The sequence below is a fragment of the Cheilinus undulatus genome, linkage group 8 (genome assembly GCF_018320785.1).
Source record: "Cheilinus undulatus linkage group 8, ASM1832078v1, whole genome shotgun sequence".
NCBI lineage: Eukaryota > Metazoa > Chordata > Actinopteri > Labriformes > Labridae > Cheilinus > Cheilinus undulatus.
In genome coordinates, this window is record NC_054872.1 from 13183943 (window position 1) to 13328121 (window position 144179).

The 144179-nt window shown below is 40.1% G+C and overlaps 1 protein-coding gene across 2 annotated transcripts; it reads right to left on the reverse strand.

Annotated features, from left to right (window-relative positions):
• Positions 1-5002: 5002 nt before the first annotated feature.
• On the reverse strand, positions 5003-111161 carry LOC121513106 (nuclear factor of activated T-cells, cytoplasmic 1-like). 2 transcript variants are annotated; one of them, XM_041792625.1, is made up of 10 exons: positions 110701-111161; positions 101560-102658; positions 97175-97334; positions 80694-80896; positions 74787-74959; positions 73734-73874; positions 55671-55726; positions 51092-51224; positions 38605-39243; positions 5003-6755 (listed from the first exon to the last, which is right to left on the reverse strand). In XM_041792625.1, the coding sequence occupies exons 1-10, from the start codon at positions 110813-110815 to the stop codon at positions 6700-6702; spliced, it is 2775 nt and encodes a 924-aa protein (XP_041648559.1). In that variant the 5' UTR covers positions 110816-111161; the 3' UTR covers positions 5003-6699. The 2 variants fall into 2 exon arrangements, with proteins under 2 accessions (XP_041648559.1, XP_041648560.1); XM_041792626.1 differs by lacking the exon at positions 110701-111161 and adding an exon at positions 107850-107957.
• Between the last annotated feature and the right edge of the window lie 33018 nt (positions 111162-144179).

Sequence of the window (144179 nt, forward strand, 5' to 3'; positions counted from 1 at the left end):
CACACTCACAACCCAACTGAACTGAGCAGCAACCTGCTCCCTATATAACTTCCCAGCCCTGCTGATTACCAACAGCTCTCAGCTGGGAGCAGCCACCTCAGGTGCCCCAAGTTTCCCTGAACGAGCAGGGTGAGTTTTCACTGAGTTTTTGTGGGGAAAATCAAGTAAAAATTTAACTATCCATAACAATACCAAAAGTGCAAAAATGTGACTTGCAAAACCAGATTACAAAACATTTAATAAAACCGACTAAGGAATAAAGGTGGTCCTCCATGAAAACATTCCTACATGACAAACGTAGCTCCGTTTACTGTGTAAGCTAATGGAGTAACGTGGTTAAAGCTAAGCTCTACGCAAGCTACATATTTTCAAGTTAGTTTAAGCTACATTTGCTAAAGCTCACATTGCGGCTAACATAGCAATAGTTAAAATGTAACCAGTGAATGCATATTAAATACATGGCTACATTAGCTTTCATGACATTTACTCAAGCTTATGTTGCTTGAGCTAACTTAGCTACATTGGCTTATGTAGTAATGTTAACAATGTAGCTAGCATAGCTATGTTAGTTTTAGCTAAAGCTGACAAAGCTAAAGCAAGCCTTGTGTAACTACTTCTAAAACTGGTCTCATAATCTGATTTGGATAAGACCTCTGACCTTTTTCTCTGTTTTATTAATGACATGTTTCTTATTCTTAAGTGTTTGTAACGGGGTTATTTCATGAATGTAACTGCCAGACTTTGTTTAAAATTAAAGTTGAATTTAGAAAAGCCCTAATTGGCTTTAAAAAACATAAAAGTTTAAAGGTGGCTCAGTCAAAATCTGGACGAAAATCTGATTGAGATGCTGTGGCATTATGTTTAACAGGCCTCAAAAACCCTCCAGTCTGGCTGAACAGTCCTGCAATGAAGAGTGGGCCAAAATTCCTCCACAGTGATGTGAAAGACTCTTCAGCAGTTATCACAAATGCTTGTTTGCAGTTGTTGCCACCAAGGGTGGCACGACCAGTTATTAGGTTTGGGGGACAATTACTTTTTCACATATCGCCATGTAGGTTTGGATGTGTTTTCCCCTTTATATGAGAAATATGGTAATCACTTAAAAACCACATTTTGTATTGACTTGGATTATCTTTGTCAAATACTAAAATTTGTCTGATGATCTGAAACAATGAAGTATGACAAATATGCAAAAAATAAATCAGGAAAGGGCAAATAGTTTTTCACAGCACTGTAATGGTGAATTCTGATGATTTAAGTTGTTGTACATACACCTTATTTGGATCAGTTCATTCAGTTCCTATGTATACAGTGGAACTTGAAATGCCAATAAAAATGGTTTTAATCAAAATGAAGAAATGTACATGTAAAAGTACCGACTGAATCTTCAGTGCTGCTGTCTTTAAATGTCATGGTTTAGCTGGTCGTCTTTGTTGCCCTGAGTCATCTCTCCACTGTGTCAAAGGGTACGGTGCTGTCAGAGGAGGACCAAGGTAAGGAGGACACCATGCCAGGAAAAAGGGGCGTGACTGCATCTGTAAATAGTGGAGCTATTTTGGGTTGTACCATGGTCGTACAGGGGAGCACCGCCTAGGCCTGCCTTCTGTCACTATGGGGATAGGCGCTTCATAACTTTGGTTCATGGAAAAAGTCTGGAGGACTAGCAGGTGGTACACAGGAGCATGGCACTGCTCCCATGGCGAGGAGCCGTTTCTCCTCTAACTAACCACCTCTAACAATTCTCACCGGAAAACACACAGGCCTCTGCTTGTATGGGCTACCTGTCAGATCAGCAGATTGTTGCTTTAATTCATCCTAAGTACAGTGTAGGTTTGTACGTAATTGGGTTTAACTAAAGTGGAAGACTAGAACAAATACCATCTGTTGATTGATTTAAGTGTCATCTCTCCTGGCAGTAGCGAAGGAAACACTCTAAGATATAAAACCACTACTTGTGGCAACCAACTATTTTGTTAGCAATTATCCTGAAGTCAAACTACTGGATGTTTTGTGAGCCAAAAAGCAGGAAAAAAGGCACAATTTTCCACATCTCTTGTCAATGTCAAACTGTCTCCATTTCAGGTTTTATAAGGGATATAGGTACAGGTTGGAACAGTCTGAGGTTTACTGAGGTCAAGCTTTTATAACACGAGGGAATCACATAGCCAAGTGAAATAAAAGGCTTTTCAGGCAAAGCACAGCCACATGGCTGTGCATGCTACGCTTCAGTGTAAAATGAGGAAAGAAATAATCATAAAAGGATGATTCCTTGATCAATTGATTCAGTATCTTTGAAAAACAGTGCCTCTACAGAAGGATGGGGGATTTTGAGTTTCAAGGTAATCTGGATCTTGTTTTATTGAAAGGAAACTAAAATTCTCACAAACTCCCTAGTTTAACCCCTTAAAGCCTGTTGTATCATATTTGATACATACTTTTATGATACTTCTATCTAATCAATATGATCAATAAATTACTAAAAAAAACCTTCTGATTGCCCTCAAGTGGATTATCAGTTACCAAAAACAACTAATGTATCAAATGAGATACAAAAAGTTATTCAACAAAAAGTTTAATTTTATGGAAATTTGGATTTTTGGATTTCAGTAGAAAGTTAAATAATGATTTCGGTTCCAAAAAATGAGACTTTTCTGGCTATAATTTGTGTTTTAATTTTCAGGCTTTAATGGGTTAAATGCTATAAATAAAGTTACACTTTGAAATTTTTAGTTGGATATTTTTTCTTTTAATAAAAAATGAATATATATAAACTATAAACTATATTTACCTTTAAGTGTATTTTTACAATATGAAGAAAAATTAACCACTGTCTGGATTTGGGGAATTTAAATAAATGCGTAAATGCAAATACAACATACTAAATGAAAAACCAGTTATTTTAGCTCACTTTTACACTTCAACAGCTAACACAAGTTTTCACAGGGTACATATCACGCTAATGTAGCTTGTCTGATAACTAGACATAGAAGAATTAAGCAACAGCCATAAACTTACCCCGATGAAAACTTTCCATTTAGCACTTCTGGTCAGGGTCAGCTTTTCCAATTTATCTTCAGCAAGTTGAAGAAGGGACATAAAACAAGAGCATTAAGTAAGGCAGGGAACTCTGGATGGGGAGTGATGCAGGCTTCATTTGTCTGTAAGGCTATAACCTTGATTAGAAATGTCCTGAGGAAGTATTGATAAGTCCCACTCATGACAACAGCAGCTCCCCACTGTAATGGGCATGGGGTCACAACTTTCCACCCTCCACACCAGGAAACTTGCTTTCTAGTTTTCAGTTAAGTTTCTCTTCCTACCCTCGTTCCCTCTGAGTGTCCTTCTATAGAGGTTGTTGCTGTTGTGTACTCCATGTCATGAAAATGTCATAAAAGTATCTCCTCCACAATAAATGGCATGCTATCATCACTCGAGTATAAATTGCTATTTTTTTTCCAGCTTTGTTGGTCGTCGTGTCCTCTGAGGAAGCCTGATCAGGAAATGACTACACACTGAGGCGGAAGAGCACATGGGCAGTAGATGAAGCTCACATTGCAAAACAGTGCCAAAAACAAAGGTTTTCTGGGTGAAAATAATATATGTTTGAGCCAACATTGTTTTCTGGCCCATTTTTTCCTCAAACTTGGCTAAATCATGGGGACAAAGTGTACCCATCTACTCTAATGTATAGCCTATAGCAGTGGTTCTCAACTGATCCGGCCTCAGGACCCTCCAGTCTGTCTTATGACAGATCGCGACCCAGGTTTCCAAAAAATGTTCAACAATGCATGTTTAGTTGATTGAATATGTTGCCGTTTGGAACATAATTGGATGAAAATTTTGATATTAAAAAGAAAAGGACAAAACTGACAAATTTTACTCCCTCTTTCCCCATCATTATGTGTACATTTTTGTCAATTTTCCAGAGAACTTCTGAAATTACTTTATCATACTCATGTATTGCAAAAGAGGAGAAAAAATTGTTGAAATATCAATCAAACATTTAAATTTAACCAATTTCACAGTAAAAAAGGGTACGATAAAAGGTATCGATGCATGTCCAATAAGGACTTTAAGACGTTTGCCACCAATTTTTTTTTTCAGACACCTAGTTGCGACCCACTGAAAACTGCTCCATGACTCACCAGTTGAGAACCACTGGCCTATAGCTTCACTGCCCGAACAACCGCCCTTCATAAAGGGGGAAAGCTCTCTGAAATCACTGGAGGCTAATGCCACTACGACTGCCAAGCACCTCATATGACCCAGCTTCAAAAATACCCAAATATTCCTTTAAGAAATATGCAGGAGTGCATGTACAAAATTACCCACTGAAGTCCAATGATTCCCAGTTAATGTGACAGCACTAACACTTTTCAAGAGTTAAAGTTCCAAATTTCCTCTTAAAACTTTTCTTTTTTGTGATTTACTTTTTAATTGTTGCTATCTTAGGCTAAAATAACTTTTATCTTACTTGGATAAGGACACGATTTAATTTTAAAAGAAATAGGGAACTTCTGGGAGATCCAAAGCCATAACTGTGGGGAAAATGCCCCTAATAGAGAAGTCAATTTAAGAAAAAATAAAGAGAAAAGTGTAAAGTAAATTTTGACATCACAGGGATTTTACATGTCCACTGAGCTAAGGAGTTTTTGTAGCAAAATGAGATGTTCAAGGGCAAAGCAATGGAGTTATTTTCCATCACTGTGAGAGCAGGAAGCTGCTACAGTGAGTTGTTTCCAGCTGGTGCCTCAGCAATGCAAGCTAAAATGACAAAACAGCAAGTTAATGTGACTTTAATTATCTATGCATCAATTCCTGACCTTTATCTTGTCACATGTTTGTGCTGGCAGTCCAATTTAAAAAAGGGGAAAAACAAGATCCTGTGCAGAATTTGAGCTGATTCTACTAAATTTAAGAAACATAAAATGGTAATGCTAACCAATCAGTGATATCTTTGCATTAAAAACAGGAAAACAGGCTTCATATATGGTCACCAGTATGCCATTTATTTATTCATTGTTGAGAACACATTAAATGCACTTAAAACACATTTCATTTTTCATAAATATTTCATATTAAAGAGAAATATGTTTCACCTTGTGCCTACACAGAAAAGCATCTTAGAGTTGCGATGATTTTGTGGCCAAGAAAGAGTAAGGCACAAAATAGAAACTTTATCCATAGAGTTTAGTCATGCTATTATACTATTGGTCTGGAAAAGAAATAGGAAGCTATACTGAGAGCTACTGTCAGCTAAATTATCCCAAACATTGTTACGATGTGCATGCTCCAAAAGACCGATAACATGGAAAAGACTGCTGCTGCCGTGAGAGAGAGGAAGGGACGAAGGTGAGTTTATGACTTGACAGTGAAAATCAGTCTACAATATTTGGTTTGGAGGCAAGAGAAGCTGCTCTGTAAAGTGCATTATGTTTCTTTTAAGCCGCTCTACACTCAAGTCTTTGACAGGAAAAGGAAACTTGGACAATAATTTCACCAAAGATAAAATCCTTTGGTTAACTCAGATCAATTATTGCCAGCAGTAAGTAACAGTCCTGCCAAGTCCTCAGCAGATTCACCCACATGATGAGTAAGACAAGCCTTACGTTATCCCTGTGCCTATTTACATGCAGACCTGGAGTGCAAGAAATAACAAGAGGATGCATCTTCTCCATGAGTATTCTCATTTATATTCAGCAGGTACGGATACCATTGTTTAACTATTATATAGCTGAAGGAAGAAAACTTTCATACCTGCCTTTTAAGCCCCCAAACCTGGACGTCTTTATAGGATATGTTCTTCTATTTCTCTGATTGTCTTTGCATCTTTATGCCATGATTCAGGTGGAAGACAAGGGCAGGGTGATAAAAAATAGGCACTAAGGTGAAAAGCATAATAAAGAGTAATTAAAATGGTACAAATCATATCAGGGGAAGACAATTTAAAACAACATAAAGCTTAATAGCAAACAGCATGATATAAGCATAAGGCATACATTTCCAAATACATGTTTATACAAAAGAATATCATACAATAACATTCAGTATAAATGAACGATGAGATTATAACCAAGGAGCAAGAAAAAATACAATTCTAATCTATTCACAAAATCCCTACATATTTCCAGCCTTTAATCCTGTTTCCCTGTAAACAAATCATCGAAATGATACAAAACGCTGATAGAAAAACTTCCACTTTGGGGTTACAGTGAACCTTTTGCATTTGTGCGACTGCTGCTGTTGTTTGCCGTCTTTGTCACTGACGTAAGGCACCGATTGTTGCGGACTGACTGCACAAACGAATGAACCAAAGTGATGAAACTTGACATTTACTGCCCTGCTAGCTTGTCCATGCATTAACATATACCCAAAGTGAAGATTGTCGTTTGACTACAATAGGAAGAATTCAGTCTCATTGAGCTGTTTGGTCCACTAAAGAACATCTGCTGTGACTTAAGGCAAGTGCTGTTGTATACTTTGCCCCTGATATCACTTCCCTTTAAGTATAACATTCATGTGTTTATTCAAACAGAGCTTGCCAGTGATTGTCCGTGTGATTCTGCAGCCAGTCTTTGAGGATCTGATGGTCTCATCAGAGATCCTGGTCAACTTTTTCTTCTTCATCATCTGGATCTCTGTTTTGTTGTCCTCTTTTTTGTTGATGTGGCTGCCGTCTGAGTGTGTGCTGCTCCACATCTATGCGTGTGTGTGCACGGAAATGCTGGAGAGGTCATTCCTGATGATCTCGTTAACTGTGGAAAGAAAAGAGAGGTCACAGATCATTATTAAGGAGTTGCATTAAATATAGACTTTCTTCATTAGAACACTGTTAGATTTAATAGAGAGAGATGGCCTAAGAGTTCCAGCTCAAATGCCCATGATACAAAGTAGAGATGTGCACTTCACTTTGCACCGTGGGCAATAATATGAACAACCAATTATTAACATAAGACCTCTTATCATCAACATCAGTCAAATTGTCTTCACCAACAAATAATGACCAAAGTAGCAAGGGCTGGGTCCTTCACAAAGAGCTGGCGCAAAACCCAAAAAGTAGAGTGGGACAGTCCCAGAGAACTGTAGTTGGGAGAATAATTCTACTTCTGGAGACAACAGTGGAGAAAAGTTTAGCCATTTGCATAGTGTTATTGAAAGAGCTGGGTCTTAAGCTTGCTCTTGAAAATAGAAAAGGACTTTGCGAATCAAATGGAGTTCACCATCGAGGGACAACAGAGTAGAGGAGTCGAGGTGATGACTTATGACCCTGATGTGTTCTAAGTACCAGGGGCCTTTAGCTGGCCTAGTGTAGTGGGTGAGAAAATGTGTAGGACCTGCATGAGGAATTCCAGGTCAACAGGAGCAGTTTTAGTCACTGCTTTGTAAGCAGTGATGAATGAATTCTTATGCAGTTGCCAAATAGCAGCCCCCACTGTCAAACAGTGGTACTGCATTACAACCAAGTGCTAGAAAAGATTAGATAAAAGTTGCATGAAAGTCCTGCTGATGGGTCGTTTCAAACAGTCCCACGATTTGAAAGCAAACTTGCATTACTTCCAGTGCTCATGTGCATTCTGGGATTGCTTCCACCAGGAACCTGGAAGTGCCTTTTTTCATTAAACTCTCCCTCATTATGAGAAATTTATGAATGAAAACAAAACACTGATTTTCTGTTTGGTACATACACCTTATAAGGTGCAGTTTTTATTGAAGAGTCCTTAATTCAAAACAAGAAGTAATGCAGATGGGCAGCACAGGTTTTTACTTGTAATATTATGTTATTGTTTGGTTGTTGATGGCGAAATATTACATAATATGACATACATCTTTCAAAAATAGCTCCATCTGTATAAAATTAAAGTTCTCAGTCAGTGGAGTACTCCTGTTGTTAAAATGTTTAAGGAATATTTAACACAACACTCCATAATGAAGAAAGCCCCCAATCTTTACTGTAGTGTTAATGAGTTGATTGTGTCTGTCTCCATGTTCTTATTGTTCTTAAGTTTAAATTTAGGTTAAATGTAGGGTCTGTGTCACAGTCACTTGTACTGAAAGTAAAAATGTAACAGCTTGACCGTAGAAAGGCACTCATGTGGTCAAGCAGAAAAATGCTCATTATCAGTGGCTGCAATCCAAACATATCTTTGTCATTACTGGCCTCATATTGGCTGCATACACACATCTCTGTTTTGAGTCTCCGTCTTGTCTTTCCTGCACTTGTTCCTGTGCCCGCGCCTTTCCCACAGTCGGGCAGACACAGATCACTCCCCGGCCTTTATCTGCTCTGTGTTCTTTGGCAAAACAGAGGGAAGTGACTGAGAAGATGGCGCGGGCCCTGAGCCCTGTGGCTCGACGCAAACAAGAAGCTCCTCAGTTAGAGAGCAGGCTGTGATAACGAGGGCTGATGTAGACACACACAGAGAGTGAGAGAGAAAGAGAAAGTTGGGTGAAACCTCCATCAGCGGCAGAGCTGAGGCAGGAAGTCCACCCACTCTGAGGCCTGCAGGTTGTTATCACTAGATACTGTTTGTGCATCTGCACTGTTCCAGACAAAAACAAGACAAAGCTCTTTTAGATGCAAATTAAAGTTTTCTGTCTTTTATAGAACACCATTTTGGGTCTACATGGTGCATGTCCTAAATGGAAAAATATGCATATCTTCTGATTGATATATAGCCCCAATCCCAAAAACATAGGGTCACTGAGTAAAGTGTGAAGAAAAACAAATAAAATGATTTGCACATCTCATAATTCATATCTTATGCACCATTGAACATAAACAACATATCAGATGATGAAAATGGAACATTTTACCATCTTAGGAAAAATATTAGCTCATTTCTAATTTAAAAAAAGTAGGAACGGGGCAACAAAATGTTGGATTTTTTTTTGCTGTCCCACAAATGAGATAGAAGTGTTAAAGTAGGGCAAAATGCAGCAAAAATTGGTTTAATGAGGCAAAAAAGGGCCAGAGATGGAAAAAATGTGCTAAAAGTTGTGTAAATAAGTGGCAAAAATTGGTAATAAGTGGAAAAATGGGTGGAAAGTTGCAAAAATGTGGCCAAAACAGGGTAAAAATCTGCAAAAATTGATTAAAATTAGCAAAAAAATAGGGAAAAGTGGCAACTTACAGTAAACATGCCAAAATGAATTGGGAAAAAAATAGTTTACAAGGAGCAAAATGGGTTAAAATTGTCAAAAATAGACAACAACAAGAAAAATGGGTTACAAGTGGAAACAGGATCTAGAAAAAATATGTGGAAAATGTGGTGAGAAGGTGTTAAAAAGTATTACGCATAAATAGTTTCAACACCAGAACCCAAAAAACAGTGTGACACACTTTTCTGCTTTGAAAAAGCCAGGAACCAGGATGCTAGCACCAATGCTACTGATCCAGCACATGCATTGATACTATCAATAAATCACTACTGCGGAGGGCCCATTCTCTGGGGTTTTCAGGGGCCCAGCCAATCCTGTGGGCAGGCCTGAGTGTGAATAAAAATATGAGTTTATGGGATTTGCAAATAATAATATTTTGTTTATATCTACATTTAATACAGTGACCCAACCTTTTTGGAATTTGGGTTTTAGAACAGTGTTTGGCAATGCTAGGTGATCTTATCTGTGGAAAATGAAGTAGAAACATAACAGCAGTCTGTACATTTGTTGTCATGGATTGACACAAATAAAGCTAGAAATAAATGGGTAAATAATGAGTAACAGATTAGCGTTTTTAAATAGGTAGGTCACAGCTTTAATAGCATGCCCTGCTTTCCATACACAACCACCTATTCACACAAACAGACATTGGTTGGGGCTCACCTCCCTAAACAGGAGGAACTCCCATTGGAAAAATCCAACCTGTGCCAACACACTTGGCTGTTTTCAACTCTTTCCCGCCCCGGGCTAAACAGGTATTTACATGCTGCGGTTATTTTTAGCTCTGCCGTCGCAGAGTGAAAAGGAAGTGCAAGCACATGCAACAATTAAATGATAAAAAATTGCTGCTCTTCTCCGTCAGTCGAGGTGAGAATAAAGCTCCAGGTAATTCTGAGAAGGAACGGGAAAACCCAGCAGCTCAGTGGCAAAAAAACCCACAAATGCACTCTTTATTTTTCTCAGAGGAAAACACGCTGGCTTCCTTTCTTCTTTTGAGTCACATTAAAAGGAATTTGACGTCTCCTCCACCCACATATTAACTGCAGTTTTGTTTTGCAGCTTTTTTTTTTCTTTTTTATCAAATAATTTTTTCCATTGGCCTGCTTAAAATGTTCCATTGTGAGAGAATGGTGATAGAGAAAAAAGAAAGGTGAGACACTGGCCCTTGTGTTTTCAAGCAAGAATCTCAGAAACAGGATGTGGCCGACTGTTACACCACAAGGCAACACCAAGCTGCTATTTATAGATGTTTAATGGGGTAGCTGGTATCACTCTTTACCAACAACTTCTGGGAAAGGAAGACATTTGAAAGAAAAGGTGATGAAATACACAATAACACACGCAGGTGATGAGTCTGTGTTGGTTTAATCCCTGTTTCTGGCAGCAGTTCAATAATCAGTCAGCAGGTTTATATAGTCACTTCTGATTAGTTTGATTTGTATCTTTAGAAACGATCAGGTGTGGTAGTTCTGTTTTTCTTTTAATGTTAAGCTCTCAGTCAGGACCCGTCTCAAGTTTTGGTCTGTCCCACCTTTCATGAAGTGACTAGATAACCACAAAAATGCAGAATAAGACGGTCAGACATGCTGGGGAACATTTTGTTCAGTGGAATTTGGCTCCAAAACTTGAGCTTCTTGCATAATATGTACAGGCAGAGGTATAGCACAAGACCTCCTCTGTAAACCAGGCCTTGTAAAGCAAGCTGTGGTGCTTTAAAAGAACGTGCCAGTATTTTATTTTCCGGTTCCATGCTATTGTAAAAAAGAAAGCTTTGTTATGTTAATAATGATGCCATGTGATATGTTTATTGTTGGATATGTATATAAATGAACTCTCTGTGGAAACTGATGCTGTTTTGCGGGCTTAGTTGCCCAGGTTAATAATGGAAAGCTGTTACTGGGAGGATACCCTCTCATGAATAAACAAAAACAGCGGAAAACTGCACTCCCAATATTCCCCTGCTGAAAAAAACAAACATGCCCTTAGTTAAACAGAGTGACATCCTTTATTAGCCGTGGTGCCAGCACAGTCAGTAAACCGCAGCCGGACCTGTCAGGACTTATATTCAGGGCTGGGCAGGCAGGAGATCTATTTCAAGCAGGTGTGAGAGTGACACATGAATATGACTGTGTTTCACTAAGATGCTAACTCAGCTGAGCAGCTTAAGGGACAACTCAGCTCCTTTGTAAAGGCCTCACAGCATTTCCTGGTTGTGGCTTTTCACAAAACCCTCATGTTCATGGGAGGTGTCTGCATAACTGGAGGTTGACCTTGCTAAAAAGTCTCTACATCAATTGTAACAGGAAATAATTTCTTTGTAACTGCTAAAAGTGGGCTGTGAAACACCTCCTGTATTTATATTGGCTGTGCAGAGCATACATAAAGATACACTACAGGTCAGCTCTCATAACCTGCACCGCTTTAGTTATTAAATTAGCTACACACAGGTGGCTAACAGTTAGCTCATGTGTGACAGGTTGCCTCAGTCGACCACAGCAGAAGGCCCAGCGGGCTGTCGCACCAAAAATAACACAAGGTGGTGGAGGTGTGGGCATGTCGCTACAGGTACTGATGAGAAAATATCATGTAAGCTTAGGGATCCTGTTTGGTTAACATCTATTCAAGGCTTCAGAAAGCAAAACAGCCATAAAGGTATAGTATTTTTGCAAGTGCTGTGGCACGAACAGAACTGAATAGAGAACTATTATTTTTATCACCATGCACAGCAGTGTAGTGGTGTGTGTAGAAGTGGGTATTCTGTTAATTTAAATACACTTTGTTGGGCATACTTTTTATTTAAAAGTGGGTATACTCTATGAAGAGGAAGTGGATATACTCCATAAACCTCTGTATACCCTGCCCTACACAACAGACCACGCACAAGGTCTTAATGGAGCTGATTTAGGTGGAAAGGAATTTTTCTACAACTACAGAGGCCCTAAAAACAGGCAAGAATCTGCACAGGAAATCACTGCATGGGCTTGGGCACACTTTCAGAAATCACTGTCAGTCAACACAGTACGCCATGCCATCCACAAATGCAACTTAAAGCTCTATCATGCAAAGAAGAAGCAATTATGTGAACAGAATCCAGAAACACCACTATCTTCTCTGGGCCAAAGCTCGTTTAAAATAGGCTGAGGAAAAATGGAAAACTGTTCTGTGGTCAGATTAATCAAAACTCTTTTTGGAAACTACGAATGCGTGTCCTGCAAACTGAAAGAAACAGGTGTGGGCATGTTGCTATACAGGTACTGATGAGAAAATATCATGTAAGCTTGGAGATCCTGTCTGATTAACATCTATTCAAGGCTACCCTGAAGTGGATAATACTATCAGGAAGATTCTTACTGTGGAAAGATGGGCACAGTCTCTTAATTCTCGTTGTCTTAACAATCCCATAGTTCAACAGCGGTTTCAGCAAACGGTGAAAAAGCTGTGACAATTTGCCAGTGTCATGGTGCTGACTGAGATAAATAAAGGACTATGGTTTTTATCACTGTGCACATTGTTTTCAATCTACCTGATTCAGGTGGAGAGGAACTTTCCTACATGCCAAAATACTGATTAATGTTGAGTGAACAAATTATGAAATATCCGGTGCACTGTCAATAACGTAACTGGTTGATACAACTGTATACTGACTCATGAATCATAAGATATCTACATACTGAATGTTTAGATTTAAGTTTAGCTAACATTTAAATATGTATTTCTACTGCTGACCCAACATTTTGTATGAGCATGTTATGTCAACTTAATTGCAACATGAAGCATTAAGTTAGGCCCCTCAGCTCAAAAAAAGCTGTAAAACTTGTTACCTAACTGTTTTAAATTGGGCCCTCCAACTTGTTTTTGTAGTGTAGAACTACAGAAGCCCAAAGAAGACACATACCCATGCCTTTGATTCTACTCTGTTTACGTGTGATAGAGTCAATTTTAGTTATCTCAATATTTGGACTTTTTATCCTGTTTTCCTTGGATAACAGTACTAGATTTCCTGTGATAATGAGTTAATTTATCAAATTTCTAAGAAAGCGACTGAAATCAAATCACATGGAAGAGAAAAATATTATTATAGCTTTTATTACAAGGTCTTAGGCTGATTTATTGGCAAGCAGATGCATATTTCAAATCAAATCCAGAACAATCTCATTCATTTCAGAAGTCCTCTCTGGCCAGCTAACATTTGCCTCATATTCTGGCAAACATCAGCCTAATTTTCAACTTTTCTCTCCTTTTATGTCTCCACAAACTCAAAGTTTATTTCCTAGAACAGCCTTTCCCAAACTTAAGTATGCTGCGGCCCAATTTGAGACCTGAAAATCTTTGGGAGAACCCTCACTTGACTCGGTGGTGCCTGTGTCAATTGACCAGTTGTCCCATAACAACCTCCAATCTGTTTATATTTTAACTTATTGGCACCTCTGGTACTTTCTTGCCCAAGCACAGACAGACAACATGCCCCCCCCCCCAAAAAAAGCACATTTGAATGCAACACACGTGCCATCACACAAAAAATGATTGTGGGAACAATCAAAATCAAAATAAATGTTATTCTAAACACAATTAGCATGACTAAAGCTGTTTTTATTTCATCTTGAATATTTATACTGTCTTTAACAAAGGAAAAGGACTTATTTTTGGTACTGACCTGCTTTATTTGAAAGGAAGTAAGGAATTTTAGATTGATGATTATGACAAATTTAACCACTGAAAAAGGAACTTGTTATGGATTTAAAAAGCGAATAAATGTCAGATATCACACGGTGCAGATGACTTTTGAGCAGTCTGTGAGGTTTTCAAAGTGAAATGAGATGTTAAGGAGAAGTGGTGGATTTATTTAACATTACTGTGGCTGCAGAGAGAAGTTACAGTGGCTTAAGCAAACTGAGCTGAAAGAACAACTAACCCTTACTCTAATGTGATTAAAAAGAAAAAATCTCTCTCTATCTATATATGCACTGATCCTGACAGCCCTAATGATATAAAAACCACACTGTACTAAAACTGGCAGACCTAAAATTGCCAAGGCCCTCACTGATACAAACAAAAATGTCCTGATGATTCACTTTGGTCGTCTTTAAAAGCTGTAATCAAAGCTTGGGCGTTCGTATTCTGACTTCATTTGGCCACTCTGAATGTATGAGTTCAGAGTCAACCTGACCTACACTGGGGATTCAGTTAGCATTGTTAGCGCAGAGCACTGTGCATTGGGGTTCGATAACAGCCGGGCTTCCTCAGAGAACAGAGGATGCCCTATGGTCTGGTTAGATGTGGAGCCTGCAGGCTCTGAGGTTCCTGCTGTCGTAACACGATCTCCTGCAGCCAAATCAGGCCTGACTGGCAATGACCTAGCAGAGAGTGACTTCACTTTCCCCAGGCTTCCCTTAGCTGACGATCAACAACACAACCTCTGAACTCAAGGTTGTATTGGAGGCCTCCTGCCGGGGACTTCTGTTCTCACTTGGAGTCTCTTGATGCCGAATGAGCAGAGGGCACCTTCCTGAACAAATCTCACTTTCACTACATGAATAAACAGCAGCTGTGCTTGGGTCAAGGACCCTCACACCCTAATGAAGAGGGGGTGTTTCCTGTGCTTGCCTGTAGTAGAACATTTGGAGGTAGCTTCCTTCTATTGTGGCATGCAGACTCTCAGCAGCACTTGAGGATGTAAGTCTGAGTCATAAAAGCTCTTTTCTATAAACAGAGATAAACACTGGCATCAGATCTGCACTCAGAGAGCTGGCTGAATGACAGACTCCGAGTCAAACCTCATATGAACTGCTTCATGTGAAATTGATTTGCTTTGGAAGTCCAACTAGAGCTCAAACTTGCTGGAAAGAGACAATTGAATTTCCTGCTACATATTACTTTTGTTTCCCCACTATATCAAATCTTCTCTCGGCCTCAGCAGAAACACTTAACGGACAATTTGCTGCCTCCCACGCACGGCTGGACGGAGAGGCTCAGACAACGTCACTTATCTTGCCCTGATAACCAGTCGTGTCAAAAATAGGGAGAGGTCAAAGGTCAGAACACACACATAAACGGTAGAGAGACAGAAATAAAGATGAAGAGGCTGAAAGAGGATGAGTGAAAAGGAGGCGGACACTCACTATTCCCACAGATAAACACGTATGGAAAGAGACAAAGTGTTCCACCGATGCTTCATCATGATTAAGTGCTTCATAAATTCATCTGAGCCTCGCAGGTAGACAGCTTCTAATCCATCGCCGGGATCCCTTTGGGCCTAATGATGTGATGATATGTACAGACAGCATATTTCATCCCTGCAGCTAGTTTGAAGGGTGAAGCTTTAGGCTTTCCCATGTGGAACCACTCAGTCTCCACTGACGGAGTGAATGAAGAAAAAAAGTGAGATATAGAGCAGCAGACCGAGGGGTTTGTTTAAAATAATAATCTTAGTTTACCTTGAGAGCTGATGTTAGAAAACTGTCCTGCAGCATCTCTGTGATATCATATAAAAACATGTGAGCCACACGGCACAGCCGATCAGCTCCTCACGCTGCAAGAAACACTGACATCAGAGAAAATGTGATTTTGACATAGGAAGAGCCAAAGATCTGCAATGATAAAACAGCTGACACGTCTGAGACTTCAATTATTACTTTACCTTAGAAGATCAGGCTCAACAAACAGCCGCAAGTGGTGCTGGAGTGTCTGTCTTTGCCCTGGGCTTAGTCTCTCAGGCTTTACACCTACTACCTTACCTTGATACTAGAGTGCTCATGGAACAAGTAAGATAACTTAAGCACCAGGAAAGAAAAAAAAAAGTTTTTGTTTTCAAGTGAAGTAACAAGTGTAACATCTATTGATCCAAAAGGATCAGATGACTGTAGAGGAAACAAATACACTGTAAAAACTCCAAAATGTTATCAGAATTATAGGGATGCCCAAAGTGTATTTTACTTAGAATTTTTCATCCACATTCCTTAAAATTCAAAGTGTGCTCTAAGCATTGAAGTTTTAAGTCTGAAGTAGAGTAGAAGTAGTGACTGGATTTCCAGTATTGGCAAAAGTAAGTTTGAGAAAATACTGACGTATCAGATATTGGATGCTTCCTCCTATGGTCCAGAATAAGGATGTCCCTAAGCATAGATTTCCCCATTGGGCTACACGCTCATTTAAATTTCTTTAACCGACTAGTCTAAAGAGGAGAAAATCCCTAGAAAACAGTCAAATTCCTCACAGGGTCCCTGTGTCAGCAGGTGTATGAGCCTGATATACTCTCTACACTATGGCTAACATTAAAAGCTAGTGCCGCCAGCCTTTGTTCCTCTTTGCAGATAAATGTCATGCTTTGATGTGTTGCCTCTTTTCACTTCAGTTGAGTAAGTATGTGGGTTCAACTCTCGACAGCCTACGTAACACTTTATTTCCATCTACTAGCTAAAAAACTGCCATACTGCGCGGTTCCTGCTACATGCTAACTGCTAAGATACCGCTGAGCTTCTTATATTTACGTCCAGTGACGTGCCATGGGAAAGCTAAGACAAGAAGGCAGTGGCCATTAACTGCTACAGCAGCCTCTAGTGGCGGGAGGCTCATTACAGTTTCAAAGAGCATTATAGAACAGGATTTCAAGCCATGTTGTAAATAATGACAGGTAATTAGTTTGCTAGCTCATAAATCTTGTACTGGCTAATTAGTCCAGAAACATTCTTGTTAGGTTTATTGGTGACTAAATTGCCCATGAGTGGAAGTGATGCTCCTGTCAGCCCTGTGATTGACTGGTGACCAGTCCAGGATGTACCCTTGCACTAGTCCAGTGACAGCTGGGACTGACTACTGACTGGATAAGTGGTATTGAAAATGAATGGATGGAAAAACAAACAAAACCAAACTAATCTAAACTTAACTACAAGAAAAGAGGTAGAACTGAAAGTAATAAATGTAGTAATAATGATAGTAATAATGGTTATAAGAGACTGGTCACACAAAACTTAAAAGATCTAGTGTTTGTTTTGGAGAGCTGAAGAGAGAAAAGTGGAATAGAGTAAAAGTGTAAATAGTGAGCGGTCTGATGTCACTGAAGAGATTTTAGATCAATACGTCTGCTGCTGTTTTTAGCTGAGGGCTTCTGGCTCGGTTGGATAAGAGAGCTGAAGCAGCCTTGAGAAATAAGGATGACACACTCTCTGAGCCTCATGTGGAGAGACGGAGTGGAGCTGGGCTCTAATCTCCATCTGTGAATCTCTGATCTGCCTCGTTTTTCAGAGGACATGCTTTACGGCCTCTCTGTCGTCAGCTGACTCTGAAACGTCGCCAAAGAAAATGACCTAACCCGGAGAATTTAGGTGTCTGCCTGGTCCAGATTAAAATCAGTTCAAAATAGCCAAATAAACTGAGAAATGCTGTGATGTGGGCTGGAGAACAATAAAACAGCAGTGTCCCAAATTAGAAATCTAAAGACAACAACTTTTACTGAAAGCCCCGCCACTGATGTGCTTATTTTGGCTGCAGCAGGGCATAACCTCAGGCTTTGATCTCGGATGGTGTGCCTGGCCTCTCCCTATCTCACCTCACTTCGTCTCTCTTTGTGAGCGTGCCACCTCCCTCTCCTCCTACTCTCATTTCCTCCCGTGCCCAGGAGGCCGCGGGTGTGCAGCTCGAGGTCGCTCTCCAGGGAGGATGAGGGGGAGGTGTTTACATGGTTGGAGCTGCTCTCTTGTGCCCTCATCACTGGCTTCTCTGAAACCTGACGTAGTGAACTCAGACTGCACCGTAAACAATAACGAATATCAAAGAGTAGTTTGTTTAGGTTTCATAGAAATCTTGATATTAAGCTGGGTCTTTGTTAATAATATTTCAGGGAGTCTAGACTGTCTGAATATGTTAGGTGCCATGAGAACCTTGGAAATGATTTGGTGCAACATGAAGGAAAAAATAATTGATACATTTATTTTTTTAGTATATTATGTAAAAAAACTCGAAATGAATAACTTTATGACTTTTGAAATGTTCAAAGAAATATGTCAAAAATCCACAATGATATATGTAACTTTTACAACGAAAAATCAAGTGTGCTGTAACACGACATAGTTGCTACCAAACAGCCACTCAAGCAGGTTGTTAAAGGACCTCAGACCAGTTTGTTTAAACACAGGATGGAACGTTGTAAAGGAGCCTGAGCAGCGCACTTGTAGCTAATGTTCTCTGATTCTTCATGTCTTTAAAATTGGGCAACACTGGTAAAAATTTTCAATCCTCTCTGCTTTCACATGCAGAGGCTTTTTTAAAACAGCGTGGAGATACTGAGGAGGGGGACAAGAGGCCGGTGGGTCTTGCTGCTCCGTTACTCTTGCTACTGAAGCTATCTTCTTTGTGTGTTTTGGCCTGTTTCTTTCTCTTCTTTATCATATGCGACGGCTTTTTTAATGGTTCAGACAGATTCATCTGGATGTGTTCTATCCACCAGTCAGCAGCGTGAGCTGTCTGTTAACATTACAGTAACCTCTACAGGTGTTGTATTTATAGTTTACATCCTTAAAAAAAACAGGTGGTGGCGGGAAACATACCAGAAACATTTACACCAGTGTAAATGCTGCGTTCATGCCAAGTATGAAGTCAAATTGAATATGTGTTGCATTCCAGTTTCATATTTTGTACGCAAAGACCCTGGATGTATACTAGATCATACCGGAGCTCACCTGTCATTCTAAACTGCCCCACAATGCATTGTGGCTCTTCAGTCTATCAAAGGCCAGTGCTCATCAGCTAGCCAACAAGCAGAGTGGAAATATACTGTAAAATAGTGTTATGTTTTCTATATAGTGAAAAAATGCTTAGATAAACACGTAGCTTCATAAATTATAACACTACTATGTAGTTTCAACATTCTGACAGCTGAGCTAGCTAGGTGCTTGCTTGTTCAATGTAGCTCAGACTAGGCCTGGGCGATATGGCCTAAAAATCAGATCACAGTATTTTTCTTGCCTTTGACGGTAACGGTATTATACCGTGGCATTACAAAATTAAAAAGAGATAATGCTTTTCGATAAAAATTCAAGTGTTATTACCCCCTTCTTCCCTTAAAACAAGCCTTTGATAGAGCTAGAGCTAGAGCTACACGTACTGTCCATCACAAATCACTCGCTCTGCCAGCTGTTGGAGCGGATATGCCTTGCAGGTGCAGCACAGCACATCATAGGCATTTAAACCGGTGATGACGGTGTAGCAGAAATCCATTCCCTGTCAAAAAACTTTTACCGTGGCAGTATTAACACCTGTTTACCGCCCAACTCAGACTGGAGACACCACCAAGGAGGACAACTGTCAATCAGTTGGCTGGGCCCCTGAAAAAACCCAGAAAATGGGCCCTCCATTCAATTAACTTCTTAACCCTTTTTCGTCACTATTTATACCCATTTTTTTTACGATTTTTCCATTTTGAACTAATTTCTGCCAATTGTGACCCATTTTTGCCACTTTTTAACCACTTTTCACTATTTTCTTGACTTTTTTGATGCTTCTGTCCTTTCAAAACCCATTTTCGCATCTTGTTTTTGCCACTTGAACCCCACTTCGCCAATTTTCATTTGGAGATATTTCAGTTATGCCTACTTTATTCACTAGCACCATAATGTTTGTGCAGATCATGCTTAGCTATGACGTCTGGCATTACTTTCCAGATGGTTTAGTCAATGCACCACACCATGGTAACAGCAAAAACGCTCATGTTTTCAGAAAAGGTGTCTGAATTTCAAAGACGGCTTTACTGTCCTATAGCATAAATTAAAAAGAGGGGTTATATACAAGGTAAACTATGGTTATCACAGGTTATCTTGACAATAGACCATAATTTTTCTGATGTCACTGGGCCCCCATTTGGCTAGGCTCCAGAAAGCTCTCCCCTTGGCTTTGAGTATTCTAAGTGTGTGGTTTCAGATACACAAATGTCTTATGAGCTCTTCAGATTTGTATAAAGAGTGTTTTTTGTCAACAGGAAAAGAAATAACACCACAGACTCGCCCACACTCTGGGCTCAACACAGCAACAAGAGCAGAGTAAAGGCTCAAAAGCAAAGCAGCAAAATGATGCTTTCAATATGAAGCTCTCACTGTTGATTTTTGCAGTTTAAATATAGCCACAGCTGTAAAATACCACAACAAAGAGCTTATCAAAGCAAACATGAAAGTCAGACTCTAAAGAGATTCTGACATTAATGTGTGTTGTTTACTCAGGACTGTGAGAAATCAAAAGCTTAGTTTGACGCTGCAAGTGAAGCATCAGTGCATAAAGCAAACACTAAAGCTTGAAAATACGGCAAACTGAGTGAAACACACATCTTAGAGATTGAGATATGAAAGGAGACAGAGTCAAACCCTTTGCATGGCTCATTACCAGTGGGTTTATGGTAAAATAACTCAGTCATCTGATAAACTCTGTGTGATTGATTCAGAATTAGAAACGTATGCTCAGACCTGGGCTGATGCAGATGGCTGGAGATTTCAATGGTTTTTAAAATGGCACACAGTGAAAAAACACAGGCATATTGAAACAATCATAGTTCAGTGGCCCGCAGTCGTCTGAGTGGGAATTTGGCCGTGCACCTGCGTATAATACGATTTATGGCTGCGTTTGTATGCGGCTTCTTTAAATCACCTGTTGCCTGTCAGTTGTTACGTGGGATTCAGAATTGTTTTCTTTTATTTATACACTGAGATGTCGGCTTCGCAGTGTCCAAAAGACTTACCTCAGTGTAAGCTTTATTGTTCATCATCCATCACAGGCAGATGGCTCAGTGAGGCTCCTTCCTGTTTTTTAATGTGCGTGACTTCTTGTCAGAATCTGCACAGCCTGGCCTCTGATTAACTGTCTGCTCTGATCTTATTTGCAAACTATAACTGCTTTAAAACAACTGTCTCTACTAGTTTTTTTTAGACTTATATTTGTCTTGTTTTTCTCTGTTCAAATAGCAAAACCACAGCAAATCAGAAAAGCCAAGGCAGTCCTATTGTTCATTCAAGTGTTACAGTGCCTATGAAAGTATTCATCCCCCGTGGCTGTTTGACCCTTTAATTGATTTTATAAATCAGTCGACCAAAAAAACCCTCTTAAATGTCAAAGTGAATAACTATTTCTACAAAGTATTGTAATTAATCAAAAATATGTAATGTAAAATAAGTGACTGTGTAAATGTTTAACCCTTTTAAAGTTGACTGACAATTTAACAGAGGTCCAGTCAACTGGTGCTATTCGTCTCATAATTAGTGAAATGGGGATCACCTGAGTGCAGTGAATGTGTCTCAAGTGATTGTAGTATAAAGATACCTGTGTCTGGGAGGTTCAGTCACTGGTTAGTCCGTATTCCTGGAAACCATTACACCATAAAGACAAAAGAACACTCCAAGTAACTCAGACATAAAGGTTATTAAAAACTTCAGTTAAATCCTGCATCAAGCAATGGAAGGAATATGGCAAATGTGTGAATCTGTTGTGCAAGACCATGCAAGAAAGAGACAAGTGAGAGACACCTATGACTACTCTGAAGGAGTTACAAGCCTCAGCAATTGAGATGGGAGAGACTCTGCATACAACTGTTGTCCAAGTTCTTCACCAGTTTAAGCTTTATAGGGAAGTAGCAATGAGAAGCCACTGTTGAAGAAAACTCATCAAATCTGGGCTAGAGTTTGCCAAAAAGCATGTGGGAGACTCCATATTTACATGGAAGAAAATTCTTTGGTCTGATGAGACAAAAATTGTGCTTTTTTACCATCAGACATGACTGCAAAATACTGCACATCACTACAAACTCACCATCACCCCTGTGAAGCATGGTGGTGGCAGCATCATCCTGAGGGGATGCTTCTCGGCAGACAGCCTTAGATGGTTTATAAAGGTAAAGGGGTAAAGTGAAAGCGGCAAAACAGAAAAATCCTGGAGGAAAATGTTATTCAGTCTGCAAGAGAACTATGGCTTGGGAGAAGATTTATTTCCAGCAGCGAAAGCTACACAGAAATGTTTAAAGACAACAAGGTGAATGTTCTGGAGTGGCTGAGTCAAAGACCAGACCTCAAATCCAATAGAGAATTTGTGGCTCCACTTGAAAAGGGCTGTTTACACCCTATCCCTGTGCAACCTGACAGAGCTTGCCCAGTTTTGCAAAAAAGCCAAATTATATTAACCATGATTGATTTATAAAATCAGTAATAGGGTAAAACATCTAAAGGAGTGAAAACTTTTTATAGGCACTGTATATTTTGCATTTTTGTAAAGCACACACTAATGAATATAACATTTTCACTGATCCAGCCTTTAGATGAGTCAAAGAGAGGCCTTTTCTAGACAAGCTAGATCCTACAGTGCATAAAAATATGGCTTTTCTCTTTGAAACATCCAGCTGAGTTCAAGTAATCGGACTCTACACTGAAGCAGAGTTTGATCAGATTAAAGCTCTGTCGTTGACCCAAAGAGAAGCCCTACAACTTTAAATCTTCAGCACCTGTGAGGATTCAAAGACAGAGAGGAGGAGGTCACATCAGGGCACATCGTGGACTGATTCCAGTAGACCATCAGAGGAAGTTCATAGGTACTTTTGGCAAATGTTTCACTTATCTCCTTTCCAACACCCTCGACCCTCCTCGCTTTGATTTTCACAGACGGACAGATCTTCATCCATCTGGAGAGTGTATTGTTTTCAGTCTGCATGAAGAGACATGTGAGGTGAGACAGAGACATTCGCTGTCACCTGTAAATCACTGAACCACATTTTCACCTGCTTCTGTTTTAATGTTTCAAATCACGCCGATTTTACAGGCGCCGGGGCTCGGGGAGTGAACCTGCCACTTAACTACCTTAACAGAAACAAGAGCCTGCCATTTTAGTCCATGATGCAGTAAATCTAACTGATTTAATTAAAATGTACGTGACATTCTCATTCATGCAGCATTTAGGAGCTGATGTTTCCAACTCAAGCCCCCTAGACATTTGACATGGCTGATTTACAGCATGAGGAGAAAGAATTGTCTTGTCTATAGGAACAGAAGGTCATGTGGATGTAAGGAATATAACAGACGCACAGGCTGTGTGTTTAACATTCAATACAAACCAATCTATAATAAGACACATTTATAAATTCACTATTTTAATATTTAATAAAAACTCATTGGACCAGGATCAGCACTACCCTGTCACCATACCATGACTCCTTTCCCTCTGTCCTCTTTCTAAACTCTCTCTTCAGACTTTTCTCTGTGTTTTCCTACTTTCTCTTGCACTGTCTTTGCTGTTCTTTTTTATAGGTGATGCTTGCTCTGGGACTCCTGCTGTGTTTTGCTTGTGGGGCCATTACTGACCATGGCCTAGGGTTGTTGGTATCAGCACTGTCACTACCTAAAGCTTGCATACAGAGCCTAGGTCTGTTGAGGGTGGCAAGACTGTTTAAGCTGTGATGGCCAAGTGGAGGAGGTCGGTAGATATCCGTGGACGGTGAGAGCAAGCATAACATTGGTGGCTCTGGGATGCAAGAGCTCCTGAAGTACTGTTGGACTTACTGAATGAAACACCAGTGAGGGGAGGTTCTCACTAGATGGTCCTTGTGAAGTGCATTTTCCTGTCCTTCAGTCTGCACAGTTCAGTGGTGGGAGCCAATATAAAGGGCAAAGTTGGGTTTAGGATTTCTTTGCCAAAATGGTTCTCTTTTTAATTGAGCACATGCCTCTTGTGTTTATCCAAATATAAATAGTTCAAGAAGTTTACATAAACACTTAAAACTGTTACACAGGGATGTGTTACAACCTGGAAAATAAAGGTATTCATTGCCTGTTATCTATCCATTAAGTCTTTTTTTTTTCTTTTTCTGTAATAACCTTTGTACCACTAGGCTACCCCCCCCCCGAAAAAAAGGGGGGGTAGATAATCAGATTATTTAAGATTATTTCTGGATTTCACATGCCTTAATTGAGAGGAGGAGACAGGACAGTGGATAGTCAGAAAATGGGATGGAAGAGTTGGGGTCATACACGGTAAATGACCAAAGGTGGTTGTCAAAACCTGTTCAAATCTGTTGCTGTGTTGGCAGATAAATCTGTGCAGCAGTTTGAGAAAAAAATAACCTCAAATGAACATTAAGTGTATCTTATCTTATGTCTTCTTATCTTTTTGCATCATAATTATAAATTTCCTCTTCAATCCTTTTGTATAACATTGCATCCTGTCATGTCGTATTGTGATGTTAAGTTTGTATCTAATTGTATCATGTTCGATTGAATTTTTTCTGATTATATCATATCATATCCTACTGTATAGTACCATATTGTATCATTAGTATCGTATCGTACCATATCATGCCATATCATATTATCATATCATATTCCACTGTATTGTCCTGTATCATACCATATCGTATCATATCGTATTGTATTGTACCATATTGTATCATATGCATATCATATCCTATGGTAGTGTATCCTGTATTGTATTGCACTGCGTTGTATCTTATTGTACCATATTGTATCGTATTGTATGGTATCATACCATATTGTGTCCTACTTTGCAATACGGTATTGTAACGTATCGTATCTTATCGTACTGTTTTCTCATATCATATCTTATCCCATTGTACCATATTGTACTGTATGATAACATATTGTAATGCACCATATGACATTTTACCGTATCATACTGTATCCTTTTGTATCATACTGTACTGTATTGTTTGGCATCCTTTTTTATTCCACTGTATCATTTTCTTTTGTATCATACCCTTTGTACTGTATAGTACCAAATTGTATCCTATTGTACATTACTATACTATAATGTAGAGTATCATATCATATCCTTTTGTACCATATAGTACTGTATCATAATGTATTGTATCATACCATATCATATCCTGTTTTACCATATCATACCATATCATGTTATATCCTTTTGTTTTATTCTGTAACGTATTGTTTGGCATCCTTTTTATTCTATTGTATCATTTCCTTTGTATCATAACGTATTGTATCATATCATGATAGGAACTATATTGTGAGTATGATATTATTTTAGTTAAAATATGCAAATATCATTTCATACAGTAAGTGAAGCCAAAGGCCTGTGCTGGAATGGGTGATGTATGCTATAATAAAGACGTGTTAGTATACTGAGGAGATTTGCTACATAATGGTTTAAGTGGATGTATGATGCTATAACATTACGCTGAATTAACCTAAATGGTGCTAAACACAGCACAGCAGTTATTTAAAAGCACCCTGGCCTGTCTTGAGCTGCTGATGTTGATGTGAGGTTTGAGTGTAATTTCATCGTTTAATCTCTCAATTCCTCTCCCTATAAAAACGGCTTAGTGAGCGTTAAAGGATTTCCCAATTTGTTAGCATGTTGTTTTCAGAGGATTTGAGCTCATTCGAGTACAATCAGGAGAGTCCGGGGACCCGTTGAGGTTTATAACTGCCATGGGTCATATGTCAACAGTAGGACACTTACAGTTCAGTGGTTATGATGACTCCCCTCCCTGAAGTAAACCCATTCACCCACTGCTCTGAAAGTCTCTGCACTGTGAGTGGGCTGGTGGGAGAGGAAGAAAACGTGATCTTTAACTTTGCCAGTGTTTTTCTTCCTTTGACTTTCAGTGTTTAAGTTTGAACATTTGAAGCAGCAGAAGGAGCACAGAGTGTCCCTGTTTGAGGGAGTGCGTGTCTATGTGCGTGTGCGTGAAGAGAACAGGGGCAGTGGGAGAAGCTGCCAGGGAAAATCACCAAGATTGCATGCTACTTTCTTCCACCTCAGATTTTCCTCTCTTTCTCTAAGTCTATCTGTCTGTCTGTGTCTCCTTCATTTCTATGGCTGACCTGCTTTTTCTCATGCTCGCTGAATATTCCTGGATGTGAGGACATGATGAGAATCTCCTGACCCCAAAATCTCAAAACACTAAAGTAAGTCTCATGACTTGTGGCTGTCCCTTCTATTTAGGCCAATCAGCCCTGACCACAGATATGGAAAAAGAAGACAGATGCTCTTTTCTGCTGTTATTTTTAAAAACACATTGATTGAAAATGACTTGATTTTAATCGTTTAATCATTTTAGACAGATTTACAAGTTTTATGGTTGTATTTAATGTTGTTAATGGATGGTCACACTCAAACTAAGGACATCTGTATCAGGTTTATAGTCTTGTGACACATTCTACTGGGACTCTCACTGTTCAAAGTTTATATCTGTATCAGTGTTTTACCCTTTTTTGTACTTTCCATCTTCACCTCCTTTCTGAGATATCTACAAGAAGGAGACAGTAAACTCTGCCAAGAGTTGCAAAACCCAACGGCTTTCCCCATCCCACCCGGCTGGATCAGACTTTTCTGTTGACATCCATCGCTACAGGATACTATTTCACCAAGCTAACAGATTTCAGATGGGGAGCTGTTATTAAGTGCTCTGGGACTGAGGCCTGCTCCTGTTTACTGATGACGCTGGTATTTACATCCCTAAAATACTAACCAAAACACTGCGAGCAGGGAGTCTTATTATGTTTAACTGTCTGTGACCACTAAGTGTCCTAAAGGCACCCCGCAAGCTCCAGAGATGACATCAAAAGGCTCATCCTCACCCGTGATGTCCTCATAGAGGATCCAAAAAAGAGATAAATCAGCGCTCCTGTAAATCCTATTTGCTTGTTTTTTTGTTTTCTATGTGGCTGGACTATATGAGTTTTCCATGTGCTCATATTTTTACTGCCAGCAGAAAATATCTGTCAAATTTATGGTCTCTGTAACTTACTGTGCTTGCCGTGTTTTCAGAGGCATCAATTATCTCCACAGAGGAACGGCTTTTATAATAGTACTGCTGTGTTTGTGGTGATTACAGAAAGTTCTTTTAAAAATGAAAATAAAAACATGAAATTCATCAGATCATTTTGGAAGACTAAACACTAGAAAGGCCATGGCAGTCACTTTGAGTGTTTTTTACATTAGTAATAACTCTAACTTCTACCCAAGGCCCCCAATAAGAGGAGATAAAAGAGAGATCTTTTTGGAGTCCTGTAAACTGGGGGCCCATGGATGGCAGCAGAATCATGGTCCATTGTAGAGTTAAGCTGTGATAGCCAGATTTTTTTAACCTTAATAATAACAACACTGATCAAAGCAGCAAATTTTTTGTTTGTTTGTTTGTTTTTATGCAGTCGAGCAATTTTGCCTTTTTAAAAATGTTAAAATCCTCTTTTAAAACAGAATGACTTTTTTTGGTAATGTTGACACTGTGAATGGGCAAACTGAATTACAACATTTGGACAGAAATGTCAGACTTCATAACTAAGATATAATGTGCAAACATCTCAATGCCAGAAAATAAATCAGAAGAAACTGATACAACTTTAAGGGAAGAAAAGTTGAATAATTGGCAATGATGGGTTGAAAGAGTCAGAAATTGGCAGAAAAATTGGTGTAAATGGGTCAAAAAAGTTGAAAAAAATGGTTTAAAAGAGATAAAAATATGGGTAAAAATTGGTTTTAAAAATTGGCAAACTAGGGGAATAACTGAAAAGCCAAAGGAGCTGGAAAAAGGGCTTGGAAAGTGGCAAAAATGGGCTAAAAGTGACAAATATGGGCAAAAAGTGTCAAATATGAGTAAAAGAAGTAAAAAAAAATGGTCAAATGAAGCAAAAATTGGGTTAAACTGGCAAAAAACAGTCAACAAAATGGTTAAAAATGTGGCAAAACAGGGTTTTAAGGAAACAAAAATGCAAAATTGGCAGGAGAGAGGGGTTAGGAAGTGGCAAAATGGGTTATTAGGGAAAAATTTTGGCAGAAAAGTGGTGAAAGGGGGTTAAATAGTGGAGAACATTTGGTCCAAAAAAATGGTTGAAAGATGAAAAAACTGTGAAAAGTGTCTTAAACTTGGTTATAAGTGGCAAAGATGGGCAGAACATGGTCAAAATGTGGCAAAATTGGCTGGAAGTATGCCCAAAAATGGTGAAAAGGGGTTAAAAAGTGGTAAATGTATATTTTTGTGTCATTTTATTTCTAAAAGCTATCCCAGCTCAAAAATGTATTTATCTTTCAACTAAGTATCTAGCATTTGTAATCCAGCAAAATGACCTCTTATTATCTTTCCATTAGGTTTGTAATTCTGACCCTTATTGTTAAGAGATCTAAATCCTGCATGATCCACAAATACTTTTGACCAACCTCCACAAAGGCAAAGATAGCCCAAAGCTTTAAAGGAAATGAAGCTTTCTGAGTGATCCCTCTGTCAGAGCAGTCACCACCAATGACATATAGCTCTTAATGATTCAGTAATGAGAGTGTCTGGCATGAGGTGGTAGCTCTATAATCACAGATGTACACAGGAAGGTTCCAGCCAAGCCACAGGCCCTGTCTGAGTCCTGACCCGCTGTGATCCGTGTGGCTCGGTGGCTTTTTCAACGCGTGTTTCCTAAACCTCAGAATGTGAGCCACATAAACCGAGCCTGCAAACTGCTGCATCAGGAGAAACTGTAAGAAATGCATGACGTATGGTACACTGAGGGAATATAGCTCTAATGAATAGGCTCGTCTGGAGAAGGAAGCATGTCTGTGAGTTTTTACTGTGCCATACTTGATGGTATACTTCAGTGAAGTCAATTCTGATAACGATGCAGAGCCATTGAAGCTATGGAGAGCTTGAAATAGCAGAAACAACAAAAATAGATTCTTAAAGTAGGATATGTTCATCACACATTTCTGAAGCTTGAGCAAAACAAACTTGAAACCCGTAAAAAATCAGAATCATATTCTTGGATCTACATGTGTGCGTGTATCAGATCCCAGACATGAAGGAAACCCAATTTGTTTAGATAATTTAGCAGCAGTTTTTCAGCAGACACATTCTTTCTCAGTGACTCTGGATATTATGACGGAGCGACTGAAACCAGACCAGATCCTCTGGCTTGCACATGCACACAAAAAAAGCTAGTACTCTGCTGTTATGAATGGACTGAATTATTGCAGTTACTTATCAAATGTAATAATATGTCCAATGGCTTTGTTAAAAACTCTGAAAATGAAAGCGGTAATACCATGACCCAATTGTCCCAGTCATATGTGACCACTTAGAATCAAGTATTTGCTAAACTGGAAGCAATTGGGACACTAGTGTTTATAACATGTCCTGGTTTCATTCTTCTGGGCTAAAAGAATAAAACTTGATAACAAACAGAAATCTACAGGCTTTTAAGTTCAGCCAATGAGATAAAGACAAGAGATGTAAAAGGAAACAGAACATTTGAAGGTAATCCAGTAGGCTTCCACCTAATGGACAGGGTGTTCCTCATTATCAGTGAAGACCTCAGTACGGTCTATGAGTTCTGGTAGACGCAGAACGATGAATAATTTGACAAATATTTTGCTGCCCTATGCTCTTTTAACATACACCAAAGCTTAATGCAGGAAACAATACTTGGTCATGTAAAAGGTTTGATCTAAAAGAGAAGCTGGAGCAGCAAAGCTTGATTGCATAACAGTCAATGTCCCATGCTGGAATAGGTCGACAGAGACAAATAATGTCAAATTTTCTGTTTTAAAACTATCAGTTCCCTGAAAGAAAGCACACGCAAAGCCAAATTTGTGAATAACTTGAGCAAATCCATATGAAAAGGGTCTATTTTCATTTTCAAACAGAATGACACTGTACTTGGACACTAGAGATGGTCATCTCACCCTGCCTTCTTTTTATTTTATTTTTTTTTTCCTGCTATTTTGACAGTTTTTATCAACAGTATGTTGTATAAAGAAACTCAAACACCAGCACTTGCCTTTTGAAATGGTCCACTTTGATCCCCCTTAATTTCTACTTTCTCTCTGTCTTAATACGGGAATCAAAGGGGGGCTAGGTACTAAGTTTGACAAGGAGACATCCCCCAACACAGAGTCTCTACCCCTCTGATTCCCTCATGTCGTGCCAACACTGGCAGACACCAGATCGTCATTCCAGCCCTCCATCCAGGTCTCAACTCCTCCAACTTCCTTTTGCTGCACCACTGCCAGCTCAAGCTAGTTGTCTTAGACCGTAACCAGATGATTAGGTTGATTAGGTTCTGTATTGCAACTATTATTCTAAGGCAGGGGTTCCCAAACTGAGTGCCACCGATTGGGGACCCCTACTATTGCACTAGTAAGTGATAGCGGAGGTTTTGCACAATTGTACTCACTAGGCCATTAACAAACGTGGCATAAAATCGATACAAAAGAAGACAACTGCTTTCGAAAAAATATCCTCATTTTGTAACTTATTCACTTATTCACATTCAACTTCTTTTATATCACAGGAAGTGGTAGGAGACCTATTTGTAATTGCTTAGATCATCCAGTTCTGTTTCTTCCATGACTGGATGGATTTTTGAGGGCCTAATGAATTTAAAGGCATGTCCGGCCTTGAGAAAATTAGATGTTTTTTTTCTGGTCTTATACACCCATTACAAAATGCCTCATTAGAGCCTTCTAACAGTTTTCAAAGTTAAAGATTCCTCATTCAACTTTGCCACAGATTTCTGGAAATCTGTACGCAAATGCGGCTTGGGGAGGTCTAAAAAAATGTACTGGGACTATGTATCTAACTCTAACAGGAAATCTGCCGTTGTGAATAAATTAGCCAAAATTGGGTAATTTTGACCAATTCTAGAAGGTCATATCTTTTCAAACTTCTTAAAGGGCGTTCATCCGATCATCTTGTGCTTTCACGTACTGCTAGACAAGACACTGATGAAAATAATTTGTTCTTGACTTTCTCATTAGTTAAAGGGTGTGGCGAGCCTTCAAGTTCATGTATGTTTTCAAAAACAGTAATTCTTTTATAACTCAGCTGTGCATGGTCCAATCTGACTCAAACTTTCTGTGTTTATAAAGGTACCTGCACACATTTCTTCAAGTCTTTTGAGAATACCTCTGTAAAATCTGTGCAAATGAAGTCCAAAGGAGTGGATTCTGCACTGTTCAAGGAGAGTGGTTCCCAATGTCCAAGAGTTCATGAGTAGAAGATAATACTGTATGTAAGAAGCTGCAGAAAAATGTTGAGATAAGGGCACAAGAAGCTTAAATCAGTGCATGTGGTCTGCCCGGGCATTGTCATTGTGTGTGAAACACCGGATATATTAAAAACTGGTTAATTTTGCCCCTCTAAGAACGGCATACAATGTGACTGCTTTCCTACATGTCATTTACGTCACTCTCTGTCCATAGTTCCATAGAAATAAAGGCTTAAAAATAAGAATAAAAAACATCTAAAAAACAAGCAAAAGGGTGGTGTTAACTTTCCAAATTTGTGCCCCTATGGTACCATTAATTCTTATTCTTTAACAATTTTGGCTATGCTTATCCCTGTTCAAGTTTTTGAAGCATTAAGTAAGAAATGGCAAAAACATTTTACCAGGCTTTTCTGTTCACATCATTGAAAACCCCCACCACAACCAGTTAAGATATGTTTTTTAGATTTACCACTAAACACACCCTGTCAAACTTGATGAAGTCTGTAATATCAGAAAATGACTAAAACGAGCCAATGCAGCTCGATTTGCATTGTAAATGTAATGGGTTTCATCACAATGAAGCAAAGTTTAATTTTAACTATTGCTGATCCCATAAGTGTAGTTGCTGATCGCAGTCTTAGTGGTGAATTACTCTCAATTTCCAGCCTTGAGTTTAGCCACTCAGTAATTTTTCTCTCTATGAAATTCCTAAAGAAAAACACAAACTTTCTCTTTTACCTCAACAAGTCAAGGACTTCCAGGAACGCAAGGTTCTTAGTGCAAGACCACAGAGAGGACAAGACAACAAATTTAAATCCACATCCTCTTTGTATTCATAAATAATAGAAAAGCCATCACCCTTTGTCTTGCACCTGTCAATATCACTATGTCTTAGAGGAGACTACGGTCTTGACATTGCACTTAACCACAAGACAGCGTCGTTCTCTGCACTATTAGCTGGAGATTGACCTGCTCCCAAAAGGCCAGCGGGTCAGAGGTGGAGTGTTGTGAAAGCCTGGGGCTGTCACTGGCTCTTACAGTGCTTCCAGAGAGACACATACACACAAATACATACTGTCTAAACATACAGGAGCAGCGCTGCTTTAGTGAGTCCCATTAGACACTTTAATGAACACCCTTAACCCCCCTAAATCCTCTCTCTCTTCTGCCCCCTCTGATCCCATAGCCAGCCTTGCGGCACACTCCAACGTTAGCGACTCAGCATGTTTTCAGCGTGGTGCGGACCCGCTCTCAATCATCATTAGGGGTTTTGCGGAGTCCTGGGGTCTGGGCAGCTTGCCAGGATGTGTAAAAGTTTCCATGAGGAAAGCCTGGAGTTGCCTTCAGAAGCTTTGGTGGCGGACGGAGATCCTCTGGAAGGTTAGAAGGCTTTTTTTAATGCCAGAGGGAGGGAAGGAAAAGAGGACCGACAACAATTCTGTTTTCAGTTTGAGAAAACAAGCCGAGGAGTTTCAAATGCACAAACCTGGAATTAAGGAGGAAACAATCACAAGGAAAACTACCCTGCAACACGAGGCAATCAGAGCACACATGTCAAACGTCAGAAATCAGCAGCGGCTGCGTTGCACTCTGTTTTTCTTATTTTTGGAGAATAAGGGCCCTCTGTTCTCAGAGAGGCAGCTGGTAGGAATCTGGCCCTCTGATTAGCTTTCGTTTATTTGCTGTGTGCTGCATTCAGCTGCATTTCATGATATCACCCATCACAGCAGCAGCTAATGAGACAGGACACACGGCAGCAGCCACACAGGAACACACACCTCGCCACAGCCAGCACACTATATTTTATCTAAACCCACACACAAGCACAAGACTAGAAGGTTCCTAGAAGGCCAATTCAAAGTCCAGTTGATCTCAAAATTTAAGTGTATTTACTTATCTAAAGCAAAAAACACCCAGACAATGGTTACAACCAAGCACTGATTATTCAAAATGGGGTCAAAGTATTAGCTGGTAGACAATGTGAAATGTGGGTTTGCAGATTTCGGCTAACATTAGCAGTGCTGCTATTGCTAGGATCCCATCTTACTTGCAAACTAAAGTCTACGTCTATGCTGAATGCATTGCTTCAACTTAGCGTGCATACAACCTTTTATCCATTTTCCATCAAAATACTGCCAAACTGTGCTGCTGTCTTTGATCTATTTGTTGTGTCTGTGCACATCTTGGCAGTAGAGAATTACTGTAGCATAATAGAGCCACCATCATGCAAAATTGCAAAAGGCTGTTCTTCAATCATTTCTATCTCAATGTTAATAAAATTTTAAACGCTGTCCGCCTTTGGCTTTTACTATAACTTTATTGTGTTGCACCTGGTGTTGTTAAAATTTTTTCAAATAAATCTAGACGTTTAAAATTGTCATACATCTCTTACACTGCCATGCAGGTGAAATTTACCCCATGAATTTGCCTGATGACGGACATGGAATCTGACAAATCCACCAGCTTTGGAAAGTTACAGTTTAAGGACAGAGCGATCAGCTCTGAAACAATTTCGGATGTGATGTATCATCACCCCATGGTGATCATGTTCTCTTTGTGTGATTAAGAAGGCGTTCAATTTCTCTGGTTTATTAATTGCTCTTGATCAGTGCTGTTTGTAAACATCAGTGAGGTCAAATAATGGGTGATGGATGTTTAATGGACAAGTAGTTCTGTTGCAGACCAATCGAGCATATAGCTAGTTCAGGTCGACAGAGTCAAGCACAGCCATAATTGAGATCAGCTGATCTCATGCACACCCTCATTAGCTGATGGCCAGTTGATTTGCTCTAAGCACACTATTGGCCAATCGCACTCAGGCTGCCTTATTTAAACTGCTCTTCCCTGGCTACACTCTGCAAGCTGCACTGCAACCCTCCTCCACCCCAGCTCCTCCTCTGCTCTGGGTTTTTGCTGCTTCTCTCCCGCCTTATGCTTTCCTTATTGGCATAGGAAGAACAGGACCGGGTGCTGTTCCTGTTTAATGCTTACCACACGGGTTCATGGAAGGTAGGGGGATCTCAGAACAGCCTCACTGCCAAACATAAATAACAGCATAAGTGCTAATTAATCACAGCTAATATAGAAACATTTATAGCCGCAAATCATGTGTGTTTCTTGGCAAACTGGCCCTGACTGAACTAAGGGTGTTGTTTTCAATCTTTTGACTGTATACCTTTACATCCCTACACATAACCACAGCAGGAGCATCAATAGAGGTCCAATTTAAGGTCATGCAATCAGGTTACATAGTCTAGGATTGTGCTCAAAGTTTGAGATCATGTGTGTGAATGAAGACAGGCATGTTTGTTTAGGGGAAATGATGTCAGCAGGGTCGCTCCTTGAGAAGACAAAGATTGCCACCATTTACGCTTTTCTTTTTCTGGCCTCATTATAAGCCAAAAACGTGATGCTGCAGAATGTGTTTCATAAATTCTATTCTTGTATACACTGAGGTCATTTGACTTGCATGTTTCTCTCACTCATGTCTTGTAAAATATGGCGGTACATGAGTAAGTCTCGAATGTCTGACTTTCTTTTATGTGAATCCCACCAAGCATTGTTTACGACTGTGACTCAACTATGCAACATGTCCTCCAGCTAAAATTGGATGTTTCATCCTCTGAATTGTGCTGATCTGAGGTTAATACTAGAGTAAGGAGTAAGACTGAAGCAGGTGAGAAGCAGCAAAGTACAGAGGGAAAATGGATTCTTGAAAGTAGATCAAGCTGCAGACTGAATTTGTGTCCTTACTGCTGGTAAAAGAATAATTGCCTCATGTCTTACACTGTAGTTAGCAAGCGTCTATCACAGCAGAGGGAAAAGTTTAGCAGATTACAATAGAGACTGTGTGAATGGGAGTCAGGGGGGTTTACATCTCAGACTCCCTCCGTACTAACCAAGCTCCTCATGGTGCAGTAGCTCACCGTTGATAAGTTGAGTGATTTCTCTGGGGCTGCCTAAAACCTGCGCCTGGCCACAGAGACACATTTCCTCAGGTTGATGGGAGCTGGAGGCCTCAGCGTTGGAGCGTGGGAGGCACCCCACTCTTGGGGAAGATCAAATGTGCTCCCACAGACTCCAAATCACCGGCCCCCCAATTGCTGGGGAGGAACGCTACTCTGCATGGCTAGCGTTAAATCACTGCTGCTGTGATGAGGTCATCCGCTTGTCTTCCCTCTCTAATGGAGCGCTCAGCTCGCTAACATACGGTGGTAATGCGTGCAGACGGGGAGCGGGACGCCCCGTGAGCCGCCTTCCGATCTTATTTATTTTAGCTCAGGGCTCATTTGAGGGGTTTGGGACTGGGTTGGGCCTGGGAGCAGTAGATACCTTTGGAGTATGCTGTTACCACCGCACACTTACAGGGACTCCAGGAGCTCACCACAGGCGCTTGCACAGACGTTAGGTGATGCAAAACGGTAGCACATTGAGGTTGTTGAAGGGGCTGCCTCGCTGTCCTTGGTCAATCAATACGCATTCCTGTGCGTGGCTAATGCAGCTGTAATCACTGGATGAATACATTTGGCCACCCGGTTGGAGAGATTGAGCCAGCTAAAGTGACAGAGGATGGAGTAGTGGGTAAGAAAAACAAGGTTACACGATTTCCCCTCAATATGCTTTTTACTTTTAGATTATCTTCATACTGTTGGTGTAACAGGATCCTTTTCCAACCTTATTATAAAATGCTAAATACAGCTATAGTTTCACTTTATTCAATCAATGCTGAAATGAAAGCTTCTTCATGCTATGACTATTAAAAACTGCACTGTACTGTTGCTTCAAATTAGATTTCCAGAACATCCGCCATAGTTTATAGAAAAGAAAGAAAAAAAAGAAGGAAAGTTGTAGATTAAATATCCATTTATAGTGCTGATAACAGACAGACATGCCCCTTGTCTCCATGTTGTCTGTTTATGAGCTGAAGACTAATGGGACTCATCAGGGCTGACAGATACGCTGACAACCACAATTCAACTCAATTACAGTTCCACAGCAAAACTCCCCAGGTCCCCTCATGCCTATCACCCTTCTCCCAAAGCTGTTGAGTGAAGTTTGCATACACTCGCACAAATACACATGAGTTAACTGAACAACAGGTCCACAGGAAGGGAGATATTCAATGTAAGGTTGTCTTCCTCCCACCTTCCTTAGGATGCAGGGGGATTTTAAAATCTCAACCTGGCGCCGTGCCATCCATGTGCTCTATGAATATATATCATAACAACAAGGGGAGCCTCTGCTAACACAGATAACAGGTTGGTGACCTTAGAGGCATAATGTGTGATGGACACAAGAGGCAATAAACTCGACCATATGGTCCCTCAGGGTGTGACTGGTTTCATTGCCACAGGGAGACTGGTGACCCCACAGCCTCCCCTGATGACGACAGCTGCATGGTGTCGACTCCATGGGGAAAAAACGGGAAAACAAAGCCTCTACCTCCATCCTTTCAGCATCCCTCCCAGAAAGATGGGGGGAAAAATGGTTCTGTTCAGGAAACCCCTACCCATTGTTTTGCTTCCTTCATTAGTCCTTGTGTCAACAGTTTGGTTGGCTACGCGTGTGCCACTGTTTTTGTTCTGCTGCAACCCGGCCGACCTCGGCACTCTGATGTTTTGACAGATTGTTTCAAAATCCCATCAAGGCAATTTAGTGTTTTCAGCTAAAGCAGCCACTCGGACAACACGAGCTGGACGGCACATCACACTGGAAAGCAAATAAATGTGCCGGGTCTAAAATTATACAGATGTGACGTAGATGTGTTCCTGCAGTTTCATCAGGAAATACTGAGAGGTGCAGCAGGGAGCGGCTACGTGTGGGGGTACCAGATAAGCAGAAGGTGTTAAAAACATTTAATGTGATGCCTTAACAGCTCGTTTGGCTTAGATCAATAGCATTCAACTAGTATAGCCACAGCCACCGCCCCATCTTTATGATGACAAATCACAACCTAAATAAAAAAAAGAAAAAAGACCCCAAATGTCTATGAAGAAAAAAACTCACAATTTGGACCTAAGATGGTACAAAAAATTATTTTGGTGTCTTTTCTGTAGCATCACAACTCATCTTAGTCCAATTTGTCCTAAGAGAGACATTTCACTGATTTTGAGTCAAACCTATTTCACACATTCTTAAACTGCTAGCTTTAAATCAAACTTAACACTTCTACTCCTTTTGTCTTCAACCAGCAATAACTACCCTTTTATTTCTCCTAAAAGTAACAGCAACATGAACCTTTGGCCCAAAGTCTTCAGAGTACCAAGGAAAACCAACAACCCACTGAAAGAGTTCCAGTGACCCACTTTTGATCCCGATCCAACAGTTGAGAACCATGGGCTTAGATGATGAGCTAAAAAAAATAAAACAAAACAAAACAAAACAAAGCCAATTCCAAAAAAGTTGGGAAAAATGCAAATTAAAACCAAATGCGATGATTTTTTAATTTTATAAACCCATATTATTATATGTTAATCTCAAAAACCCATATCATATAAGTGGTACAAATGGAAACCAGCTGGTGGAGCAGGTTAATGGGGAGCAGGGCAGTAACATGACTGGGTGTAAATGGAGCATTCAAGAGAGGCAGAGTCTCTCAGAAGTAAAGATGGGCAGAGGTTAACCAATAGCTTCTAAAAATTGTGGAATCATTTCATAAAAATGTTCCCCAGTGTAAAATTGTGAAGACTGAATATCCCAACATGATATCATCAAAAGATTTTGAGAATCTGGAGAAATCTCTGTGTACCAGGGACAAGGCCAGAGGTCAAAATTAGATGTTGGTGATCTTTGGGCCTTCAGATGACATTGCTTTAAATTCAGGCATGATTCTATACTGGAAATCACTACCTTGGCTGAGGAACACTTCTTGTCTGCCAGAAAGGTTTGCTGTACCACCTACAAATGTGAGTTAAAGCTGTTAAAACACAATTCAGAAATTCATCCCCTTCTGAAGCCTGAAGCAAATGGAAAACTGTTCTGTGGTCAGATGTATACAATTTTACATTTCTTTTTAAACCTCTGACACTATGTCCTGGATTTAAGAGAAGAGCGACCATCCAGCTTGTTATCAGTGCACAGTTCTAAAGCCTGCATCTCTGATGGTATGGGGGTTACATTAGTGCATATGGTGTGGGCAGCTTACACATCTGGAGAGGCACCATCAATGCTAAAAGTACATAGAGGATTCAGAGCAACATATTCTGCCATCCAGACAATGTCTCTTTCAGGGGAGGCCTTGCATATTTCAGCAAGACAATTCTAATTCTCAGTTTCACCATCTGATAAGTTCTTTGTTCAATTGTGAATAAAATATGGATTTATGAGATTTGCTAATCATTGCTGTCTTTTTATTTACATTTTACTACTTTTTGGGAATTTGGGTCGTAGAAGCATTCATCTACAAAACCAAAAGTGTCCCAGAATTTGAAGAACAATGAAATTGACAATTAGGTCCACTTTACTTCTCATAACTCACCATCATCTAGGTACATCTGGTCCAGTTCCTGGGGCTCCTGTTTGACGGTGATGGCCATGGAAGGGGGGCTGGCATCCTCCGGTAACAGGCTGGGCGAGCTGGCAGCTGCCTGGGCTTGACTGGGACTGTAGGTCTGAGCGAAGGGGCTCTCAGCTGTCGCTCCAGGGGTGGATGGGTGGGATACGGGGGATGATGAGGGACTGCTGTTGGCATAGATTGGATGGTAACCATGTGGCCCTGGACTGTTGAGATGATTGGGGCTGCCCTGGGAATGGAGCATACCAAGAGAAGTGCTGTGGTCTGGTGATGCTGAGTGGCCGAGGTTTGGACAGCCAGGGGTCTCTTGGATTGGGGTTACCACAGAGCCTGGTGGTGCCGCTTGGGTCGGGCTGTTGGGGAGGCACTTGGTGTATGCCACGGGGGACAAGTCATGCAGAGTTGGGCTGGAGCTGGGAGATGATGGCATGGCAGCATGACGAGGCGGGCAGGGATAGCCACCAACCAAGCAGGCATCCGGATCAGCAACAGGCATGATGGGAGTGAGCCTGGGCTGGCTGTAATAGGGCTTTGAATGCATTGGCAGTCTTGTGGAGCCCAGGGAATCATATTCATCACTGGGTTCTGTCTTTATTAACGGCACTGGGGGAAAAAGTAGAAAGAAAGGTGGAGATATTAAAAAACGTGCAGAGAATCCACGTGGCGCAATGAGTGCACGAGTCAGGCTGAGTAAAGCAGTGAGCAGGCATAATTGCGGCAGCGATACCCTCCATAATCTAAACAAACAACCACCAGTGGATTTGGGCGCTGTGTCAACTTGGCTGAGCCCTCTAACAGAAAAACCCTCAGGCCTCCCACCCGCCACCCCGCATTACCACACGATGAAAAAAGCAAAAGAATAGGGGGGGAAAGAAAAATGGATGAGTCATCAGTGTGGAAAGCCACAGCTGGCTCTAATAATGAATAAGACCTATTTTCGTTGGACTATCCTACAGCTCTGATATGCAATAAAAGACTACTTTAAAGTGCCGGGCTGCTGCTGCTGCTGCTGCTGCTCAAGGACCTGGAGGTTTCCTCTGCACTGTAGAAGTAATTGTTTCTCTCAGGACCAAAAGATAGAAGGGAGGGTGAAAAAAGGAGATGATTTGATTTTGATTAGGCTGCCTGAGCTCCTTAAGAGGCTGTAGAGATGTGCCTGCGGTTTCTGGAGCTTCAGGCCTCAGCTAATGCAGGAGAGTGATGTGACCCCACTTGATCATCTTGCCTCCTCCCTTCTAGAGTCTAATCCAGGGCGGATTGTCTGCACTGTTTCCTGATTAGCCTTGACTGACAGGTAACATTTGCTTCCTGTTGACTGTCAAGAGTAGTCAATGAAAACAGCTCTCTATTCTGCAGAAACACACAGCCTGGGCTGAGAAATGGCGATGGAACCACATAAAAAACTCACTGCTGAGTTATTATGAAAGTACATGTGCACGCACTGCACCAGCATGAAACTAATAGAGAAGGGTTAAGACACCCAGATGCATAGCAAAGGCTTCTGAGGCACAATGGGCACACTGTTTCTATTTCTACACATTGTTAAAATGTGTTAATGGGTGTGGTGAGCGTTTGATGCCAACCATTAAGAGTTTTTGGCTAAATGTGCTCCAAGTGACATTTACTCAAAGGCAAACACATGTCGAAGCGAATAGAGCTTCTTTCCGAACTGTATGTTTATATTTCAGCAGAAACTTTGAGCTGCAGTCCCAGCAGAAGCTGAAAATAAAAGTTCTGAAGCACTACCAGGCTGTTTTCAATGTGTTATTATTTTGTAGGATTGTAAAGGACATGAATGCCGTCTTTGCCCTCTTGAGCACTGAGCTCTGTTGTAATGATAACCCAGAGCAGGGAGCACATTTACGTCAGCCCTGTCTGCTTCCAGAGCCCAGGGAGCAGGTCTGGTGTCTGGGGGAGCATCACAGAGTCTCATGATTCACGGGCCTTTCTCCACAGTCTAGGGAATAATGTGCAAAGCACATGGTGCACATAACATCCACAGTCCCTTTCCTCCTATTTCCCTGGCTTCTCTTAAGTGTGAATGGATGGCACAGTGCCACAGAGCCAACATGTCCTGAGGAAACGACATAAACAAAATTGATATTTTTTCGTATTCAGCTTCAAATCAAGAACTGCCTTGTTATCTGTTAGCTGAAACACATTGACCTTTCCCTAGAAAATCGCTCATTTAAGTAAACAACCTTAAATATTGATTAGCTTTGATTGATCCTTGAAACCTGTATGTGTGTGCAAGATTTGACTGAAATCACCTCCATAAGACTTCAAAGGACCAAGGCTTTGAGGCTGTACTTGAAATATTTGACATGAAATACAAAGTCAAGTTTTAACTGAGCAGAGCGTATTGATCTGTACCAGCCCTTCTGGTTAGGGATGACTACACCAAAGAAATTTGCGAGGATGAAAGGGGCAAATTGTTCCCTATTGTGGATTTTATGTAACAAGTCACAAGACTGTTGTCTCTGACTGACAAACATGAGAGCTGAATTTAGGGAAACAGGATGAATCAGAAGTAGCTGAGACGGGATGGGACATTGTTATCCTTTGTTGGCATACTGTGTACTTCTTTTGGAATCAACAGGTGTTTTCTCCTTAACCGTATTTTCTTACTTTCTTTTAGAAATGCTGGAAAAAAAAAAAACCCAACCAATTGTTTTTGGAGACTTTCCCTCAGTGCTCTCCCTCCAGTCTGATCCAACTGTGTGTCTCCTTTCCACTTCACATGTGCAGTGAGAAAACAGATTCACCAGGCGAGTCCCAACTTCAGCTGGCTTTTATTTCCTCCCAACCTGTGGGTTACAGCCCACAGACAGTTGATGTTCTGCATATGATTTTCTCCCAATCTCTGGCAGTTTCCTTTCTGTCCTCTTGTGTTAAACTGATCTGGCCTGATCTGGGATTTTCATTGAGCACATCCTTCCTCAGAGTAGCACTGGGGTTGGTGTATGTCATTAGGGAAATAAAACAAACAGGGCTTATTTGTATATGCATTTTATCAAAGGTGGAGACCCTCTCCACCAGAAGCCTTTAGGTAATGGTGATTTCAATAACAAATACAACCCCGTTCCAGAAAAAGTTGGGGCACTGTTTAAAATGTAATGAGAAACAGCATGCAACGATTAGCACATCTATTTGATTCACAACAGAGCATAAACAACATATCAGATGCTGAAACTGAGAAACTAAAAACTCATAGCAGCAACACATCTCAAAAAAGAAGGGACAGGGCCATATGTACCATTGTGTAGCATCCTCTCTTCTTTTAACAACAGTCTGTAAATGTCTGAGAAGTAAGGAGACCAGTTGCTGGAGTTTTGGGAGAGGAACGTTGTCCCATTCTTGTCTGATGTAAGACTCTAGTTGCCCCAAAATCTTATATCCTATTGGTGAAAGGGCTGGACAGCAGACAGGCCAGTACAGCACCCAGACTCTCCAACTTTAAAGCCATGCCGTTGTTATGGATGTGGTATGTGGTTTAGCACTATCTTGAGAGAGACGTTATCTGCATGTGAGCACATGTTGCTCTGAAGTCTCTAAATATATTTCAGCATTGATAGTACATTTCCAGATGTGTAAGCTGCCCATGCCATAGGCACCAATGCGACCGCATACCATCAGAGATACAGACTTTAGAACAGTTCGCTGACAACAAGCTGGATGGTCCCTCTTCTCTTTAGTCTGCAATTCTTTTCCAAAAAGAATTTCAATTTTTCTTATTCATATGACCACAGAACAGGTTTACATTTTGACTTGGTCCATTTTAAGTGAGCTTTGATCCAGAGAAGATGGCTGTGTTTCTGAATCAAATCCTGTTTATATATGGCTTCTTCTTTGCATGACACAGCTTTAACTTACTACGCATGGCGAACTGTGTTAATGGACAATAATTTCTGAATGCGTTCCAAAATGCTCCTCCAGCCGTTAATCAACACTACCTCTTACTTTTGCGATCCTTTGTTGCCCTGTCCCAATGTTTTTGAGGTATGCTGCTTCCATCAAACTCATGAAATGGTCAAATGTCTGAGTTTCAACATTTGATAGGTTGTTTTTTCTATTGTGCATAAAATATGAGTTTATGCAATTTGCAAATCATTGCACTCTACTTTTAATAACAACTTACTAAGTGTCCTAACTTTTTGGAATTATGGTTGTAGTTTCTGATGCATATTGGCTGGGATATGACATTCCTATACCATTCCCAATATAAGATGTGATTCTTGCTGAGTTTCTGATCTCATCTTCATCGACTGGCATGAATGTGCCGTGACATTTAACAGGGAGCAGGTGGTAGTTCATTAACTCAAAGGTACCTGGTGCACCATGCCCTGCTGTGTCGACAATCTGCTCTCCCAGTATACTGTAGAGCTGACTCAACCCAGAGCTGAAGACATGACTGAGACAGTCCACTCTTTGGAAAAACGTGACTGTTAAAATATTTAGAAAAAAAAGAACAATGTGTGGATCATCAACTTTTCCTAAATGTGTCAGAGAACACGTTTCTGACTCTCCTCCCTTCAAATTCAACCACAAACCAGTGCGGCGGGGGGAGCCGGCACCCGTTTGCGTTAAGAATAGAACTTGATATTACAGAGGAATCTCCAAACGGCCTGTAAAAATAAAGGGGTTCCGAGAAGTTCTTGGTTCTAGCTCCGGTCAGTGCCAGCACTTTTTGGGCGTTTGTTGTTTCATGTGGTCGGTAAAAAACTGTTTCTTATTTGCAGAGCAACACGTCACATCCCCTCTCACGCAAGAATGATTGGACGGGAACTTGGAAAAGCGAGGCTCATTCCAGGAGCCAGACATGGACATTTGTTCTGTATGTACATCTCAACATCCCAGACAAGCACTTAAGCTTGACAAGCAAACCACAAATGCTGCTGATGGTATATCTCAACAGCAGATGTCAGTTTGATCTGATGGCTGAAGGCAACTTTACTTTACATGCAGTGACTAAAATGCCACAAAATCTTACATTATTGGCTGATATGCACCATTTATGGTGGCTATTCTTTTAAATGAAAAACATTAAAGGCTTACCTTTAATGTTTCTGAAATGCTACTTGTTGAGTTTTATAATCACGATAATTGGTCTTTGTGATTTCTTTCTGATACAACAGTGTTAGTGACAGTTTGGAAGAGGGTGTTACAGCTTGGACCTTATTGAGCCCCATATTTGGAATATTATGTCAAAAACAGGTTAAAAAGCTGTACCTCTACTAAGATGGCCATAATTTTACTTTCATACTTTTTTAAACTAAAAGCTTTAAGTGATTCAAAATCCATCACTTTAGATATGAAAACAGACATACAACCATGTTTTAACCCCAAAGCTGCTGGATTTGAGTGTTATGGATGGAGTTGTTATGTCTTGTGCTGTTATACTGTTTGCCCCTTTGGCTTGGTCTTTCTGTGTATATGCATAACTAAGTGTGTCACTGTCTGCTACTGATTGTTGGGTCAAGCTCCTACTCCCAAAGGTGCTATAATGGAGGTGTTTCTCATTTTAGGGAGTAGATGCAGCCTAAGAGATACTGATCTCTCTCTTCTTCCATATAGCCTTGCCAGATAGTTTTCTGTTGGGTAATGTAGAGGTGAATCTTCAGTGTAGTTAGCATTTCTCCTGTTTCCATTTGTCACAGACATGTTTTCAGCCATGTAGCACTAAGAACTCATCATGGGGTTCAACACGCTACAACCCAGGACTTGGAGAGGGGGCTGAGGGCAGCCAAGGTCAAGCTGGAAAGCATCTCTTTTGTCCAAGCCTTTTCACTCCTGGTAAAACACCAGGTGACTACAGGCAGTTTTAAGACCCTTGGGACATCCACAGCACCTTGAGGGGCTCATGGCAACCCTACTACTCGCACAGACAGTACCCTAGGCTGTGCTTACTCACCACATCCACCCCTTACTCCGCCCTAAAGGTGTGAACTCTGATATTTATTCAACAGATTATTTTTCCATACCCCTGGTAATAAGCAAGAACATCCAGTGCACAACCAAGGTTGTGTCAATCCTCTTTCCTGCCCCACGGTGCCCACAGACCGCTTACTCAGCACATCTTACTTCAGCCTCAATTTTTGGCCCAAACATCTCTAAAAGTTCTGTACAGTATTATAAGTTAATCTTTGCTTATGTTGACCTGAATGACCCTGTCATAAATTTCCAATTATCATAAATCCAATTTTGTAAATCAATCTTTATTTCATTATAATTTGAAACACAGTCTTTGTGGCAACTTGGGACTTGAAAGATAAGGGTCTTTTTCCATATTGTGTCCTGGTCACTTCTAGATAGGGAGTGACAGTGAGCAAAAGAGAAAAGAGACAGAGAGAGTGCAACATTGAGCATTTAGCATTGCGCCTGCAAGCGCCTGATACACTCGTATCCCGTGCAGACAATCTGGAGAACACACCTCTTACCTATTTTTTCTGCACTGTGTACGGCTATCAGTCAAATAAACATGCATGATTAAATAGCCACATTGATCTTGTAGCAGATTTATATGCCTACATTAGTAGTATGTGTTTGCAATCTATTTCTTGATGATGCTGATGAAGGCCACAGGCTAACCACATGTCAGTTTAATAAAAGTTTTTCTCTATACTTCCACTATATGTGAAGCTTTCTGTTTCCACACTGGTACCTGATCTCACAGAAAAGATAAACACAGTTTGAGTTCACTTCCAGTGCATTTTAAGGTAAAAGCCCAGTTCAATATGTCTTTGGAGAAACGCCCTTCGTTTGTACAGAAAACTACTCTGTATTTACTGAGATAAAAATTCTGAAGGATGGCAAGGCTTTGACAGCAGAGAGACATGACCAACACACTTGCGCCTGGTATGAAAGCTGTCACAGCTCATGCTGGAGCGGACATGCACTGCAGCAGCAAGCAGCAAAACATGCTGCCAGCCTGACCTGGTCGTATGAAGAATGGGGGAGCAATACTCGTGACAAAAGTTTGATGCAGATATAAATGAGGTATATGTCTGACTATGTCAAAGCAGTTTTTTTCCATAGAACTTAAAAACATGGTGACACCTCTGCACAAACGTGCAGGAAGGTGGAGGATTTTGTTTGATTTCTGCTTCTTTCTCTCTGCTGTATGTCTTTGTCCCACCCTCTAAAGCTGCTAATGCTCATGTTCACTAGTCAATATATCCTTTGTTAAGTCTATTAAGCTTATCATATAGAGCAAAGAATAATATTATTATCAGAGCAGAGGGACAGCAATGTCACCTGGCCCCCTGAAAGTTTTTCCTCCAAATCTTGGCCTGTTGAATATTAACTCTGAGCCTCACATCACTACAAAAATACTGGCACACATAAAATGTCCTAAATAATTAAAATATCATTAAATAATCCTGAAAGTGAGCATAAACACTGTAAAATGTCTCCCTGATAGCAGAGTAAAATATTGTGTAATATTGACATAAAAGAACATCTACTCATATAAAACAATGCAGTGTACAATGAGATGTTTATTTTAACTTACTGTTATCTATTTATTCTTTCTTTGAATGTAGGCATTAGAATTCAGCCATTTGCATTTTCATCAGTGTCAAAAGAAAAACTAACGGAAACATAACCTGAGTGGAAAATAAAGGTGGTTTTCTCGAGCATCTGTGTCCCAGAGTGTTTGCTTCATCCTTCCGCTGTTTCAAACAAGTCGGGCTATTTTAAGGTCTGGGTTTGCCTTTTATAGATGAGCAGACACCAGAGTGTGAAAGAAATGTTCTCTCTAAACAACGTCAGCGACCACAACTGTGCTTGAAGTGGGACAGCAGGCCGGAAGAGCCCTTTCATTCGAGCAGGCAAGAAAGTGTTGATAACACTGTGTTCTTTTGTGTGTGCTCCCCCCTCAGCCCACCCTGACTACCTGGCCTGAGTGTTCGCTGTTACTCTCAGTGCTGACACATACACACACTGAAACCCTCAAACGCAAACAGCTTCAAGAGGATTTCCTCATTCTTTGTTGCCGTATTGAAACCATGAATGTATTACAGCCATCACTGCTACAAAGGGTCTGTTTACTCTGAGTATAATGCTTGTATGTTTTTCTATGTGAAGCAGCAGGAGCTCATTAGTCCTTATAGTAGATTCTACAGTGCAAAAACTCAAATCTAAACAAATAATGCCTAACCTCTTTCAGAAAAAGGACAATTACACATTATTTAAGCCACTTTTGCCTAATAGGAATGCAATGTTTACCTGTGAGTGTCTTACAATGATAAATCTACAACCACAATTCCAAAAAAGTTGGAACACAGTGTAGAATGTAAATTAGATTGAATGCAATCATTTGCAAGTCTCATCAACCCATATTTTATTCACAATAGAGCAAAAACAACATATCAGACACTGAAACTGACACATTTGACCATTTCATTAAAATATTTACTCAAGTTGAATTTGATGGCAGCAACACATCGCAAAAAAGTAGGCACAGGGCCACCTTTACCATTGTGTAGCCATCCTTGTTCTTTTAACAACAGTCTATAAATGTCTGAGAAGTGAGGAGACGAGTTGCTGGAGTTTTAGAAGAGGAATGTTGTCCCATTCTTGTCTGATGTGGGTTAAACCTTTAGCATTGATAGTGCCTTTCCAGATGTGTGAGCTGCCCACACCACAGTCGCCAAAGTAACTCCATACCATCAGAGATGCAGGCTGTTGCCCAGATAAAAAGCAGGAAGGTCCTTCTTCTCTTTAGTCAACAAGACATGGTGGCTTCAAAAAGAATTAAAAATTTCTATTTGTGTGACCACAGAACAGTTTTTCATTTTGCCACAGTCCATTTTAAATGGGCTTTAATGAACAGGAAACGTCAGTGTATCTGGATCATCTTCACATATGGCTTCTGTGCACGATATAGCTTTAACCTACATTTGTGGATGACACAGTGAACTGTGTTGACACACAATGATTTCTGAAAGGGTTGCTGAGCCCATAAAGTGATTTCCAGTAAAGAATCATGCCTGTTTATGAGCGTCATGAGCGTCCAATATTGGCCTTCATCCTTCTGCCTTGTGCACAGAGATCTCTGCAGATTCTCTGGATCTTTTCATGACATCATGTACTGTTGATGGTTGGATATTCAAAGTCTTAACAATCTTATTGTGGGGAATTGTTTTTTTTTTTTTTGAATTGTCCTACAATAATAAGATGCAGTTTCTCACTGGTTGCTGAATCTCCACCTACATTTATTCATAAGAGACTCCAAAATGCTATACCAAGTCATGTTAATGCCTGTTGCCAATTAACCTAATTAGTTGCAAAATGCTCCTCCAGCTTTCTCATTAGTACCAGTGCTTGCCCTGTCCCTACTTTTTTGAGATGTGTTACTGCCATAATATTCAAAATGAGCTAATATTCTTCATGAAATGTCTCAGTTTCAACATCTGATATCTTCTTTATGTTCAATTTCAATAAAATTTGTTTGAGACTTGCAAATCATTGCATTCTGTTTTTATTTACACTTTGCATAGCGCCCCAACTTTTTTTTCTAGTTTGTATGGCATATTTCAAAACTCAAAACTTATCATGTATCTTCTATGACATATCTTTTGGGTTTTTGCATAAAAAGCAGTTGTGCTTGTGCTCTAAATCTCAACATTTGTATTTATAAAGATGCCGTGTTGAATGTTTATACGCCTGCCTTCAAAAGCATAGTAAATCTCAAAATAGAACCCTAAGTCTTGTGATTCATGGTCTCGTTGGCTATAAGCCTTGTGAGTTAATTGCGCTCCTTTGAGAAGACATGGGCCCTGCTTGTGTGGTCCACGCTGTGACTGTGGTTTACTTGGCAGTGAAAGAGAGAACACTAGAAGTCATCTTTTAATTAGAGCCGTGTTTATGCTCAGGGAAATGACTTAGAGATGCACAGAACATCTCTCTCTCTGCCTCTGTCTTTCTTTGTAGATACTGTGTGAAATGGATATGCTATATATGGCCACAGTTTGTGAGCCCCATCACTGGCTTTGTTACCCATAATGCACCCGTTCCCCATATAATCATGCATCTCCAAATAGGGGCCCTACCCTGCTCTGTCTCTCAGAGTGTCTTCCAAAATCCCAATCACTCATCTCCTGCGGCCATAAATACATCTGCTGATAATCTAAATGTCACATCTTATTAACAGCTACGGACTCAAAGCAGAAAGTATGCTATCCCAGCAGCATTAGACCCATTAGACACTGATCAATGAAAACAAGATACCATTGTTTTTGATTTAATGGATCTCTCTGGTCATCAGGATGGAGAGGTGGGACTTGTAAATGGATGATTGCAGGTTGGAATCCCTAAAGGAGGGAAGGCTTGGGTGATGTCTGCAGGGCAATTTGAGTATCCCTAAATCAGTCTTCAGTAAGTACTATTGAGGTATCAAACAACGTCTATTTCTTTTTGAAGGTATATTTTGTGTTTTTATTCAGAGAGGAGGAGAGTGGATAGAGTCGGAAACAGGAATGAAAGAGTGGGGGAGGGAAATGGAAAGGAGCCACACTGAACCTGGGCTACCTGCTTCCACAGGGTGTGGGCTGAAAATAGATGAAAAAAATTGTTTGTCACGTTTCCATGATGGATGCATCAAAGTCTATGCAATGTCTTCACTGTATGCATAATCTGTCTGTCAAAAAAAAGCACAGGTGAGCAGTACGTTGCCAAAGGACACAGAGCTGACCAAGCTCCAGCCAGCAAGCACCTCATTGGCTGCTATTTGAAGCCTTTATGTGACTTTTTTGCCATTTTAATTCATTTATCTATTTATTTATTTAAACTATTTGTACTTTTATAGACTTTTATCCCAGTGTGAAGAGAAGGATTTTCCATAACTGCAGATATACCAGTATGTTAACACCACCAAAGCTCAGCTCTGGCTTCGGTGATTAAAAAAATGTCTCACAAATCAATTTAAATCTGCTTGATTTAAAAATTTGGCCAGGTTGATTTTGCAATTGAATAGCCCTGCTCCAGATTCTCTGCATATGAGCCGTGCATTTGAGGCACCTGAGACGCAGCACTCATGCAGGAAGTCAAAAAGTCCCTGACTTTTTAACATGCATATGACTGAAAATCAAGCCATGTTGCAGCCATGATGTGCATCCAACACTGCCTGTCTGAAATGGCCAGTAGCCAATGAGGTGTCATAAGATTACACCAAAGTTGGCTCAGTAAAATGACAATTAAGCAGGCATATGAGTTTAATAAACACTTCTTGTCTGCACCAAATGATAAAGAGGTGTCAATAATAGTGTTGATAAAACTTTTGATTATTAAGGAGTATTAATAAAGGTATCAATATCAATGAAATGTATTATTCCCTGTCCCTACATACCTAAATAAAATAATTTTTCATCAAAGTTTTTTGGATCTTCATCACCTTATCAAACTAAATTTAGGCATTGATAATCCACTATCAATACTTAAATTTGATAATGCACGCATATAAACATTTTACAGTTGCAGTAATTTCACATTTTGGCAAGTTAAGTTAGTTCTAGGGGAGAAAAATTAACATTTTTTGACTGAAGTTGCACTAAATTGATCTGCAGTTACGTCTCTGCCAACACTTGTACTTTAAATAGGAATAACAGAGACGTGAATAAAACTACTATTTTTTTTCTCTTAAGATTAAGACTTTGCCAAAATTACACTGCCACCAGAATGCTAATTTTGTGAATCATACTTTTACTCTTCAAAGACCCAACATGCCTCATCTCTCTCTGCATGAATAAAGATAAAAATAAAGTCTTCTAGTCGGGTGGTTGAAAGCGATACCAAAGCTGATACTTCACCTGCGTCCATTGTGAGAACTCAATAGCTCACAATCTAATTTTGAGGCTGAACTCTCCTCTAAACTCTCAGCGATACATTCTTCAAATTCCGGCGTGAAAGCCGTCTATAAACACTGAGGCCAAGGACACATGATAAACACAGAGAGAGGGATTCCTGGGTTTTCAGGTTGCTACATGAATGATGGGGTAAAGCTCTGCTTGGTAGAGGTGAGAGTGACTTAACATGCATGTGCATGGATGCGTGTTTGAGCGATCGTAGGTGCGCTGGTGAACCAGGGGGTCATTGTGTGAGCTGGGGTGTGAAAGTCAGGTTGCCGGGGGATTGACTTGACTTCATCAACAGCGCTCGGAGGCACTGTCACTCAGCAGGTACACCTCATTGCTGGGGAACGCAGCCTCACTATAGAATAAACACACCTCACATCTTCAGCTGTAGCTTACAGGCTGTGGTGAAGTAGTGCCAGGCGTAAAAATGTCAAAAACAAATCCAAATTTCACATGGCATGTTGACAGCTGTAGTAAACTATTGCAGACGAATGTCAAGACCTGGAGAAATACTCCATGTGATGATGTGAATGCGAAGCTTGTAAAAAGTGTCTTTAATGTCAGGGGTAATAAATGTGTAGGGAAAAGGTGATGATTACCATTAGGAGGCAGGTAGGTGAAGCGCTGGTATTGGCTCCTCTTCCTCTTGCCGTTGCAGACGTAGAAGTTAACGTGCACTGGGCTAGATATTCTCTGATTCCTGTATGGTGGGATCTCCACAACGATAGTGCTCTGAGAATGAAAAAAATAAAGCAGACTTAGACAGAAATGACATAAGCCAGCTCCAAATATCACCAGAAAGAGGCAGCTGTTTGACTTTTCTGATTTCATGTGTGACTTTCTGCAGCGATTAATCAACACCATTGTTTATTTTGCAGCTGGTCTGTATTTAAGGCCGTGTTTTGCCAGAGGCTTGACTGGGACCTGCTCTAAATGAGCTCGTCTGGACTGTGTAGACGCAGCAGTAGAGCCCATGAGGTTGGTCCAGTGCCCCTGTTTGTCTGTGATGAAACCCGAGGGTATTATCTTTGTCCCTGTGCAGCACGAGAGGTAGCCGGCTTATTTGTTTGCACAGCCACGCGTCCCTGTGGAGAGGCTCGCCTGTCCCCCCCAGGCTAGACTTTGGCAAGTCTGGACGGATGTGAACTTTTGACTGCTTTCACTCTGACAAGGGAACTCGTAGAGAATTTGTCTGAGGGTTTGTGTCTAATTCACAGGATGGCTGTCACTCTTTAAAGAGCACAATTGAGCAAATTGACAGGAAGCTTTTTTCTGTTGCTCATCACTGAGCGGTGAGGCAGGGGTTTAGAGGTGAGGGGTCTGCTGCCTCAGCTTGGATCTGCACACCAGATGACAACAGAGAAAGCCTGCAGGTGGCTGACTGAGTGTGTAAAGTGTGTGCACATGGCTTTCCCTTTCCATCCTAACCTATGAAAGTAAGCATGCTCTGGACAGCAATAAAAACAGAGTGAGGAAGGCCAGGTGGAGCAATTCAAGGCAGTATGGAGGCAACTGACATAAGAGGAAGACCAGTGCACGATAGCAATCTCTTCTACATGTTTTCTGAAACTACAAATAAACACGCAGCTGGACTTGGTCTTTGACATGGACCTCGCTTTCTCTCAGCGCCAACCTTCAGGGCTGATATTTGTTGTTCTGGGTAATTATAAGAGCTTAATCACAATTTTTACATCCCACAATCACAAAAACAAGTTAATCATGACTGTACAATCACTGAACCACATGACCATAGGTATTGTCATCTATGTTTTACTATTTATTGCATTTACTGGCCATGAAAGTCATTCATTTTGTTTATTTATTGTTACGATGTACCATTGTTTTTGTACATTTATGTTTTTTAATCAATTATTTTCATTATCTTTATGGTATTTCAAATTGTTAACTGTTTAAATTGATGAATGTTTTAATTGCAGATTTTGTAAAATCAATGCAAAATTGTTTTTGATATTTGTGATCTTAATACCTGTTTGAGTAATTGTGATTAGAATTTTGCTGTAATCGAGCAATGCTCACTTGCTTATGTATACATGTAATAAAGATTAATCACTATAATCCAATGTTAGTGCACTAATTTTTAAAATCAAGATCAATCTCATGCTTTATTGTCTCTTTCAACACACTTTGGTAAAGCCATTCTTGCATCTTCCTTCAGCTCCGGTGTTGTAAAATGTCACCAAGAGCCTAAATGTCTAATTCAACTTTTTTTTTCTTTAAATCAGACCGCTCAGTGGATAAGTCAAAACGATCTGCAACTTGTGGAACTAAAGATCTAACTTTTTACTGTTCCCAGGTCTCCTTTTCAATCCATAACAACTTTCTTTCCCAAAAGGACACAAGAACAATTTCAAATGAAAAATAGAATAACTTTGAATTGCAATAAAAAGATGCAATTAATCGCGATTAACTACAGAAACCCTGAAAATAATTGCATTGAAAATTTTAGTCTTTTGACCGTCCTAATTTTTAATCGACAAAAACTGTAGACAAACCTCTGTATACTGTCTAAACTGTACAAAAACACAGGCAGCATTTGCATATTTAAGTTGTCAGAGTACTCTATGCTCTTAAATACTGTGTTTCAAAATGGGCAAATATCTGTTATTCTAATATATTTATGTGGTATCAAAACATAGCCAAGCTGAACGATTCCCTGCAGGGATGTATGGCTTTACTGGCATTTAATTGTAAACAGCAGATATTAGCTTAAAGGTGAAATATTGGTATCAGAGATATGCTAATATATACAGTCTATATATCAACCATAGTGTACATACAAGAAGTATGAATCATATTCTGTATCTGCCTTGAATTTCTGCAAATGTAACATCAGGTAAAAGTGACTGCTTTCACCTATCTTTCCTATCTGTGTTCATCAGTGAGTGTTTTTACATGGACTTTAGTTTCCTGGTTATTAGCCTTATACTGGTTTCGCTTATGTGGAAAACTTTGTTTACTTGTGTGTAAAGAAAAAAATTATTCCGGTTCAGTATCCTGGCCATATTATTAGGGACATTTTTACAGCAGGAAAGATGTTTAAAAAAATATTTTCTCCCATCATACACTTGTGGTAGTGACAGTGGAAAGGTCAAAGAAAGAACTTAAATCTAATGTTCACACATATCACTGACTTGGGGTACTAAATGACCAAACGGGCATGCAGAGAAAACCTGACAAAAAGAAGAATGCTACATTGGCTGAGGATGATACAATCACATGTTTATTTTTGAAACATACCACCATTGTGGCCATGAGAGTAGCCCCTGTAGAAACCGGTTAAGGTGGTGTTTTGTTGTAAAGATCACAAACAGCTGAGCTGTTAGTCTGGGAATTATTCTCTATGCTTGCCTGTGTTCTACAAAACGACTGCAGTAGCATGCACTGTGCTTAAGAAGTGCTTTTTCATACTCTGGTTACCTTCTGTAACATGCACAGTGCTACTTCATACATGTTTGATGAAATGGTTGTATGGTTGGTTACTTTACAGGCATTTGAAAGTGGAAATTTTGTTGTCATGCAGTCAAAAAATGACCTTGTGTTTGAGGTATATGTTTGTCTTGACGAACCCTGATTGCGGCACCCGTTGCTCTCTCTTAATATGTAAAATTTTTGTCAGCACACCGACCGCTGTAGTGAGTATACAATATTTATTTATGTATCTTTCTGGTTGTCATTTTTATTAATGGTGGGGCTGGGCTGCTACAAATGCCTGACCTTTTAATGACCCATGTGTCTCTGCAGAGAGAGCACTGTCAAAATTGCATAAATGTGTTGTCAATATTTGCAAATGTCGGTGGAACTGGCAAGGAAGGACTTGTAAAAGTTGCAGTTCAAAAATTGCACACAGACTTCTTCAATTATTGATAACTAAAATCAAAAACTATCCTTAGTTGGATCTTAAGAACTTCTATTTTGTTATCCTGGTATCAAACAGGTATCAGTTTCAATAATATAAATACTCCTAGTACAACACATTAAATATTCTCATTTAGATTAAGTATTTTAAATAGATGATCTTGTGTCCAATAAGCATATAACTCCTAGTGATTCTGACCTTTACCAATCTTTGTACTGAGCATGAGGCCTGATATCTATTTTTAATAAACATAAACTATACTGAAAACAGTATTGTCCTATCCTTCATCTCATTTGGAAATAAATAGTTATATCTTAAACACTTAATATTTTGCCCAACCTTAAGCCGCCCCCAGCCGAGCCTTACATGCTCACTCATTTTCCAGCCCTACAGGCCAATTAGACATCAGGGTCCGTATTTACCCTCCTGATGCAACAGAGTCATTTACCTAAGTGAAAAAAACAGCAACAACAAGAAGGAAAAACACCCTCATTGCCATATTTAGATGCATGTGGTTTATTTTAGCCCCTGTGTAAGTGTAAATTAGTTTGGTTTGTTTCCTAAAAAGAGGGGGAGGGGGAGTAGGAGGGAGTGCAAGTAACCGCTGATGAAAGCCATCAGCAATTCAAAACATACAGTCATCACGCACAAGCAAACAGGTTTCTGCAGATCCTTCCCTCTTCTGGCTTAAAGCAGCCTTAATGAAGCTCAGTGAAATCTTAATTAACTCCAGAGTACAACCAGCTTTCTGTGACACGTAGAACAACACTCGCTTCATTCCCTCTCCTGATGATTCCCTTTCACTTGGTTTTATATTAACACAATCTTAATGTGTGACTGGACCTTAGCGAAATGAGCACACTGGTTTATTTTCTCATTACAGCTCTCATGAAAAGCAGCAGGTAAAAGCAGAGATGTAATCCACTCCTGGCTGCAGGAGCCCGGTACAGACGAGGTGTTTAAGACCAATTCAGTTTGCTGTGAACTAAACGTCTGGCTCTGCTCTAGGGCTGAGTTTGGCTGTGTATATATGGTTTTAATGCTTCCAGTTCTCTGTTGGTGTGCTTGTGTCATTTAGGATACAAAAACAATATGACAGCTGCTGTTTACTCTGGGAGACTTTGTGAAAATTCCACTCAGGATTGCATGTGCTAATCTTCATTAAGCAATGCTTTAGCAAAGATTACATCATTACAGGGGACAGATGAGGAGGAGACAGATAGAGGAAAGGGGAGGGTGTCTCAGGAGGCTGGGACTGAAGACATCAGAAACACTCAGACGACATAGCGAGGAACACTAACCGATTTGACGGAGTCTTTGTCAACTTTGGCTTCTGTCTCCCACAGGTGATGCCCATCTGTTGACAGAGAAACAGAATATTTTATATGGCACGTTACAGGCAAGATGCATCTGTAATGATGGTTGAAAAACACTAGAGATGGTACACATGACAGCAGAAGAACAAGAAAAGATGGTGTGCTTTGAGAGAGTAAGGTGCATCAATTTCTAACGTAAACAATGAGTCAGTTTTGTAAATTGGTAAGCAGCCATTTAAATCAAAGTTCCCAAGGCACATCCTTAAAATTGCTGCTAAATTTTACACAGTAGGATACGTGTCTGCTGCTGGGGTTAAGAGTCTTTTGTCTTTAGTCTGCTCATCGGTAGTCAGTCATATTTCTGGGCATGGAAGAGGGATATAAACTGTAAGAACAACTCAAAAGTACCATTTACCAACATGGTGATATTTCCTTGAAAATAAGGATAAATGAAATATAATGCACACAGAGATATTTAAAAATGGCATCACTATGAATGTCAATTGAATCTGTTTTTTTAATTGCAATTAAAAAATAGTTGGACTCCATAAATCACTACTCTAATACAATTTAAGATTCTCTTGATTTTAACTATGTCAGAATATATTCAAGTATGAATTTCCTCCTTGGGTGAAAAAATGGCTGTTACACAACAACTTTTTTTAATCGCAATTAATCTTAAAATTTCTGCAGCTGATCACCATTAATCACCATTTTCAATCCTACTGTTTTGCATTCAAAAGGTTTTTGGTTCCACTATGGACTTTTGTTATGTCTTAAAAACAGGCCTGTTTGGATACAAGCCTGCTTTTATTTTGAAAGAAAATTAGGAGACATATCTGTGATTACACCAGGTACTGAACCAGGGAAAAAGGAACTTGTTATGGATTAAAAAGAAAAACAAGGAAATGGTTGAAAAGGTAAATGTTTGATAACACAGGATGCAGATGACTGCTGACTTGTCCACTGAGCTCTCTGTGAGTGTTTTTTAAAGTGAAATGAGACATTAAGGAGCAGTGGTGGACTTATCATCACTGTAGCTGCAGGGAGATGTTGCAGTAGCTTAGCCAAAGTGTGCTGAAAGGGGCAATAAAGCATGCGATTAATGGGATTGAAAAATAAAACAATTCACTTATTATGGACCTTAATCATGCTGCAATTAATGCATTAATCCTGATGGCTGCAGACACGAAACTAAGAGAAAAGCAAAAGTCAATTTTCGTAACCTAGAAAGACTAAAGCCTGGTGAAAAGTGTGAAAAGTGCTCTAGAGCTAAGGTTGTGGGCGCTGCCAACACAAAAAACAGCAAATGTGGACCCCAGCCAATGAATAAAAGATGGAGTAAAACAATATTTGCCCTAAGCCAGTTGCCATAAGGTCAGGGGTTTCTTTGATCTCTGATCTCAAACAGCCCATTCTTGTATTCAGCGTCCACCACCATGAGTTATTCACTGTTTTGGCCTCCTTTGAATTCCTGATTAGATATCTTTTTCTCTCTTTTCTATTCTTATCTTTCCCCTGTGAAACAACAAAAAGGAGCAGCTTCTGTCTGTTATCTCTTTCTTCTCATCTCCATCTTGTTGTGGTGAGGAGGCATCCCTCGCTGCCTTGCATTAAAAGGCCTGTGAGCTGCTGCAGCTGTTGGGAGTCTGCAGAAGCTCAGCTCACATTCTTCGGGTTTTCTCTGTGATTTCATGCCACACCTTAGCTAACAGACGTTCTGGGCTCTGCTACGGCAATCAACGACGACCACTGTGCCATTTTTTTTTTTCTCCTTCTTTCATAACAGATGACTCATTAAGGCTGTCAGAAATAGAAGTGACACAGAACGGCCTTTGTGTCAGTGGCACACCACGTGAGGTGATAGCATGGTCACTGTGGCACCCCTACTGTATGTCAGAAGGAGCAGGCTACAGCTGGGCCTTTATGGATACACCAATATGGTCACTGCTGAACTGCTGCGCTTTACTCCCAGGACAGGAAGCCATCAGATAAGATAATCAGAGTCAGTTTCCAAAGAACTGATAACAGCAGTCTCTACAGGTCTGGAAGATGTAAAACCTGTGTTTTTCTCCAAGCATTATGTTTTTCACATCATGTAGACGGTTAAAGAATAAAGGATCCCAGTAACGGTTGACTTATCATTGGTGAACTGTGGGAGTGGGGGCGGGTGGTCACTTTTATTATTCAGGGAGTGAACATCAGTAGATATCTCTTTCCAAAACGTCCATATTAAAAAGCAGGAAAGGAGAAAAACAGACGGGGAACAGATCAGATAAGAGAGATCTATTAAGACCGAGGGAAATCAGAGAAACATATGGAGAAATACACAGTCTTATGGAGATGACTGCAGAATAGAAGCAGGATTATCATTTGTGATACTGGGCATGGAATTTGCTTTTTACAATGCTGTTAAAAAGTTGTGGTACAAATAAGTCTACACTGATTTTTTTTTTTTTTTTTTTTTTTTGTATGGTATCCATTTCCAGGGAATGTTTATCTACCAGGAGCAGAAAGAACTGAATGCAATAGAAGGAGAAAACTCTGAGGTTTCACATCCAGGATATACTTTATGTTGTTGGCCATTTTATTCTTACATAGCCATGTTCCATGTTCCTGCAGACAAAAAGAGCATTCAGGAAATATGATGCATTAGTTACTATTTATTTTACAGTATAGTCTTGTTTAAAAATGCAAGTAAAGTTGGATATGGGCCATTCTACAAAATGGTGCAATCTGTGCACCAAAAGAAAACAAAGAAAGTGTAAAACAGGTTAAATGTTGCATATTTAGTGAAATTGAGCCATTATTTCAGGAAACACAAATATTTTACAGGTAATTTTGAGCTACATTATATTGAATACCCATCACCTGAACCTCCAAATTCCATTTCATGAGAATAATACAGTCACAATTTTTGCATTTTTTTGCTGCTTAACAAAAATGAATGTGTTTTTAAAAAAATGGTAAGGAAAACACATTTATTTTAAAGATTTTTTTTTTTAAGAATTACAATGGTATCACCAAAAAATGAGTGCTGTCAATATCATAACAGGGCAAAAAAAAAAAAAAAAAAAAAAAAAAAAATGAACTATGACTTTTAGATGTTCTTAAGTTAAATGTTTGAGGAAAAATATGGCAATAACCAAGTAATTAATGGATATAATGAATTTATACATGTACTAGTATGTCCTGTATAATGATACAAACCCAATCTATAAAGCTTTTAGAGATATTTGTTATTTTCTCATAAAACTATTTGCTTCAGTGATGGCAAAATTGGGTGAAAACAAATATATGGAGTTGATTTGTTTATTTATTTATTTACCTTTAAAATGTGTACCTTGTGTTTATCAATATGCTGGCTAAGATATATTTTTTCTTTCAGGATTTTTCCAACTATGTTTTGCATCAATTTGGTAGAGTTGCCAATATTTAGTTACTGAGGCATACAGCAAAATAGGCCCACTGTCCTCATATAAGGACATTAATTATCTTATTAACTACTTGTTGAGATTCAATGTTTAGTTAACATAAAAGGTCCTAGTCATCCCAAAAAAGTGTGCAATATTAAAAGTGCATCTCAGAAAAGTTCAGGTCTTAGAAGGTTAAATGTTTGAAATTACAACCCAGTTTTCAACATTAGTAAAAAGATAACCTGAGTCAATACAAAATAATTTTTGTAAATGATGATTTTATTAATCAGCGCAACAAAGCCATCTAAACCTTCCTGTCCCTGCATCTTTCACATAGGGCCAGGTAGGTTTGGATGCTTCCCCCCTCATGAATTAACTGTGAATAATCACATTTTTGAGGAAGGCTGAGTTCAGTTCCATCAGCCATACCGAGACCTGATTACTGCCAGACCTGTTGAATAAAAATACCCTTAAATAGAGTCTGTCTGACAAAGAAACAAAGTAATTGACATATATCGGTCTGGAAAGGATTTGTAACCATTTCTAAGGCTTTGGGACTCCAGCAAACCAAAGTGAGAGCCATTATCCACAAATGGAGAAAACTTGGAACAGTGGTGAACCTTCCCAGGATTAGCTGGCCTACCAAAATTACTGCAATAGCATATGAACAACTGAGACCTGCAGGCCTCACTTGACTCAGTTAAGGTCAGTGTTCATGATTCAACAATAAGAAAGAGACTGGGAAAATAGCACCCGTGAGAGAGTTCCAAGGCCAAATCCCTGCATTTTGCATTTACTCAGGTTATCTTTGTCTATTAATTAAATCTGTTTGATAACTGGAAAAGTTTAATGTGAAAAATATGCAAAAAAAGACAAGCAATTAGGCACAAAGGCACAGAATGTTGTGAAGTAGCAAAGAGTAAAGAAGGGCAATCAGAGTAGAAGGTCAGAGAAAGAGAGAGAGACAGAGGCAAACAAAGATGAGCGTTCCTCATGTTACGTCTGGGGAACCATGAGGGAATCTCACCCGCCTCCGCACTGGGAGACACTCCAAGAGGGAAACCTTAGACTTAGACGTCAACCCCAGCCTCCACTAGTAAACATGTTTTCAAACTTTTCTTTGACTTTTACCTCTTCCTTCCTCTTTGTTTTTTCACCTCTTCTGCCTCTGAGTTGCATCTAAACTTTTCTGTCATTTCTCTGCCTAATCTAAAACTGACACAGCGCTGGGATGGTGCCACATGTGGCATACCTTTTCGAGTCAGAGAGCGCTGTACGACTGATAACCACAAAACTTTCCACTCACTCTTTCTTCCCTGCAACATCTGCAAAAAGCTTCTGTTCCCGACAACACCTCCTCCTTCACGCTGCAGCCTCCACCCACGCGTAGCACACACATGCAGATGAAGACACACACACCCAGGCAGCCACAGTATCCTCTACCTTTGTGGTGGCCTTCAGCTCGAATGATGAAAGAGGAAGGAGCAAAGCAAAAAGGTGGTGCATGAGCTGCTGTCTAGAGAAATATCAGCGAGATCAAGCCACAGAGAGACAAGCGGACATGTTTAATCAGACACACAAGTAGAAACATTTATTCTTAGGCTCGTCCTTGTAGGTAAACCAGCCATCTGTCTGCTGGTCTGCATGACTCACTTGTGCAAATGAGATCTTTAAAAGACTAATACCAGCATTCATCAGGCAATTGTAGCAAACGAAGGGCAAGGCTCCCTGAGTCATCTTACCTTTTTTAAACTCTTTTTTTATTGATGTTTTAGTCTCATTGAAGCTAAACTGCATATTCAATTATTTTCTTGCATTTTTTAAACTTCTAGCTCTACAGTCCACAATAATACATAACTAAATGCCAATCCTCAATCTCGAGTGGCTCAGTCTCTAATGTGTCTTGTTATGTTATTAATCAATCGTTTAAATCAGGAGCATATATTTATTTACAGGACCATTTAGCAGGGGTGCTGCCAGGAATTACTGGCCCTATAAATAGCCTCACATTAGGCCCCACAACCAAAAAAATAATCTAGACAATTGCATGTTGGAACTAAAAGTACTTGTGAGTATAGATAATTTTGAGTGTTTCAGTTTGCCAATGTTATTTTTCAATTCTGACAATGTGAACAAGATTTTATAAAATTAATGATGATTAGAAATTTTAAAAAATAGACTTTGATTTTTGTTGCCATAGGATCAAAGGGGTATCAATATGGGTTGATTTTTATTAGAATCATACTGAATTTTGTAATTCTAGTACTGGGACAGCCACTAATTATTTGATTAAGAAAAAAAATGAAGATATCCCCATTCAGCTAAAAGACCTTCCTCAGATACGTCCATAGCAAATATATCTGACTCGAATGTAACTTTCCTTGCAAAAAAAAAACAAAACAAAACAAAACAAAAAAAAAAACAAGAAAAATCATATTTTTCTCGGCTTGGAGTTGCACCACAGCCTGGCTTCAGACTGTAGATCATCCCTCTCACAGACCTTTACTGGGAGGTGCTTTGCTACATTCACTGTAGGCAGACTGGCCTACAGTGACACGCTTTATTAAACATTTTTAATCAGGTTTTGCAGGTCAAGTTTTTAACTTTTGGTAACCTTAACCCTTACTCTTACCTAACCAAAACTTTTTATTCGATTTTATTTTGAAAGTTTTAGCTTGTTTTTCCATTGTGACAGATGCAGCGTCTCACAGTAAAAGTCTGCAAGATGGGACGTCTAAGAGCTGTAGCTGCAGCCAGATTTCTCTAAAATCATCTTGACCTTCTCCCCCATACAATCCACATGCACATACCAGTTAGGTCTGATGATGAGGTTGCCCCAGAAGAAATGGAACTGATGAACTATTTTCAGAAAAGTTTTGATTACTTTCAAAATACAGTGTTTTGATGATGGATTCACAAAAATGACTGCTGTAGTTTATTGCATGCCTCGCAAGTAGTTGGCCGTGTGACTTTGAATTGAAAAAGCATGCACTTGTGCACATACTCATACTAATCAAACATACAAACATTGGCTAACTTGTTTATATGGACAGGTGAATAGTTTGGGTTGTAACCCCAAGTGTCCCAGGACTGCAATGCCAGTAAGTTTGAAGGATCATTGGCTAGGAGTGAACAACGCAGTTAAAATTCCAGAGTCCACCATTGTTGTTGCAGTATACCTACTCATGCTAAGCTATTGACTGCAACCATAGCATGCATGTGTGACTCCAATTTCAGAGAAAGCACAGATGGTTAGTGTTACACACTGGCAAAAACTGTGCCATTGTCTAAGCTTTCCAAAATGCAACAAAAGGTTGTTTGCAGCCTCAACAGGTTGATGTTATGTGAAATGGAAATACAACCACAAACAATCCTGTCTGATGTCATTTTTGTGTCCAAGCTTTGGTCAGCGACGAAGACTACTATTTTGGTCCAATAGTTGTTACAAACATCAGAAGGTAAAGGGCCACCACATTTAAAAACCTATAACAAACCTAAAATATTTTTTGTCATTTTTGATCCACCTAATCTCTCTGGACCAACAAACTTTTATTCTGAAACCATGAATTGCTGAGTAATGACATCTTTGTCCTCACATTGACCTTGCAGGTTTGACTTTCCTTCCTGACAACCATAGAGCATTTTTTCCTTTCATGAAGTGCTATGTTGTGCACAAAACTTCTACTGACCTAAGAGAGTTTACTGTAGTATTTCTGAGAATGGAAAATATGATTCACATGCCTAATTGTGAAGGTCGCCTTGTGAAATAACAGCCGCATTTTGCAGAATTTCTCCTTTCCAGTGTTGTCGTCTCCTTCCTGTTTACATGGTTTAAGTCTGTTTTCTGCTCTAATACCTATATACCCCTACTACCTTCAGTGGCAGTATTTTGGTCATTTTACACACAATTTCACGCGCATTACATTGTTGTCAAACGAGGACCAAAGCCAGCAGACCAAAGGGGTTCCCCCATAACTGACCCACAAGGTGCAGCTGCTTTCCACTCTGAAGCACCTGACCTCTGCCAATCTAATGACTGGTGAAATTGGAGAAAAGTGGATCCGCTTCAAACTGAAAGGCCTCTGTATAAATTATGACCTGACCATGAATTTACTGTGGGTTTATAGCCAGGAAGTGAGTTATTCTTGGTGTATTACAGGGAAGGCATGAGCTGAGTTGACCTGTGGGTGCAGGCTCAGGAGAACGGCATCCAGTAAAGTCTGGTTTTATCCTTTTATCAAGGCTCCAGCTGTGTGGCATTGAGTCTGAAAATGATCTAAAGACTGAAAGGGATGGCTGGAACATCATCCAGACTTTTACAATTGTGCAATATTTATATTCACAAGGAAGACATCAAGGTTGCTCTGCAGGGTGTGTTGCAGAGGGTCAAAGTAAGACTGGTGCTTTACAAAACTTTAGGTTGAATTTATGAAGTGAAAAATAGGTAGATAGATGTTTTGCTGCTTGTACAAGGTCTTTGACTTTCTATGCACAAAACTGACCTGACATTCATCCAGATAGATCACTATTCTTGGGTGGCATTCCTTACAACCTGCCACTGACAGGGCAATGAAAAAGTGTCTGATCTGAGGTGCTTTCAGACTGACACCCTTGTTCAGACAAGTCTGGAGAAAGGGTGGAGGCCACAGGACAATCTAGACATCTTGCTGTTATGAATACTGATATGATTCAGCAGAGTCTTTTGATGCAGAAATGTGCCCAAGGAAATGGTTTCCTAAATGGTACACTTCCCTGTTAGTCTGTACATCCAGACTGAGCAAAAGAGGTCAACTTTTAGTGACCTAACCACCAGGCCATCTGCAACCCTTAATGAATCTTTCAAGACATGTTTATGTTCCCCTACCCAGTATAGAGGGATGTTTCTCTTTTGATGGGCATTGACTACGGCTGTCAAATGGTTAATGTTTTAATCAGTGACTAATCGCTGAATTCTGATAGTAAATCAGGAATAATCACAATTTCAAAAACACCATCATTTTGCACACAAAGTTCCTAAATCTACATGGAAATATGAAGCAATTCCTACAAGTATACTGAGTTAGGAAAAAAATGAATGCAAAAAATGTATGTCATGATCCAGACTTAAAGATTTACTATTCAATTAGTGCTGCACTGCTTCTACTACTATAGGCAGATCAGCCTAAGTAGTGGACTGAGGTACTACATAACTTAACCCTAGGGGGAAAAAGGAACTTATTATGGATCTGGATCTCAATCTAAGTAGTATTTTTTACCAAAGAATGGTAAAAAGTTAAATGTGTGATATTACAAATTGTATATACATTGGCTCCACTAAGATGTTTTCAAGTTTTTTACAGTGAAATGAGGCATTCAGAGGAACAACCGTATCACATTAGAATTGCAAATATTAATTGAGATGCATACAAAAACAATATTTTTAAACTATAATATCACGCTACATACATTTTCAAATGCAGACTCTTTGACCACAGCAAACCTGCTGGTATGTTCCTCTGTGCACCATCTCCAACCTCCCTAGCAGGAGGTGTGGCATCCTGGCTTGTTAGCTGTGCTGTTAGCATTAGCAGTGCTGGCTGTGTCTAACATACTGATGTGCTGCCTACTGTCTATGGAGCTGTGAGTTACTCAGCCTGTTATCCCTAAAAAAATGTTTGAATGCACTGTGGACTCTACAATCCTTCACTAAGAGGAAGTTTTAATCAACATATATGGATGTTTGTTAAGTGAATATTACATGAAGAACTTCAGGAACGGTTCAAAATCCTACATTTTGATATCTGACACCACCTAACGTTAGAATAACCAAAACAACAGCCAACAACAGTTGACTGACACACATCATTTTACTGATCTGCATGTCGATTTTAACCTTGCAAAGCAAAAGGTTTTGGCCAGATTCCATGTCTGTCATCAGGCAGATCCATCTCACAAAGCTCCAATCTGAAATGACTGTAGTCTGGGAATGGACTGAAACAATTAGGGCCATGTGAGGAGAATGAAGCCATAGTTACGGATAGTACGGATTTAGTTGTGCTGCAATCAAGTAGCAATGGCAACTGCCAATGTAGTGAGTAGCTCAGCTGTAGCTATAATATAGTTGCAGATTTATCAGAACTGGGCAACATTACTTTATTACGAGAAGAGTAAAGACCCTACACTGAAAGCTTTTCTTGTTGGGAAAGGTGTTTTTTGATCTCCTTTGACTGACTTTGGCATAAGTTTGCAATAATTACAAGAGGTGTTGAATTGTTATGCTGGCATACAATGGCTACCATTAGAGCCATTAGCTCAGATGCAGCTACAGTGGCAGTTTTACCAGAAATGGACCATATTTCTTTATTAAAAAGAGATCAAGGAAACACGCTAAAAGCCTTTCTTGACAGAAAATATGTTTTTGTCCTTCTCTTGACCAACCTCGGCATGAGTTGGATGCACCTACTACCTCAATGATAACTGGCATTAGCAACCATTGCAGGCCATGTGCTCTGATTGGCCCATTATGAACAAGATAGACAGAACTTTCATCCAATCACCCTGCAAGATTTTTTTTTGAGGTCCTGCCCTGCCCTGACACTGTAAGTGATCTCCTGCCCATATGGATGTGAGACATATCCCATTTCACAGGGATATATAAAACAATCCAACTGGCATATCAGGTTGACTCAGTTCTAAAATAAATATAACCAGATTCACCATGTGTTTGAGTCTAAAGACTGATGCCACAATTTTACTAACTGTGTTAACCAGTGACTTTAAGGCAGTTGCATATTTGGTTGTCTTTATAAACATATCGAAAACTTAGAGAGCCCTTTTGTTTAGTTTTATGACGATAAAGGATTTCGATTTTTGGACCACACTAGACCAGTTTCTGATGAATACTTCACTAGTTTAAGCCCTCATATTAAAGCCTTCAGCAATTCACACACAAACAAATGTCATGTGTGCTTTCGTTTTTCCTCTGTGAATTTAAATCACTGTCATCAGCAGGTAAGTACACTACAAATAAGCGAAAGGCTGCTTTACCTTGAACACCGTTTCGTTAATCTTTTTAATCTCAAACAATAGTTTCGAGCTCCTGAGTGTACAACAGACTGGAGAAGACAATGAAATAAGCATCAACATACAGTAAATGTATTTCAAATCAGGAACTGGTCTGAATAATGTCCTAGTTTCTGACCTTACCCACATGGGGATTAATCTAATAAAGCTGACAGCCTTAGTATTGACCCATCAGTTTCCCAAAGGAGCACGCACAGAAATGGGAATGGCCGAGGGGTGAAGAGTGCTACGCCCTGTAACTAGAAGGAGCCTCCTAGAAATAGAGCTAATATGCAGTAACATTGATTCATCTCATTATATTATAGTTAATAGAGGAGATACTGTTAGTCATATGTCTAATCTCTCTCCCTGAAGCAGGGGTGGAGGTTGACCTCATGCTGCCACAGTTCCAAAACTTTGAGCCAAGATTATGCAGATAGACAAAAGGCAGTCTAGACACACCGCTAGAAGTACAATACATCGACCGATTCATCTGATGTTTAGACTTGCCCCAGGTAGAGGTGTTTAACCAAGTATAAACAGTCTTTGAATGAGCTCTGATCACAGTCTGTGGGGCCGGCTTCCCTTGAATCCAAACATTTCAGCCTGTTGCTGAAACGACTAGAGTAACAGCCTCAGGGTAGTGTTTCTTAGTGTTACAGATTATACTGTAGCTCTGAATTCTCTTCATCTTGGCTGTGAGCTCAACCAGCCTGAAGCAGAGAAGAAGACCAGACTTTTCCTCGCTGCAGCCCAGGCTGTGTGGTGCTGCCGAGCTCCAGGCAACGCTCCAATCCCACCAGATGTAAAAACTATCCAGCTCACCAGGGAATTCCCTCACCTCCCCCCATGAGTCAGAGTGAAGGCTTTCCCCAGCTCTCTCTCTATGTATGTCTGTCTTTATTTTCCCTGCCTGTAGCCCTCATTCCATCCATGGAAAGCAGGGCAAGCCAGAACACACACTGCAGTAGGTGCGCCAGGTATGTCCTCCAACTCCTGTGCCAAAAAGGTGGTTTAGGCAAAGCGTATCATTGACACAACCTCAACACAATAGAATAACAGTGAATTTGAACCTAGCACAACAATGCATGAGATGGAAAGTCTGATGAAGGCCATGACTGTGGCATTGTGAAGGGAGAAACAAATTAAAATAGTAAATCTCAACAGTAATCAGTGCTGAAAAGATGTCTACATTACAGCAGGAACCAAAAAAATGGACTTGATGTTCCCAACTATCATAATCTGGCTAAAGAGCAGCTGATTTAGTCTCTTCTTCAAGTCCTGATAAATCCAAAAAATGAAGCGCTGTTATGCTGACTCATCCAAGAGAGGAATAAATGAAGCTCATTTTTAAAAGTCACATGAATAGATAAAATCTATTGCCAGGATCCGTGAAAATTGACCAGACACATGGCATTTCTCCTCTAAACCAATTAAAACCAGGGCAGGATTTGATCATTTCAATGCCTGAATGTCACTAATCGAGGTCACAGAGATAATTTCGAAGGAAATTTTGTCTGTCGTCCTCCCCTCCTCTTCCTCTTCCCTCTACCTTCCCTCTTCCCTCTGAGGGTCTTTGCTTTTCCGTTTCACCCCTCTGTTGGGAATCCCTTATGAATCACTCACTGAAAACACTTCCTACTGAACAACGCAAACAGGCCTGCAGGCTAGCAGCGATGGTGCACACACAACGCTCAACAACAAACACACAAATGCACATGCAGAAGATACACAAAGTTTGCATCAGTCACCCTGTGGGGGACAAAGAGGAGCAGTGGGGATGACGTGGCATCTGAAAAGAAGATGTAATTGTCTTTTTTCAGGGGTCTCCCGCAGTGGCAACAGAAACCATTTGATACTGGGGAGGAAGGGGGAAGATAGACATTCAACACAAGTCAGAGAGGAGAGAGGAAGTTTAAAGTGGCAGGTCAAACCAACAGAGCAGATATGATTCCACCGTAACTCGGGTTCATGTTTTACTTTAATGTAGGTTTTGAAAGGGCTCCCCTTTCAAAAGGAAATGGGAAATGCCTTGATGGGCTGCAACGTTGGGGGTGTTACGAGAGTAAGCTTAGGCAATTGAACCTGCAACCAAAGGCAAAAAAACCCCCATCATCCGTCGACCACCAGGGAGGAGGTTTACTTCTGCCAAGAGGGCCAAATCTAACAAATATCTGAGGTTATTTGTTTTAACAGCAGTTTTTTTAGATAAACTGTTGACACTGCTGCCATTATATTTACCCAACACTTTGGATGGTTGGAATCGAATCTTACGTGTAGCTAACAGGGGTGGAACGGTACAGAAAAATTTCAGCTCGGTACGTACCTCAGTATTGAAGTCACGGTTGTCTATGTTTTTGGTACGATGATTGAAGCGGATAAATAAAATCTAATTTAAAGTTTTAAATTAAATTGCATCAAAATAGGCTGAATAAATCACATTTAAATCATAAATATGCTGCGACCTCCCTCCAAAAGTTCTTCAATGATTAAAAATATTAATAAATACATTTTTTAATAACTAGCTTATTTTCATATTATGTTGACATATTTATACCCATTCTTATACACTAAAATTTCCCAGCTAACTTGAACACATCATCATCACACAACCGCAAATTAGCTTGTTAAGTATGCAATTTAGCATCTTTTTGCCGATTTCAACACGGACTTCAGGACTGGACTACTTTTTTAACCATTGGGACCTACTACAAAGTTTGGAAGAACTTTTCACAGCCCATCTTGGAGGTTAAAGAGGTTAAAGCCATGTGAAATCTGAGGATAACTTTACCTATGACACAGCTGCAGAGTCCCTCTCTCACTCCTCTGAGGCTGATAGTTGAAGGTAAAGTTAACATGATTCACAGAGCCAGAGCACCATTTAAATGAAGCCGGTGGCTCTTCTAACTCCACATGCGCCATCACTCTTCTTCGTTTGTTTTTGTAACTGCTCCTTCTTCTGTTCTGACAGTTGCTGGCAGCTTTTAGGCTCATTGCCGCCACCTGGATTGAAGTGAGAACTTAACTGTTTTTTAATACTCACTGAGGCGTATTCATAGTATTACTGCATGCGCCGAATCGTGACGGCCGTACCGTGATGGTACAGGACGAATACAAATACCGTTACACCCATGGTAGCTAATCTGGAGACCAGTAAGAGAATTCCTGGGGGCCAGGCTGATATTAGGGCCACAAGAGCAAATGTACAGTAAATAGATTATTCAGGATACTGTAGCAATGCATGGGCTCATTGTTTGAGTAGCGTTCCCCTCACAACTCCCCTTCTCTTTCTGCAGTTCCCTCTTTCCCACTACATCTCCCAACAACAATAATCTGTGCCCATCAGTCAAACGGTGTGCTCGGTCATGGAAGTCTGTCAATGGTTGTTTCAAAATTCAGTGAATTATGTGTTGTTATATAGCTTAATATATAGGCTACAATAGGGATAATTTCTGTGCAAACAGTAGCTATGTTATAGCTACAACTGAATGAACACCCCGTTGCAGCAGCTGCTGCCCCCCACCCAGTTTGCTGCTTACAGTGAGAGTGAAGATGTGCCCACTGCCAAGCACAGCCAACACCTCCACTGGGCAGGTGGGATTCAGTCAGTGTCAATATATAGGTCTATCTGTTGTATTTGAAAAGTGCTAAGAAAAAAATAATGATTCAGTGCTACATAAATAAAACAAACTTGGCTTAAAGATTATTCAGGGAAAATATCTTAAGAATCGAAGACTTTTGTAAAGGTTAAAAAAAACAAAAAACTTGTAACTCTTTGAAACTCTATAAAAACATCATGAATATAAAAATACACAAAAAACCATGGCAAGTTTATGGTATATCCCATGGTAAGTTAAAAGCTAGTCTTAATTACTCTAAGACTGTTTTTAGACTTCATTCCTGTGTCAGCAGCAGTGTCAGGACACAGGAGCATACCTAGTGCAATTGTTTCTGCAGGTAAAACACACCCGGTAGCTGTGTGAGCATTTGCTTGTGATCAAATTACTAAAAGTAATGTTAATGCTTTTTGAATTTCTTAACTGTAGAAAAGTATTCTAATAAATACACTAAAACCACAATTACATAACTCCAGACCAGCCCACTTGTGAACTAAAGTTGGCTGGTCTGAGCCATGGCACTCCAGGGCTGAAAATGAGTCCTGGCCCTCTATGTTTTTATGTATTTTTGTGACGTGGATGGCTTGTGCAAACTTCTGTTGCAAATAGAATTACACCTTGGAGATAATAAATACTTTCTAAATCTAAATCTAAATTTTAAGGAACATAGTTGTTGTATACTTTCTTCCTTTAAAAATAATAATAATAATGACAGTCTTTAAAACAAGCCTGAATGTACAGGATGACATGATCCACTAAAGTTGCAATGATTTCTGAGGGACTAGTTAATGCTTTTACTTTTCAGAAACTGCTTGTGCAATAATGCCGTCCATTATATACTGAGTTATATTCTGCAGGGAATCCATAAACCGCTGTGTGTTTTTGCTCTAATCTGCTGTAACCAGACATAAATGTATGCATGATTTATAGTCTTATTTGTACCATTTGACTTGTGTGTTGTACGTGATCTCTGGCTCAATTTGGAGGACATGAACTCCATAAAATAATTCAGTCAAGTTCAACTGGGACACTCAAAAAAGCCTCTGTTGCTCTTTAGGATTTGTGGAATTTTCTGGAAGGTGTTTATTGGAGTCAATATTGGAAAGTGCACAGCCATCCTGACCTTTAATGCCAGCTACAGTAATGGCTGTCACCACTGTGGCTGAAGCAGTGATTGGTGTTGTGCTGTACAAAGAGCTCGGCTGTACGCGAGTCTCTGACTGTGAGTAGTAATTATTGCGGTACACAGATCTGTATTTTATGGGTGCTTTTAGTCGTGAACTTTTTCCAGAGGAAAATAAAACCAATGTTATAGAATAAATCTGTAATATAATTATAATTTTATTGGTTTCTTTTTTCCTGATCCGAGTCTGGTCTTTTTAAATCAACAATCAGAGAAATGTTAACTCCGAGGACCTTCATGAAACAGCAGGACTCTCTGATGAAAATGCCAAAGGACAATATTGTGCAGTATATTTGGACATAAGTACTTTTCCACGCTCATACTTCCTCATAGATAGTTGCCATTAGTGAGTGATGTATGTGCTCATGTGTGTAGAGTATGCAGCTCTGTCTGTAATGGGCTTTTTGACTTCAGAGACCCTGGAAGTGGTGGGTCATTAAAGTTTACATAAAAGCAGACTAAGTAGTAGACAGACAACCTTTCAATCGCTCCCTCCCTCCTTGTGGACGCAGCAGAGACAGAAAACAAACCACTGAAATGTGGAAGGCATGCACCAGCGTGGGGATCCCGCTCGCCCTGGGCTTCACATCGGCTAATGTCTTTACCGGGTATCGAGGATAGAGGTAAAAAGAGAGGAGGATGAGGGAGTGAAAACAGTAAAAGGCAAACTAGACAGAGAGGAAGAGAGAAGAGGTCAAAGAGAGGGAAATACTGCTCAAGAGGGGGCAGGAGTCTCAAATAGCAAAAGGTGGTGAGGCGGAGGTGTTGTGTATGAATGGGCTTTCCTCTCCAGGGGGATCCCCCTCCATGACTAAGTAAAGCCAGGGGGAGGGAGACCCCATGTTACCCAGTCCATCTGCCTCCCCTCACCCACCATTGCCTCTCTATTAACCCCTCAGCTGCCTTAGTGTGCACTTAAAGCAGAGGGATGGATTAGAAAAAGTTTGCAAATTACCAAAAAAAAGAGCAGAGTATAAGTGATAGTGTGGATCCGAGAGGGCAAATCAGCTTGTTCACTTGTTCTTATGATCAGGGTAAAAGGCAGAGTGTTGCCAAAACCCTGCAAAACTGTTTATCTTTGGCTCAGAAAGTGAAAAATATTGTAAGGAAATTGAATTTAAAGCACCAGCTTGCTCATATGATAAAAGTGATTGTTAATACAGGAATGTCGACTTTCTGAAAAATCATTCAGTGTTCATTTATGCTCTCAGTAACTGGTTGAAGCTCCTTTTAAAAAAAAATTACTGCATCTATGTGTTATGAAATGGAGGCAATCAGTCTGTGGCACTGCTTCAGTGTTACGAAGCCCAGGTTGCTAAGATAGCAGCCTTCAGCTCGTCTGTATTGTTGAGTCTGGTGTTTGTCATCTTCCTCTTAACAATTCCCCAGAGATTCTCTGTTGGGTTCAAGCCAGGCCAGTTTGTTGGCCAGTTAAACACAGTACTGCCATGGTCAGCAAACCAGTTTCTGGTAGTTTTGGCTTCACTGTGGACAGGTTGAAGTCCTGCTGGAAAAGGAAATCAGTATCTCCATAAAGCTTCACAGCAGATGGAAACACGAAATGCTCTAAAATATCCTGGTAAATAGCTGATGGCATTGACTCTGGACTTGACCGACAGCAGCAGATGACATGGCCCAAACCATCACTGACTGTGGAAACTAACACACTGGACCTCAAGCAGCGGATAGTTTTCTGAAGGCTCATCCCTGTTGCTTGTGAACCTTCCCATACTGCACTTTTCCCTTTTCTCTCCAGTTAATTTTCCATGGATATGCTTTGATACCACATTCAGAGAACAGCCTGCCCTTTTAGCAGTGACCTTCTGTGGCTTACTCTCCTTGTAAAGGAGGGCAGTGATTGTCTTCTGGACATTTGTCAAGTCAGCAGTCTTTCCCATGATTGTGGTTGTGTGAACTGAACCAGAGTGAGAGAGCGAAAGCTCAGAAAACCTTTGCAAATTGGACTTTTCCATAATATTCTATTTCAAAATAGCAGATTTTTGATTTTCATGAGTTTCAAGCTGTAATCATCAAGATTAAAACAAAAAAGTCTTGAAATGTTTTGCTTTGTGTGCGATGAATTCATAAAAATGTAACTTTCTGAAGTTAATTATGGGAAAGCATGAACGTCTCCATGCTTTTCCATTTTTTAGATGTACATGTATATTTGAAAACTGGGGAAAACTTTATTTTCTTTTATGGAAAACTGTAAAGGTATTGCTTTACTTGACCGCAGCTTTGAATTAGGGGGTCCATTATAAATTATCATCACTTAGAAAATTTGATCAGTTGTGTTTTCATCATTTTTCACTCCTACACAAGGAAAAAACATGTGGCTGAAAAATCTCCCTTAAAAGACAGTCTTTTAATGATAAGTCAGGGACATTCAGGCATAGCGAGCGTCTGCTAGAATGGGAGGGGGAGGGAGCCACAGTTGTGAAAGTACCTGAGAGGGTTAAATGTCAAAAAGTGAAGGGTTCATAGGGACAGAGACAGTGAGGGAGAGAGGGAAAGTGAGAGAAAGAGACGTTGCACATGCCCTGGTTGTGATTCATTCCTTAACTTGTGGCGAGCACCAATGAACAGGCAATGGAAACTTCAGCAAATGTAAATACGCTTTGGTTAAAAATATAGTGCTTTAATGCACACCACATGTGGCTCTCTGGCAGGGCTCGCTCTATTTTGACGGGAGGAGAAGACAGAGGCAGGGAAGAGGGAGAGAGGCATTTGAAAGAGATATAAAGAGGGGAAGCTGAGCGGTGGTAAACATGGTGTGGCGACGGTAGCTTACCCTGGGCTTTCTCCACAAACACCACCTTAGAGTCAGGGAGGAAGTTTAGGCCACTGAGGAGCATCATTTTGCCTCCTGTTGCGGGGGAGCTCTCCACACTCTGCTTCTCCACCAAGGGAAGCTCCTGAGCTGAACGCTGGGCTGTTGGAGGAAAAAAATGCACATATTAATAGCCTATACACTGTGTGAGCTCACTGCCTGATCTCCGTCCACTCCAAGAAGCAGAAGGCCAACACACAGCTCATAAAACAGCAGTTCTTAGTTAAGTAAGCAGACTTATCAACTTTATAAAGATGATTTCATGACCCTAGTTTGGAGCTTCTCAGCCAACAGCTGCTTTATAGATGACGTTGAGGTAGATTATTGCACAAACCATGTTGTAATACTCATCGATTCCACTAACGAGCCTCAAGCCAATCGCCTGTCTCTGAAGAAGCCTTTGGCTAATGGGACTGATGGCCAGATTTAAAGTCAGCCACATTGAGGCAGTGCATGTATCATTCAAATGCTTAATTTTCAATTTAGCTATTAAAAGCAGAAAATCTTTAGATCAATCTTCTCTAGAATCAACTCAGGTTCAGATCCACTCTGGACTGCAGACAGTAATACCAGCTCCATCTCTCCATCTGACTTTAATTGGCTTCTTCGGGTGCAAATAACATCACACCTATACACAAATGAATAACAACGAAACAGAGGTTCCTTTCAATGCGCTCACTCAACCCTGCCAAAAACTGAGGCTTGCAAATGACCTTTGAGAAACCTGTGCTAATGGGGAAGTCTTACCACAATAACTTGTTCACTCAGTCATAAAATGCCAGCTGGGTTAGATAACACGTGTGTCTGGCATCAAGCACAATGCATCTTTTACTTTGGCAAATAACTTTGATTGTATAAAGCTTGCAGAGTGCAGAGGCCCTGAATTTGGTCCAGCATGAAGTAGCTCAGTTTATGGGATTACTACAAATGATGCCAGCTTCTGCTTATGTGAAAGTGAAAGAAAAGACATGCCAGCTTTTAGATTTTTTCTGAGTGCTGGTTTGTGTTACTTACAGCATTCAATGGGGTTGGAAGCCACCTGTAGAGACACAGTTCTGCCATTGGGCTGGTTGATGTGGACCCGAAACACCAACCGCACACGGGTGTTTTTACGTCCAATGTCGGTCTCCCCTTTACGGAGCTCGATGTCTGAATTGCGCAGCTTCAGGATCCCAGCGCAATCAATTCTGGTAAAAGGGCAGAAAATTTAAACTTAAAAACACATGAAGAACATAAACTTTCATCTTTAAGATGGTGGAAATATGGTGCTCTGTGCTGCAAAAAAAGCCCCAAGCAGGGTCAGATTTTAGCCTGGCACACACTACAAAGTTTTTTTAAATCTTACTTGATTTATTTCATGAGATATGGTAGCATATAATGACACATTAACAGTTTTGTTGTTGTAGTGTGTGATTTCCAAAGAATCACCAACACAAATTCATTCAACTACAACTAGAGTTTCCACTCTACAAACTCCTCATCTTGCAGCTTTACAGTAATTGAGCTAAATGCTGCTAGCTGTAAGCTACCTGCTACATCCATTGAGCTTGTGATTCCAGTCCATCCCTTTCTCTTCTCAGTTTGATTGTGGCATATATTACAGCAAACGCTGAGTGAACACTGCCACAAATCAACAAACTAGTCCTCCATTTCTGACATCCATCTACCTGTGTGATTCACGGTTCCTCTCCATACCATGGCTGTGTTTGTTGTTCTTCTTCCTTTAGTCATTTTGCTTCTTTATTGGCTTTTGCTCAGTTTCACGGAACAATCCTGCTCATGCTTTTTCAGCTGTCCTCAGTGTTCCCTCTACACAACAGGATTACTGATCATAAATATTAGGGTTGGGTATTGTTAAGGTTTTTTCTTATTTTAGTGCCAAACTGATACTTCTTAATTGTTGTTGGTGCCTAAACTGTGCCTGACTTAATACTGTTGAATGTTGGTGGGAGGATGAAAGCTGTTTCAGTATCATTAATTATTCAGAGAAAAATATTTTAAAGATACCAAAAAGGAAATAGGTGTAACTTCTTTATGTATGAGGCTCAAGCAAAATTCATATCGTGGTGTTGCATCAGAGACAATTAGGTAAATGTGTCAGTCAGTGTCACAGTGTTGGGAAACTTTGCCTTTCCTTTTATTTGGAGTTTTAGGGGTTGCATTGGAATGGCAAGGAACCAATGTGAAGCATTAATATCTGTGTTGTTATTCAGTCAAATAGGTATTGGATTAGTTGGTACATGTGCCATGTCAGCTGGCTTGTAATATGTGCCAGGCTCAACGCAACACAACACTGTGCCCCTGGCTAAAAGCTCTGCAGTGCCCCTATCTGCCCCATGAACCTACCAACACTTATTACCCCTACTACCACAGTGTTAGCAATTAAAAACACTAGCATAGAGGCCAGTCAGTGCTTTAATATCCAAGAGACATCAAGAGTACATGTCCAAATATTCAATCTAGCTTTTTGAATTTATGTACTACTTGTGAAAACACATTAGCATCATCAGGCTATTTGTGGACAGAGGCAACAGGTGGTACTCTGTCTATTTAAAGTCTCAGGTGTTGGTGACCTATTGCTTCCATTTAACTGGCTCACTGCAGGAGCAGCGGGGGCTGCTTCACCATTGGAAGCTGCTGCTGGGGCATTCTCTCTGTCCTCCTTGATAACATTAGCAGAGCTAACATTAGCTGAAGTGAAGAAACAGCCTGATTCAAGTATCTCAGGTTTTCAACATTTCTGATGTCCCTGTCCTTTTGTAGTTTCCATTTGGCACTGCTGCCGTCCCACTTTCTCTATTCTGAGTGTTGCTGACCAACACCAAGTCGATTGGTATGACCTTTGACCTTTGTCGTACAACAGCTAACCAATGAATACGGGCATGTCAGCTTGTAATTGAGAAAGTCTACAGTGGTACAAACGGAAAAGCTGAAGTAAAGCAATATGTAACATGAATTTTTGGGTTATTTTCCCACAGCCCTTGGCCTTTTCCAGATCTCAGGCCCCAGGTTAATTTAGCCTTGGCCAGAGTCTGCTTGTATCGTTTTCATATGACCAGTAGGTATAGATTTTATGAAAGTCTCACATGTATGCTGGTTTGATTCCATGACTCAGAGTTGAAACCGAGAGTAGCTGCACATAAAGACCAGCAGCAAAGGTCCCTGCTGGCATTACAGATCATGCATTGGAAGTTCACTGGAGCATGAATTTGTGATATTCATCGAGCATATCATCAAAGACAGCATTGGACATAAATGACTTTGAATGACAGTGTTAAAAGGTCATGGCAGTCTAAGAATTAACAGTTCTCTGGAGGAACCCTCTGGAGCAAGCACATCAGCTTCCATCAGCAGCAGTCTGTATACACAAAGTCAATTTACGGCTATCTGAGAGCACCAAACCCTGTCCAGTCACACCATTTGAGCCTTACACTTCATGCATTTAGAGTTTTAAACCTCTGTTAATCATTGCCACATGTCACCGTAGAACCTTAACTGAGCTGTCTGTTTTTATTTCATTTCACAATTTGGGAGGTAAAGGGATGAATTTTCTTTTCCTTGTCTTAGTGGAAAAAAGGCATTAATTTTCATACGTAGCCTTTGATGAATTTAAATAAAACAAGTGTGGCTGGTAAAAAGTGAGGGAATGGAAACGTGATATGGTTTGGCATTTCATTATTTTACATGGTAGGTTTTTTGGCACCTTTCCTGGAACATGGTAAACGTCAGGTTTTATACCGTGCTATTTCTTCCCCTTGTCTATGGTTTGGACAACTTAAATAAATAAGGAAAATAATATGTAAGGCTGACTTTTCACTTCTTATCAGCTCCCCACAAGGTTGAAGTGTCCCACTGCAAATTTAGTCTTAAAATAAAAACAAGATGATAGACATTATAGATGAGCTGCAGTCTGCTTTTATGGCCTACATAAACTGAGATGTCGGTTAAATCTTAGCAAGGAAATGTTTGGATAAAAAAGGTAATATATGATATGTTACCATGCCGGAAATGCAAAAATACCTATTTTAGTCATAGCTTGAATGTTAACCACTAACACTTTTCTCAAATGATTAGGCAGTACATATTTAACAATGCATTGCAACACAATTATCTGCCTTGAATGAGATGAAACTACCTTGATTGGGGGAGAAACACAAATCAAAGCTGCTGGAAAGTTTGCAAGCAGAGCTTCATCCCACACAGTGAGCAAGTGATTGATGGCAGAGCAATTAATTCTGCGTTATCAATACGACTGTTAAACAGTTCAGTGGAAAGTAAAGTTTTTATTCCTATTTGACCTTTAAGAGAGTCAGAAGAGAGAGAAAAACATCCTTTCCTGTCTTTAGCAAGTGTGCTTCAGAAAAAGGGAGCAAAAACTTCCTTCTCAATATATTTTAATAATATCACATTCGTCCTAAGGGACACATTAAGTCCAGTTAATGTAGGGGCGCCTGTAACTATGATACAATACACAGGATTTTGTGGTATTGTTGAAAATGATATTGCAAGGCAGCACAAATGTTTAAGTCATCTTTGCTTGACCGAAGAAACCGAGTGTCGAGTCAGGAAACTCATATGTCCTATGAATACATGCAAAAACGTCTGCATTAAAACAAAGACAAAAAGAGATGACATTTGGATTCTGCTGGCTAAATTTTAACAAGACTGGTAAACTTAAAATTTAATTAAAGGTACAAGTTTTATGTAACCAGCATCAAAATACAAAGGTTTTGTTCATAGCACAGAGTTCTGGGACCCGGGCCAAACTAATACAGCTGCCTATTCTGAACTGAGTCTCACAACCTGCTGCTCTGCAAAGCTGAAGGGATTACGACAAGTCTGGAGGGAGGATGTGAGAGGCAAAGGCCAACTTACCTCAGCCTAAGCGATGCTAATGTTTTTACAGGTAAACCAAAATTATAGCATCATTAGGAAAGTACATCATGTTATTCCAAAACCCTTTGCTTTTACAAGAGAAAATGTTTAATTGTGACGTAACTTAAAGATAAAAAAAAGTGTACAGACAACCAGCTATTAGCAGACATTATCAGCTTGTTAGCTCATTTTGTGTCTAACACAGTTGTTAGCTAAGTAGCACACTGGGGGAAAAGTTATGGTGGCACAGATTTGCTACTGAGCTGGCTAAACAGGTTTTCAGCATATGTAGATAGGTAGACTCTATTCATTAATTATTATTTTATCTCAGTTTATTTTAGTTTTTATGAACGTTATTGTCAGCAAACAAGCAAATTCAAGCCATTAAGAGTGTAATGGTAGAATGAACTGCAACAGACCTAGCTTAAAATATTTTTAGCTATATTTGCCAGAAACAAAATAAAAGCAGAACTTGTTATCCAGCTCGTCTTTATAAATACTTTGCAAACATGCTAATTTGATAGGTACTGGATATTTGTTTTTGCCCAATTTGCTACAGAGCTGACAGGCAACCTTTAAAGGTAATGTTTGCTATCTCATTTTTGAGCTCTTTGGTAAGCAAACAAATTCAATAGTAATTACAACTGTTGGCATGAATTTGGTACAAAGCTAACCCACATTTTTTTTTGTTTAGTTGGATAGAAACATAAGAAAAGCTTGTTAGCTAGCTCATTCATGGTGAACACTATTGTTAGCAAAGATGCAACCTCATTTCAGTAATAAAATTTAAGTAAGACCAAATGGCTACAGAGTCACCTCAAAGTGTTTTAGCTGTATGAGAGAGAAGTTAAACTGAAATGGACTTGTTAGCCAGTTAAACCTGGTTTGGTTATGTTAAACCAATCGCTACAGTCAGGTTACAATGTTTTAGCAGTATTAGATGAAGAGAGGGACTTGTTAGCTAGCTCATTTTTTTGTTGAATGTTATCATTAGCAAAGAAGCAAAGTTGAGCTGTGAATATAAAGCTGTTAGCACAAATTGCTCCAGAGTTAGCTTACATTCTTTTACGCCAATTTAATGAAAATAAAAAATGGGGTACTATAAATTATGCTTAATCTTGTCATACTTAATTGTCCTTTTGGGATATAGCTTGGTATGTTTGTTGACCAGTTGTTAATGTGAACAAATTTATATGTCACAGACGACAACTTTTAAAAAACAACTATGAAGGTGTCATGTAAGAACAATTATCTTCTGCTCCAGTTTCAGGATCCAGATATTTGCTGTGCTGACTAACTGGAACATTTGTAATAGCTTCCTGAGATAACTGCACTGAAAGTCAACATTGCTAATATTATGATTAGCAGCTGGGCCTTTCCTTCTTAAACAAGGTAAAATGTCAGCTTAAAAAATAAGTCTTATATTTATTTAAGCATAAAACCACATTCAAGACATTGTGCATTTTATTTATTTTTTTTTAATTAGCCTTTTAGAAAGTTATCTATTGTGAAGTACACCATCTTTTAATGCACATTCCCACTGCCAATACCTGTGAGCCATTGTGCACCCTGAAACGTTGGTGCAGTTTGTCTGCAGTTTAATGCATTTAACTAACTGGCAAACATTAGCTCAGGTGAATGTAATTGTACATGTGGACAATATTTGTGCAAACATATATAAACTTCCACCAAGGACTCCAGGTTGAACTTTTAATCTTAAACCTAGCCTAATGCCTGAGATTTCCTGCACACATTGTTCTGAACCAACTTTGAATTCAATCCTATGTACTTATTTCACCTCCTCAGAAATCATGCATCTTAAGGGGTTCAGACATAGCATTATTGAAGACCTCTGTAGAAAAGTGTGCTGTACCATACCTATCATCAAGTATTCTGTTTGTATAGCACTAAAGAAAAGAAAAAGGTGCAGACAGAGAGAAATGTGCATGTTTATGGAGAGTGGTTTTGAAAGTAGAGGTTACCAATGAATAATTGTGGAAAGAAAAAGATGTATGCACCACTCTCCTAAGGTCTAAGAGCACTCACATGGCTCTCATGTTGTTTTCAGGCAGCAGAGGGATCTCCAGAACTTTGGTGTTGGATTGCATGACTTCATGGCTGGCGGTGGAGACGGTTTTGCCGGTGATGCGATGGACCTGGTAGAAGGCATGTGGTCGCAGGAGGCGGTCGTCTGCGGTCCCAATGAACAGCTGCAGGGTGAGCGGCTCGCTTTCCATGTAGCCATAAAGCTGGCGGGAGAACAAAGGGACCCAGGTGAGAAGAAACATCAGGTTTTAAGACCCCCATCTCAGGCAACCCCTCATTTAGGAAGCAGAGATTGAATGCACATCAGCTACTGATAGTTAAAGGGGCCTTTAATGATAGCTTTGGCATGGTAGAGGGGCTGCGAAAATAAGCCCCTATTCTTTGTTTGTTTTTTGGTTGGGTTGGAGACCCTATTTCTGTGAACTCTGCCATTCTTTTAAAAGCTTGTTATATGTTTCTTTAGGGGACGACAAAAAGTTTGAGATGTTTCTGAGGCTGTCAGGGGTAGGGATCTTTTGGGCACAGAGACATAGAGGCTGATGGGAGCCTGCTTACAATGACTCAGTAGAAGCGACCTCACAGAGAAAACAAGGACCCAGGACAGTCTTGTCAGGTCTGTCTTGTTACTTCAGCAGTTTTGCAGTTTTTCCTCTTCATTAAGAAAGGTCAGCCATTTTCCCATATTTGGCATGAGGGGACATATCATGCTTTGTTTTCTATAAGGGTTCTATTATAACAATTGATTGAAATCTTAAATTATATATATATATATATATATATATTATTGAACTTGTTGCCTATTATTAACATATTCAAGGCTTTGATAATACCCCTCAAGGACACTGAATTTGCATGTAGTATCTGAAAAATATTTCTTTTTTTGTGTTTTTTAACATTATATTACAAAATCAGGTTTTTTTCACTCAAACTGGTGTTGAATGGGTTAAATTTTTCAAATGTATCAAAATTTGATATTTATGACCAGGTCTGATATTGATTAAAAATCATTGCAAAAGAACTGTTTTAAAAATTAATGTACAATATTTTTTATGGCTATCAATGTATGGCATTCACTTGTGCCCACAAGCAACCTGACTGTAACAATTTATTAAAATCTTAAAATTGAAGGAAAAATACAACTGCATAAAAATCTAAGTTGTTGATCATTATTATAGTGGAAAAATTCACTATTAATCAATTAATCTTTTACACTATCTGAGGGTTGAAATAACAATTTGGTGGATGGGTGATGCTTATGGTTTTTTTCATCACTTCATTTGGTATATGCCTCCTACAATGCCAACAATTTCTCTCATGTTTGACCATAAAAACAGGTTAGAGTTTGCTCTACAGGTCAATAATTAATCTCTTATTAAAGTCAGCCATATAGTGTGCTAAATGCCAGCATTAAATTTATAACTGATGACATACTGACATTTGTTTAAGCCCACATTGTTTGCAAGTGGCTGATCTTTCTCAAAAAAGCTGATATGGGCCAATACCAATGCTAAATTAATGCTGATGATCTGTGCATCCCTAGCAAATAAATATATATGATATACAAATCCATGCTACTGAAAAACAAACATACAGCCATCAAGGCATAGTAATCAGACATCTTTACATGCACAGTTAGCTGCCTGCAGACATAATGCCCCATTTCTCCAAAGTTAAGGGTTGAAGTAGTTGTCAAATTCAGCAAACTTTACACCTGAATGTAATAACATCAAAAAACTTCATGGAACTTGGCATGCAGATGGGCTCCCGCCCCTTTGCCTTTGGGTAGTTATGAACATGCATTATGATTTCCATTAAAGCTCCGAGACTGTGTCCCACTGTGATGAAAGAGACTCCTGTATCAGAACCACCACTTCAAACAAGTACCACTTCCTCTAGAAGACCTCCATTAGCAGCTACTGCTCCAGTAATAAAAAGATCAAATATTTTAAAAACAGAAAAAAACTCCATTGCAGTGCATAGTTTGAAAAGTACTGTTGACTTTATGGTCAAAGACACTTCAATTATAAACCCAAAACTGACAATTTACATTTGGCGTCTTGTGTCATTTACTGACCGTGTCTAAAGTATTTGGTGTTTAACCAAGTGTGTAATGATTTAAAAATGTGAACACACAGGCTGGTTTGCAAATACCAAAATGTGGTAAAGCACAGCTGATACTTTGTGTGATTTCTGCCCAAAATAATTTGCCAACCAAATGTGGATTCTGGTGAAAATGACTCTTCCACTGCAGACCTCCCAGAATATGCACGCTCTTCGCTGCAGTCATATGGTCAATTTGGCGGATGTTGGTGCAGGCTTAGAAATCTCTCCAGTTCAAAGGCTGGCAGAAATCTGCAGAATCTATCTGGCTCATGCTAAGAGGGGAAAATTTTTCATTATGAGGGCCTCTTTTTGCTCACCTAGGTAGCTACTTGACCACATATGAAATTTAATGAGTGATCACTTAGAGAGCAGGCTTTACTTTGCCATAGCATCTAAAAAAACATCCCACAAATTGTTCAATTACCCAAATGCACCCGTGATCAGACTAAATTTTTTAACTTCATGAAAACAGTGGCCCCATCAAGTGGAATAAAGGACTCTTCATTGTTTATCCAACAGACTGAGTCATATAACAAAATGCAGACCACATGTAACCTATGACATAATCTGATTAATGGGTTTATAATTACCTTAGTGAGTGCGGTCAGGGATGTGGGTGTGAGGAAGACGAAGGTTAGTGGAAGATCGGAGAGGTACGTCATTAGGAGTCTGTGGAAATTAGAGCTCCAGTGTCATGGACACCTCAACTCTTTGGTTTAGAACAAATTTGTCTGTATCAAGTATTCAAAGATGTCTGGCTGGATCATAAACATGAAGATTAAATACCATTGGTCTGGACTTGACGACAGGTCTGTTGGATTTGGGACAGAGCAGAGGATGTATTCTTTCCCTTTCCAGTGAAACAATTCACAGTCCTAATTATGTGGAACAAAAATAGAATCTGTCTGGACGCTGGAGGAGAGCTTTTACCCATATGTCTCAATAATGTCGCTCTGTGCTTTTTGATTTAGATATCAAAGGGATGCAAACGAAGTAGTAAAGCTGAGACTGTCATTCATCTACAGTATGACTGTCCTATTTTTCGCTGCTCCACATCTAGCAGCTGTCCTGACCTGTGAGCTAGTCACACATGCTAGTCATCAGTGAGTTAGGCCGAGGTCAGGAGCTTCTTGAAGTCTTGGCATCCCATGGGACCACTTCATCTATGCAGTGATCTCACCAGCAGACCCCGCTCTGCTTGTTATATTTTACTTATGGTGTCACCAGAGGTAATTATCCATAGCCACACATGCTACCAGTTACTTGTGTTATTGACTCATGAGGGCTCTATGGCAGAGCATGAGGTACAAATCCGTAACACTGGAGCGTTAAATTGCATGACGTCCCCTCATGATTCAATAAAAGGCAGGCAGCCTGTGCTGCAAAGTTGTGTCGTCTGTCACTTTTGCCTCAGTACACTTCTTTGGGTTTCTTGGTGACCTCCAAACATTACCTCAGACGCCACGTGGCTGCAAGGGGGCCCACAAGAGAGGCAGCAAGGAGGGGTGGTCTTTATCCCTTCACTTGTCCCGCGGTAGCACACGCTAGTGGTGGCGTCCACGCTCAAAGCCGTAGTGACCTCATGGAGGAGAGGAAGTGATTAATGAGGTCAGGTAGTCCTCTTGGTGACGCTGGTCTTCCCAGAAGCAAAGGATGGCGGTCTAGTCCCCCCAAGGCGACCTCCCCCAATTCCTTTACCATATGTGCTCCCTGACCCTCTCTCTTAGCTTCTGCAGAGCTTTTGAGATGCTCACTGATATAGATACCACAAGCAGAGCACCAAACTTATTTCCTTATTCTTTATCCTCTCAAAGGTATGATAAAAACAAGTTAAGACTATTTGTACCACCAGGGTCCCCACACCTAAGACTACCAAAAGGTAAAATTTGCCTGCTATTGGAGTTGGTTGCTTTTTACAGGGAGCACTAATCAAGAGCTATTTCTAACTGAAAATTTTGTTAAGATGATTAACAAGGGATTATTTGTAATTATGTGATCCTGATGACACGCTATAGCCAGTTGGGGGGCAGGAAGTGAAGAACAGCTTGAATGGGAATGGAGGAAAGTTAGTACTTTTAAAGCTCTAAACATACCAGTATGATGAAATTATCATCTGAGATTTTCTACATACATTAAATAAGATCCCTAACCTTGCAAAGCAGATGGATTCACCCATTTCTGTGTTTCTCACTGGCAAATCCATCTTGCAAAGCTCTCGTCTGAACAGTTTGGGCCCAGTTAGAAAGTGACAGGACCAATCAATGTCGAGGCGCAGTACTTTCGGGCGCAGCGGAGTCATGGCGTAGGCAAGGAGCAACAAGAGGCCGGTGCAATAATGGCTGAAGACATTAGTGTGGATGCTGCTAAAGTGCCAGTTTCATCAGAACTTAACACATTTATTTGTTTAAAGAAGAACAAAGAACAACATTGAGTTGTTTTCCCTTCAAAAATGACGAAAGTCATGTACTGACATGTCTAAAGTTGCTACGGTTTGCTTTATGCAGTTCTCTATGGAGTTTATTCCTTCGGTAGGGGCGCAACTTGTTAGCGGCTACGTCAGGTGTTTTGTTGCTCTGATTGGCCCGTAGAGATGTGACAGACAGACAATCACCCTCCGAGTTTTTTTTTAAGTTCTCTGCCCTTTCCCAGACGCTGTCTATGAGTGGTCTACCAGATGGATGTGCCAGGTTATAAGATCTCTACACTTTACGTGAAAAGGATTTTTTACCACAGGTTAGCTGATTTACCTGGTGTGACAATGTCAATATCACAAATTACTCAGCCCTGCAGAACTTCAAGCACCTAGCATTATCTTGCCAGATGAAGGGAATTATGAATCTTGAGGAGTCTGTGCCTCTGTAGCATATTAAAAATTCCTCATATTGTCCTAAACATGGTTTTCATGCAGCTTGATGTACTGTGTGATATACTAAAAATTGCATAAATCTTGTGGGGTAATCGGCAAAGTAATGTTGTGCCCTTACATATGAGTCTCTTCAACAAAACAGCTCTTTAATGTGTACCACAATAGCTAGCTCCCATTTGAATGAAAGCATCATTACTTCTGTTTTTTTGTCGTTTAATAAGCATTTCAAAAGCCGACTTGGTGCCAAAGGAGGAACCTTTTGGAGCCATCTCTACTAAGTTGCAAAATGATCGGTATCTCTAAAAGAGACAGATTTCCCGTCACAACAAGCAATGCCGGAGTTGCAATGCAATTTCATGTGCTTTTAAATTGACTTCTTTTGTCTAAATGTGCTACTACTATCGGGACACAAAAGTTGCTATATAATGTTTTTATTTTTGCATTTTTAACAGTTGGCACAGTCGGAAATATGGTTGGATATCATTTGGGTCATTTTTTCAAAAGGTGCCTAAACGATGCCTGAATCAGTAAAGTTGGCAGCTGAATAAAAGCTGTCTTGATATCTTAAACGATAATTAAATAAGATGTAAGATAACATATAATTATAGGAAAAAGGTGTAACTTCTTTACATAAAATATTTCATGCCTTTCCTTCGGAGTGACAAGGATCGCACTGGGGTGGTGAGGTGCCAAAATGAAGCACCGAAATTTGTCTTGTAATTTGATTTAGTAGGTATTGGATGTGTTGGTACTAGTACCATGTTGGTACCACTTTTCAACAGTCATCCATAGTCATACACACCACACAACATGGCATTTTGATAGAATTCCTCTATGCAGAAATCACTTCTTGCCCCCCATGTGGAGTTTTCCACTGAGGCATGATGCCATCTGTAAACAACCTATAGAAGTGGAACTGGATAACTGTCGGATGATTATCCATCACTTCCAAAATCTTAGCAGGACTGATCACTCAGTCCTCAAACTTCCCCATCATCAGTCTTGTTCACCCCATGCACTAAGCATATGGTATTTCTCATACATGAATCTCTTTTTTGCCTGTGGTATCCATGTCGAAGATTAGTCTAAAAAAAGACACAAGGTATTTCTATAGCAGTGCCTATTAAGTGTATCTGCTGGAGGGCAATAAAACAGAGCAAAAATGAATGATTTTTTAAGGAATAAGTAGCACCAACATGGCATTTAGGTTCTATATAAATGGCTATTTTTTTTACTCTCTTTTTTAACACCAGGTGCTACATAGCAAACTTTTAGGAAAAGTCAAAGACTAACAGACTGTGATATTTTATAAACACAAAGCTAGACACGATTGAAAAAGAGCTTCAGGTAGGTCGGACCTGATGGCTGTTCTAATGTTAAGATTGGGCAGTGACGGAGCCTTCATGCACACCTGTGACCTCAGCCTTGTGTTTGTCCAACACAGCCTGTGCTGTTGAATCAGGCAGCTGCTAATTTTGACCAGATGAGTTTTCCTAGCTGTAACTGCAGCTGTATTTGGCACATGTTCGGTATATTTTTTCTGAGCTAATCTAAACCGAGTTTGATTCAGGCTTGATTTGCAGCTGTTTCAGGGTGCCAACTTCTGCCACTGTGTCAGCTAGATCCATTTACACCTCCTACCGCAAGCCACTGTTGCAGAGGCCTTTTTTTTTGTTAGTGAAGGCGTAAGTAAAACATTGTGGATATGGCAGCTGATGCATTAATTGTGTAATTGAATGCAGCTGTATTGTCTGGGTCAGTTCTGATGATGTGGAGGGGTGTTGGGGAAAAGAGGGAAAGGAGGGTCCATCCCACCCACTTTCCACCATTTATCTCTGAATGCCTGTGGACCATGGCAGATCCATCATCAGAATTGAAAGCTTGTGAAACTGGTCCATTTTCCCTCTGAATTATCTATTTTTAACTCAGTGAAGTTCAGTTGTAATACGCAACTCTTAAAAGCTTTTTCCATTAAGTTTTTTTCCCTTGATTATTTCTCTAATAATACCATTTTTACAACTTTCTGTAACTTTCTGTAACACTTTCTGGCTCTGGCCAGGATAGTTAAAAGAAAATGATTTCAAAAGGCAATGTTTAAAAGGCATTTACTGGTAAATTAGATGAGTCTGGCCTTACTAGAAATTGAGTGTGAATACACTGCACAGGCCTGCGGTGTGCTGCCTTCTATCGCTCCGCAGTGATTTCATCACTGCCTGGAGAAATGTCATGACTCGTAGAAGTCCACGTGGCGCAGAGAATTGGGAAATCGGAGAGTGAAGAAGACGACTGGAAGCAGCAGAGGAGAAGCGGGGTTGAAAAAAGGGGGAGGAGAGATTGAGCAGCAGATTCTGGCTTTTTCCCATTATCACGCTCCCCTCTCTCTGTCAAGTGCTGACAGTCACACAGCCAGTCTCTGCTGTACCCAATTAAACGTACACTCGTCCGAGCTGTCTCCCCTTCCAGACTTTACTCCATCACCCTCCTGAACTGATGATGTCTCCAGTGCCTCATATTGAATGCATAAGGCTACATATGCAATCCTTTAATGTGCAGCTATGAAATCTCCCCATTTACAATCACCAGAAAAAGCTTGAGGTTTGTTCTTGAACTGCCTGCTTTACTGTTATGTCATTGAGGGCATAGTTTCAAGCGCAAGCCCATGTCTAGACCAGTGAGGGTCCAAATTCCATACAAAGGAATGATGCTTACCAGCAGAAATATCATCTAAAAATATGGAGCGTTTGAGTAATATGGTACATGAATGATGGCTGCACCCCCTTCTATCATAACGACCCATTCGCTTTTTTCTTTATAAATATGTGGGCTGTCTGGTCATCACCTCAAAGCAGCGAAAATGACACAAATCTTATGCCATTTTTTCCACTTTCTATTAACTGGCAATTAGTGGTAGCCCAATACCAGTGCAAGGGAAGCCCCTCGGATGGAGAACCACCGTTTAAGAGTGGCATAACTACCCCTTTGGGCAAGGAATAACAGCCTTGACTAAGCTCTAACGACATAACAGAGTACACCAAGCCTTCTGGATATCAAACAAGAGGCGGCAGTGGATTTAATGAGCAATTAGCAGCTATGTTAAAGGTGCCATTGATCAGTGGGTTTCTTCTGAGACATTACGCAGCCCTGGATCTTAAGGTGAAACAGCACATGCGGAGAACCGAGCACATGTTGGCCAAGGTTTTTCATGTCACTGTGGCGGAAACATACTGCAAATTTGACGTGCATTACATGCAAGCGCAGAGGAAGGGAGATGGGTATGAAGTCACGCACATGTTAATAGAGATGATGGCCACATCCTGCTGAAATTACACCATGTCTGTTGCTGCTTTAGACTTAATGAGAGACTGAAGGAGAGTGTGTGCATGCACATGGGGGGAAGGCCCTATAGGCCAGTCATTATCCTATACAAACTAGCCATATGCAGGACTGGGCTGCGTGCTGCGCAATAGGTTTAATACTCCACAGGTGTTGCCGTTTGCTATTTCTGAAGACCAAGCGCATGTCTTTGTGTTTCCTGACTGAGGTTAGAACCTTTGCAGCATCTTCAACAGATCAGATCCGCATCATGTCCTTCATCACTCTAGACACTAGAGAGACCAGAACTCCAAACCTACTAGAAAGACCATGAGAGGTCATGCTGACTGCTAGCTTACAAACTCTGTTATCTCTGACAATAGATACCCCAAAACAAGCAGAAATACATTCATTGTGTTGAGATATCTTCTTTGTAAAATGAAATAACACAAAAATGAACATTTTAACTAATTCATGTTGATATTTTTCAATATTATTTGTCACCACATACAGCAAACTGTAGTTATGCCATGATGTGACTTCTCCAATAGATATTGCAGTACTGTTACCTCCGTCTGTCATCAGTTTAACCAATATTTTCACTAATTTTGCTAACGAAACCACGTTGAAGTTTTTGATGACAGCCAAAACAGCATTTCTGATGTGTCTCTCCATTACAGCTGGATAGAGGTGATGTCTTACTTCCTTTTTCCACATACTCTACCTGCACCATAATCCAGCATGCAGAAGTTTTACTCGGACCAAAGGCAAGCAACCTCGCATACTTTTGGGCGGCACGATGAGAGGGCACAAAATCACCCCGAACTATGAGTTCAGGCCGGAATAGTCTGACAACGAAGGATTATTTTACCTTTTTGAGGTTGACGTGTCATTCATTTTGACATGATTCCATGGTTTTAATGTTTCTACCATGGGTGAGTGCAACGGAAAGTTAAAAGATCAATTTTTTTTTTAGGATGTGTAGGTTCAGGCAAAATTCTGTTATTTTCCACTTTAAAAGTTATCTCTCTCTTAATGGCACCATAATAGCTCTGTGATCCTCTAACCTTGCCATGATCTTTTGCTTGTGCCACAGGATGGTGCGTAGTGTTGGAGTAGGGCTTATTTGCTATCAGGAGTCTATGCATTGTTGTATTTCAAAGTTGACTGATGTATTGCGCTTATTTCTGGCTGTCTGGATCGACCGGCTCTATGTGGACTGATGCGGTTTGGCAGCGGCGGGTGCTGCAAGACCAAAGTGCATGGAACTGCCAAGACTGACTAGTAAGGGAGCATTTTGCTCCACAGTGAACTTTGCGAGCAGATTGCAACGCAAGTGGAGGATGCAGAAATTGGAGGTTAGTATGGTCTCTCCTTAATAGCTACAAAGAGGTAATGTCTTAGTACAGTCCCCCTGAAACTGTCTTTCATTCAAACCAGCCCTTGATCAGCACCACAGAGCGGTACATTTATCTTGACTTAAAACAGCCTAAAACCTTCTTAGCCTGGTTTAATTAAACTACTAAACATCTAAGTCTGGTCCAATAGAGTGTGTATTCTACAATGACAATGACAACTGCCAAACAACCAAGATGTAGCTGCTAGTGTAGAAAATGAACCAATATAAGTGCAGCAAAATCTTTGCAGTCAAAGTGGTCTTTCTAGGTAGAAGTGGTCATATTTTTTTGCCTTCTGTGCAGTTTGTTGTTTATTTATTTATTTTAGATTATTCAGGCACGTTTAAGAAAAGTTAGTTACCAGCAGCATTCAAACTTTTAACTCAGCAAGTAGCACACAAGTGAAAACAGACAAAATGACCACCAGTCTTTCAAGCGTTAAAAATTAATTCCCCACTTATACACGTGGGTGCTTTTTCACTAATGTTGCCTGGAAAAAACATCAATCAACATCATGGTGGTGTTATAAGTGAAGGTAGACCAGGTTGCATTTTTTTTCCTTAAAACCATCCTGTAGGATTTGACATACCTGTGGTTTTCAGAGGGGAAAGTCTGAAGCAGTGTCAGAGGGACCGATAGGGTACCCCTTAATGATGCTGTGGTCTGGTGCAGTAAATAAAGTGGAAAAGCAGTTGTGGGGGTCATAACAGAGAGAGAAGGTTAACAGGCTGCGGATGCGGAGGAGGGAGGACAGGACCGTGAGCAAGTCCAGAATAAATGACTCTGATTTGGAACTTGAAGCCCATAGATTTGGTGCAAGCAGCAGAGAGGTAATGAGTCGAAGTAACCCATAATCCAGGGGGTTTTCATCAATGTGCGGCTGGAGTTCTGACGCTCCATTCTCTTCACCAAATCACACCACAGTCGCTCCATCCTGTGTGGTGGTGAGCGCTGAATGGGGTGTGGTTGATCTGCTGCAGCTACAGATGATGTCAGACTTAATAGAAGCTCAACTTCACCGTGTGTTTGTCAAGAAAACACATCTGCTTGTTATTGAATAACAAGACGGAACCGTTCATGAGTAGCTGAGCATCCTGGTTCGACTTTGTGTCTCTCCTGGGAACATTGTAAGCTCTAGAAACAGTGTATCCTTTCATGTTTTTCATCTCGTGCAGAGCTGCTTTCCAACACACATGTCATCATCACTCACAGCGCTTGTGTCTGATCATCCATGAGCTAAAAAAACAGTGGAGCTGTGGATGACTTCGCTTTAACCGAGGGAGGCCCTGCTGGTGAGGGTTTGGGAGATGGTTGAAGGATGAGCGGTTCACGAGGAGTGACATCCTCAGGTCCTCCAGGGAGGTAGGGAGGAAAGAGGGGGCGGTGTGGTGATGGGTGCTGTGATTCTGACTCCTATCCACTAACCCCCTCCACCATCACACTCAGCCATCCTCCAGGCCGCCCAGGCCCTAATCAGCAGGATACAGAGCATCTCCTGGGGCAGCGAGGCCGCAGCTGCCTGGTGACTCCCTCTGCCCCTTCTCTCTTTCACTCTCTTTAGTCTCTATCACACACACACAACACACTGATATACAAGCACATGCACACGGACGCTTCCTTAGCTGCTTCCTACACCGCTGTCATTACTGACTCATTCTCCTTGATTGCACCTCACCCATCAAGGGCTTGCCACTCATTACTCCAGGGCACTGGGGACTACAGCATGCACTATCCTCCAAGCAGTGGTAATTTTGACAGCTATTTTTAATTTAGTCCTTGACTTTATTTGTTAACATTATCATTGCTTTTTATTGGTTAGCCTTGGTCTTTTGAGTTTCATTGCTTTAAGTTTAAAGTCATATTTTGGTCAGTTTTACCTTTATAGTTTAAGTCAAAGAAAACTCACATTTTAGTCTTTACTTTTAGTCAAGGCATTAATTTTCTTTGCACTTATTCAATTAGCCATAACGTAAAATGAATATAGATATTAAACACTCCGGGTTGCACAGTGGTGTCTGGGTTAGTGCTGTTGCCTCACAGCAAGAAGGTTCCTGCTTCACTTCCCGCTCAGGGCTTTTCAGTGCGGAGTTTGCATGTTCCCCCTGTGCATGCACAAGTTCTCTCCAGGTACTCAGGCTTCCAAAGACATGCTCATTAGGTTAACTGGTGACCTTACATTGGCTGTAACTGCAGGTTTGGGCACGCCTGCATTTGTCTTTATATGTCAGCCCTGCGATTGACTGTCAACCAGTCCAGGGTATACCCCCACCTGCTGCCCAGTGACAGCTGGGATAAGCTTAACCCCCTAACAACCCAGAACAGGGTAATATGGATGCATGGATGGATTAAACATTCCTATTTAAGGCACACTATGTAATATACGGTCATTTAGTTAACCTGACCCACCAGACAGACTGCTTCATACTGTATATCCATTGCATGGGGTTTATTTCACATTTTTCTGGCAAACCTGCAAAACAAGTCAATCAATATGGTAACAATTTTTAATCACTATGAGCTCAGCACTAGAAAAATTTAGCATCATTACGTTTGTGAGAAAAAAAAATCCCTTTAAGTGGCAGGAACCTCAAGCAGAACCACAGTCATGTTGACAGCCATCTTACCAAAGTCACACTGGGGTTGAAAAGGGGTACAGGGTAGGGAGTGGGGGAGAAGCAGGAAGAGGGAAGAGGGGGATGCAGAAAGAGGGACAAGAGCAACAAAGTGTTTGGAAAGGGCAATACTTTCAAGAAGTTCTCAAAAGGTGATAGTAGTTTATGAACAGCGAGGTTTGTTGGTGGATCAAACTCATGTTGAGGCTGGTCCATAGAAGTGCAAAAACATCTTCTCTGCCTTGGTTTTTTGCTCCCTTTATCAATAAAGAATTGCAGTCCACAAGCAGACACAATTGTTCTGGCTCACAGCACAACTGATCCTATTTGTAACTCTTGTACTTTCAACTTAGAATTAGCAGTGCACAATATTATATTTTTGCCTTTATCCAATATTTACAAATTTATTTTAGCCAATATTTAATTACAGTTCAGATCTAAAACTTTAGTCCTTAAAAACAATGTCTGCTGGTTTAGCCTAAACTCCACTAACTGATTTTTTGTATATCGTCAGTTGTATTGATAATCATAGTTTTAGTTGTTGAAATTAACACTGTCTCCAAGATTATTAAAAAATTCTCACATTTCAACAAAGATAAAAGGAAAAAGGTCCTATTTGTGAGATTTTTAAAGCTTAAAGATATACAGCACCTCCTTTTCTCCCTTGTTACTAACCTCTAGCATGTACAGATGATTGTGTGAACCTTATAGATTTATCTCCCTGCCAACTACAAGGCCTCCAGTGGTTTCCAACATTATAAAACCCCTCAAGATATCCCAATTGACTGCACATGCATGCAGTGTTCGAGGCATAAATCACTCCTCACTAAAAAAAGTAAGAGTAAAGTGTGAGCTATGCAAGAAGGGGGGAGGTGTGCCGGTAAAGCAGCTGTCATCATATTTTTTCCATGACTAGTTATTACTGATATTGGCTAACCAGACACAGACAGGCTTGAAAACATCCTTGCAAAGTTGGCTTTGAATAGGCGTCTGCAGAAAATCAAATAAATAGCCTATGTCATCAATCTAAATGTGGACAACACGGAGCAAAGACACAGGATGCTTACTCATGACTTTTTCACCAATGGAGTGAGTCAGAAAGAGGGTTAAACTTAATCAAAAGCAGTCTCACCTGCCGCAGCTGTTCACGACAAGCTGAGTCTGGTGAGGCTCACGTGGAGCTGAGAGGTGTTGATTCACCCGCATGTTGATATACAAAGGTTTGTAATGAAGGGGAATAATCGCCTGTATTTACAGAGAAAACTATAAGGTTGACAAGCCTGTTTTTATCCCCATGTAGGCCAACAGCTGTCAAGTACTTCTGACATCGAGCAGAGTTTGATTTGCTTACAACATCTATTTACAAAACAGCTGTGGTGCTGACAGCGTCTACTGCTAAGAGTGTGACATGGGGGGGACCACCATCCTTAAACTGTGCCAGTCTAAGAATATCATTTTCACAGTGCTATGTTTGTTTTTGATCAAACAAAAGAAGAAATCTTTAACTCCACTCTGAAACAAAGCTGTCAGTCAACAACTGCCTCCTGTTATTAGGTCAAGTGGAGTTTTATTTTGAATTGGTGACACTGAAATTTGGGACTGACCCTTTGAAATAAGGGCATGAATACGCAGCTCACTCCCCACCTTAAGTAAACGAAGATGTCAGTGCAGTGTTGATGACAGTGTAGAAAAGAAAGGCGCTCTGTGCCATACTCCTGGCGAGACTGACGTGTGCTCTTTAAGTGTTAGCCAAGCACAATAGTGAGAGGCGATGGTCCTGCTCTATACTAATTGAGTCAGCATGCACTGCTGTTGGTCAGGGCCACTTTTTTGCAGTAGTAGATTGACTCCAAGTTTCAGGGAACATTAATAACACAGCATACAAGTGTAGAAAGATGTAGACTTTGATTTGAATACACTGCATCACTACCAACTCAAGTTACAGACAAGGTTAATGCCTTATGACAAGGAAGAAACTTGATTATCTTTTAGAATGGTTGAATTACAGATGTTTTTCAGATGCAAAGTTTAAAATACAGTCTTAAGCTGGAGATAAAGTGCATGCCTTTTTGCTCATGATGGCTGTCTCACATCTCTGTTTCTGTTTGGGATTCCAACTGTACATCTTTTCAATCATTAATATAATATTGAACATAGACTACACACTGTAAAGCAGGCGTGCCAAACTCCTATTAGTCTGGGGCCAGATCTGCTACAATGAGACGACCTGCGGGCCAGACTATTTTTTAAGCATCATCAATATGACGAAACACTGTTATATAAGCTGCTTGCTTCTTTATTACTTTACATTCTCTTGTGTAAGCTACATGTACCAATCAATGAGTGCTACATACTTACACACTATATCAATACAATACTTTGCTGCCCTTGTATCGTATAACAAAAATACTTAAAAAAAAAAAAAAAAAAAAGATTTTAATGTTTTAGCATCCACTGATAATGAATTCAAAGGTCTTGTTTATTAATTATAAGTACTTACACAATATCTTATCTGGTTATTTCCTTGACCTGGAATCCGTGCATTAACAGTACAGAGAGAGTGAGGAGAGAGAGAATTTCACTTAGAAGATTTATCCCTCACTGTTGTGCAACTCTGCAGCCTGATCAGCTCACACAGTTTGAAATCACTCCTGCTGAAAACTGACGTTTTACACATGTGAGCTCTAACAATCTTTCTTCTGCATTTCTATTCCTTAGAAATCCCTCTGACATCCATGCACGTGCCATGAACTGGGGCATCTGTGTGGGCGTCTTTTAGCGCTGCTCCTCAGCCAAACAAGCAGACCTCTCATATCATTGGTCAGCTTGTGTCCTGATTAGGGTTAAATATTCAGTGCAGTGTTAATTTCAGCAGTTATTTTTAATTTTAGTCTCAGTCCTAGTCAATAGATGAAATGCATTTTAGTTTTAGTCACATTTTAGTAATTTCTACCTTTTTTAGTTTTAGTCTAGTTTTAGTCGACGAAAACTAAAAAAAATTTTAGTCCAGTTTTAGTTCATAAAAAGTCCTCACATGTTAGTCTTTACTTTTAGTCCAAGCATTTATTCTCTTGCCTGAATCTGGTACCAAATCATGGTAGTGTGTTCTATGTATTCTGCCAAACCTGGGGTCCCTGCTTTCTACAGCTGAGAAGCAGAATAGATACAGATGTATTGTTTTTTGATAGATTTACCCACAGTGGAGAAATATCATGGATTTTGAAAGTCAAACGAAAACTGCATTACATTTTAGTCTAGTTTTAGTCATCTTGGTGAAAACTAAACTTGGTTTTTGTCATCACAGAGATATTTTTGTTAGTCTTAGTCTAGTTTTTGTTATGGAATAAAAGTCGACAAGCATTTTTAGTCATAGTTTTAGTCAACGAAATTAACACTGATTCAGTGAGTTCTTCAGTAGTGATTAAATCTTGTTAAAATAAAATTTAAAACAATCTAAAGAAATACATATTCAGTCTTTCTTGAAAAGTCCTGCAGTCTGTATTAGCCTCCTTTTGGACAGTGTGTTAGCTGAGCTAAGGTGACGCAGCAGCTGCTAAGTGTGCTCTGTGGTGGGTCTTTTTCCATGATGTGACTCCACATGCAACATTTAACTTCTTTATTGCATCATACTGAGCTCTTCCTCTGCTAGAATTATACATAGCATATAATAGATCGGAAAAAAAATTACGTTAAAAATGTTTTAACAAGTAAATATTTCTAATTACTATTTTTCCAGATTTTCCCTCTTTTCAAAAAAACGTCCCACAGGCCTGATGAGACCTGCTGGTGGACCGGATGTGGCCCGCAGGCCTTGAGTTTGACACCTGTGCCTATTTACAGATAATAATTTTAAATGAATTGAAACTTAAATTTCTTGAGGCAATGTCCAAACAAATAAATAAATAAATAAGAAGAGCAATGGCACTCTGCACACAAGCTGTCATAAAGTCAGCAGCCAAATGTCACAGTCACTGGCTTTTGTTGGACAGAAAACACAAAAAAGTAGCAATGTGCAAAAAATCAGCATGTGCTTGTCTGCTTGTTACCACCTATGCTGTAATGACAGCTGAATATTATCCAGTTTTAACACACAAAGCTGACCTTGTCTTCAGTGAATAGCAATGTGTAGAGTAAATCTAAAAGATCTGACTCAGAAACTTTTCAGTTACTAACATAATGTTGCCGTCATACCTGCACTACAGGGTGGCCTCCAGACAGCGCCTTCACCGCCCCTCGGCTGCCTTCGGTCTCATAGTGGGCCCTGTGATGGGACTTCGGCTGCACCTCGATCTGCAGGTTGTAGGGACCGGAGCAGGACGGAAGCTGCCAGTCCAGAGCTGGCAGAGAGGGGCTGCAATGACATTTAAACATAGCTATTAATCTAATTACAGGACACAAAATGTATGTTTGTTACTCATTGTCAAGACATAAATATAAAAAACAATGTGCTTTTATACTGTCTCAAAGTGAATGAATCCTCCTATGATGATTTTATTTCTAGAAAAAAGTCATTTTATTACATTTTGAGGTTGCTTTGAACCAACAGACTGTCCTGTTTTGTCTTCTACTTTCTCTCCTCATATTTCCTGTCTTTTTTTTAGATGTCTTATCTAATACGGCAGAAAAGACTCAATCAGGACCGATGCCACGGGTGTGTAAAATCAAACCTTGCCATGCAGTCTTCATTTGTGAAACTTAATTGGTTGTTCTGAAGAGCTCAATGACTTTAAGTGTGGTACCGTAATGGATGCTATCTTTGCAATAAGACGGTTTGTAAAAATTTCATCCCTGCTGGATATCCCACGGTCAACTGTAGGTGAAATTAGTAGAAAGTGGAAGAATTTTGGACCAACAGCAACTCAGCCATGAATTTGACGGCCATATAAATTCACAGAACAGGTCAACAAATGTTAAGGCACATTATCATTAAGGTTGGCAGTCAAAGCGGTGAATCTGGTTTTGGCGGATGCCAGGAGAGCGTCACCTACCTGACTGCACAGTGCCAACTGTGAAGATTGGTGGAGGAGGGATAATGGTTCGGAGCTGTTTTTCAGGGTTTGGGCTAGATCCCTTATCCCTACTGAAGGGAGATCTTAATGCTTCAGCATGCCAAGACATTTTGGGCAATGCAATGCTTCCAACTTTGTGGCAACAGTTTGGGGAAAGCCCCAGTGCACACAGCAAGAACTGTAACAACATGGTTTGATGAGTTTGGTGTGGAAGAACATGACTGGCCCACACAGAGCCCTGACCTCAACCCTACTGAGCACCTTTGGGATGAACTGGAATGAAGACTGCGAGCCAGGCATTCTGGTCCAACATCAGTGCCTGACTACATAAATGCTCTGCAGAATGAATGGGCACAAATTCCAACAGAAACACTCCAAAATCTTGCAGAAAGTCTTCCAAGAACAGTGAAGGCTGTTGTAGCTGCAAAAGGAGGGCCAACTCCATATTAAAGTACATGTATTTGAATACTATGTCATTCTAATGGTCAGATATCCAAATACTAATTTGATTCTCTAAAGCAGTGGTTCCAAAATGGTGCGACATGTGGCATGTCTAGGTGTGCCTTGGGAATTTGTACAACTTTAGGTTATTGCTAAAGCTATACGACATCAAAAGATACTGTTACATGTTTTAAAGAGACTATTCTGTGTAGATATGGATATGGTGTGCCTCTCCAGGAGAATTTGGCTCGATCCCATGGCAGAAAAAGTTGAAAACCTCTGCACTAAGGTAACACTTATTACATTGTATTTTCTCCACAGTTTCCACTGCCAATGTCATCCAAACCAAAAGGTTCAAACCTTGCTTTACATCAACCTTAAAGTGGGACATTTTAAAGTAATCCATCTGGCCTGATCCTCTTGCATTTCATCATCTGCTTTAATCTAATCAATTGAAGTCATTCACTGACATGTAATTCCTTCATCCTGTGCAGTAATTAGCGGCCCTTCCTATGATAAATAAATGAGAGGCGAATGTGCCCTTGTCAGAAGGCGGTGTGTTTTGTATTATGGTGTGACAGGTGGAAAAAGACACGGGGAGTAAAGAAAGTGACAGCGGGAGGATAGACATTTCTAGGGCACAAAAACAAATCACACAAACTGGCAATCAGCCGGCCTTTTGATTCGATAATTATCTGCTTCAGTTGATTACTATGAAATTCTTCTGGACAGGCACTCTAGTATAAAAGACAATGTAGATGTGTTATATAAAAGTAGTATGGAAGACAATAGTAGTGAAATAACAGAATAGGGTCAGCAGCACACCCTGCATTAGAGCATGAGATCTCTTTCTCAAACTCTCAGCTGCCTTTCCTCCATCATTGTTCTTGAGATGGAGAGTCTGAGCTTCCCATGTGAACACCGTGGAGATATCTAAACCAAAACAAACATGTGCAAGACAATATTTCTCTACGCCGGATGCCTGGTCACTGCAAACCCCTGACCTGAAGGGTGGCTCTACTGAAACCAATCTCTGGCATCTTTGTAGAGCTTGCGGGCTGTTTGTTGACCCAAAACGAACTGATTTCCCCCCACAGGGCTTTATCTGCCCGGTCAGTATATGACATCAGGCTAAAGAGATGAGATGGTGGCGCGACTGGCCAAAGCAGCGAGCCGGCTGATTAACCCACAGACAGTTTCCCCTTCAGCCAACCCTGTCACCATCACTTCCTGTAACTCACTATCTTAATCAAACACTTGATTTCCGACAGGAAAGTGTGTTATTAGCATGGAAAAAAATGAGGGACACAATTGAACAGAAAAAAGTGACCTCACTATAAAGCCAAAAATCAATTTAACAGGTTAGTGAGTGATTGTATTTGCGTGGGCCCGTGCATGTGATTGTGACAATATCCGTACTTCTGTTTGTGTGGGAGTTACTATAACAACAGTCATACATATGCTTGGCAGCTCCTCCCTGTGAAATATGATTTATGAAATAGTTTTATCTTCAAAGAGAAATCTTCTGGAAGTACAGAGCATGTAGCTTTTTGATTTATTTCTTTGGATATGGCCTTTGAAGATTAGAAACTAAAGCAATCTTGTTTTTTGCAATAAATAAACCACACTAAATGTAAATAAAAGAGATGGGAAATGAAGCTGGAGCACTGTTAGTTTTGTCTACATGTAGCCTGAAAAGTTTAAAGACCTGACATAAATTCAGAAACAGTAAATGTGTCTTTATATCTAATCAACAGTGAATCAGACATTGTCGTCTGGGTAATAATAACAATGAGAGAGTTGTAAATGTGGTTTAATATTGACTGTTCATTCATCTTGGAAGTCATAGCTATTTAATTTTGTGGTTTTTGTTACATAAACTCGTCAAAGTAGGGCTGCTCAATTATGACAAAATCATTATAAAAGTTATTTTGAATGACACAAATATTATACTGTTCATACACTAAACAAATCTGTCTTGTTGCCTTAAGAGGCAGTGATCAAATGCTGAAAGTTGTTTTTCCATTGTCTCAGGTCAGATTCCATATGACTGAGGTCAGTACAGAAGAGGATCAGGGCCAGGGATGAAGGAAAAATAATGCCTTGCACTTCAAGAAAAAAGTCAAAAGGGCGAGAAAAGTCATAGCGTCAAGAATAAAGTTAAAATACAATTTTAAGGAAACATTTCATTATTATCCTAGCTGCTAATGCTAACATCATATTATTTTGTTTTTGATCAGTCATGGCTGTCATCGCTTCTTCTTCCATATCCTATAAAATGTAAGATAAGTTGATGGCCATTCGTCTTCCATTTGTTGTCTTGTTGTTTCTCTTGTCCCTCTTTCTGAATCCCTCTTTCTCTCATCCTGCTTCTCCCCCACCCCCTACCTCCCTTCCCCTTTCTAACCTAGCAAGGCTTTGGCCTTTCTAGTAGACTTGCTCTCTTTGTTAAGTGTCTTGAGATAACTTCAGTTATGAATTTCCACTATAAAAACAAAGGTGATTGAATTACTGATTGATTGATGGCTATGAGATGTGAAGCAGGACCGTGCCATGGTCCCTGTCATGCTGAATAAGTATTCTGCCCACGTGCAAGTACTGCCCATGGAGTATGCTTCCTGCCGTTTATAAGACAACTACTATGAATCCTTTTGAAGTGGTCCTCAAGCTTATGGATCTAGCCAAAGCTAAACTAAACAATGTTTAGTTACAGATTGCAGATATGTTAAAAAAGACTGAGCTACCAAAGGGTTTTTTGCTTATTGCTGAAATTCTACTGCCATGCTTTGATGGTGATGGAAAGAATTGTATGCATGGCAGCATCTTCATTAGAGGGATATGTGATTGAATCGCCCTCATGCAGGAATCAAACTGTCAAATGTTACAAATTTTTATGACTATAAACATACAGAAAAATAGACATTAATGATAAAAAATAGAAAATATTTTTATTATCCCGCATGACGTATCCTATGGACAAAACAAGCTCAAAATTGCATGTGGCACAGTAAGTGATATATATTGGTTATCTTGTTTTAATGATTTTTGGGAGCCAAAATTGTACTTGAATTTGAAATCTGATTAATCATCCCTTATATCCTGAATAGAGAAAGGAGTTTGACCCACCTGAGGTATGGCTTGGGTTTGGTCCAGGAGTATGGGTGCTGTGGCACATCCAGAAACCCTCCACAGTAGTTCTCTTTCTTCAGGGCCATGCGGGAGGGATAGTCCTCATGGCAGAGCTCTCCATCAGGACCCATTACATCACCACCAGGCTCCACCTTCAGGCTCATGGACGGAGAGTGATCCAACATGGTCTTCCGAGTCTTAATCGGGATTCCTTCTCCCATGTCAACCACTCCATCTGTGGTGAGAGCATTGATGGCGGCCACAATGGCAGAGTTGGTGTACTGGTTGGTGTTGGCGAGCCAGCTCTCATCCGTGACGCTGACTCTTGGGGATCCATGTGGGGATGGGGTAGGCGACTGGTTAGGTGAGCAGGACGTCTGTCGATACGGGGTGCCGTTGAAGCTGTACTTTCTCTTTCCCATGCCGCCGCTGTTGCTGCTGTTACCTCCACTGCAGGACGGGGAGTTCGGCCTGGAGCCACGAGGTTGTGCTGGCCATCCTTCTTCAGCCACTGCTCCTATCTGAGGGGAAGTGGAGGGCGAGTGGTGAGGGGAAGCTACTGGGCCACTGGCGTGATGGCAGGAGAGGAGCGAGGATGAGCCTTTGGGAGAAACACAAGGAGACTGCCAGGGAGAGTTCTGTGGGGAGTTGTCATAGTTGTAGAAGCCGGACTCGTAAGAGGATGCCTCTGAGTTACAGCTACGTGAGGAGATGCTACTGGCGGGGCTGAGGCAGCTGGGATCACGGTAGCCGTCAGCATTAGGCAGCGTTAGTGTCACGATGGAGTTAACGCCTCGTTTGATGATGTGGTCCTCACTGCTGCTTTCTTCTACCTCATCCTCCGGGTATTGGCTGTAGGCTGTGATCTCTATGCGAGGGCTTTCCAGGGCTGGGGCCCCATTAGGTCTCAGGCCATGAGGGAGGTAATAGCCCGATGCTGCATGGTTTTCATTTTGGAGGCTGTAGCCAGTCTGGTGGCAGGATGAAACTGAGATGACTGGGCTGGACTGTAAGGTGTGGTACTGGGTGGCAAGACAGGGGTTTCCCATACCAAGTGGCAGGGACAAGCTGACGTTTGGGGTGTAGCTGTATGCATCTGTAAAAAAGAAGCACATTATAAGTAAATGTAGTACTGAATAAGAAGACTTGTTGCTTTCACTTAACACTAGAAAGACCATGGCAGTTGCATTAATATATTTTGCAAAGCATTTGGAAAGGGCTGGACTTTTTAAAAAAAATTCTCAGAAGGTGATCGGACGGACATTCTGTATGTCACATTCATTATGTGCTAATCAGAGCAACAAGACAAACTGAGGTAGCAAGCATGTGCAGCTCAGATTAGTAACCTGAGCTCGACAGACAGGAGCTGCTGTAGTTTGACAGTGGAGCTTGTCGGTGGATAAAACTTGTGCCGAAGCCAGACAGGAAAGGTGCAAAATCATCTACTCTGTCAAGAAAAGCTTTCAGTGAGGTTCTTTGCTCTTGTTTTGATAAAAAAAAGCAACCCAGTTCTGATAAAACTGCCAAAACTACTATAGCTACATCCGAGCTAACCACTACACCCACAGTAGCCATTGTATTTATCGGCTTATGGGTCAACTAAACCCTTACTGTAACGATTGCAAACTCATGCAAGTCGGAAGAGAGCGAAAACGTCTTTCCAACATGAAAAGCTTTCACTGCTGTTCTTTGCTCTTTTTACAATAAAGAAATGTGGCCCTGTTGTAAGTATATAATTATTCTAAGTTTTGATCAGAATAAGGGAGCTCATTGAAGATTGGTTCAGCCTGCATGTGTAAAATACACTCAGTACCTCTTTAGAGTAGAAACAGACTTCTTGCAGAACAAAGATTTTAGAACAGCTATATGCCTCTGGTCCAACCAATACACTGACATACCTGATTTTATACATACAACGTCTCAGACTTTAACCATTAACTTGGAAGCATCTTAAAGTTTCGTCATCATCATGTTTGGATCCAGTATTATAATTTGTTCTTAATGTATGCAACATATAAAAATCACAATGTCATTCACAATCTGCATATAATTCTCATGTTTGGATGGCCCAAAAAGGGAAGAAGACAGGAACATCTTGCTGTCACCTTCTGTCGATCTGCTGTCTTCAATAAACCCACAAAATCCTTGATGGAAATGTCATTCCATCAAACTTTCACCTGTTCTGATGAAATTGCTGCTATGGTATAGCTACATCCAAGCTCAAAGCTACACTGGCAGCAGCCATCGCTACCCTCTCTCAGTTCAGGTTAACCACGCCAGTAGCTACAGCCGATCTCAGCCCTGGCACAATCATTTCAAATTTGAGATTTGCAAGATGGATTTGCCTGCCGACACACATGGAATCATGGAATCCATCTGCTTTGCAAGGTTAAGAGTAAGCTATCTATTTGAATAAGTTGAGATATTTAGAAGTTAAAATAACCCAGACTGAGGAGGTTTTGGGCTGTCCCGTGGTGCTAATCAAGGGCTGGTTTGAATGACAATGTTTTGGCCGACATCAAAACATCTGATCAACAATAACAAAAATGAAATAAAATGATGACTATTATGATAATGTAAAAAACAATATGAACAATAATTAATATGCTTTGACGTAGCACGTTTCATTTGCCATCTTCCTTTAGTGTAGCTTGCAACATTTCTCCTTAGGGAAACTTTAATAATGACTGAACTGACATCTACATCTAACAAGACTTAAACATCTTATTACTCTGCTTTCTGAGTGGAAATATTGGTTAAATTGGTGACAGTATGTGGTAACTGCACCACAGTATTTACTGGAAAAGTCACGCCCAAACTTTCTGGTGATCAGAACAATTCCACCTCCAAAATAAACTTTCTATAACTAGTTTATGATACTTGGATTATTTAACCATAAAAGGGGATCAAAATTGAATGTTTTATCATCAAATCAGATACAACCAGGTGTTATTTTCTTGTTCTGAGTGTTGGATGAATTATCTATTGCAAATAAAAGTGTGTTTATGTGGAATGATTATGGTTTGCAGTATGTGATGACAAGTAATATTGAGACATGTCTACATGAACTAGTTGAAATGTCCATTTTGTGTACATATTTTAAAGATATCCCAACATAATAAATGTATCTCTGTTTGTATTGGTTATCTATCATTACAGATAAGAGTTGCTAGTCTAGCATTCAGAATGACCTCTAGCGGCCATTCTAGTAGGTCTGGTATTCTGGCCTTTCTAGTGTTACAAGGAACCACGTTTGACAACAATAGCAGTGTGTCTCATGGCAAATCTCTGCCCCCCCTTTGTTCTAAACATCTGGAGAAACTTAGCAATCAGCTCAGAGTAGTTGTATGTGGTAGCAGTCTACTTGCAAGTTGCCACTCTGTTTGTTTGATCAGTTCATCTAAGGCTCTATTTGGCACTCCCTGCTGTCGTATGTACTCTACAGGAATTCCTCCAGCAGCGCTGATGGATGCTTTATTTGATTGATTGCATCACTCACTGAGTGAATTAGGCCCTCCCCTGTGGAAAACTGACAGCACTCTCGCATCGCTCAGAGCTTGTGATTAAGTCAGAGAGTTTGCTGCAGCGGTACACACAGATGCACCGTGGTACACACACAAACAAAGGGCAAGCACAAACAGGCACAGAAGGAAATCACAAGCAGACAAGTGCAATGATGTTCTAACTCTAAGTGACAGAGAAAGCTCTGGAGTAGTAGTGGCTGCAACTCCTGCCTAGCTTTTTATTGAGAATGTCTACGAGCGAACAGTGGTCACAGGGTTAATATCACTCAGATTGAGACCTGGTGAAGGGCATTCCCCTGGTTGTACTGTGCTATATTTGTTAACCACAATGATCTATATCACATGCAATGATGACACATAACGCACTTATGGGAGGTGTTCTAAAATGAGTATCTATTTTCAGAAATTATTATGCCACATGCATCAGACATGGTAAATGCTGAAGCCTTTTAAACACCTTTCATTCAACATGACATACAAGAAAATTATAAATTGAAAAATTTAGTTTTTTTTTTCTTTCTTCAAGTTCTCTTTTGAAACAAAACTCACAAAATGAGGCTTTATATTGGATGAAATTATGGTTAAAATAGTATCTATTGGGTCAGAAGTAGGGATGCACCAATATTAATGAAATTACTGGGTATATCAATGCTGATACTAAGCCTTAATACTAGTAACTGTACTCAAAAACATTGCCATTACCTTACTAGATATCATTTTACAGCATGACGTTATTCTCCAATAATTTGAGCAGGGGTGTGAAGATATCAGTGGTTTGGTGATATTTCAACATAAATGTGAATCATAAAAGTAGAGCTGACTGCCAATTATGCACTCAAATTATCAAGAGGAGGGCTAAGGAACGTGTGATGAAAATAAATGAAATTTCTAAATGCTTTTAAGTGCTGTAATGGTATTTTTACGTAATCATATTTTACTCAAAAGCACTGAGAACCAAAATGTAAGGACTTTTACATGTAACTGACCTGAAAAAGGCATCAGTTAGCAGCAGGGATGAACTGGTCTGATCCTGATATCAGACATCAAACTGATACTGACTCAAATAGCTGGATCAGAGGATGATGGAATGATGGAATGAGTGATTTGGTCAACCCTTAAGGTTGATCTATACACCTAATTTCTATGCCATGCCATTTTCAAAGCATCTGCCTGTGCTAAGCCACTAGTTTTTCAGTGCAGTGGTAGACCTGTGAGTTTTGCTAGGCTGGGCCAATATAGCACCGAGGGTGCTAACAACAAAAGCTATCAGCTTGGAAGGATTTAAGGCAACATCTTCTTCTATGTCAAGCAATTTCGCAAAAAGATTACACAAAGAAGGCAGACAAAACAAGATAAAGCAGTTGACATTGTTAGTTGTGTGACAAAGACAAGGAAAACTTGCAATTGCATTGAGGTGACTAATGTTCAGTCGGTAGAGTTGGTCGTCCTGCAATCGGAAGACTGTGGGTTCAATTCCCCAGCTCCATGTCGATGTGTCCTTGGACAAGACACTTAACCCCAATTTGCTCCCCTTGCTTTGTTGGTGGCGTCTGAATGGGATTAGCTAAAATGGCTGATTCTCCATCGGTGTACGAATGTGGAGTAAACGGAGTGAAAGGGTACTCTACCTTGAGTAGAGACGCGCTATACAGGCTCAGGTCCATATATCATTACCTTTGTGGGTGCTAACAGCAAATGTTAAGCTGTTTGGAAGTTTTATACAGGCAGAGAGTATCCCAAGATGAGAAGTGTATGGGTGGTGATTTGAAGACGTGCTCAGCCTGGCCTCTGGAGCAGTGTTTCCCAACCTTTTTTTCTGGTGACCAACTTTTTACAAGGTAAAAGCCAACAACTTTGTTTCATATACATTATTACCAATTAAGTCTGCCTTCAGCGTCATCTGATTGGCTGGTTGGTTGAGCTGATATCAGGTGCAAGCATGGATAACGTTAACTTATTTTCCAACTTTCTGGCTGTCTTTGCATTCACTACTTGGACTTTCAGTGGTTGTCTGGTCTGGAACAATGCGTTTTGTTTTTATTGTTTTGAAAATCTATTTGGCCACCCAAGAAAATTCTCACTGATCCAATGGTGGATCCCAACCCAGACTTTTGGAGTGAGTGCTTGAGAGTGATACAAGAGAACATGTATCAGCAGAGTCGATTTTTGCAAAAGCTAACAGATTTGTTGCAGATACCTGAAGCTACAGGTTACTGCACAGTGCAGTGCTACAGCTAAAAACTTCTGCAGATTGCTTACCATCGACTTGGTTTTAAGTGTCACCAAGGAAATGCTTTATTTCTAATAAAGCCCATGATATATTGAGGGACAATTTTGACAAAACGAAAAAATCATGGCCATGGATGAGTGCACAGTTTCAGCTGCTTTATGTGGACTGGGCACCACTAAAAATAATCAAATCTTTATTATGACCTAATCTAAAATCCTTACAAAGTTGGGATAATCTGCTGCTGTCTTACACATAAATGATCCCAGTCTTTCTGTTATAGTGAGGAATATGTGAAAATAATAAAATGAGCATCGGTTGAGATCAGTATCAGCAGAAATTAAAGCCAAGTATTGGATCATGTAAGAGCCCAAAAGTTGGATCAGTGCATCACTAGTTCGTAAATTACTATATTCTTTTACAACTTTTTTAAAGAAGAAAAAAACTTCTCTGATACAAATACGTTCGGTGAGTGTCCTTGTAATTTACAATACAGAAACAATCGATTAGAGAAAATACACAAATACACTACCCACCTCTCTCTGGCTCACTCTGAACATCCTGGCTGTACTCAAACATATAGCTGAAGTCAAACTCTTGCTCTTCATGCTGGAAACTCATCTCTGTGCCTTCAGCTCTGTCTCTGCTGCTTCTCTCCTCTGGTTTACTCTCTTCTAGTGCTGAACAGATGATAATCTCCTGCCCTCTCCACCCAGTGACACACCTCCTGACTTCAGGCCTGACTGACTTTTCTTCAAGTTGCAGCTGTTTTTTTCACCCCTTTTGAACGTGTGCAAGATTAGCGCACCATGCTGCAACCAACTTGACGTCTTCTGCCTCCCACTCAAACACTCTGGGGCCTTCACTCTCGTGTGCTGCCTGATGTTGAAACTCTGCTTTTTCAGGTCACACGCGCCACCTCTGCTGAACTAATGTAATTATACCAGATCATAGACAATTTGTGGGGTGATATAAATGAAAGAAAAATAAAATGACTCACTTCAGGACACCGGCCAAGAGTCTTCAATTGTTTGCAGAGCTTTCAAAATGTGGTGTAAGCAGAGATAATTTGAAAACACAGACTATCGCTCAGATTATAGCGTGCTCTTTATGCTCTACCCAATTTTTCTCTATTATGCTATCACGATCAAAACACTCTCTCCCCACAACCAAACCAGCGTGACTAAAGAATAGATGGGTTTATGCACGGGGATTGTGGTCTAGGCCGGGCTCAGACTGACGGGACCTCAGGGAGAGATAGGTGGTCGCCCACAGAAGTTATCTGCAGCCTCTGGAACTAAGAACCCTGAGGCCACTTATCGCACATGGCTGACTGCAGGCTGTGGCAAAATACCAGCAAAGTGTGTGTGCGTCTATGCACGCTTACATCAGTGTGTGTTACTATTGACTTTATGTATATGTGTGAAAGTAAAGCAGCCTTTGGCGTACTGCTGAAGCTGTGTGTGGTTAAGCACATCTCCTTGTCATGAAAGCTACCCAGCATCCCTGAACGCACAACTTTCTCTGTACACACAAACACAACCGTCTGTTACCAATTATAAGGCTTAGGAGTGAGGGACTGAAATGAATAATAATACAGCCCGCAATCGTCCTTCTGAGACCTCAAAGACAAAATGAAATTCCCAAAATCCACAAGAAAGTCAGTGACATCAGCAGTGGAAGACTTAGTGAATTGAGACAAGATAGACATGCCATTTTTTCTGACTGACCAAATCCAATTTCTACAAGCGAAAAGGCTGAATCAGAAAGTTTTTTAAGGACAGATGCTGCATTATTTTAATGAAAACTGGCACAATCAATCACCCATGCATCTATCTATGAATCTTATATGCAATGGTTGATGACTGACCTTTGGTTTGACTGTGCATTTTAGAAATAAACAACCAACTAGTGCTGCACGATTCAGTAATAATATGCGATTGCAAATATACCGCACATTATTGCAATAATGATATAATAAATAAATGGTAACATGAGGCTTTTGGCTTGGTTATCAAGGGAAATGCCGAGAGGAATGATAGTTTTGAACTCAAAACATACAAATATTAACTACAAAACCTTAATTTTCACAGAAAGCCTTTCAAAATAACGTAATATTTTCCAAAAAAATGTAAAGGTTCTCCTTTTTCTAAGATAAAGGCACTTCCACAAGTTCAATAGTGGCACTATTGTGCACTTAAAGGCTTTTCTGCAGGCGTTTTTCAAGTACTACTTAACACAAAAACAACTGCAGCTTTGTATGCAATTATGTAATTGCACAGTCTGATTTTTAAATTGCAATTAGATTAGTTGTGCAGTGTTACAAACTCTGTTTGCTGATGCTGTCGTGACCAGGACACACTTAAAAAATAGATTTTTGATCTCAGTGAGGTTTTTCTTGGTTAATACAGGTTAAATAGAATTATTAAATAAAACAATCCCCTTCATTTCAACTATGAGCAATAATAAAAAGTAGAGATGCATGGATGTGTTGTAAAAATTTGGGTAGATGCAGATACCAATGTTTACATTAATAATTTATCCAACGATCAATACCAATGCTGAGGCTTTTTATTGAGATTTTGGTGTAAATCTCCCACAGTGCCAACATTTTCTCTCATTTGACCACAAAAACAGACCAAAGTTTGTCCAAGAGGTTACATCTCCTTTCTAAATTTGTACCAAATACCTGCATTAAACTATAAAGCACAACAAATGAACATCTGATAGTGGCACTGGTTCATGCCCGTGTCATTTGCCGATGGCCAGTGTTTGTCAAAACCTCTGGTATTGGCTGATAAAGATGCATCTGTGCATCCCTTATTGAAGCTGAAGGGTCACCTCATTCACACATGATTGAAAGCTCTTGCAAAGACAGCTGGAGACACCTAATGGTGTGGATGCAGGTGTGCATGACACTCAGTTTACTTTGGTGCTAATTTGATCCTCATGAAAAGCAGTATATCAGACAAAAAGGTGCTTGACACAAGCTTGATGACATCTGTGTCAGTAATAAAAATACCATTACTTAATTCTTAACTTTTTACAAGTTGTGCACAATCAAAGTGACAAAAATAACACATGCTATTTTCAGTGACACATCTGCCAGTGAGTTTTGATTCAGGATATGTGCATGTGGGTTTAACAACTCATTTCTTTCATCTAAAAAGAATAAAAACTTTGTTAGCTCCTCATACTGGCATCTGCTTTATTGACATTAGTATCACCTCTCTGAATGCTTGACCTACACTTAACAGTAGTGCACAAGGCTCCTGCATTAACAGCTGTGTAAACACATCTTAATGTCAAAGATTAAGACAGGATATGCAAATCGGAGCGCTTTTTGACATATTACATCATACTTTGAGAAACAGCAGCCTACTTTACCTTCTTCTGCAGACTTCATCTCGGCGCTGAGAGAGCTGACACACGGGAGTCTCCGCTCCTTGCCGGCTGTTGCTCCAAAGCTCAACTTGGAATTGAGGCAGAAGGTATCCTGCATTCAACAAGCGATGCGCAACTTTCTCTACGACTGTAAGAAGCGACGATGGTAGTACTGAAAGCTGTATCACTTCATGCAGCACTCAGTGGAAGCATAACTCGCAGAAAAGCGAGTGAACTAGTCAGGACTGACTGCGCGCGGAGAAGTGGTGTGTTTGTGGGTCTGGATACGGCGCAGGTAGTGCTGCGAAGGGGAGCGTGGGTGAGATGGGTTTGGCTCTCCTCAGCCTACTGAAGCTTTTCTAGAGTGTCCCCAGGTCGATGACGCAGCACGGTTTGTCAGAGGGGCCGGCTCCGGTGCTTTTAAATCTGGAAAACACCCTGCCAGTGCGCCGCCCATCCGCGGATGACGCGACCAGCAACCTCCTGGACCGTCTGATGATGTCTAACACCCAGGGATCCCTGCGATGGAGGCAGGGAGGGGTGTCTGAGGGGCGTGCGTGAGCGCGTGCGTGTTTGTGTGGGAGAGACTTTGAAAAAAGTGAGGGAGACACTGTCCTGAAGGATTTCAAACGTTTTAATTTATAATTTAATCAGCCAATCAGTGACACAGCTCTCACTATCTCACATTAAACACTCTCAGAGAGTAAAGCTCGTTTTTGTAACTTCAGGAGTATCATGTCGCATCAGGGGGAGCACCCTGAGAGATATGGCTGCCACATCATTTACATGGGGACCTGAAATTTGCCCCACTCATTTTTTTTCACCACCTCTCCTTTTAGCAAAAAAATATAGTAGAAAGTAGTTCAAATATGATTTTACCAGGTTAAAAAGGGACATTTCTTATCAGTACTACTGAAAAAACTTGTTTTATGTACACAGAGACACAGAAATCCATTCATTTCAAGTATTTTAAGTATTTAGTGAATCTATTGTTGAAGGGGATGCTTGGGTAAAAGAAAATAAATTCAATTTAAAAGTACAAACTGCCACTATAATAAACATAAAACTAACCAAACCTACTCTATAGAGTGGACTCACAGGTGGTTTTACCAGGCAGAGGTCAGCATTTTGGATCTCCGTCCAGAGGGCCTCAAAATGTATTCACTATAAGTGTGCACAAAATAATGACGTTTGTGTCTGAAATGTTTTCAATTTACAACAGGTGAATGTAGATAATGGGCTGTAAGTGATTGAAATAGCATAACAATAGATTTTGCTTATGTAAAAATTGATAGGACCCCTGGCTCCAGCAGCATATTTTTTAGCCCCTCAAAAAGCCAAACATTTCTTCATATCAAGCAAATTATAGTTTTGTGGAACCCTTTAGACATACTGAAAAAAAATGATTAATGGATTACTGTGTGGTTACATGGGAGTAAATAAAGAAAATGATATATGATGATGTTTGATAGTTTTAAGTTCATCCTGGCCTAGAGAGGTTACATTTTTCAGTTAGGTGAATTTAAGTTCTGATGCTCCTCTATGAGCTGATGAACTACTGTTGGCCATTTGCATAAGTATATTTCACATTTGTATCTGTCCTGTTGTTCTTGCTTTAAAATAAGGGATTCAAAATACTGGATTTTTACTGATATTTCCAAATTGATTTGAGCCTATACCAATGCAGACACTGATATGTACATACGTTTTTATTGTTTAAAGAACACCAAGTGTCTCCAGTGCAAAGAGCAGCTGAATCGAGCAGAGCTGAAAGAGGAGCAGGTTAATAGTCTGGTTGTTGTTGTATGTTTGGGGCTTCATTCAAAATGTTCAGGGTTCACTGTGGGTCTTCTTAGGTGTGTGGCACTCTAGGCAACCCCCCATAGCTGATGGAACAGTTTTAGTGATATTTAATGTCAATATTTGATTTATACTACTGATATGTACAGCTTATACTGGCAGAAATTTGTTTGTCTGCCGATAGTTATATTATTCAGATGCTATTGTGCATCCCTATTTAAAATATATCTTTTACTCAGTATCATTAATGATCTTTGGTCTCTAAAACAGGGGTCTCTGAAGGTGGTTAAAGCATACAGTGATGCACAAAGCATCATGTTAAAATTTATATTTTAAGGAGTTATTGTATACATTTCTCAAAGACTATGTTTTTATTCTAAACTGAATAAAATGTGTGTATTTTTAAAATAATGGATAAAATATACTACTGTAAATCATTCTAAATTGCTTTGGGTTTTTTTTTTTCCTTTTTTTTTTGGATAAAATCTTTTGTTGTTTGCACTCGCACCAAAAATGTTTGTAAACTGCTGTTGTTAAGACTATATGGATTATGATTTGCAAAATATATACAGTACAGTTGTATTGTGGTTGTTTAAAATGATTTCGTCAATGACTAGTCGCAGCCAAGTCGACTTTTATCACATGAAAGTCGACTTTAAAAATTCTCAAGTTGTGCATTCCCTTGTATGGACCAGGTGTCAACCAACAGTGTTAATATGTCTAACTATGGTTAGAATACTTTATCAAACTCAGATTTAAATGACAGAAAACAATACAAAATAAATTAAACCCCAAACAGCACAACTGAATCACCAAATGTTGTGAAATTAATATTTTTTTAATACCTGGTAAACATGTAAGGGTGTCATAAAGTCCACCACTGGCACAAAAAATGCTTTAAAATACTACATTATCCACCTCTAATATATTTAATAAATAGCAAGTATGACTAAGGATATTCATCTCATTATTCAAAATTGCACCTCTAGTGTTGCTGTTGTGTTTTCATGCATTAATATTTTTAACATGTATTGGTCTGTACCATAGTTTTTTGTTTATTTTTTTTTTTACTTGTGGTGCTTAAGAGTTCAACTTATAACTTACCTTTGCTTTAAGGAAACACAATTAACACCTATCTAGTATTCTTCCTCACATATTTAGGTATCTGGAGTATCTTTTGACCCACACAATGTGAAATATACCAGCCTAGTCCTTTTTTATGGTCCTAGTGTATCTGAAAGCATGAAATCTGACGGTCTGATCAGAATCTGTGCACCCTAATACCTGGCCCTTACCTGGTCTCTCAGCCCAGCCATGAAAGCACACAGCTTGTTCCTGTGGACACACCCCACAGAAGCTGGGTGAGAAGAAGATCATTTGTATTTAAAGAGACATGCACTGAAAATGGAGCATTTTGAGAAAGGGTAGAGCTGGTTTATACAGGGTCAAAAACCTTCCCTGGTGCTTGATCTAGCATAAATTTAAACCAAAGAAATGCACAGATGTTTCATTTAAATCACAGGGGGACTGTCAGGAGCTGGTCACCTGTACATGTAGTATGTCAGGTGACCAGCAATATCAGAGTGATGTAAACATGGAGCCAAATTCCTGTGTCCACATACTTGACCAATATAACAGATTTTAATTTCTCTCAGCTTTTGATTAGTGATTCTCCTCCTCAGCATGGAAATCTCCTTCACCTGTCTTGCAAAGTGACTTTAATGTACCTCTTTTTTTATTATTACTAATCCCTGTATCTTTCTTATTGCTCTACCTGTGAATAAGAAAACAATGAATGCACCCATCTTATGTTCTTCTGTACCACATCCTGACCTTTGGCCTCCCCAAGAAGGGAGGGGAGGAGGTTTGGGGGTCTCCTGCACAAATATCAGAGTATCATGTTGCAGCACATTTACTGATACAGCTTTCCTTGTTGCTGTTGGCAGTTGTGTTTATATGATCAGCACCATTATTCAAATATTCAGCCTATCCCTATGATTGAAATCAAAACTCAAACGCTATCAAATATCATTTCCAAATGTGTTTTCCTGATGTTTGAGGGGAATATGGTTTTACAGATCCCCCCACAATAACTATCCTGAACCTCTGACAGCAGAAATACAACGTGTTTTTCATGTCTGCTTTCCACTTCTTTGTATCAGTTTAGTCCCTGGTGAATCTGCGGGTGCGATTCCTATAACTTTGCCTGTGTTCAGAGAAATTTTGAGGTTTTCTTGTGAGGATATTTCCTTAATGACAGCCCTATTATCATTTATCAGTGTAATAGTTGCTATTAGTTGATGCTGTGAGATTTATTATCATAAAATGACTCAGAGAGGTGAAAACATATCATGCTGTTGGCTGATGAGATGGTCGGATATGGCTGAAACATGTTGCAGGATATGAATATGCATTTATCTTTTCATCTGCAGTGATTTCAGAGCCATTTAAAGTATCAAAAAACACACAATTCAAGTTTCCATTGATGACTGAAGCTTTAATCCTGGATGTTATATGTTATTATGACACTCAAGGGGGGGTATAGAAGACTCTTGACTGAAGTGATGATTCATATATATCTTTTTGCACTTGCAAAATACTGGAAACCATTGGATATGTGGGTTCAAAATATGACTGAAATGAATAAGACAAACAAAAAAAACCACAATAAGCACTTTTAGAATCTTACTGAGTGCTGTTAGCTGCCATGAGTGCAATTAACAACAGCTTAGACAAGCTACAGTGTAATTCCTTTTGAACACTGGCCAGATTTGGAGGAAAAAAAAAGGACTCCCCTGAGTCTGAAATGTGGCTGGCAAAGCCGGAGGATGATCACACATAATCAGAAGCAGGCTGCCTTTTGGGGGCAGACCGGCTGTGGGGCAGGCGGACAAGCAGACAGCACTGGGGGAAAGAAAGTACGCTCTGTTTTCTTTGCCTACGGTAGCTCTGTGGCGTCAGCTGCGGCTTGGCTGATGTGCATGTGTGAGCTCAGAGATGAAAAAGAGGCATCACATACTTTAGGAGACGAATTATGATACAAACCAGCGGTAGGAAAAAAAAGTAGCGGCACATCTGATTGGCGCTGTCCGTGGGACGGGCTCTCACTAGTTGTTGTACAACTCTCAAACCGTGTGGTGTGGTGTGGGTCAGTGGCAGGCTGAAAGCTTATCTTGATGGATTCTGTGCTACAGAGAGAAGAAACATTAGCTACAGTGTCAGTCAACAATAGTCAGAGCTCTTTAGACCGTCTTCAAAGTGACAGACATGACGACCATCAGCTCATTCAGCATGTGTAATCTAAAAACCTGATCCTGTTCAGGCTTATAATGATCTGAGGCAACTTCACCTTTTCTTTTCCTCTTTCTTACGAGTTCTTCAAGGCCCAATATTAGTCCCTGTTTCACTGAAACTACACATGAGGTAAGGTTTTAAAATAAAAACATCCATACTGAGACTGTTGGCTGCCAAAATAAACCCTATAGCGCTGGACTCCTTTGGACTTCCAGAAAGGTCCAAGCCATAATTTTACAGAGCTCTAAATCCACAGTGTGTCCTAAACTGCGGTGCATGAGGAAGCTTGACTCACTCTGTTTGTCATATATATGTATATATATATGTTTGTATCTTTATTTTCTCTGTAAGAAAATCACTGCAGATGGAACAGCTTTTACCACATGTTTGTAGATCCTGAAACAGCTTGCACCGACAACTAAAGGAAACAGACCTATTACTAAGAATATAGGAGTTGTGGCAATGGGCGAATTTGCCAAAATGTTGAAGTACCCCTTTAAATGGAACAAAACACGACCAAGCAAAGAGACAGGACAACTCAAACACATAAAAAAGTGCATAGATAAAAAAGCATGGATGCATACATTTTGTTTTTACTTCCCTTCTCCTTGACAGAATGCAATATTAGTAAATTATTAAAACCAGCTTTGTTACCCCAAGAAATGTATTTAAATACGTGGAAATCTTGAGAAAATAAGAACTGAGACTGGAAAAGTAAGTAAAATAAAAAGTATGTGTGTCCACCTGGGGCTTCCATACATTATAGACTTTTTGCCACTATTTTTTTCCAGGCACTTGTTTGCGACCCACTAGAAAGAGCTCCAAGACCCACTTTTGGGTCCAGACCCACCACTTGGGAACCACTGCTTTAGAGGATTTTATCGTTAAAAATCAGTTGAAACAGTCCTTTAATCTGTGGTCTCCAGATCTATAAAATTGGTTAAACTTTTTCAGTTGTCTAGTATACAGCCAGCTTTTGTTTCTTAGTTGCTCAATAGTGTTTGAAGCCACAATGTCACAACATTTCCAAGTCTCTGTTTATAATAATCCAATATTCTGCATCACAATTGTAATTTAATGCTCATATTCTTCACCAACAACCATAGATGCAGTTTCTCGTTAATCTGGTTCTGTTCATTACAGTGATATGTGTTGAATTGTCATTAAAGCCTATGATTCAAGCATGCAACACCAGAGAAAGAGCATCCACTTTACATCTTCTCTGGAAATGTTGTATTATGATTTATAGTGCTACTACATTTGGCCCTGTGACACAGCACGCACTGAGCAGCCACAACATGTCTGCGGAGAACATTAGAGAGCGTGTCTTGTGCTCAGATTTATGAGAGGCCTGCTCCTCGCTCGTGTGTTTCGCTGGAGAAAGAACATTTCGTTGCAGTGTGTGTCTTGTAAACAGAGTCGCTTTTACATTTATGCAAACCTGTTTTTTATGTTGCTTTGTCCCTCCTTTAACTGTTTTGGCACTTACACAGAAAAGAAAGGCTAGTTTTGATATATATGCATAATCATAATGTCAGGACTGTTTAATTTAGAGCTCAAACTCAGTTGTTTTCCTCAGATTCTCCTCTGTTATTCCTACGTGTCTCCAGCGTGTGATGCATTACTTTCTAGGGAATGGAAATCTTCCCAAATTGCAGTGATGATTTAATAAATGGCTAGAACGGCTTTTCAGCACTCAAGCTGTGCCTAATGCCAGTTTCTGATGTTTACTACCAGTGGTTTGGCCCAGGATTCAGGCTGCATCTTTGCATAGCCAGAAACTGGTTCTCAGAACTCTCTTTAGAAGATTTACATGTAAAAGATCGATCAAATGATGACAGCTATAAGTTATAAAGCTCTCTGAGCTGTGGGCTTAGTCCTGTCATATTTGTTTGTCTAGACATCAGGAATGCTACCAGTAGGAAAATAAAGGAGAAGGAGGCAGATATTAATTTGGACGCTAACGAGACATGTAAACCAAAAGAAGTGCAGGAGAATCTCTGCCATACATAAAATTTAAGGCTCCAAACCCTCAAAGCTGCACGGTTAATCCCCTCTTTTTACAACATATAATTCATGTTTGACATATCCGGGGAAATGTGCGCACTTGCATCTTGAGCACCCTACCATGTTATTATCTATTTTCTATGTTTTTCTGAGAGCCATGACTTGAATCAGGCAGCTTTTAAATAGCAGTAAACACTCACTGGCGCTCACTCTGTTGATACAAGTTTATTACTCAGCCTGGTTTAACCCTGCAGCTCCAGCGGCTGTACACGTGTCTGCTAGTCATCTTTTTGGACCGTTGCCGGAGAAGAATGAGGGAAGAAGTCTGCGGTTAATGAAGGTAAATCTGTGGCCAGTTTGTTGGCATGAGCGTAACACAACAAGTTGTACACACTTCCCCACTTCTCCTTTTCTTTGTTGTGCTCAGACAAATGGAAGTGCATACTTTGGTGCTCACAATAGAGAACTGCTTGGAGCTATTTTAGGCATGTCTGGATTCTGCTGTATGTTTAGCAATGGGGTTTTTTCTGAGATTCCTCTTAAGAATGGGAAGTAACGTAAATGTCTGGCTCGTAAACCAAAGGAGCCACACTGTCATCGTCACACAGCCATTGACTAAGATTCTGTGCTAGAAGAAAAGGGAAGAAACAGTGCAGATAGTAGTTGTGTACATAAAGATTTCAGACTTGTGTAACAGGTGTCTGTGGTAGGGTTAGGGTGATCGTTAGAGGTTTGAAAGGATAAATGACTTAGACTTAGAAAATTCAGTGTATAAAATAGACTTTTAAACCCACTTTTTCATCTATAAGTAGACGGTCTTCTGTAGAGTGGTGCTTTAATATATAACTGTGATCTGTGCAAATGGCAACCTCACCACCTGTATGCAATCTCACTTTAGTGCAATTTTGTTCCCATTCTTTGTGTATTACAAGCAAATGATAAGCTGCATAAAGCATTCTGGGGTACATCCACCAGGTTTGTAGTGCCACTTTTGCAGCTGGTTTGATTGAGGACTTTAAAGCCAACAAGTGACCAGCAGACAGCATGAGGGTGGACGCATTTTCAGCTCCGGAGTTGTGTGTTGTGTTTTCTAAAAGGCCTCTAATCTTTCAGGGTAGGTTAACACTTCATTGCTTCTGTATGCTATGATAGATAAATGCAAAAAGATATACAGTAAATGACAATTGGGCTTTGCTGAACACAACACAGAAACTTGATACTTAAAGCCAAACATGATAAAAAAAAGACATTTTTTTTTTTTACCATCAACCATGTATGCACTCACTGCAGTATAAAAGTACTTTCAACATAGCTCTAAAAATACAGTTTCTGCATTCTTGTGAATAAATAAAGATCTGAAACCCCATATGTTGCTATTCATGTTCTTCCTACCCTACCTATGCAAAGTAACCTGAAAAAGTAAATATTAGACACTTTTTAGGAGGCAGAAGTGAAAATTATTGAACTTTAACATGGCACAATTCCACTGAGAAAAAAATATGATGATGCATGTGTTTGTTGGCATTTTAATTCTAAATCTGTGTTTCAAGTTGCATAAAAAGTGCACACTACTGCCTGATAAGCAAAGCCTTTCCATCCCTTTTGAGCCTAGCCCCTAAAATTTCAGAAGCCTGGCTCCACCCTTGTGCTATACAGCTATATCCGAGCTAATCACTGCACTAGTGGGAGTCATTGCTATTGGGTTTCAGTATAACTAGACCCCACCTGTAGCTATCACCTCATTCTCCTAAATTGTTGCTGACTAAACCATTTAGGGTTCGGCGCAATTGTTTAAGAGATGGATTTGCCTGACGACAGACACGGAATCTGGCAAATTCATTTACAGTGGTGTGAAAAAGTATTTGCCCCCTTTCTGATTCCTGAGTTTTTTGCATATTTATCACACTTAAATGTTTCGGATCATCAAACCAATTTTTATATTCCACAAAGAAAAACCAAGCAAATGGAAAATGCAGTGTTTGAAAGATTATTTAATTTTTTAAGGGGAGAAAAAATCCAAACCTCTCTGGCCCTGTGTGAAAAAGTAATTGCCCCTGAACCTAATAACTAGTTGTGCCACCCTTGGCAGCAATAACTGAAATCAAGCGTTTGCGATAACGTGTGATGAGTCTTTCTCATCACTGTGGAGGAATTTTGACCCACTCTTCTTCACAGAATTGCTTTAACTCAGCCATGTTGGAGGGTTTTCCACCATGAACTGCTGTTTAAGGTCACACCACAGCATCTCAGTTGGATTTAAGTCCGAACCCTGACTGGGCCACTCCAAAACCTTAATTTAGTTTTTCTTGAGCCATTGAGAAGTGGACTTGCAGGTGTATTTCGGGTCGTTGTCCTGCTGCATAACCCAAGAGCGCTTGAGCTTGAGGGCACATACTGATGGCCGGACGTTCACCTTCAGGATTTTCTGGTAGACAGCAGAATTCATTGTTCCATCAATCACAGCAAGTGGTCCAGGTCCTGAAGTAGCAAAGCAGCCCCAGACCATCACACTGACACCACGTTTGACTGTCAGTATGATGTTCTTTTTATTTTTACGCCTGATGTAACGGGATTCAAACCTTTCAAAAAGTTCAACTTCTGTCTCATCAGTGCACAGAATATTCTCCAAAAGTCTTGGAGATCAGCAAGACGTTTCTTGGAAAATGTGAGACGAGCCTTTGTGCTCTTTTGGTCAGCAGTGGTTTTGGCCTTGGAACTCTCCCATAGGTGCCATTTTTGTCCAGTGTCTTTCTTATGGTTGAGGCATGAACACTGACCTTAACTGAGGCCAGTGAGGCCCACAGGTCTTCTGATGTCATTCTAGGTTCTTTTGTGACCTCCTGGATGAGTCGTCGTTGCACTCTCAGAGTGATTTTGGTTGGCCGACCACTCCTGGGAAGGTTCACCACTGTTCCTTGTTTTCTCCATTTTTGGATAATGGCTCTGACTGTGGTTGTGCTGGAGTCCCAAAGCCTTGGAAATGGCTTTGTATCCTTTTCCAGACTGATAGATTTCAATGACTTTGTTTTTTCATTTGTTCTTGAATTTCTTTGGCTCATGGCATGATGCGTTTCTTTCTGAGATCTTGTAGCCTACTTCATTTTGTCTGACAGCTTCTATTTAAGTGATTTTTTGATTCATCAAATCTGGTGGTAAACAGGCCTGGGTGTGGCCAGTGAAATTGAACTCAGCTTTCCAAAAACTGTGGTTAATCACAGTTAACTCATGATTTAACAAGGGGGGCAATTACTTTTTCACACAGGGCCAGAGAGGTTTGGATTTTACCCCCCTTAAAAAATTAAATAATCTTTCAAACACTGCATTTTCCATTTACTTGGGTTGTCTTTGTGAAATATAAAAATTGGTTTGATGATCCAAAACATTTAAGTGTGATAAATATGCAAAAAACTCAGGAATCAGAAAGGGGGCAAATACTTTTTCACACCACTGTAGATTAGTACTGTCATTCTTTACAGAATAAAAAGTAGTTTCTGTATTCATAAGCAACTGACAAGCTTTTTAAAAGCCTATGTTAAATATATGTTAGCTTATTGTGATTACTTGAGAAAATAATAATGCATAGTTTTTTTTCTGGCTCAAATTTATTGGAATTACCAGAAAAGATTTTAAGACTAACAGTTAGATAGCCTGATTATAACGTAGTTTGATTTGAGTCACCATATGGTGAAACTAAGTATTACTCAGACTTTTGTAAAGACTTTGCAAACACATATATCAGTGTAGTGTCATGTTGAAATACACAAGTGAGTGCAGCATGCTTCCATACATTTAAAATAGAGTATATTGTTGTCTAAGCTAACAGCCTTTCTAATACAAATGTTACTGTTCAATTTGTAAAGTATCACTGTGATTCCCTATATAGAAAATCACATTAAACTTGCATATTAGAAAGAGCATTTTGGTATAAAAAAAAAAAAATAATTTTAAAAAAACTATTATATCCTAGAAAGTGAGTACATGTCTAACATTTTGACAAAACGAACAGCCAGAAAATGGACATTTCAACATTTCAGCACATTGTAGATATGGACCCTCTGCCTCCAGAGACTTCCATTCATTATGATGTTTGGCTATTCCCCTAAAAATAGGGTCCACTTAGATGCAACACAGAGGCCTGGAAGTGGCATATATATCCATCATTTCTACCCATTTGAGGCAATAACAAGCTCTAAAAACCTTAAATATTTCAATAAGAAGGTATGAGGTAAAGAAAATGTGTGGAAAACATAAACAGCCATAATGCAAACCCTGACTACTTAGCAAAAGTAACTGCAATAAAAAAGTAAATCATGAGAGTACAATAACTCCATCCATTGTGTGTTATTGTCTAGTTTAAATACAGCTCTAGGGTAGAAAAATCTGCACATTGTTTTTGTAACTAATGACCTATTACTGCACCCTGTCAGTGTTGTTTTTCCCCACCACTGGTTTTGCTGACAGTGTGAGATGTGATAAGAGCTCCACCATGGGTACTGTATCTTACCCACATGTGTAGCTAATTCAAAACCTGTGGCCAATAATGGTTTCTGTAGGTCAAAGACATATGACCTATGAGACAATTTTCCCACATCAAGTCTAACGCAGATAATTACTCAGGCAAGACATCTGAGGAGGGCCGTAATGTCAGCTTTAAACAGTCTGATATAAGCTTTGTTTTTTTTTCTCCTTCTATCCAAGTGTGTATCCAGTCAGTTTTGTTTCAATCCCAGTAATGGTTATGGGATTATGAGGGTGGATGGTTTCATTTTTCTGGCCTATGACTGTCACATCCAGGTCCATTACAGTGATTTAAGCCTAAGCGTATATGCCAAGGCCATTTTTACTGCACGACTCTCCAGCTTGGCTGCTCTGCATTAAAACACATTTATACAGTCCAGCACAGCCAGGGTCCTGGTTATACGAAAGGGTCACTCACAAATCTGAGCTCCATCTGCCTGCGACTTGAATCATTTTGTCGAATGAATAGTGAGAGGTGATTTGTCACGGGCAGTCACTGTTTCCATCACTGTTTTATTTAACTAGAAGATGACAGACGGCTTTGTGATGTTAACTTAAAGAAAAATACAAGGCGCTTTAAGAGAATGTCAAATGTATGCGTTAGAAGAGTAAGAGAATTTCTACTTAACACAACAGTATTTACTAACTACTCACCTTTTATGGGGTATATTTTTATCATCTGAGCTTCAAAGGAAAGAGGAACATCCGGGGCCGGAGTGGGACTCTTTAGACCAGCCCACTTTAGATCCCAACCTTTTACTACAGAAAAATAATTTTAAGAATTAACTATATTTATTATAAAATTGCTAATTTATTCATTACTTTAAAAAAGCCCCAAAGGTTACTTTAATTGGTCAGGTACAGATATTCTGGAACCAATTTTATCAAGTGAAATTGTTCACACATAGTGGGACAACAACTCATTGTCTCCTTGTGTGTTACTGCAACAGCTGCACTGAGCTCAATACTGGGGCCTTGCACCGTTACTGACACATAAATTAAGGATGAAAATGGTAAGAATTATTACATCAAGTCATTCAAAGCCACTTTTTGCTATTTATAAAAAAGATCAAAACCTCTAATTCTTATGTCAGTTTGACAAGGCTTATTTCATCATACTACTCTAATTAGTGGCGTGCCACTCTGTCTGTCTGTCAGTCTGTATTTGCACACCACACTGTTGGTCTAGTTCTCCTTCATACCTCTCAGATGACTTCTTGGTTGTTTTGGTGCAAAACTGGTGCAATGAAAAAAACATAATGTGTACAGATTTTTAATTTAATCCAAAATTGTTGCGCCTATCACTACAGTTTGACACCATCCCCGATTACATCACTTCCCCTGTATCACATACACTGATTCTGCATTTCATTTACCTCGGATGTGGGAAAGACGTTGCATCCAAGTTGGATACGCTCCCTTTGCTAAGAGTTTGTTACTGGGGGTCGCTCTGACTTTCTGTGTCAGAATTACGAGTCCAGGGTGAAATTTTGAAGACGTGTCTGACTGGTGGCTTGGAATTTCCAAGTTCAGAGATTAAATGAAACACACCATCAGTGAGGATCCAGGCCTCCCTTAACCCCTCCTTTTGCTGTGTGAGTATGTTTTTGTGAGTGTGTTAATCAGAAGCTGAGCTGAGATCACCTGCTGACAATCAAGCTACCACACTTGCAGCTCATTCCCATTCAAGTCACTCCTCTACAGGATAAAAGCCGGCTCAGATTTCCACTCATCACCAGATCGTCCGTTTACCCTGCATGGTATTTAGCTACTCAAGCCTTTGGTACATTTTTGAAAATTATTTTTTGCATCATTCTAATCCGTGTCTCCGTCTTCAGATCTCTGTGTACCTCCTGCCAGTCCATTCTGATTTTCAACATCCTGCCACAACTGAAGAAGATTTTGACAAAGAGGACAACCCTGCTTCAATCCTGATTTTATGCCATAAATTCTGCTCCTGATACAACCAAAACACCTGTTTCTGTGTCTGTATTGTTGGTCCAGTTTATTTGTTATTGCACCATCACTCTGTGACAATGCACATGACTTAAGGCGGGCTCAGACTACACAAATTCAGCGGACTGCAATGTCTCAGCTCGACGTCAAAACTCGGGCCCAATTTAGAGCGTCAGGAACGAAAAACTGTCTTGTTGTGTGACATAATGAACGACGCATCCAAGACGCCCCATGACTACAATTCAGCAAGACTAGCATGTCAGAATTTTTCATACATCGTCGACTAGTTTGACACCCCGACCTGACGTTAATGACGTGAATCCTGACGTTTTACAACAGGAAAACATTTGCTCATTATCTTTGCATCATCATTTACAAAATTTACCACTTTTATCCCCTTTTATTCCCTAAAACAAATGTGCACATTTTATTTTAATTATGTTATCACATGCATACTTTAAGTTCTATCTGAAGGAGATCAAATCCATATTGTCCTCCTTTTGATACATCCATAACTGTTATCCATAATAAATCCATAATTGTTTCTTGATTTACTTTTTTACCAGCAAAAGACTGCTACAATCACACGGAGCGCTTCTGTTACAGAGTGATTGACACTCTTTGGCCCAACCCCCGGCAACCTGTGAACTCACACTCAGTCACGGAGACAGTGGTGATATCAGCATACAGTTATGCATTAAGCATGAGGACGTTGGTAACAGCATAGTGTTGATAGAGTAGTCTACTATCTGTGAGAGCTGATGGAAGTGTGCTGCAGTTTTTATGACTCACAAACTTTGTGCACTCTTTTGTGCACTTTCCACAGATCAGGAAATAATTTTACCTCCGTATGTCTTTAAAATAAATGACCTAACCCTTAAATAAGATCGGAAAGTATTACTTTGACATTGCTATTACTAAGCCAAAACAAGGAGTTAAATCAGTCTGAGACTGACCGAGCTGCTTTTTTTGATCCATGAGTGGCATTGTTACATATGACAATGTGTTTTTTTTCTTAGGATTTTCTTCATTCACAGAGGAACTTAATAAGGACAGTGCTTAAGTGAACATATCAATATTGTTTTTAATTAAAAGCACTCCTGTTATACTGAATATTTTACATGGATTATCAGAATCCACGCGGGATGCTAGCAGGATTGGATGGCACATGCCACGGTAGCAGGCAGTTATGGTCAGAAATCCAGTGGGAGCAGGCAGAAGGCAGGGCCTAGCTTTAAATAAGCCCAGGATAACTTTCCTGAACTAAACAATGTAGTTTGATGCCTGAACTTTTCCAAATGTGCTGTTTTACAGTTTTTGTTTCTCATCCTATATTTCAATTTGCGTGGCGTACATTCAGCCATGTAAGACCATTTCATTCTGTCCCGTTGGACTTTAGTTGATGCATAGCATCGAAGTCCCAAGAAAGGGGAAAAAGAGTTTTCTATATCATATCCAGCCAACCCTCTAATTCTGAGATAACTTCACGTCTCCATGTGGTCAGATCACATGCGTTATTTGCTGTGTGCTTCAAACTGCAAAAACTTGAAGGCCTTTTGATTTTTGTGACCTTTTTCCTCTTTCCTCCAGTAAGTCATCCAAAAACCTCCACATATAATGCTGACTTTGGTTAATTCAATTCAATTCAACCTTCATTGTCATTGCAGAAAAAAAAGTACAACAAATTTTTTTCTGTGCATCCTGGATAGATAAAAATAAATAGAATTAAAATAGGATCCCACTGCTGCATACACACTCACTTTCATATCCACACCCTGTTGAATAACATACATAGAATAAAAAATAACATAAAAGATTTAAAAACGAAAGAAGATGGCACTCTATATTATTACAAGGTTAAAGCTTTTTTATAGTTTGTCGCTTGAACAAGTCTTGTTCTTGTACTAGAAAAAAGTGATAAATAATTTCAGATAATTTATGACCCTTTCTTTCTGCCCACCATGTATTTATCATTTCAAGAAGAAAATATTCGCCCCTACTTCACCCCTTTGTCAGAAATAGACTGGTTTGTGCACACTAAAATGTAGAGTAAGTGCCCTCGCACTTACTGATGTATCTTTCTAATCTGCTTTGCCATCCTGTCCTTATGTTGTTTCACACTTCAGACCAGCAGCTTTTAATTATCTCCTCTTCAACTGTCTGAGCAGGCAGGAATGGTGTTCATACAGCATTGGATTTAAAGGAACAAGCTGAAACAAGATCCACTTATCACTTTATGGTTCTGCATTCTTCAGCACTTCACATCAAGTCTAACATAAACATTTTACGTGTATAATTTATGGATACTAAAAATGTGATGATGAATTGACAGAGGATGACAGATATGGTAGATGTCCTCTGCAGTGGTGTTTTTACAGGCCCTTTAATAAACATAGAAAGCCTGAAGCAGGTCACTCTCTCTGCTGGTACTTTGATTCTGTGACCTGTCCTTGGTGTTGGTATTGACATGTCATAAAAAGATTAAAAATAACTGGATCCTGGCTTACTGTGGCCTAAGATCGTCTGACAGTCACTCTGACTGAGGGGGAGAAAAATAACTCTGGTGGAGGAGGGGGTCAACTGAAGGACCGACCACGACTTCTTCCTCTTTTTTTCTCTCCTTTTCCTGTCTTTGGTCAAAGCCTTCCTTTTTCACGGCCCCTCTGATGGGATCCCCTCTTCTGTTTCCTGCTGTTTGTGTGCGTTGCTTGGAAACTGTGGCAGCTGTCCAGTTAAGAGGGGGTTTTTGTTTTTTACTGGTGTGACTGGGGGGGTTAAAGGGTTACAGGGTCAGCATATGGGTGGGATGCTTAACTGTTTTTACGTTGGCATTTTGATATATGGGCTAAAGTAATGCTGTGTTGAATTGGATTGCCCTTGTCTTTAACCTTAAAATAAGGTGTTTATAACAACTTCAACTGCTGATAGTAGAACAGCAATCAAAATGTTTGAAAATGTGTTTTTTAGCAGTAAAAACATGGACAAACTAAACAGCTCAGCTATGGGTTGCACTAGTTTTAAATGTGGCCTTGCTTTAACATGAGTCCTTACCAGTAGTCGACTGGTTCATTTTTCTTCAGGGGGACGACAACAAAAATCCCAATTTGATATGTTCTGTATGTAATGTACATCAACAGATGTTACTGCACCGAGAGTTAGGTTAATATGACTTTTTTACATCTGCATTCGTTTAGTTGGTGAACAAATATTAAAATAAGATGGCTATAATAAGGGTCATCAGCAGCCACAACTCTTATCACAGTCAACTTAATTTTTAACTTATCACACATTATAAACTCAATACATGACAAAATGATGTTAAAGAGCTGATTGAATGTTTATTTTAAGTAGAAAAATTTACAAAAGGCGTAAGGTGCAAGTAGTCACTGCTTCAATAGTGAGCAGTGTATTTTCTGTGATCAGTTACTAGTGTGTCTCCATGAGCAAAGATCATTCCAACTGTCCAAAGTTACATCAAAATGTGTTATTGACTTTATCACCCCTAAATGTCAGCGTTTGTATTTTATGCAAGCTTAAGTTTAAGAAGTAGGCTTTGGTAATCACCTAAGCAAACTGTTTTTTCATATTTTGTGTACACATTTAGAGCTGTTTGAGGATTAACACAAGTTAAGGCCTTCTCAGACAGATATGAATTCAAACAGATTTTGGCCTGACAGCATCGCCACTGTTCATCGCCATACATCAGGCCTGAATATGAGTGTTGGGAACAACAAACACTTTTGTAGTGTGACATAATCAATGCATCTAAGATGCCCCATGATCATCGGACAAGACTGGCATGTCAGAGTTTTTCTTGCATGGTCCATCCATTTTGACACCCTGACCTTACATCAACTATGTATCCTGATGCCTACAGGTTCTTTGCAGATGACGTCACACAGCTGGGGAGCAAAATCTTATTTCTAGAGAGAAAAACTCATCATCTGGATAGATGACACTAGACATTTGAAAGTCTGCAGGACTGATCATGTGTGATATTGATCACCTCCATGCCAGGTAAATCAGATAGTGGAAGACTGAATGTGACTGAATTGTGTGTTGAGAGTGATGTGATGACAATGGAGAGAAGTAGCTCCACCTTTTCTCCCAAACAAGTTATCCGCAGTAATATAGAGAGAGCTAACCTGACACGCCAGATAGACAGTTTCATATATCTACTGCATGGATTTATTTCACATTCATCTGGGAAAGCTCCCATAGAAAGTATTTGGGAAGGGCAGGACTTTTAAAAATAACTTCCTGAGAGGTGATTGGAGGAACATTCTGCCTGTTAAAGTAACGGACCAATCAGAGCAACAAGACAAAATAAGGTTCTACGCATGTGCTTCTCCTGAGCAGACATGCTACCACTGCTGTAGTTGTGAGTAGTGGAGCTCTTCAGTAGATACATTTATGCCAAGGTTGGTCAGGTGATACGCAAGAACATCCTCTCTGGCAAGTAAAGCTATTGATGTGAATCTGAGTTGAAAATGTCATCCATTTCAGATTAAACTGCTCCTTTCCTACAGCTAGCCTACATCTGAGCCAAAAGCTGCAGCAGCAGCCATTGGATACACCGGCAGACCCCACCCATAACGACTGCAAACCCATGCCGAAACATGGTGAAAATTTCTATTTTTGCTGTCATGAGAAGCTTTCAGTGTTGCTCTCTGCCCTTGTTTTAATAAAGAAATGCCCAATTCTGACAAAACCGCCACTGTGGCTTCGTTCAAGCTAATATCTCCACTGACAGCTAGTGGTAGGTGGTACTGCAAAATTTAATATTGATCCGATACCAAGTAAATACAGGACCAGTATCACCAATACCGATACTTTTTACTTGTAAAAGCAGCAGTACACCTAATTATTAAATTAATATAAATAAGGTCAGTAAAAATAGAAAAAACATAACGTGTCGTTTATTTATCAATCTTAATAAATTGAACATTTTTTTTTTCTGAATTATCTTTAACTACTAACTAAGTATTCAAAAGCAGGATTTTAACTTTGAAAATGTACATTTTTTTGCGATATGGGACTTATTTTTATCTATTTTGCAGGCCCCATTGTACCTAATGTTTAGAAGGTTTAAACTAGTGAATTAATGTGTGTTCAGTGTGTGGTTTGAGAAAATGCTGCAAACAACAATCTAAACTTTTGGAAAACCCAGTCAAATTATTGGTGAAAAAACTAGTAAACAGTAATTAAGGGGAACAGATTTAGAAGTACGCTCTCAAAGTAAATCAAAGTAAATCGCACTTGCATCAGAGTCAGAAACAGATTTTATTTCTTCCCTGGTTTTTATGACTAACAGCACTAGCTGTGGCTTTGGCTCGATGAAAAATGTCATCAATGTCTTTAGTCGGAAAGTGAGCGGCACAGATTAGAATGGAATCTAACCTCTTCTTCTTGTATTAGTTTTTTTATAAGTTTGAGATGAAAAGTTGTTAGACACTGGAAATGCTGACTCGCCTTTGCATTTTTGTGGAAAGTTATCCAACAAAGCTGCATTTATTTCTGCCATTCTCTCCAGCTTGATACAGACATGAGGACTCTGAATAACTGTGTACGTGTGTGTGCTGATGTCTTGAGTGTGTATGCGCCTGTTTGCTCCATCTAATTGGTCTCCATAGTCAAGTGACACGGAAAGCAGTGCAGCAGCGGACTTTCGGCACAATAGACAGAGCATAATGACCGCAAACAAATGGCTGAGGTGCATGGTTAGACGTTTTCTTAAAGCAAAGTAAGTATTTAATATCGATACTTTAAAAGAGTACTCCATACCAAATGAGTACTTTGTAAATATCGATACTTTAGGATCGATGCGCCAACCACTACTTGCAGCCATTGTATACAACCACTCACAGTACAACTAACCACCTCTGAGAAACTCTCACAAAATCATGCGCAGAAAACTTTTCTGTCTGCCACATCTTTACGGGCCAATCAGAGCAAGAAAACGTGACGTAGCCACTGCCGGGCCCAGCGGTGCAGACCGGAGCTTCGCAAGATTATTTTGCCAGTGAGAAACACAGAAACGGGCGTATCCATCTGCTTCGCAAGGTTAACAGACATGCGGTCCAGTTCTGATAAAGCTGCCTTTATGTTGAAGTTACGTCTGCGCTAATTACTGCATTGTAGGCAGCTACTGCAAACAGCTAGGACAACTAAACCGTGTTGATAGCTACCCCCGTGTTTTCTCTTTACATGAAATAACATGGCGTTAGCAGAGGTCTACTACACAGCAACTTTACCTGAGTAAATACTACTAAGATTTAATATCTTTTTTCCTGAAAAATCAAACATTTGGTCCTGGTCTATTGTGAGTAAAACCTACTGTTTCCAGAGTGTTTTTATTTTACTTTAAATGATGATGTACTTCACAGTGAACAAAATAAAAACAGCTCAACAGCAATTGACTCAATACAGAATAATACAGAACATAGTTTATTTATCACAGAGCTGTTTTTCTTTCCTTATAGAAATGTTTCCTACTCATCATGGAAAATTTTCTTCTCCATATAGAACTGGGTAACACTTATGTAGAGCTGTATCTTACTTTAAATAGACTGATGTTCCTCTTTATATAGCTGTTTTTTTCTCTCAGTAGGGAATTCTGCTGCCTTTCTACCTATAAATGGAGGAACAACAAGAGATTTTATTTATACTGTGTAGAAGTATTAGACATAGTGCTCTAATATTAAAGAAACAATTGTGATGAACATATGACAGAAACCCAGGAGCAGAGCACAAGATGAGGCAGTAAGGTTAAAGATGTTTATTATTCAACAATAGTGCAAATGATGATGAGCTGGTTGGCAGAATCACTGGCAGAAACATGTAGACACTGCAAAAAAGAGGACAAAAAGGAGTTAGACAAAGCAAAAAACTCAGAAAAATGACTGGATTTAAAAGGTTAAGGAGGAGCCAGGTTACCTGATAGGATGCTGTAGTACACAGGTGTATGAAAGTTCATCACCAGGTGAGGAGAGCTTGATTGCCAGTGATTAGCTACAGATGGTATAGCTAAAGAGATGCAGCTGTGATGGCAGCTGAATTAAAACTTGAGTGGGTGTGGTCAAAGCTTTACTCCAGCAGAATTTCATCTGCGTTTTTACTCCAACTCTGACAGAGGCTGGTATAAAATACATTTTGCTGTTTTTGAGTGAAATATTTTCAATTATATCTAACATATTTCTGTGTATGCTCCATGAACTGCTATTAGACTCCTCAACTGACGCAACTCCATACGGCTCTGAATATAAAGTCACTCACCCAGTCACCAAGTCAGTCAGTCACATACAAACCCATGTATCGGACTGACCCCGGCGGTCTGCCTAATATCTCTTTTTTGGTAAATTTATAAATTATATTGAATATACAGTGCTTAACAAATTTATTAGACCACCCTAACCCTAACCAAAGTAAGGTTATACCACAGCTGCCCTAAATTAACAGCATTGGTAATTACCAAAATCATTTTTTATGTTTCTGCAATGGTTAATACACCAATATGTAGAAGCTCTTTAACCCAAATGATATTTTTAATGCTAAAATATAATTATTATTGTTATCCATGAATTTTCAAATTTACTGATTTACAAAAAAATGAAAAAATAGTAAAGAACATTAATATTTCTTGATTAATATGTCAAATTATAGTTATTTACTTGCATTCCTGAACAAAAAAATGAGTTTTAGTGGTTGAATGTTATGCTTGATTCATTTCTGACTTCTCAGAGAAGCCCAGTGAGCCAGCTCAAATTTGGGTGAATTCAGTTTGAAATCCCTCATTCCTGTTCAAAATGATAAAACGTGGAGAGCTCACTGAAAATGAAAGAGTCCGCATTAAAGCACTTCATGATGCTGGATGGTCTCTGAGACAGGTTCCCGGTTGGCTTCCCTGTCCGGGCCTTTCTGTGCAGAGTTTGCATGTTCTCTCCGGGTACCCTGGCTTCCTACCACCACCAAAGACATGCTTGTTAGGCTAATTGGTGGCTCTAAATTGGCTGTAGGTGTGAGTGTGCCTGGTTGTCTGTCTCTATGTGTGAGCCCTGCAATTGACTGGTGACTAGTTCAGGGTGTACTTTGTATGAGACAAATCCAGAACTGTTTATTTAACTTACTGGGGGTTGAACTTTCACAGACTGATACATTGCTCTAAATAGTTGACAAGGACTTTGTAATTGCTGGACATTACTAATTATGTATTTACTGATTTCAGTAGAAAGTGGAAAACTTTTTCATGTAGGTATGAAGTGCTCTTCAACACGTGGCTCACTGCTCCAGCACACATGGGCCATTGATAGAAATGTTGTGATTCACTCTGTATTATTAGTCATCCCTTTCCTTTGATTCAGCCCCATCTGGCTGTGATACAACTGGGCAGAGAGTGTATCACATGAGGAATAAGCCACATAGTGCTATGCTCAAGTGTTGGACGGCTCCACTGAGACCGCTGCTTGACCTTCACCTCCCACATGTCACCTGTGTAGTGATGACCCTGATAGATGTCAGCTTTACACCAGGCCTTGTTCTGCTTTTTAAGGCCATTACAAGGTTTAACTGTAACCACACATGTATGTAAAAACATGTGTCAAGAGTATGTAAAGAGAAACTTTGTGTCCTGATGAGAGACCCATGAGGTTAGAATGACTCACAAGTGGTGAAAGCATATTCATAAGTGCGATCCCACAGGAGAAAGACAGTTTTCTTCTTCTTCCAGTCCATTTTCAGCCATTAAATCCCAGCAGAGATGAAAGTAGACATAATAAAATGCTGCTCCTCTGGGAGAGACCGTGCCGCCCCGCTGTGGAGTCATTCGCTTCAACCACGCTGCCTTAAGCGTCTCTCCAGTCTCTGGAAACCAGATCCAGTGGCATGTTTTTCACTTGAGTCCTCCAGCGGTGTTCCCGACCTCAGACAGCGATCCCAATCAGGAGGAATACCCTGATGCTGCAGTTTTTTTTACCCTCTCTGCTGAAACCAAATAGTATAATCGTGCAATGAGGGATCCCTCTCCAGGAAACAGAGTGAAGTAGGAAAACTGGCTCCTGCTCCTGCTGATAACTTGCATGGTTTATAATAAAAACACTATTTTAGTAAAGTAATAGTCTCACTTTACAAATTACCGTTTTGTTTTCAGCGACGGTTGGGATCTGGGATTCATTTTTGAAGTTGTTTCTGGGTTTAAGCTGCCAGTTTTACAGTCACATATGCCAACCGCAGTAGAAATCAGCATTTTCAGTTAAAACTTTGTCATATGTTCTTGCAGAGTGACTCAAATTGCGATGAATCAGGAACACCAGATCTTTCCCAACCAGTCCCTGAAAAATCCAGAGTCTGACGTGGATTGTTCTGCGTGTGTGGATGTTGTGTAATTGATAAAACATTCAGGGAAGAGCAGGGCACTTTTCAGACAATAAACAGGATACTCTCCTCCTGCCCTGTGCAAGCAAGACAGTGTATCCAGGATTAGCCTTCAATGGGCAGGGCGGGATGGCGTGCCCACCTGCTTGGCTATGGCGTTTTTATTGACACTGCAGTGAGTTTGTACCAGTGCCTATAGTGTTGTGTTTTCCTAAAGGGCATGGCTGCTGCTTAAGTTGTGTATGTGTGTACAGAAAGATCACTAAATATAGAGTGTGATGCTGGTTTGATTTATGCAAAGCATAACTGGGGATCCTCAGTTTGTTTTGAGGAAGGACATTTGTGTTACTGCTTAAATCACTCCTTAACAGCTTAATCACAAATGTATAGATGAGTGCCCCCTACTGACTTGCAGCAGTATGGGCCATAAAGTGAAGCTATATGGACAAATGTATTTGGCCATATCTGTTAATCATAGAATTTAGATGATTCAATGAGACTTTTTAGCACAGGTGTATAAAATCAGCATCTAGCTATGCAGTCTCCATCTGCAAACATTTGCAATACTAAATGGGTCACTCTAAGAGCTCAGTGACTTCCAGCATGGAATTGTGATGGATGCTGCTTTTGCAAAAGCGCTGTTCATGAAATTTCATCCCTGTTGGATATCCCAAAGTCAACTATAAGCGATATTATTTGAAAGTGGAAGAGTTTAGGAACAACAGCAACTCAGCCACGAAGTGGAATAACCCCATAAAAATAACAGAGCAGAGTCAACAACTGCTAAGGTGCATGGTGTGTAAAAGTTGCTTATGCTCTGGTGATTCCATATTGTTCTGTACCACCACTGGCATTAATGTTAGCACAAAAACTATGAGGTGGAAGCTTTTTGGGATGGGTTTCTATGCCTGAGCAGCTGCACGCAAGCCTCACAACCCCAAGTCCAATACCAAAACTGTAGTGCAGTGGAAACATGTTCTCTGGAATGACAAGTCATGATTCTTTGGCAGTCAAATGAGCGAGTCTGAATTTGGTGGACGCTGGGAGAATTACCTGCCTGGCTGCATTGTGATGTCTGTAAAGTTTGGTGGAGGAGTGACAATGGTATGGGATTATTTTTTTAGCATCTGGGCTAGTCCCCTTATCTGCAGTGAAAGGCAATCTTAGTGCTTCAACATACCAAGACGTTTGGACAACGCTATGCTTCCAGCTTTGTGGCAACAGTTTTGGGAGGGCTCTTTTTAGTTTGAACTTGACTGTTCCCCAGAGCACAAAGCAAGAAATGGGCATACATTTCTACAGAAACACTCTTAAAGGCTGTTATAACTGCAAAAGGGAGGCAATTCCATATTAAAGTACATGTATTTGAATATAGTATCATTTCAGTCCTTGCTGTTGCAATGGCCAGGTGGTTGAATACTATTGTCCATATAGTGTATCTCCTCCATGTTTGCAGATGTTACATGGGTCAAATTCCAGCATCAACCTCAGGTGTTGAAAATGTACAGCAGTTCAAAAAAAGCAATTCCTTTACTGTCCACTAGAGGCTGGTTTCAAAACCTTGGAAGACACACATACGTGCGCATTCACACAAGCCTAATTTTACTACAGAAACTAAATATACTTACCATCTGGTAAAAGGAAACTCAGACGGATTAGCTCATTTCCTGATCTGCACACACAATTTGGGGGATGAATTTTGTTAAAAGTCATCTGTTTTCATTTCTGAAGAAATAACGTTATTCAAAATAAGGGGCATGGTTAATCTGACTGATGGCAAGTACTTAAATGTACAACTAGTGGTGGGAGTATCGATACTAAAGTATCGATATATCGATATTTACCATGTACTCTTTTGGTATCTATCCCTTTAGCAAATTATCCATACCAAATGAGTACTATAAAATACTTCTCACCACCGCTTCTCTGTCGAGTGCCTCCCTGCCACTCTCTCTTCCAGACTGTTTCAGCTTTACTGCCAGTCCATGTTACGTGAGTTTGGAGACCAATCAAACATGCCTTACCTGCTCGTCCATGTCACATGGCTTAAAGGACCAATCGGACATTGTCGATCCTGCCGTACCATGTGAATTTGAGGACCAATCATTAATGAGTAACAGATTTCAGCAACAATTTTGCAAATTTAAGGGAAATAAAGAAAGTTCATTGTTTTTAATGAGTGTGTGTCTCTTTTTTATTCTCAAAGATGCTCACATGCAACCAAATGGCACCTCTAACAGTCAGCGTCATGGCAGTTAATAAATGCATTAAAGTTCAGACATGGAGATTTGATGAGGAGGACTCCGTAACTCTTGTGAAATCCACAAAAGAGTGCTGTGATTACAGAGAGACTCAGTCTAGAAGTTTATGATAAATTGGCCAATCAAGTTCAGCCCAGAAAATGCATCATATAAGGAAATATGGCATTAGCTATTATGGCAAAAAACAAGACAAAAAACACTGTCTTGACAAAGAACAACACTGCAATATACGACTGCAAACCATTAAAAGTTTCAGGTGCCACTGAAGAAGAGGGTCTCAGTGTTTGATCATCTCCATGTACAGAGTTCCATTACAAAAATGAGCCCCAGGTTGAGGTTTACCTGCTAACAGTAGGGGGTACTGTCAGTCAGTTGCTCCTAATTTCATTTGCAATTTAGTATAACCTTGATAAGCATTTAATGAAAATTAATAAATAGATGAACTAACAGATGAACGAAAAGATCTAGTCAGTCAGTAATTCCATCTGTCAATGAATAAAAACAAAAAAATATTGGGAAATCTCTTGTGTAAACCTTTTTCTGATGTTGAATTTAACTCATAGATGCTTTAATTTTCCTGTTTCACAGGCTGGACCCTGTCAAGAAGAGCAGAGAACCAAACAGTGCTTCTAGTTGAGTACGAAAATACATACCAAAGGTAAGGAACATCCACAATAATATGATTCTTTGAACTTCAATCATTATGCCTCTAGGCGTATCTGTTAAGACGTCATACTGACCCAAAATCAATAACTTGGTTCTTAAATACTGATGAGGAACAGAGCCAAATAAGAAGATCACTGTGGAGAGAGACAAATGCTGTCTAACTAACAGTCGGTACACCAGTGCGTTTGACCCATCTCAAAATTAGGAGAACTGTGGATTTTCCCTCAAGGCAACATCTGAAACAGATTCTGAAGTGAGAAAATGTGTGTTATATGTCCTACTACTGCTCTCATTGTTGGCTATTTGACTAACAACAATAAGGCTGTGCTAGCTAAGCATTTTTCTGTTTATATTTATCCTGAAATTATACTGCACTATGATGTGACCACAACAGAGGTGGAAAAAGTACCTGACTATTCAAGTAAAAGTACAATTACTTTGGTTAAAATGTACTTAAGATCTACTCAGGTAAGAGTAAAAAGTAAGTAATGTAAAGTTAACTCAAAGTATTGAGTACTGAGTAGCGACTTGTGATCCCAAAGGGGCTTTAAAGGCGAAACATGATCTTTCCTTATATGCAACATTAACAAGAGACTATTGATCTTCAACACAGCTCTTTATTGCTGTGAATGCTGAAGGCTGAAGGCTGCTCTCGCTGTGCTTAGACTTAGGCAGTGTTTGGCAGTCGGAAATCTCACTTCTATTATTCTGGTTAACATGCGCGCACACAATCAAGGTTTATAATTTAAAAACTAATCATTTAGACATATAATGCTAACTCATGGGAATAAACCTTATTCCAAAGTTGTATTACAGCAAAAATACAACATATTCATTAGAAAAAATACATAAAATCCAGATTTTCAGTGCTCGTATTAGAAGTTTTGTTATTTCCGAGTGTGACTAGAGTGGAAATATTCAAATTCTTAAGATCTGTTAAATTGAAAGTTTTTTTTGATAAAAACATTCCCACATTGCCTTCTAATTCACAGACTTTAAGTGCCGGTGCAGACACTTCCACGTCTTCTGAAAAGACCTGAAAACTGGAAGTTAAGAGCACCTTTACCTTGCCTGCTTTGAACTCCTCCGTTTCCATCTTATGCAGGCTGGTAGAACAGGAATCTCATAATGAGGTACTCACACAAAACAAAAAGAGACTTTATTCAAACATCAGCCAAGAAGAAAGTAAGGTGCTGTTAGAGCTTTCCAGTGATGATTCTCTTGTGATCCGGAAAGCAGATAAGGGTGGAGCGGTTGTGATACAGGATAAGGACTTTAACAGATCTGAAATTATGAGACTATTAAGCCAGAGTGATTTCTATGCTCCTCTAGCTTCAGACCCTACTGTGAGATTCTCCTATGAAATATCCTCCTTTTTGAATAAGGAATTTATTGATACTTGGATCTCTAATAATGAACTTGGATTTTTAACCCAAAAGTATCCTGTTCACCCTGTATTATATACACTACCTAAGATCTATAAGAGTACGGTTAATCCGGTGCCAGTGTGCCCTAATGTATCTAGAACTCATTCTTTGATGGAACCAATTTCTCAGTTTATTGACCTGCATATTAAATCCTTGGTGTCAAAACTCCCCTCTTATTTAAAAGACACTACGGATTTTCTGAATAAAATAAAAGACATCAAGGATATTAATGAAAATGATTGGCTTTGCACAATGGATGTTAACCAGTTTATACACCAATGTGCCTCACAATGAAGTTCTTGAAGCTCTGACCTTTTACCTTGAGAGAAGACAAGTCCCTATTCCTCCCACAAAATTTTTAGTGGATATGGTTGATTTGATACTGCGTAGAAACTACTTCAAGTTTGAGAAGGCCTTTTATCTACAGTGTCAGGGAGTAAGTATGGGGAGCCCTTGCTCCCCCAATCATGCAAACTTGTTTATGGGTTAGTTTGAAGAGGATTTTGTATACAATAATAATCCCTTTCTTTCACTACTGAAATGTTGGTTCCTTTTTATAGACACGTTTTTCATTTTTAGTGGAACTCAGGATCAGTTAAAAGACTTTGCAAGTTACATCAACTCGAGAAGGCCTACTATGAAATTCACTTTAGACTTTAATCAAAAGTCTGCGTCCTTTTAAGATGTTCTTGTTAGTAAATCTGAGCAGTTGTTGACTAGAGTGTATAGGAAGATGACAGATACTAACAGCTCTTTAGATTATAAGAGTATCATCCCCTTCTCTTAAAAAAGCCTTCCATACAGTCAGTTTTTAAGGATCAGAAGATGCAACACTGACGATGCTTTTAAGGAACAACCAGCTGATCTATATGCTTGGTTCAAAGGGTTATGATAAGAAGGTTCTGGGGCCTCATTTATAAAGCTTGCTTACGCACAAAACAGGGCTGTAAGGTGTCCTAGTGGTTAAAGGTGCTCCCCATGTATGCAGGCGGCCCGAGTTTGAATCTGGCCTGAGGCCCTTTACCGCATGTCTCTCCCCTACTCTTGACCCTGTTTCCGACTCTATCCACTGTCCTCCTCTATCTAATAAAGGCACAAAAATGCCCAAAAATAAAAAATCTAAAAAAAAAAAAAAAACATATCACACTGATAGACCCGTGTAATCATAAACACCCAAGTCTGCAGTGTTATAGATGTGTTCCTTTAGTGAGCCATTAGGCCTACTACTGTATGCACAATGTTTATATATCATACTTTAATCTTCAAATGATATAGAATGGCGGATAGCAATTGTGACAAGGTGTGTAACAATCAGTCTAATTGCTGAGTAAGCATATAAGTAGTGCAGTGACACTTGTGCGTAATGCTGCACAATGGATGCGCTGGCACTGCTGGAAGATCACGCAAATGGTAGGATCAGGATGGAGAGAGTCTTTAGGGACCAGGAAGATTTCCTGGCCCATGATGATGACTGGCTAATAAGCTGATTTAGATTCCCTAGAGCAGTGCTCTTGGATCTATGTGCTGAACTGGGCCCAGTGATAGACAGAACCACCCACAGGAACCGCGCCATCCTGGTGCATATACAGGTGCTGACCACTCTGGGGTTTCTGGCAACCGGCTCCTTCCAGCTGGAATTAGCCAACAGGTATGTGTTTGGTATGATTAACAATATATAGTTTTACATTTTCTGTCTAAAGCCCCTTTTGGGTATGATATAATCCAGTTAAATTCTGTCCTTAGGTCTGGGATATTGCAGCCATCCCTCAGCACAATAATGCCAGCCGTTTTGGATGGCATTATAAACATGACCAGTCGATACATCAGGTTTCCTTACACTTTGGGTGAACAGGCCAACATTAAAAGGCAATTTGCAGCAATGTCCGGTTTCCAAAATGTAATCAGCACAATTGACTGCACTCACGTCGCTATAAGGGCTCCAAGTGAAAATTAATTTGTCTATGTGAACCGAAAAAATGTGCATACAATCAATGTACAAATTATTTGTACATCAAACATCGTTTTGACAAATTTTGTGGTACGGTGGCCTGGGTCAACACATGACTCATTCATCCTGACGCACAGCAGTGTAGCGAACAGGCTGCAGGCAGGCGCTGAGCGTGATGGCTGGCTCCTGGGTAAGTACATAAACACCATTTTAGAAAGTCTAACCATTAAAGCCTGATTTATAATTACTCTTCTGTTATACCTTTCAGGTGACAGTGGCTACCCCCTAAGGTGCTGGCTCCTCACCCCTTTTGCCACCCTGCAGAGCGCAGAGGTTACTCATACGTTACTCATCACTGTCCGGAGTTCTCTGACTTCATTGATCACACTGATGGTGTCCCTTTGTGTTTGCAGGACAGTGTCAGTAAGGACCCGGCCACTTCCAGGAGCGCCATGCACTCAAGACGCACTGGGGCCAGGGACAGCCAGGCCTTCAGCCACGGTTCCAGGACACGCTGTGCCCGAAACCTCCTCGTCACCCACTGCTTCCAACTCTAGCGTGACTGAGGACACAACACATTAGTCCACTACCTTTTCACAAGTCTCTGTTAAAATATTTAATTTAAACATTTAATAAACAGATAAAACTGTACTTTACTGGTCTCCTCTGTGGTCTCTGCCAAATCTGTGTCTCCTTCCTTCTCTGACATGATGCCGCACACGCTGGCTGTCCCTAGTATGGAAGCGATTTTGGTGTCCAGCGGTGTGGGCTCGGGTGTGCCCTTGCCCCCACCTGTAGCAGACACGCTTTCACACCACCATGCCACTCTCCTCTTGGCCTCCACCTTGAGACGCGACCACTTCTTTTTCACTTCTTCCACAGATTGCTCTGTGGCACTCACACCATTTACAGTGGTGACGATGTGCTGCCACTCAGTTGTTTTTCTTTTATAAGTGATGCCACTACTATGACCACCAAATAAAGGTGCTTTCACATTAGGCCCAGTTGATTCAAACTGCACCACGGCGCGATTCCTCCCCCTCCCCCTTCCCCCTCAGGCTTGCTTTCACACTCGCAATATCAAACCGTGCCCGGGCGCAGGTGCGTATTTACTCAGTTTGAAACAGCAGGTGGCGGTATGCATGTAGCTGGTTGACAACCCTGCAATGGAGGAGAAAGAAGAAGAAGGTTGTTTTTGTTTTGACCCGGCAAGAAGTCCATCCTGCATCCATGGATGATTAAAATCAAAAAGATGCCAGAAACTTCTCTCTTCCTATCTGCACATCTACTACAGCTCAAAGGATTAAATGGGCTCGCGCTGCAAAGATACAGCGGTTTTTGAGGTGACAGGAGACTTTTATTGTCTTTGCACCTCCTCTCACTGACTCCAACCTGTGTTCATCTGTAAGGTGAGTCACAACAGACCATTTATTGACTGGATTCTGATGATTACCGCCCTTCATTGAGGAAAAATGTGAACAAACTGCCGCGCTGTTTAAAGAAGTTTAGTTTTTATGATGACATAATAAAGCTGATACGACACTCTGTCCCGTATCCAAGCACGGTTGCATTCACATCTCATCCAAACCATGCCAGAGTCCACTTGAATCGCGCCCAAGACCACTTCCCCAAGGCCCGGTGTCTGGGCGCGGTTCGTTTGCATTCACACTACCCAAACGAACCGGACTTTGGGCTCAAGTGCACTCGGATCAGGGACCGGGCCCCTAGTATGAAAGCCATCTAAAATTACTTTTCTGGCCTCCACCTCACCCACAAGCGCCTCTATTTCTGTCTCAGTGAAATTCCTCTTTCTTGTCTTTTCTGCCATGATTGAGCATAAAATGCCGGTGTTCAGCAGGCTTATTTATATGCATAAACATTTATGAGGTACTTTGCATTGGCCATTCATGGTAAAATGTGGGTGTGTGGAGGGCAGGATGTGAGATGAATCCACCTGCGCTATCTTCCACGTGGACTGTGATTTATAAAGGGAAAAGTGCTTGCAGGTGTGCGCACGCACGGTTTTATAATCAGATTATTTTTTGGCGCATTTTCAGCTTTAGTACGCACGTACACTTCTAGTATGGATCCTACGCAGAATTTTATAAATGAGGCCCCTGGACAACTGCTTACAAAGAGCTAGAGAGACAGACAGACTTACCACGTTGTCCTCTAAATTCTCTAGAGACAAGAACAACTTAGTGTGCACTATAACTTTTTCTCCTGCTTCTGATGCTGTAAGAAGTTGTATCAAAAAGAACTGGTATATTTTGTCTAGTGACCCTCAGGTAGGCCATCTTTTCAAAAATCCTCCTATTTTTGCCCATGAAAAAGCTAACAACATCAAAGATAAAGTGGTGAAAGCAGACTGTTATACAGCACCAGAAATTTTCCTGGTGGTAACTTCCCTCGCTTTAATTGCGTGCAGTGTAATGCTATGTTGAAAGATGCAGAACTAAATTTGTAGTCTATCTTTTGAAATGCCCTTGTGGTTTACTAACCTGACAAGCCAGATGGATGTGTTTCACACATCCATCTGGGAAAGTTTCAAAGGAAACGTTTGAGAAAAGGCAGAGTATATGAAAAGAACTTGGAGTGTGATTGGATGAACGTTCTGTCTGTCACATCTCTACGGGCCAATAAGAGCAACAAAACACGTGACGTAGCTGCTATCGAGCTCCGTGTGCACGGCTAGTGAGGAATAACGCGAAACATGACGACTATAGACATGTTAGTACTCGACTTTTGTCGTTTTTGAAAAAACAACTCACTGCTGTTCTTTGCTTTTCTTTTCATGAAGACATGTCATCAAGTTCTGATAAAACTGGCGCTTTACAGCATCCATGCTAATCTTTTCCTCCATACCTGCACCAGCTCCTGCTGCTGTTTGTTTATGTCACGACACTGCTGTGCCTGGAAGTACTGCCCCTCATCGCTGATTGGTCCTGTCACTGTCTAACCAGGCCCAAACGGTTCAGACGGAAGCTTTGCAAGATTGATTCACCAGTGAAAAACAAAGAAACGGGCGTATCCATCTGCTTTGCAAGGTTAGTGGTTTATGCTATCTTGGAAAAACAACCAGAGAACTTAAAATTTACATATCTTAACATGAAAGCTCCATCAGAAATAAGGATGATAAATTATCAGTAGCCAGACATTTCAATGAAATGGGACATGAAGTGTGCACTTTAAGATTTCAAGGTACTGAAGAGGTCAAAATCCCTGGGAGAGGAGGGAACAGGGACAAATTATTACTTCAAAGAGAGGCTTTCTGGATACATACTCTGCAAAAAGAGCATCCAAAAGGTCTAAATGAGTGAACTCCTCCGATCCTCATATTCTAGTGTGCTTTTTTTTTTTTTTTTTTTTTCAGAAGAAATCCACATCAACCTTCCTGTGGAAAAGGGTTCAGTAAATTTTATTAATATAAGTTTGAACTGAAATGAACAGTGTCTCACTTGGTTTGCTGACAATGGAATATTTTTTAGCTATATACTAAAGAAAGTCATTGATCAATTATGTTTTGCAATATTTTTGTGCCTATTGTAATTAAACATCTGACATCACTCAGGGTTTGTCCAAGCGGCAACCTCTGGTTGCCAATGTGGAAGCGCAAAAAATTGCAATACCGTGAATGTCGTTTCGAGGTGGAGGGAAAAGCTGATGTTGCTGGCTTTCAGGGTGGAAGGAGAGTTTGATGTTGCTGGCTTTTGAGGTGCAGCGAGAAGCCAATATCGGCTGCAACATCGGCTGGTCTCCTCTCCACTGATGAATTCAGAGAGAGTCTGATGTTACTGGTTTTCGAGGTGGAGAGAGGGTCTGATGTTGCTGGCTTTTGAGGTGGAGGGAGAGTCTGATGTTGCTGGCTTTTGAGGTGGAGGGAGAGTCTGATGTTGCTGGTTTTCGAGGTGGAGGGAGAGTCTGATGTTGCTGGTTTTCGAGGTGGAGGGAGAGTCTGATGTTGCTGGCTGGAAGGAGAGGCAAATGGTGCTGTTTGAATGGACACGGGCTGATGTTGCTGGCTTGCCGTAGAGGCAGATGTTGCTATTTCTTCTCCTACTTCTTCAATCAGTGGTCTCTGGAGGTTCACTAGTGCACAGCAAACCTGAATCAGCTTATCTGCAAAGTTTTGCACTTAGGATGGGATGAATTTCAGTATCTTGAACTTCTTCAGACGAGCATTTGCTCTCTCAACATGAATCCTATTCTGTGTAATCAGCTTTGTGGCTTGTGCTT

Bases quoted from the DNA above. Each gene is read 5' to 3' on its own strand.
- LOC121513106 (XM_041792625.1), bottom strand. From the start codon at position 110,815: ATGCAGGATACCTTCTGCCTCAATTCCAAGTTGAGCTTTGGAGCAACA. The intron at 74,960-80,693 runs GTGAGTGCTCTT...CCCTTTTACCAG, and splicing joins GAAAACAACATGAGAGCCAT to AATTGATTGCGCTGGGATCC. The intron at 51,225-55,670 runs GTTAGTGTTCCT...TTTCATTCTCAG, and splicing joins ACAAAGACTCCGTCAAATCG to AGCACTATCGTTGTGGAGAT.